This window comes from Chanodichthys erythropterus, chromosome 2 (genome assembly GCF_024489055.1).
Source record: "Chanodichthys erythropterus isolate Z2021 chromosome 2, ASM2448905v1, whole genome shotgun sequence".
Lineage (NCBI taxonomy): Eukaryota > Metazoa > Chordata > Actinopteri > Cypriniformes > Xenocyprididae > Chanodichthys > Chanodichthys erythropterus.
The window spans coordinates 15,346,151-15,490,329 of record NC_090222.1 but is presented as its reverse complement, the minus strand read 5'-3'; the positions used below and the strand labels follow the sequence as shown (position 1 = coordinate 15,490,329).

The window sequence follows — 144,179 nt, the reverse complement described above, 5'->3', positions numbered from 1 at the left end:
TTGGTACTTATATGTGTTTGCCTGGGGTTCAATGCTTTTGTTGATTAAAAAATTATTTTAGGGTCAAACATGCAAGAAATGTTACAATTTTGTAACAGGGATTCATTCAGAATAGTGTTTTTTTTTTTGTTTTGTTTTTTCTGATGTCATGTTATTTCAGCATTCAGTCTGTGTGTGTTTGCATGAGGCTTCCTGCTGATAGCAAATAAAAAAACAAATGAGATGAGGAAGGAATCTAATCAATTTCATTGCCATTTTGGCTTTGATTATTTTGGCGATTAATGTTTATTGATCCTCAAGCCAAGAGGGTATATTGGGTTATTTTATATTTGGACTGTAGCATGTGTTTGATGAATGTAATGTTTCCTCTGTGTCCAATACCAGGCATTTTCTCCAGTAATGAACATGTCTTTTTCAATTTTCAGTGCTCTGCATTTAATACAAAATTTACAGAACATTGATTTGGTGTATCGCACTGATAAACAATCCTATATGAGCTGCAGGTAAAAATGGTTATAATGTTCATACAGTGCTAAACAGAAGCTCACAGCATTCAGTGTTGTCCGAAAGTCTAAGACCACCATTTCAAAAATCTAGAATAAAACCTGAAACAAACAGAAATGTTGAATTTAAATCTAAAAATGGGACATAAAACGGTTATTAAAGCAAAACGGAGATGTACGAAATGTAAAGAAATTCTTAAAAAAAAACCAAAAAAAAAAAACCTACCATTCAAAGGAAAGAAGCTTGGACACATTAAATTGATCAGAAATGATAGTAAAGACATATCATTTTAAAAAAAGAGTATTTCAAAGAAATGCTGTTCCTTTCTATTCATCAAAACATCCTTAAAAAAACTTAAAAAAAATATTAAGCAGCACAATTGTTTTCAACATTAATAATAAGAAGAAATATTTCTTGAGCACCAAATTAGCATATTAGAATGATCATGAAGGATCATGTGACACTAAAGACTGAAGTAATGATGCAGAAAATTAAACTTTGCCATTACAAGAATAAATTACATTCTAAAATGTTAAAATAGAAAAGTTTTTTTTCACAATATTACTGTTTACTTGTAATAAATGCAGCCTTAGTGAGCATAAGATACTTTCAAAAACATTAAAAAATCTCACCAACCACAAATTTTTAAATAATAAACTGTAAAAAAAGCATCATTTTGTAAATAACAAAAACAAAAATACAGTAAAAATGTAAACATATTTACAGAACAACCTTTAAAGTGTACAGTATAAAACTGTAATTTACCAACTAGAACATTTGCTACTTAATGCTACACACTGTTATTAAAATCTACTTTGTAACTTTAACATAATACTGACAACAACCCTAATAATGCAGGTGGTAAAAGAGAAGTTCATCACAAGTAGCTTTTATACTATTATACTAGTCATTCACGCACTGTAACACACGACACTACTGGGTATGTCAGTTTATAGCTTTTCACTTTTAAATTATAATTTGATTTGTTCTGTTTTACTTCTAAAAACTGTACATTTAACAGTATTTTACTGTAAATTTGTCCGGTTAGATCTTTTACAGTTTTTTCCTGTATACAGTATGGGAACTTATTGTTAACCTATTAACAGTTTTTACAATATTTTACAGTTAAAATTACACTCATTTTTACAGTATAGTCTACATTCATATTTTATTTCAACTTATCCCTCAAATTGTTGTGGTGATAATATAATTTGTAATTTACTTTGCATTCAAAAGCATAAACATTTAGATCATTTTGGTAACTGATCTTGAAGTAACATGTATTATCCAGTGTTCTTTAAAGGGTTAGTTCACCCAAAAATGAAAATCCTGTAATTTATTACTCACCTTAATGCTGTTCCACACCCGTAAGACCTTCATTCATCTTTGGAACGCAAATTTGAGAGATTTTAGTTGAAATCCGATGGCTCCGTGAGGCCTTCATAGGGAGCAATGACATTTCCTCTATAAAGATCCATAAAGGTACTAAAAACACATTTAAATCAGTTCATGTGAGTACAGTGGTTCAATATTAATATTATAAAGCGATGAGAAAATTTTGGTGCGCCAAAAAAAAAAACTGAAATAATGACTCACATAGTGATGGCCGATTTCAAAACACTGCTTCAGGAAGCTTCAGAGCATAATGAATCAGTGTGTCAAATCAGCGTTTCGGAGCACCAAAGTCACGTGATTTCAGCAGTTTAGTGGTTTGACACGCGATCCGAATCGTGATTCAACACAAAAGATTCATAACGCTCCGAAGCTTCCTGAAGCAGTGTTTTGAACTCGGCCATCACTATATAAGTCATTATTTTGTTTTTTTGCCGCACCAAAAATATTCTTGTCGCTTTATAATATTAAGGTGGAACCAGTGTACTCACATGAACTGATTTAAATATGTTTTTAGTACTATTTAGGAAATGTCATTGCTGGCTATTGAGGCCTCACTGAGCCATTGGATTTCAGCAAAAATATCTTTATTTGTGTTCTGAAGATGAACGAAGGTCTTACGGGTGTGGAACGACATGAGGGTGAGTAATAAATGACATTATTTTCATTTTTGGGTGAACTAACCCTTTAACAATCCAAACCTCAGGCGATATTGAACAAATATGATAAAGAATGAGACCATTTGTTTCTGTAAGACATGTGAATTGGTTTTGCTCCCCTGATCCAATGTCTTCTATTTCTGCCTTAAATGAAGTCAATCACCTGGACAGCGCTCTGGTCGGATCTGTGTTCAAGGCCTTTTCGGGGTAATTGGCTAGCTCTGCTCAATGAGCAATAATCAAACCCTGTCCACATGGTTAACGAAAAGGCTTGTGGGAATGGCTTCATTTGATGATGATAACTTGGCACACACTAAAATTACTGAACACTCCCACACGAACCATGAGCATAATGGGCCTGAAGCTGTCAGAGCTCTCATTATCCATGATTTATGCAAAACGGGAATAATTTGAGTAAAATCATCAAAAACAAAACAAGGAGAGTGATTCTGTATGTGTGCTTTTCAAGAATGCTGATAAATTTGGTGCAGACACTTAATGAGATGAAGTTGTTTAAAGTCAATCATCTGTCACACCCTCTCGTTAACTGTAACAGTCTCATTTTCCTTTTTCTGGAAGCTCGGGTTTCTTGTATGCATCTGTCAATATCATAAGCAGCTGACCGGGCCTGTGTTCGCAAGCCATGAACTGTGGTATCCCTCAGCTGTCCATCAAAGCATCAGACAGCAGCTCAGTTGACCTCCAGGGTTTGCCGCTGTCATTGAGGTGGTCATTAACGCTCAGCTTTTTCACATCATGTTTTCAAGTCAAGCTGACACACTCTGTCTGATCGTTCCTGCAGTGTGGGTGGAAGAGCTTGAAAGAGCTTGGAAGATTTAAGAGACACCGAGAATATAGTTAGACCTACTTTTTCCACTGTGAGAGGAAAAGCAAAACATTGTTTCTGCAGTTTAGCCAAGGTTTTCAAAAACATTTTTCCAGTATTCCAGGATGTCTCAGTATTCATAATGATTGTAAATGATTCTCAGGAACGATCTGCTTAAATGCATTTGGGATGAAATTCATCAATATATTCTGGAATGTAGCAATAAATATTTTTAGATTTTTTTAGAACCATTGTGATGATTTTTATAGCAATTAAAATTATTTATATAATTTTGATTCAAACCAGTAAACATTTGAATAATTATAAATACAACAATGTTATAAATATATCCCTATTTTTTGTGTGTAATGAGAATGAGATTTATTTTGTTTTACGGTAATGAGAATGAGATGTATTTCATGTTACGGTAACGAGATTGAGATTTTTTGTGTTATGGTAATAAGAATGGGATGTATTTCTTTTTACAGTAATGAGAATAAGATTTATTTTGTGTTATGTTAATGAGCAGGGGTCTCAAACTCAAATTGGCTGGGGGCCGTTTCTGTGATTGACACCTCATAGGAGGGCCATAACATTCAAGCGCAAGAAAGCGCAACATTTCAGAAAATTTACTTTCCTTTGCATTATTTCTCATTTACATCAAATTTGCCTACTAAAATATATTTATACCTATACTCTAAATATTCTATTTACCATTCTAAATGTAAACAGCAGTGTCTCTCTCATTGTTACAGAGTGTAATATAATTATATAATACTATTACTAATATAATACTACTAGGCCTAATATACTATTAATTGCAATAGTCTGGTGCAACTTCTCACATCCAACAAGGTGCATGGAATAAAAAAAAATATAGTAATTTAGGATCAAAACCATCAACACTTGTGGTGTGGAGGGGTCAGAAATAAACAAAAACTGCAGCTATATATCACCTTTATTTTGCCAAAAAATAAAAATCTCTCATTGTTACATACATTATTAGTTTTTAATATTTAGTGGAAGTATTTTCCCTTACTTTATGTTAGCTTAAATAACATTAAAATTTTGCACTGACCAACACTGTACTGAACAAATACAATCCCTGAATACATTTGTACACTCTTCTGTTACTTGAGACACCTGGCAGCGCATTTGTCCAAGATGCCGTTTGAACATCGGTAACATTTAATGGCTGCATCAGACGCGTTTCGGTGGTTTAAATCGACGCTCATGACTTGAAGTCAAGAGCTTTTACTGTAATTTAGGCAAGCGCGCTCATAATAGAAGCGACATGGTTGCATAGCTACGACAGACGCCACTGGAGCAAAAGCGTATTGGAAAGGAGGAAAATGTGGCGCGGTCGCTTATGTGACGCGATATGTGGATGCCCCCATAGAACGGCGACTTTTTCTTTGCATATCAGACAGGTAGCAACTGGAGAGAAAAATAATAATAATTTAGCGGGCCGGATTATGTTTTATTTTTGAGATCAGTTGCGGGCCGGGTAGAGAGGGAGGGCGGGCCGTAAATGGCCCGCGGGCCGGCAGTTTGAGACCACTGTTAATGAGAATGAGTTGTATTTCATGTGATGGTAATGAGAATGAGATTTATTTCACGTTACGGTAATGAGAATGAGATGCATTTCATGTTATGGTAATGAGAATGAGATCCATTTCACGTTACGGTAATGAGAATGAGATTTATTTTGTGTTACGGTAATGAGAATGAGATGTATTTCATGTGATGGTAATGAGAATGAGATCCATTTCACGTTACGGTAATGAGAATGAGATGCATTTCACGTTACGGTAATGAGAATGAGATTTATTTCACATTGCGGTAATGTGAATGAGATGTATTTCTTGTGATGGTTATGAGAATGAGATGTATTTCATGTTACGGTAATGAGAATAAGATGCACTTCACGTTACGGTAAAGAGAATGAGATTTATTTTGTGTTACGGTAATGAGAATGATATTTATTTTGTGTTATGTAATGAGAATGAGATTTATTTCACGTTATGGTAATGAGAATGAGCTGTAGTTCATGTTACGGTAATGAGAATGAGATTTATTTCACGTTACGGTTATGAGAATGAGATGTATTTCATGTTACGGTAATGAGAATGAGATTTATTTCACCTTACGGTAATGACAATGAGATGTATTTCATGTAATGAGAATAAGATGCACTTCATGGTACGGTAAAGAGAAAGAGATTTATTTTGTTACGGTAATGAGAATGAGATGCATTTTCTCAAATGAGGATGAGATTTATGTCCTGTTACAGTAATGGCAATGACATTTTTCTATGTTACGGTAATGTGAAGGACATTATTCTCACATGATTTCTCACGTTATTTTGTGTTATTGTAACAAGAAAGAGATTTATTTGTGTGTTACAATAATGAGAATTTGGTAGGGGAAATATGCTGTATAATCATAAAAATGGTGTCAAAAAGCAAAAATCTTAAAGGTTATAAAATAGGGTTCATTTTATTTAAGCAAAATTTTATTCATCATTTTTTTTTTTTTTTGGGGGGGTGAAATATGGCCCGGATATGTTCTTCACAGGGTTTTTTGAGAGTCAACTGTGACTTATCCCAGTCTTTATATCTTACAGAAATCTGATTCTAGATTCAGTCTACACTCTTAGTCATGGTCAGTTGAATAGTTTGCTACAAGCACAATTAGCATGGATTGAAAATGTAGTTTTTTTATTTAGGGAAGTCAAGTATGTCTAATCTTTTGCTGGTCTCACACTTTCTCACCACAGAGCAGTAGTATTTTCCAGGAAAAGTGGAACGTTGAGCTGCAGTAAAGTCCTTCATTTTTCAGATAATGAAAAATGCATCATCCTGTTTTGGTTGTAGCTGGGGAAGTGAAGAACTGAAAAAGTGAAGAGGGAGTCAGGTTTATCTGCTGCTGCAGAATAATGAGAGTTCTTGTGAAAGTCTCTCTGCAAATTAGTGAGTGGGTGTTTGTGTTTGTGTTTGTGTTTGTGTGTGTGTGTGTGTGTGTGTGTGTGTGTGTGTGTGTGTGTGTGTGTGTTGCGTGTAGCTGCTGATTGGATGATTAGATTTTGTTTAGCACCGTTTTGAGAGGCACAGCACAACATAAAGATGCACACTTGCAGTGTAGACAGTTTCAGTGATTACAGTTGAACTGATCAAGCTCTCTCCACACGTTTGCTGTGTAACACTGCGTGAGTCTGTAGAGAATGTGTTTAGTGAGAGTGCAGCTTTGGATTGCCAAAGTTTCAGGGTGTCATTTTGAGCTGTTTATAATTTCTGACTGCATCTGAATTCCTGTTCTTTCATAGTATGTACTGAAAAACAAAACCCTTGACTGTTAGAGAACATACTGCAGGTTTGCAGGTGTAGTAAAAGTACAGTACACAGAAATACTATTCACCATGTTGGCATTATTTTTTGTGTTCTTTGAAACATAACAACTGTGAAACCAATTTACTGCAAAGTAACACTTAGAAAAAGCTGCCAGGGTCACAGTTGTCAGTTATTTTTTTATTTTTCCATGTTTTTAATTTGACAGCTTAAAGGATTAGTTCACCCAAAAAATGAAATATCTGTCATGAATTACTCACCCTCATGTAGTTCCAAACCTGTAAGACTTTCGTTCATCTTCGGAACACAAATTAAGATCTTTTTGATGAAATCTAAGAGGTTTCTGTCCCTACATAGACAGCTTCTGCAATTTAAATTTTGATGCTTCAAAAAGTTAATAAAAAGATTGTAAAAATAATCTAAATGAATTGAGTGGTTTATTCCAAATTTTCTAAAGCGAATCGATCGCTTTTTATGAACAGATTTAATTTAGGCTTTTTTAAATTTAGACTTTTTGTGCGCAAAAAACAAACAAAAATAACGACTTTATTCAACAAGCGGAAACAAACTTCCATAAAAACGGCCTCGGAATTTCAGCACGTGCAGTACGTCATCCAGTATCATGAATACTGTGTTTTGGACGTCATATTCATGTGACATGCTCTGTTTTTCATTCTGTCACTGTGATGGAAAGCACATTGCATATTCGGACATAGTGTCTCTCTGTGTGTGTGTGTGTGTGAGTAAGCAAGCACTATTGGCAGCAGCGTGTACAGCTGCTAGCTGCAGATTACCATAATGATGCGAGCAGTTCAGCAGAGCAGAACGCACAAAGCTCAAGGAAGTAAGTGTGAAATTAAAGAAGAATTTACAACAGTGCCAATGCAGCACACTCACTCCGCAGCCCGCAGGAAGAGTGTCACTAATTGGATTTACAGCTTATGGAGGAATCCCTCTGTCACCATACACTGCTTCAGAAAACACTCAACTCATTCATTATTCTCTCCCTTTCTCCCTCCAACCCCCCTGCTTCGCTTTAGGTTGCATAAGTCTAATTTAGTGGTAATTGGAATAAACATCAGAGTGCCTTAAAATCTGACTGTGAGAAATTGTTAGTCTGTTTATGAAGTTTGGCTCTATTTAATTACAGTTTCAGGGATCCTTAAGACCTACATTTATATTTACCATTTACTTAGAATTAACACACAAAGTCACTAACGATGTGTAGGTTACACTTTATTTTAAGGTGTCTGTGTTACATTTAAGTACTGAGTAATAATAATTAACTACATGTACTTACTGTAGAATTATGGCTAGGACTGTGGTTTGGTTTAGGGCTAGTTGCATGATGTAATTATGCATAATTTACTGTTATTACTATAGTAACTACTGTATATGTAACACTGTAAAATAATGTGTTACCCAAAATCATTTTATATGATTTGTTTGTTGCACTGCAATTATTATAATGATTTCTGAAGGATCATGTGACGCTGAAATCTGGAGAAATTATGCTGAAAATTCAGCTTTGCCATCACAGAAATACAATATTTTAATATGTTAAAAAAGAAAACTTACATTTAAATTGTAATAATATTTCTCAATATTTCTGGTTTTACTGTATTTGATGAAGCCTTAAACTAAAAAATTTTTTATTTTTTTTTTACCAACTCCAAACTTTTAAACGATATTGTGATTGAGAGGCACAATTGCATAAGATATTGAGCCTTAATTAGTTCATTTTACTTACACCAAAAGAATATGTGTGTATCTTTCAAAGGCTTATAAATAATTCATAATGGTTTGAGGGACAAATCTAATCTATTTCATTACTAGTTCGTTTATTGATACTCTAGCCAAGAGGATGGATTGGTTTATTGTATTTTTGCATTCAGGCATGTGTTCAGTGAATGTAATGTTTCCTCTTTGTCTCATTATAAGCCATTTTCTCCAATAACGATTATATCTTGTCATGGAAATTCTCAATACAAATCTGACTTCACCACTGACAATTCAAACAACCTCCAGTTGTCAATATAATATATATAATACTCAGTAATACTACAGTATCTCAAGGTATTTCCTTTCTCGAATACTTCTAATACATTTCCAATACTTTGAGGTAATTCCCTTTCCAAAGTAAGGTGACGGCGTCCCATCAAGAAGCTACTATCACTACCTCAATCACACAAGAGCACACAGGTCTTTAGCATCTATACGCTCTCACCGTCCTTCTCAGGTGTACGCTAGTCCGACAGAGGATCATTAATACTAACTCAGAGTATTACAGCCTCACCTCGAGGGCGACTCTATAGTCTTCCAAAACTATCACTGTCTCTGCTGTGGTCTTTTGAGCGTAGAATCTTTAGTACTTCTATTCCTCAGCTGCGCAGCATATACCTGACATGACTTCCAAGTTGCTCTTTGTAGAAATGAAGTTTTATTTACGGCCGGGAGATCACTGGTCACAACAACCAAGTATTCAAGTCTCAATGAATAGAAAGATACATGCACATTTAAACCTTACAGTTGAGTAAAAATCAATGTCTTCTTCACTGTGATTTGTTCTGGTGATTGGTTTGTAATGATCTAAGCTAATCATATGACTGGTCTTTGACCTGAGCATCCTTAGTCTGCATTTTCTGTACATTTCATGTTGACATAAAATATTTCTATCACAATCTTCAAGTTAGTGTTTTCGTTTCCAGCATGAATTTAAGCGATTGTTCACCCAAAAATGAAAATTCTTTCAATTACTCACCCTCAAGTTGTTCCAAACCTGTATGAATTTCTTTCTTCTGTTGAACACAAAATAAGATATTTTGAAAAATGTCTGTAACCAAACAGTTGATGGGCCCCATTGACCTCCATAGTATTTTATGTCTATCCTTGTATTGTTCAACTGTTCGAGGTTGATATGGGATTGAGAAAGTAAGTAAGCAATAAGGTACAACAGGCTGTGCTGTACTGCAAATAAGCCACGGCTGAAGGGCGTTGCAACCACTTTAGCCGTGACTTATTCACGATACAGAAAAAGCTTTCCTTCTGCCGGAAAAAATAGTCCCTGACTGTAAACAGCAACAGAAGTTACATTATTACGCCATTAGATGGCGGCAAAGACTCTTCGAGTGTGTCAGTCAAAAGCGAAGACTTTTACATTGAAAATACTGAATCGTTGTGAACATGGAACAAGACGCAACTGACAAATGCTTTGATTAGTGCCGTCAGTCACGGGAAAACCCCTTAAATGTTAAAAGGACAAGATAATACATCAGACATTTAAACAGATGTTTTATTATGAACATAGGACTGACCTGAGGGAAAATGCTAAATCTGAATGCAGGTAATAAAATCGCTCACTCAATCTTTTTTCTCACAATACTCTTCTACATAATACAGTGAATATCAATGAACAATATCAATTGAGAACACACAGTTTACGTTGCTAAGAGTAGTTGCTAAGGGTGTTGTGTAGTGATACACAGAACTGTTGGGTGAAGCGGTCATAGCCGTGTTTTATTGTGAATAAAACACAGCTATTGACCAATCAGAATCAAGGACAGGAACTAACCATTTTATATTTAGTAATAAGTAATGCAATACTTTTTTGAGTGAGTAATAAGCACAGTAATCTAATTAGTTACCTTTTTAATCAAACTTTTTTCACAAAAGAACGTGTATTGGTGCTTTGCACAAGGGAGGTACAACATTAGGTATTGCTCAACGTTGTTACATTTGGTGTTCAGAATGTACGTTGAAGGCATCTAAATTACTCACAAGCCAAAAACCAAGAAATTCTGTCGATCTGCAGATCAGATGAGAATATCGATTGATGTCTGTGAGAGCAAATGGTGAAATTTATATTCCTGCAGAGCAAATTAAAGTGGAATGAACAGTGAATGCATATCAGTCATTACGGCCTTATCAGAGTAATGGTGTCATTATGTGAGTAATAGTGTGTTTTAGTGGGATCAGCAGAGAGGTCAGGCATATTAAGGGCCATTTAATGTCCTTTTCTCCCTTTCTCTTCTTGTTCACTTCTTGTCTCTTTCTTTTGTCTCTCTATTATTAGCTATAGATTATAGTGGGGTTAGTGTGGAGTAGTGGTAAGGACTCAGGAGCCAGGGAAGTTTCTGTAGTACCCATGAAGCATCACCACTGTACCCTACAGCAAGGCAGTTCAGTCAAAATGGATTGCTCGTGTAATATGTTTGTGGCACATGTCAAAGTTGTGGAAGCTCTTGACTTGGTCCCCTGGTCATGTGGTGATGCTAAAAAGTGACTTCTTTTTTGAGCTGAACTAGCAGCACTGTGCGTGATGTACAACATAAAATATTTGGACATTGACACCTAAATGTACGAATGTTTTTGTGAAATGTTTCCTCGATCTGTTTAAAAAAATATTCTCAGGGTACCCGCGGGGTCTTAAAAGCATTGAAAAAGTCTTAAATTTGATAATCTAAAATTAAGGCCTTAATAGCCTTGAATTTGGTATACAAAGTCTTGGATTTCGTTACAAAGGTCTTTTTTTTTAAACTTTTCCTAGGATTAAGTTCATACCGTAACAAAATGAACTGTTACTAGTGTAGGCTAATTAAAAATTCATGCAGCGTAATGTTGAGTGCACCTCGCGCTCCACGTCATAGCAGTAAGCGCGAAAGCTCGCGCACCCGTTACTATGGTTACTAGGCAGGTGAGGTAAATTACTACAGATGAGCCGGATACTCGGCTGAAACGAGTATCCGGTACGTATAAATCACTTCTGCCGAGTACGAGTATTATACGAGTAATACGAGTCAATATCTGTGCTAGGATTGAATGAAAATCATCATTGGGTAGCTGATTGTGTCAGCGTTCTGTGATAGTCTAGTCCAGTGGTCTCAAACTGCCGGCCCGCGGGCCATTTACGGCCCGCAACTGATCTCAAAAATAAAACATAATCCGGCCCGCTAAATTATTATTATTATTATTATAATTATTATTCTCTAGTACGCGTCACATACGCGGCCACGCCGGCATTCTCCTTCTTTCCAATGCTCTTTCGCTCCCGTGGCGTCTGTCGTTGCTATGCAACCATGAGCCGCGCTCTCAACCGCGTCGCTTCTATTATGAGCGCGCTTGCCTAAATTACAGTAAAAGCACTCGACTTTAAGTCACGAGCGTCGTTTTAAATCACCGAAACGCGTCCGATGCTACCATGTCAAGAAACAGAAGAGTGTACAAATATATTCAAGGGTTGTATTTGTTCTGTACAGTGTTGTTCAGTGCAAGATTTTAATTTTATTTAAGCTAGCATGAAGTAAAAGAAAACAGCCTACTTCCACTAAATGTTAAAAACTAATAACAATGAGAGATTTTCATTTTTTGGCAAAATAAAGTTGATATATTTCTTCAGTTATCTTCAGTTTTTTTGTTTATTTCTGACCCCTCCCTGGCATCTATGAGTGTTGCTGGTTTTGTTCCTAAATTACTTCTTTTTTTTTTTATTCCATGCACCTTGTTGGATGTGAGAAGTTGCACCAGACTATTGCAATTAATAGTATTATATTAGTAGTATTACATCAATTACATTAGTAGTATTACATCAATTACATCATAGTATTAGCCTATACAATTATATTACACTCTGTAACAATGAGAGAGACACTGCTGTTTACATTTAGTAGGCCTATGGTAAATAAAATATTTATAGTATAGGTATAAAAATATATGCCGAATTAATTATTTTCTAGGGTTCAAAATTTATACGGATTTGACATTTTCCCCTCACACTTCTGTCAGAATGGGTACGAAGTTGGCATTGAATTTCATTTAAAATGGTATTGAAAAGGTCTTAAAAAGCCTTGAATTTCATTTGGAGGATCCTGGGGGTACCCTGATTCTAGATATACTTTATAATATTGTATGAATTGTTCTTCTATAAAGAAGCATTGCCTTTAGGTGATATAACTGAAACTTAATTATGAGTTTGCAGGTTGCACTGAGGTGAACGATAAGGGGTTCTTCATCATTTCCAGAATGAATCTCTTTAACAAAGGTTACGTGGCATAAGTTTAAATGTGACCCATTACTGTACGCAGGAAACGTTCTGTCGTTCTGCATGGCAGATAAGGATGGCTGCCATCACTGTGCAGTGGGATTAAAAACATTAGCAGTCGTGCACAAGGTCACCACGCACCGAGTGCTTGTTCCTTCAGTAATACTTTCACAGCGAGATGATGTATGAACATGCTTCCAGGCAAACACAACTCTAATTAAAGTGGTGCAATTGCAAAGTGTGATAATGCAGGAGAAACGAGGTCAGGAGGAAAGAGAGAGAACAGAAGAAAACAAACAAGAGCACATGTAAACTGCCTGTTGGGTTTGATTTAGCTGTGCTGAATTTTTCATGACGCTATACCAGAGTCTAAACGTTTACTGGCTTTATGTAGCTGCAGTGCTTGGCGTTGTAAAAAGATCAGGTTTTAAGGAATAACCTGCTTTAACCCTCTTGTGCTGTTCTGTCATTTTTGACAGGAAAATTATATATATATATATATATATATATATATATATATATATATATATATATAGGTATTATTATTATTATTATTATTATATATATATATATATATTTTATAAGAATTTTTTACTTCATCAGAATAATAGGAAACTTGGTAAAGGTTTTTGGCACTTACTATGTGAACACACACACAAAAAACCATGGACATGATTTGAAAAGGTTAAATGGTCCTGAAAAAAATGGAAATGAATGTGAGACCGCATTGGAAATGAATAGGGAGAAACGTTCATCTAGTGGAAACGTTTGGTACTGCGCCCAAACAAAATCTTACTGAAAGCTCATTTTTTGGGATATCAACCTCAAATTTGGAGCACAACTTCTTTTTTTTTTTTTTTAGATTTTTAGAACTTTTTTAGAAGTTAAAAATAGCATTTTGGTGCATTTTTCACATTAATAAACTTAAACATCTATAACTTTTGTTAGTTTCACTTTTTAAACTTTTTATTTTTTTTTAGCAATAATCTACCAAGTGTCATAAATATAATTTAGTAGCATAAAATGGCCTAAAAATACAAAATATTAAATAAGAAAACATCATTGAACTTGTACATTCATTTCATTAAAATAAAAATATAAAAATAAATAATTGGTCATTTTTGACTGCCACGCAAGCAGCACCAGAGTTAAATTGAAATGTCTCATCTTCATGTCTTTCACAAACCGTATTTCTTTTCACTATGGAACACAAAAAATGATGACAGAATGTTCAAGCTGCTTTGTTCCATGCAGTGAATGGTGACTACAGATGTCAGCAAGTTTTTAAATGAATTCAATTTTGGTCTGTTTCTCACAAAAAAAAAAACTGACAGAACACTACAATATAGCACTAAAGTCACACAAAATAATTATATGATGCTTTTATGACACTTTTTTTTTGTCCTTTTTGGGGTTTGACAGTCCCTTGTCCCCATCCACCATCACTGTATGGAAAAACAGCAGCATGAACATTCTTCAAAATATCTCCTCTGTGTTCCACAGAAACAATTAAAACAAATTAAATGGCATAAGGTTGACACAATTTTCTCTTTTTTTGTAAACTTTTCCTTTAAAATCTTCATTATTATTTGTTTCTCCAGAGTTTTTAATGATTCTCAGTTGTTTTCTCACTAACATGTCTAATGCGTATTACATGTTCTTGTTTATTTTCAGAGAGTCTACTTGATGACTTCCTCCTGACGTACCCTGTGTTCATGTCCGACAGCGACCTGTGCCAAGCACTACTTGGTCAATATCCTTCTCATGACATACACACATGCTCTTATATACGTCATTGCTGATGTTGTTTCTGCTACAAAAACTGCCTGCCTATATTTTTTTTTAGTTTGGTTATTACAATACAATATACACTACCATTCAAAAGTTTGTGGTCGGTAAGGTTTTTTCGGTTTTTGAAAGTAGTCTCGGTAACACTTTACAATAAGATTTCATTTGCTAACATTCGTTTTCTATCTGAATATATTTTACAAAGTAATTTATTGCTGTGATGACAAAGCTGAATTTTCAGCATCATTACTCCAGTCTTCAGTGTCACATGATGCTTCAGAAATCATTCTAATATGCTGATTTGCTGCTCAAGAAACATTTCATATGGTCAATTTTGGAAACAGTTGATGCGTAACAGACTTTTTGTAACATTATAAACATCTTTACTGTTACTTTTGATCAATTTCCTTGCTGAATAAAAATATCAATTTCTTTAAAAAATGTGCATATACAGTATGTAACATATACGGTATAATACAAACCTGATTCCAAAAAAGTTGAGACACTGTACAAATTGTGAATAAAAACAGAATGCAATGATGTGGAAGTTTCAAATTTAAATTTTTATTCAGAATACAACATAGATGAAATATCAAATGTTTAAACTGAGAAAATGTATAATTTTAAGGGAAAAATAAGTTGATTTTAAATTTCATGGCATCAATACATCTCAAAAAAGTTGGGACAAGGCCATGCTTACCACTGTGTGGCTGCAAACGTCTGGGGACTGAGGAGACAAGTTGCTCAAGTTTAGGAATAGGAATGTTGTCCCATTCTTGTCTAATACAGGCTTCTAGTTGCTCAACTGTCTTAGGTCTTCTTTGTCACATCTTCCTCTTTATGTGGGTGAAAGATCTGGACTGCAGGTTGGCCATTTCAGTACCCGAATCCTTCTTCTACACAGCCATGATGTTGTAATTGATGCAGTATGTGGTCTGGCATTGTCATGTTGGAAAATGCAAGGTCTTCCCTGAAAGAGACGACATCTGGATGGGAACATATGTTGTTCTAGAACTTGGATATACCTTTCAGCATTGATGGTGCCTTTCCAGATGTGTAAACTGCCCATGCCACACGCACTCATGCAACCCCATACCATCAGAGATGCAGGCTTCTGAACTGAGCGCTGATAACAACTTGGGTTGTCCTTGTCCTCTTTAGTCCTGATGACATGGCGTCCCAGTTTTCCAAAAAGAACTTCAAATTTTGATTCGTCTGACCATAGAACAGTTTTCCACTTTGCCCACAGTCCATTTTAAATGAGTCTTGGCCCAGAGAAAACGCCTGCGCTTCTGGATCATGTTTAGATATGGCTTCTTTTTTGACCTATAGAGTTTTAGCCGGCAACGGCGAATGGCACGGTGGATTGTGTTCACAACCCATGTTGTGATTTCCATTACAGTAGCATTCCTGTATGTGATGCAGTGCCGTCTAAGGGCCCGAAGATCACGGGCATCCAGTATGGTTTTCCGGCCTTGACCCTTATGCACAGAGATTGTTTCAGATTCTCTGAATCTTTGGATGCTATTATGCACTGTAGATGATGATAACTTCAAACTCTTTGCAATTTTTCTCTGAGAAACTCCTTTCTGATATTGCTCCACTATTTTTTGCCACAGCATTGGGGGAATCCTCTGCCCATCTTGACTTCTGAGAGAAACTGCCACTCTGAGAGGCTCTTTTTATACCCAATCGTGTTGCCAATTGACAAAAAAAGTACAAATTGGTCCTCCAGCTGTTCCTTTATATGTACATTTAACTTTTCCAGCCTCTTATTGCTACCTGTCCCAACTTTTTTGGAATGTGTAGCTCTCATGAAATCCAAAATGAGCCAATATATGGCATGACATTTCAAAATGTCTCTTTCAACATTTGATATGTTATCTATATTCTATTGTGAATAAAATATAGGTTTATGAGATTTGTAAATTATTGCATTCCTTTTTTATTCACAATTTGAACAGTGTCCCAACTTTTTTTTGGAATCGGGTTTGTACTATGTTTACAATAATAATTAGTTAACATATTATTTTAAAGGTATTATATAGTTCACTCAATAAATATTTATTATCAATAATACACTTAAAAATAGATTGATTTCAATTTTGAAAAGAAATTTAAATGTAGGCACAATTCATCTTTGTCTACACAAGAATTTAAGTATAAGCCCATATCAAAATGTTTTTTTAAGAACATTCAGTACAGTGTGTCAAATTTTTTTGATGAGAAGTGTATATTGTACATATTATACATTATTGTATTGTATGTAATATTCTAAATGAAATATTCCATACCCTCTGTTCTGGATTCTCAGTTAACTATTTAAAGATGATCTGAGACTCGAATGAAGCAATGAGCAATTCATGGAACTGTACAATGACTGAGCAGCGCTATGTTATACATGTTCTTTTACATGATCTTAACAACACGCTCTGTCTGGCGTTAAACCACTTAACAAACCCTACGCCGTTTAGCCGAGGGCAGGCAATTAATTCTCTCTTACTCAACCTCTGTTAATTTAATACAGAGAATTCAGCCTCAGGCATTTCCTCCTTCCTCTGAACTGTGGTTTTGAGCAGTCTAGCGTGCTGGAATAGATTTGATGCCTTAACTGCTCCTGGTCCACCTATTGTTCAAAGAAAGGACGGATGAAAGAGGAAGGGAGAGACACTCTGCTTAGGAAACGAAAAGTGCTGCACCTGCTTTCCCAGTGGAGCTCGCTGTGCACAGACCTGCCGCAGGACGACGAGCACGCCAAACTCTTCCTCAAGGTATGGGTGGAGAGAGGGAGGGAATTATTTTTGGAAATACAAAAATGCCACCACCCCTACAGCTTTTGATTTCTTAATGCCTCATAATGAGGACGAGATCGTGAGATTATTGCTGGCTTCAGAGGATTTTTAAATGCCCTCAGACCTTTTAATTATCATACACTCTACTGCATGTGAACATGTATTACAGTGAAATTGGTGCACTTTTTTTTTGTTACACTTTATTTTAAGGTGTCCTTGTTACAGTGTAATAACATTTTTAGTACAATACATTAAAGCTGCAGTCCTTAAGTTTTGCCTCTTTGTCGCCATCTCTGTTTGAAACCTGTAATTGCAGTCATTTGTGGAATTATCTTTACGTGGGTTGTGCATTGGCATGGCTCCTCAGCGCAGATTAATCTAATGTTTTGAGAAGAAAGTGTGGCTGTCAGTCACCGCAATAGTGGATACTGTACTTCGGAATAACAGATTGTATTCTTGGAAGTATGACTAAAATAAGAATTTTCACCAGAAAATCTCATCTGAACAAGTAACAAATCTGCCACTTATTTTCTGGCTAACTGAGAAAAAAAAGCATAACAATAAATCGTGCTACAAATGGTGATTAAATCTAACGATCGCTTAGCTCATATCACATCAAACCGTGCAAATTATTATTCTTGTTATACTTGGTTCTCAAATTAGCAACAACATTAGCATTGTGTGACTGTATTTAGTGTGTGTTAGCGTTACCTGTAAATTTCAATTTCTGTACAGTCTAACATCTAATTCTAACGTTAGTTTGCCATACAATATACCATCAAAATAAGTTTAATTATTCCAGCTGCTGTTGTGACGTAATGACACAAAGTCGAATAGTGACAAGCTCGAATTTCCCGCGGAAACCTACCAGTACCACACGAATTAAAAAATATAAATACAAGCTTACCGTTGTGAATTGGGCTAAGGTAAGGAGATGGTTTTAAACTCTGGGTGGCTATGTACTTGATTTTGAAATTGATTTTGGATCTTTTTTTTTTTTTTTTTTTTTTGCCAAATGTAGATTTTTTTGTTTGTTATTAAAAAACAAACAAGCAAGTCCAGCACAGATGGGAAAAAGTAACGTAACACATTACTCTCCATAAAAAGTAACTAAGTAACGCATTTAGTTACCATTAACACATTACTTTTTTTTTTTTTTTTTTTTTTTTTATCGGTTCAAATACAGCCAAAATGGAAAGAAGAAATGCATAAAAAAATACATTTGTGTCAGGCAGGAAAGTAAATATACAAAATGGAATAAAGAATCAGGGAATATTATTAACATAATGCCAAAGAGGTGTCCATATCCGCAAAAAGTCCTTAGACTTTTGGTGTGTATCATAAGTGAGTTTCTCGAGTGGAAGTAGTGTAGATATTTGAGACATCCACATTTTGAAAGAAGGTACCTGAGGGGATGACCACAGTAACAATATACATTTCTTTGCTAAATAAACCAAAATTAAAAACAGTTGTTTAGCATGTGAGTCAAACATGTCTCCACTCCAATAGATAACACTCACTTTGTGAGGTCTTGTTAACCATTGTTGCAATTCTGCAATTACTTATCCCGTCTGTTCCCCGTGTTACGATTCCTGCTGCCTGCCCTTTGGACCTTTTGGATTGTTTATTGTTTCCTGGTTTTGTGAATGCTTTCCACCTGCCCTGATTCATTGCCTGTTCCTCGACTACGATTCTGCCTGCTTTCTGCCATACCTGTTTGCCACTGTTGCATTGCCTGTCTTACTATGAGCTCTGTTTAATAAAGCCTGCAGATGGATCTTACCCTGAGTCCCGCCTCGTTACACAGATCCAATTCCAAAGAGAAATGAAATTGCTCTTGTAAGAAATTATGTATTTTGGTCCAAAAAGGGATGATTTTATCACAATACCAAAAGCAGTGAAGAAATGTTCCCTTGCGCTTTTTACAATTAAAACAGACCAGAGGAGTTTCTATAAATATTTTTTAGACGCAATGGTGTGAGATCGATTCTGTTAATCAATTTGTCATTAAGTTCATGAACCCCCAATGAAGTACACTTAAAGTACAAATTGTTACATACAGCAGACCAATCTGCATTATCGATTCTGTGACCTAAATCATTTCCCCAAATTCTCTAAAGAGGAAGTACATGTGTCAGACAAAGCATCATATATAACAGATATTAACCCTTTAGAAAAATTATTTGTCACAATCTGTTCAATGTGAGTAAGTTCTAATCTCAATTTGCCATTATCAGACAAAGGTTTTATAAAATGACACAACTGAAGATATTTGAAAAACTGAGATTGTGGTATGTTATATTGATATGGTAATTGTTGGAAAGATTGTAATGTTCTCTTTTTACTACATCGTTGTTGTGTAAATGTCCCCTAAATTAACATTACTATAGAGTTAGTTGCATGTAATTATGTAGTTACTACTACAGTAAGTACATGTAACATATGTTACAAGGGCACTAAAAAAAATAATAAAATGAAATAAATCAGACATGGTAATCAATATTTTAAAATCCAATATTTCAATCTTGCTTTCGTTTCACGTTTGCAGACTCTGTACAGATATGTTCTGGATGATCTCTATGAGTTTCCCTCTCTGGAGAAAGATCTCAAAGAACTTCAGAAACTTCTAAGAATGCAAAGGAGACAGTGAGTCACTTCATCATCATAACCACACCACATCTAATTTTTACACATTGAAATTATGCATTTCTTGTTCACAACTGATTTCTGGGAAGCTCTTTGTTATGGTAGATATATTAAGATGCACTGATTATATTCGCACAATAACGTCCCTTATTCGTAGTCCTAAAAATGCAAAATGAGATGGAAAAATACAAAATGATGCCCTATAAACTCTCGTCTTTTGAATAAATCATGCTGTTAAGGAGAAGTTTTTTATCCATGCAACCATTTTGGGATTAGCCCTACAAGGCATGATTTTCTTTGACATTCTCCATTTCCCTTCTGGGATACATGATGAGAAATAGAGTAACAGAGAGATAATAAAGGAGTGAAGTGATGATACAAAGAAGATCTGTGTGTTGACAGTTGAAATCCTCATCAGTCGGTCCCCAGATGACACACTCTGCTGTGGGTGATAACTTAGCTTTAATTAGTTTAACTGCAGTTTTAAATGACTTCTTTTGAATGACTGTCAACATATTGTTTAATCTGAAATTGACTGTTACAAGCATTATTACTCTGGATGTCTTAAAAAAAAAGAGATTTTTGATTCAATGCAGCAATCCAAACTTTCAAAAATTATATTAGTAGTTAAATACACAATAAAGTGTAATTTATGTACTTGCATCCAAAAAATAAGTACAGTATGTTCATGTTGTATTACAAAACACTTTTGCTGCTATTGAGGTTAGGGACTGGTTTAGTGATATGGGTAAGTTTAAGGGCAACAAGTTTAAGTTTGCTTGTTTATTTACCCATTTATTTAATAATTCACTTAATTGTATTATCACGGGAAATGACTGAATCATTGTCCATTATTTTGTGAGTAACTGTTGATAATGAAAAATACCACGTTGCAATATTGAAAATATTTCCATTTTAAACCATGAAGGCGAGCTTGTGGATATCACACAAACAGTGTGCAGACTTGGCGTGAGAGTTATGTCCGTGAAGAAGTCTCAAACTCCAGTCAATTATTCACTACAGAAACTGAAAGTAAAAACTGACTGAGCTTTTGGCATCTGCCGCTGCAATAACGGCGCATTCTCTTAAAGACAATGCGAGATGAATCAAATTTATTTTCTTAATATTTCTCTTGTGGCCCATTTTTGTGAATTGAGAAGTATTTCGTGTTAAACAAGTTGTTTTTAATTGAGGAATAAGCTATCTAACTAATATTTTACTATCCTCGGCCTCGCAGCGCGGCGGTGATGCACTATGATATCGCAAGGCAAATGAAGTGCAATATTAATTTAATAATACAAGTATGATGATAATAATAATAATAATAATTTAATAGCCCTGAGTGCCCGTCCGTGATATGCCACTGTGAAGGGATAAACGGCGTTCAGGCACGGCGTCAAAACGATTACCTGTTTTATTTCTAATTATTTACTTGTACAAAATCACCCTGTCTGGGTTTATTTTGCAATATCAACAGTTTGGGTGTACATTATCCCTTACTTAATATTATTGTTATTATTATAATGTAACCCATTACACAAATACATCTTATACTTTCCCTATTTAAAGGGTCATGAAACCCCCCTCTTTCAGCTCAAGACTAGCTCACAATCTTTTTGAAAAATGCAACTTAAATGGGCGGTGGCTGTGAGAAGAGGGGAGGGGAGAGGAGAGGAGAGGAGAGGAGAGGGGGGAAACTCTCATCACCAGTAGCCCATGGATATCGACTGTCACTAAAAATCAGTGGTAAAACGTGAGGAAATACTACATTTTAAAAAAAAACTGGAAAAGTTAAAATCTAATGAAATACACTGACACTTTATTTTTGTCTTTTCCAGAGTAACTGAATGCCCTGCTACATATATCCTACAGTAATCGTAATTCTATTTAAAACATATTAATGTACATGTGTAATTACAGTCATTATAAAATATATAGTTGTTTATATACTATACATGCATATATTTGAAAAAAAAAATAACGCTTAAAAAAAAAACCTTGCGTACATAGCATAGATCTACGCGCCGAACCTGCAACACGCTCAGTCAGTCAGGCTGCGTGTCGACTGGAGCAGAGCAAGCGACCAGAGCATTTTTAGATTCATTCCTATGGAAGTTGAGCGTCACATTTAACTTACACGCGGCTCAACTTCCATAGGAATGAACCGAAAACACTCGCGCTTACCCGCTCGCTCCACGCCAACAGACACGCACAGTCAGTCAGTCAGTCTCTCTCGCTGTTTAGTGCCATTAACCGTCCTCGTCATTGGAAAGATCCACGTGGTGTCATGAATAATTAAGAGAGTCTTCTCATTGGATAAAAAACTCAGTCTCGTTAATAATTATGAAATACCGATGAGTTATAAAAGTACTATCGTGCTCTGCCACGTCACAGCCTGTGAAACTTGTTGCGGATTTTTCTTTGTTTTGGAAAAATGTACTGTTTGGTTTCCATGATAACAAGAATAAAAAACACCAAGAAATATACCTAATTAATTTATTGATAATTTTAGGGAAATATCACATTCACAAAGCCAAATTTAGTAATTCTAAACCTTCTTTTATAGCTTTTGGTAAGGAGACGGAACAGTACATAAATTCCATTTATGATTCAAAAAACAAGAAGGCTGCTAAAACCATTCAGTTATACTCTATCTTTAATGTATTTATTTGAAATTCCCCCTGGCTCTGCTCTTATCTGATATTTCTGTATTAATGACTCTATTTGTTGTGTTCTTATTCTTTGTATCGTACAGATTTAATAATAATAAAAAAAAAAAAAACGTCACAGCCTGTGACGTGGACAGGATGAAGATTTTAAATCCGGAAGACGAAAATAGCGTATAAAAACTAAAATTTAACCATTATCAATTTACCAACTATTAAATCTAACAGATGCTAACATAGTCTACAATGGTGTTCAACACACATACCTTTGTTAAAATCGCAGAAATTTTGGTTTAGGGTTTCATGACCCTTTAAAGATCTATACAATCTTTTCTTTTTCTTTGGTCATGTCTCACCTCACCTTGCTTTTTGAAGCCTGGACTGTAGATTCATGATGGCCATGTTAAGAACTATAGTCAGGGTCAGATTTTTGGGTGCACAATCCCTACAATTTATTAACACAGGATTAGGAAAGTGGCTTTGTAATATTGCACTAATACATATCAGGACTGAGCAGAATGAATGAATTCAGCCAGGCCAAAGAGCTTCGCTTCACACATGAGCTCGTATCCAATATTTCTGTTTAGTAAGCAGCAGTCCTGGCGTTGACCTCTCAGCTATACATCACACGCCTGCTGCTGCTTCATGAAAGGCCAATGATTAATTAGAGAGGCATCAGATGGGGAATATGGAGACTATAAAGCTCTCTCCGATTGCCCGTTTTTATCAGGCTGTTTAATCAGAATGAGGTGTGCATGGATGAGGACGTTGTGCGCTTTCATTTAGATGAGGCAATCAGTAAATCACGTTGTGTCAGACTTTAATGTTAGCGCTGATGATTCAGGCCTGATCTGAATGAGAAAAGGCTTTTTACGAGCGCTCCTCGCAGCGGGTGGGAGATGCCATCTTGCAGTATTGATATAATGGCACATTTATATTTCAAGTGATCCCTTTGGCTCATTTTTCTTTATTTCTTTCTGTCTCTCTCTTGTCTTCTTCCCCTGTCATCTCTCAGCACGGTAGATGAATCCTCTCCGCAGAAGAAGGTAAGAGTTAAGACCATCCGTTATATTACCTGCAGAGAATTTTTAATGAAACCACCTTAGTGAACTTTTTGTGGTTTAAAAATGATTTCTATTAAGTATTTCTTGTTTAGAAACCATCATGATATTGATGACTGAACCATGGCAATGCTAAGATATGTTCGCCCACATTTATATATCAATGAGAAACATCAGCTCATTATAAAAATCTGACCACACAAGATAACAGCGTTCACATTTCACTTTGAAATGACTCGTTTTTCTCTGATCTTGATGCCAAATTAAATAGACGTGTACAAGACATGCGCTCGTGGAATAAGCTGACAGGGTGCCAATAAAGGCAATGACATGCAAAGTGAATTCAGGGTTGTGGGCAAAAATCTAAGTGTCAGGTTTCCTTTAAAAGTTGCGAAGTTATGCCTTAAAACAATCAGTGATTTAAAAAAAAGCAAATACAGTTTAAGACATTGTTTAAACAGCATAATCAGTGTACATGATCATAATCAATGACTGTCTCTATCACCATAACAAAGCAGATCGTTAATTCTACACTCTAAACACACTGAGAGTAAGAACAAAGTCCCACAAGATGTACATTTATTTTCAAAGAAAACGTGTTCTGAACAAGTAAGTATCACATCTTCCACCATAGTAACTGGATCCACTTTTCTTTACTTGTGGACAAGACATAAACACTTAAGTATGAATGACAGAAATGAACAAAACCTTAAAGGGTCAGTTCACCCAAAAATGAAAATTCTGTCATTAATTACTCACCCTCATGTTGTTCCACACCTGTAAGACTTTCGTTCATCTTCAGAACTCAAATGAAGATCTTTTTAAAGAAACCTGAGAGCTTTCTGTCCTTCCATTGACAGTCTACGCAACTACCACTTTCAAGCCCCAGAAAGGTATAGTAAAGTCATCATAAAAGTAATCCATGTGACCCAAGTGGTTTAACCTGAGTTTTATGAAGTGATGCGAATACTTTGTACACCACAACACATGCATGTGATGACACGAGAGCAGACGATGTTGCGTGAACTTGCATTGGAGATTAATTATTTGTAAATAAAGTGTTAAATTATGTTTTTGGGCAGGCAAAGCACTCATAAAATTGAGGTTAAACCAATGGAGTCACATGGATTACTTTAGTGATGTCTTTACTACCTTTCTGGGCCTTGAAAATGGTAGTTGCGTAAACTGTCAATGGAGGGACAGAAAGCTTTCAGATTTCATTAAAATATCTTCATTTGAGTTCCAAAGATGAACGAATGTCTTACAGGTTTGGAATGATATGAAGGCGAGTAATTCATGACAGAATTTTCATTTTTGGGTGAACTAACCCTTTATGGTTTTCGTTCAATTCTGTCATTTAAACTTGGGTGTTTGTCTTATCCACAAGTAAAGAAAAGAGGTGAAGGGTTAATTCACCCTCATGTCGTTTCAAACCCGTAAGACTTACGCTCATCTTCGGAACATAAATTAAGATATTTTTAATGAAATCTCAGAGCTTTCTGTTCCTCCATTGACAATTTACCATTTTCAAGGCCCAGAAAGGTAGTAAAGACACCATTAAAGGTGCCCTAGAATCAAAAATTGAATTTACCTCGCATAGTTAAATAACAAGAGTTCAGTACATGGAAATGACATACAGTGAGTCTCAAACTCCATTGTTTCCTCCTTCTTATATAAATCTCATTTGTGTAAAAGTCCTCTGAAGAACAGGCGAATCTCAACATAACACCAACTGTTACGCAACAGTCGGGGTGTACGCCCCAATATTTGCATATGCCAGCCCATGTTTCCAACATTATGAAAGGCATTAGACAAGGGCAGAAAGTCTGGATCTGTGCAGGTGAATCATCAGACTAGGTAAGCTAGCAAGAACAATAGTGAAAAATGGCAGATGGAGCGATAATAACTGACATGATCCATGATATCATGATATTTTTAGTGATATTTGTAAATTGTCTTTCTAAATGTTTCGTTAGCATGTTGCTAATGTACTGTTAAATGTGGTTAAAGTTACCATCGTTTCTTACTGTATTCACGGAGACAAGAGCCGTCTGTATAATTCATAAACAACTTCATTCTTAATAAATCTCTCCAACAGTGTAGCATTAGCCGTTAGCCACAGAGCACAGCCTCAGATTCATTCAGAATCAAATGTAAACATCCAAATAAATACAATACTCTCATAATCCAACGCATGCATGCAGTATGCATGATGAACATCTCATAAAGATCCATTCGAGGGTTATTTTAGCTGTGTAAACTTTATGCACTGTTCAAGGCAAGCGCGAGCTCCGGGGGCGGAGAGCGCGCGATTTAAAGGGGCCGCAACCTGAATCGGCGCATTTTTAATGATGCCCCAAAATAGGCAGTTAAAAAAATTAATAAAAAAAAAAACTATGGGGTATTTTGAGCTGAAACTTCACAGACACATTCAGGGGACACCTTAGACTTATATTACATCTTTTAAAAAAGCATTCGATGGTACTTTTAAAGTAATCCATGTGACTCCAGTGGTTTAACCTCAGTTTTATGTAGTGACACGAGTGCTTTGTTTGCCCAAAAACATAATTTAACACTTTATTTACAAAACATTATTCTCCAATGCAAGTTCACTCAACAACGTCTGCATGCGTCGTGCTGCTCTCGTGAACGCACAAATAATATATGTTAAATAAAGTGGTAAATTTTTTTTTTTTTTTTTCCGCAAACAAAGTACTCGCATCACTTCATAAAACTCCGGTTAAACCACTTGGGTCACATGGATTACTTTTATGATGACTTTACTATACCTTTCTGGGGCTTGAAAGTGGTAGTTGCATAGACTGTCAATGGAAGGACAGAAAGCTTTCAGGTTTCTTTAAAAAGATCTTCATTTGAGTTCTGAAGATGAACGAAAGTCTTACAGGTGTGGAACAACATGAGGGTGAGTAATTAATGACAGAATTTTCATTTTTGGGTGAACTAAATCTTTAAGGTTTCGTTCACTTTTGTCATTCATACTTAAGTGTTTATGTCTTGTCCACAAGTGAAGAAAAGAGGACCCAGTTACTATGGTTGAAGATGTGCTACTTACTTGCTCAGAACACATTTTTTGGAAATAAATGTACATCTTGTGAGACTTTTTTTCTTACTCTCAGTGTGTTTAGAGTGTAGAATTAACGATCTGCTTTGTTATGGTGATAGAGACAGTCATACTGTAGGTATAACTCAAACCATAATTCATTCATGGAGAAGCAGTGGATGTAATCAAAAAACAAAACAAACAAGAAGCAATGGGCATCCCAAAATAACTTTAAATTTTATGTCATAACCACAGATGGAGATAGAGATCCTTTCAAAAATGGACTTCAAAAATGTAATAGAAGTGTAGAATAGGCCTTTTAACACTTAATCAGATATTTATGTTAACATTTTTAATCCATTATTAATAGTTGATTTTATTTCAGTTAATGAAAAGGACTTTAATTTTTCATTAACAACAACAAAACTGTGTTAGCAAGCTCAGAGAGAGTGCTGTGTGGATAAGTTAACACTTTCACTGTTGCGTTAAGGTGTGTTAGCATGTGTTTTTCTCATAAGCAATAATATTCTCAATGCCACATGTTTACTGTGTTCCAGAATAAAGCGCTCTTCCACCAGCTGAGTCTGAAGGAGAACTGGCACCCTGTGAGAGGGGCACAGAGGGATAGGAAGGAAGGTAAGCTCATAAAATATTCCCTCATATTTCTCTCCTACACTCTCATAGAGGTCTGACTGCCTGCGGTGCTGCATGAGACTCATGGCAGGTTGTTTATGTATAACAGCATGTGAGGATCTTGTTTTATGGCATATTTATGTGAATTGGTGGCTGATTGATGCAGCGTTGGGTGTTTGTGTGTCTTCAGTGCTGTGTCGCGTGTACGTGACTATAGATTCATACGTGAGCGTGAGGACGCACAGTGAGGTGTCCGTGCAGGAACTGCTGAGGACTGTGGCCGAAAGACTTGACTGTGCTGAGGACGACATGGTGTTGATGGCCGTCACGTATCCTGGAGGTCTGAACGAGTTCATACAACTTTCTGTTTTCATTTTGATTGACATTGCTGCAGCTTTGTGTTTATGAGACATCACTGTCTTCAGGTCTGCAGGGATGCTATTATGCTTTTAAACTAGTCATAAGGGTAAGGCTAAAAGCCCCCTCTTCTGATCCTAATGACAGTCCTATGTTCATAATAAAAAAATCTGTGTAAATGTCCGATGTATTATCTTGTCCTTTTAACAGTTAAGGGGTTTTCCCGTTACTGACAGTGGCAGTTGCGTCTTGCTCCGTGTTCACAGCAATTCAGTCTTTTCAATGTAAAAGTCTTCGCTACTGACTGACACACTCATAAAGGCAGTCTTTGCCGCCATCTAATGGCGTAATAATGAAACTTCTGTTGCTGTTCACGGTCAGGGACTATTTTTTCTGGTGGAAGGAAGGCTTTTATTGAAAGTTTACTTCATGAAAGTAGCATTGATAAATATTTTTGGCTTTAATATTTGTATTGTGTGATAACCGTTTTATAAAAGCAATAAGGTACTCTAGCCTAGTGCTGTATCGTGAATAAGTCAAGGCTAACAACGCCCTTCAGCCGTGACTTATTCACAATACAGCACAGCCTCTCGTACCTTATTGCTTACTTAAAATAATCAAATAATGTAATTTGTGTATCAAGAAAAGGTAAAAAGGGGTGTCCAAACCTGCTCCTGGAGGGCCATCGTCCTGCAGAGTTTAGCTCCAACCCTAATTAAACACATCTGAACCAGCTAATCAGGGTCTTCAGACTCACGTTACTCACGTTATTCCGTTGCTCTACCACTGGAGATAGCGTAACGGCCAACTTGGATGGCCACATGTGCCTTGTTAACCAATCACATTACAGCCTTGATGTCACTGGATTTTGTTCATAGTTGTGCGGCAGTCAATCACTGTCACGCAATTGTCCGTGATTTCTCTTAAAAAAAAAAAAAATTAGTATACTCTAAAAATAGATCAATCCAAAACTAATGTTTGAGAGCACACATGTTAAAGATGAGCTGTCAATTCATTAAATGATAAGCCTTTTTTTCCCACAAAAGCAGTTTATTCGGCGTAGTGAAGCTTCTTCTCCATTAACATCGATTCAAAAAATGGCATTTGGTCTCTTTCCCTGCATACCACAGCAGCGTTTTAACCTAGGAGGCTTGCCTTAAAGTGGCTTTGCTAGAAACTTCCAGTCAGGTGTGTTGGAGCTAAATTCTGCAGGACATTGGCCCTCCAGGAGCAGGATTGGACACCCCTGCAATAAGGGCAACAGTGATATGGTGAAAATTTGTCACCATATGCAAATACTTTTGATATAACAACATATTTTTGGAGTAACAGTTTATTTTTTTAAATAACCAAATTATGCACCAATTTTTAATAGTGTACTATTATACTGTAGTATGATGTTCATCTTGGAACTTCAATGTTGGTACAGGTGGATTTCACTAATAAATCTCTATTGTGACTGGAACAGATCATCCTTCCCAACAAATCTGTTCCATCCTGATTATGAAAATAATTTAAAGGCAACAAATTAATTATGCATATTCGTCCTTTCAGAGTTTTGAAATATTGTTTTAGTATTTTGGTTCCAACTTTAAATATTTAAGTGGAATATCCCTTTAAGCACCTAAATATTGTTGTCACCCTTATGTTATTCCAAAACTTGACTTACTTTCATTTTATAGACAAAAAACACCTTTTTTTAAACCCATATATATATATATATATATATATATAAAATGTAAATCAATGGGCTCCAGTGTGGTTTGGTTCCCAGTATTCTTCAAAATATCTTTGGTGTTCCACAAAAGACATAAACTCATGACGATTTTTAATAACATGAGGTTGAGTAAATGACAATTTTCATTTTTATGGTAACACTACACTAGTATAATTATTTTTTTTTTGAACGAACTATGAGCAATACATTTGTTACAGTATTAATCTTTGTTAATGTTGGTTAATGTTGATAAAAATAAAGTCGTTCATTGTTTACTTCACAGTGCATTAACTAATGATGACAAATACAACATTTGATTTTAAAAATGTTTTAGTAAATGCTGAAATTAACATTAACAAAGATTAATAAATGCTGTAGAAGTATTCTCCATTATTAGTTCTAGTTAACTAATGTTACAATGGAACCTTATTGTAAAGTGTTACCATTTTTACTCTAAATCCATATTTTGGTAACACTTTACAATAAGGTTCATTAGCTAAACATTAATGAATGTATTAACTAACATGAACTAACCATGAGCAATACATTTGTTACTGAATTTAGTCTTAAAGTATGTGATCATTTCAGGGATTCTCATTAGCTGCATAATTTTGCAACATTTTAAATGTTATCACAGTACATGTATATAGTATATATAGTGACAACGGGTGTTTAGGGTCATGTTCTGATGCTTCTTTGGGAGAAAGAAATTGAGAAGTCTTTAGGGTCATTGTATCCTAATGACCAAATGCCTCTTAGGGTCCAAATAAATTATTTAAATAAATTTGTTACCTCTTTTCTGTTGTACTCACTGTTTACCCTTTCTCTGACATTGATGCTTTCTCTTCATCCTTATTCCTCTCTTTTTCTCTTTCTCCAGAGAAGGTTCTGCTTCAGTCGGATCAGTGTGTGTTCTCGTCTTCACTGAGTGCCGCTGAGAGACTGCTCGTCTGCAGAAGAGACCTGACTGAGATCATGGTGAGAGTCAGAATGCTGCTTTCTGAACCGTTCTTAAAAGAACCTGCTTTCCACACCATTAGTTCGGCTCTACACATGACTGTGCAACCTTAAAGGCACCGCATTCTAAACTTTTCTTTCTTTTCTGCCAGAATTTGTCAAAAAATGTACCCATTTAGTAAAAAGTTTATCAATAATCTAAGTGCCTGTGTTCTGTTCTCCCAGAGTCCCTTCACTGATAATGGGCAGCAGCACTCAGTAAAGATGCTGAGCATGAACACATGGGATGTTGCCTTGTCGCTCACAAACTGTGACTGGAGTCTCTTTACTAATGTCCATGAGGTAAAGTCTTCACATTTCAGACAGTGTAGCACAAGAAAGCATATTCTTGATATGCAAACTAAAGCACAGTTTAAATTTAAATTCAGCAATGAGGTAGTTAGAAGGAATTGACACAAAAAATCAGTTGAAAAAACTATAGCATTAAAGCTTTATATAATATCAGTCTGGATGAAAGAAAACATAACTCAACATTAAAGTGATAGTTTGCCCCAAAATGTACCCAAAACTTTGAGGTTTGTTCTCGTGGTGCTCAAGCAAGTACGTTCAGCTTCTGTTTATCATATTTTATGTGCTTTATGAATAAATGAAATCAGTTCATCATATGAAGTGATCATGTCTGTTGGATTAAGACTTTGATTAAACCCCTCGATTCATATGTTTTAAAGGATTAGTTCACTTCAGAATGAAAATTTCCTGATAATTTACTCATCCTCATGTCATCCAAAGATCCATGTCTGTCTGTCTTCTGTTGAAAAGAAATTAAGTTTTTTGAGGAAAACATTCCAGGATTTTTCTCCATATAGTGGACTTCACTGGGATACAATGGGTTGAAAGTCCAAATTGCAGATTCAAAGAGCTCTACACGATCCCAGACGAGGAATAAGGATCTTGTCTAGAGGAACGATCGCTCATTTTCTAAAAAAAAAATAAAAATGTGTATACTTTTTAACCATAAATGCTCGTCTTGCACTACTCTGCGATCCGCCACGCATTACATAATCATGTTGGAAAGGTAAAAAAAAAATGTATATATTTTTTTAAGAAAATGACCACTCTTTTCACTAGATAAGACCCTTATTCCTTGCCTGGGATCATGTAAAGCTATTTGGACCTTCCACCCATTGTACCCTGGTGAAGTCCACTATATGGAGAAAAATCCTGGAATGTTTTCCTCAAAAACCTTAATTTCTTTTCAACTGACGAAAGAAAGACATGAACATCTTGGATGACACGTAAATTATCAGGATATTTTTTTAATTCAGAAGTGAACTAATCCTTTAATAAGGATTACGTTTCCTATGTCTTTACAAACTTTTTGAAGTGTCAAAGTTGTAGGTGAAATTTGGGTGGAATTTAGTGGAATTCATGGCTTGTGTCGAACATACTCAATAGTTTTGATTCAAAACTGACATTCAAATAAGAATTTTCTACAATGTTCAACAAAGCCCAGCAACCCATAGCCATGTAATTTTCCTTACTACTGTGCAGCAAGAGCTGGTGCATTTTACGCTGAGCCGCGATGCGAGCGCTGGCCACACGGTGGCGCTGGAGCAGCTGTTGCAGCGATGTAATGAGACTCAGCAGTGGGTGATGACCGAAGTGCTTCTGTGCCCAACCCTCTGCAAACGTGTGCAGCTTTTTAAAAAATTCATCAAGATTGCAGCACAGTAAGTACACATGCACAAACACACACTCGCTGACTGAAATAATCCTATAAACTCTGAAGGAGCCATATCTAGTCTCAAGAATATCATAAATATTTGATTTGGGCCATTAAGCATCCACCTAACAACCTACAACAAGCAATCACATAGCAACGTGCTAAAATTACTCTTGGTTGTATTTCTTTCTTCTATTCAAATAAATCAGGTGGTGTTCATGCTCATGTTCTCCTCCTCTCTTTTGCCTGTCTCTCTTTTATAGCTGTAAAGCACAGAGGAACCTGAACTCATTCTTTGCGATTATTATGGGACTGAACAGTCCCGCTGTCAGTCGACTCACTCAGACATGGGAGGTAGGAAGACAACAACTCCAATGCATGGAAATAGACTACTATATATTTGGAGTGGTAGTGTTGCAGATTTTCCATCAATCAGTCTTTGTTTGTAATAAATTGTGTTTTTAGCAGTGTGAAACTAGAGTGTATTGCAAACTGTGCTAAACAGGAAAAGTGTGTTGGCTTCAATTCTTGCTGTCCTAATTCCAGAAAGTCCCTGGGAAGTTCAGGAAGTTGTTCTCTGAGCTGGAGAGCCTGACGGTAAGTGATTGTCTCATCACATTCTTAAGTTGCCTCCTGCTAGTTCACCTCCTGCTAGAGCATTTTGTGCTGTTTACGGCTCATTAGGATGTAATATATGAAGCCGTAATCATATCAGAGACTCTGGCCTACAGGGAGGAAACAGCAGGTGGCATTACAGAGGAAGAGATTTGAGACAAACCAGATGCTTTCAGTGTAATATTATACAAATATGTACACATGAATGCTTTTTCATGACCCGCAGGACCCTTCTTTAAACCATAAAGCCTACAGAGATGCCTTTAGGAAGATGAAGTCTCCCAAGATCCCTTTCCTACCTCTGCTTTTGAAAGGTGCAGCAAGCAAAAACATGCACAAGATCATCAGATCATTAGTGATCTGCACATGACACTGTGTCCTAAGCAGTCACAAGCTATTTGTCTGTCGTGTCCACTGAAAAGTTTAAAGTCACCTTTTCCATTTAAGGTCACCATTTCCAGGTCCAAACGCTCTATAAAAGGCCAAAAGGTGCTAATATACACTCACTGTGTGCTGTAATACTACTGAAAAAAATCTTAAAGATCTTAACCTATACCAACATCTCAGATGGTCAGACAGTGATTTAATCTTTTATGAATCTTTAAAAGACTGTAGTGCACAATGTGAGTTTTAAAAGCTTGATATGAATAAGTAGTGCTCATGAACGTCTGTTGAGATGGTATTCTCAGCTGAAACCTGTAGGCTTGGACCCGGAAACAGTATTCCTGCTTAACAAGCAGTTTGAACGAAAGAATTAGAATTAATCTTTATCACAATGTAACTGGTTAGCACATGGTGAGAGTCTTGTTGAAATATTTTTGGTTTAAACAAATATATTCTATCTGAACAGATATTACCTTCATTCATGAGGGCAACAAAACCTTTCTCGACAACCTGGTCAACTTCGATAAGCTAGTAAGTCAATATTTAGGCCTTTAAAGGGTTAGTTCATCCAAAAATGAAAATAATGTCATTTATTACTCACCCTCATGCCGTTCCACACCTGTAAGACCTTCGTTCATCTTCGGAACACAAATTAAGATATTTTTGTTGAAATCCAATGGCTCAGTGAGACCTGCATAGCCAGCAATGACATTTCCTCTTTCAAGATCCATAAAAGGTACTAAAAACATATTTAAATCGGTTCATGTGAGTACAGTGGTTCAATATTAATATTATAAAGCGACAAGAATATTTTTGGTGCGGCAAAAAAACAAAATAACGACTTATTTAGTGATGGCCGATTTCAAAACACTGCTTCAGGAAGCTTCGGAGCGTTATGAATCAGCGTAACGAATCATGATTTGGATCTCGTGTCAAACCGCCAAACTGCTGAAATCACGTGACTTTGGCGCTCCGAACAGCAGATTCGACTTGCTGATTCATCTGTGCTCCGATGCTTCCTGAAGCAGTGTTTTGAAATTGGCCATCACTAAATAAGTCATTATTTTGTTTTTTTGGCGCTCCAAAAATATTCTCGTCGCTTTATAATATTAATATTGAACCACTGTACTCACATGAACCGATTTAAATATGTTTTTAGTACATTAATGGATCTTGAGAGAGGAAATGTCATTGCTCCCTATGAAGGCCTCACGGAGCCATCGGATTTCAACTAAAATATCTTAATTTGTGTTCTGAAGATTAACAAAGGTCTTACGGGTGTGGAACGGCATGAGGTTGAGTAATAAATGACAGAATTATAATTTTTGGTTGAACTAACCCTTTAAAGAGGTCCTTTTATTATTGTTTTTGTTTTAATTAAAGGGATAGTTCACCCAAAAATGAAAATTCTGTCCATTTATTCACCCTCATGTCGTTCCAAACCTGTATGACGACTTTTTATGCGGAACATATAAGATATTTTGAATTATGTTGGTCACCAAATTGACTTTCATTGTATGGACCCCACCAAAAAAAAGAATATTTCTTAAAATTCATAGAAGAAAGCCATACAGGTTTGAAATGACATGAAGGTGTGTAAATGACAGAATATTCATTTTTGGGTGAACTATCCCTTTAAATGTCACATACAGTACCATCATCAAGTGAGCAAAACAAGCTTATATGAGATGTATTTTGTGTGCAGCACATGATAGCAGACACAGTGCGGATTATCAGGCAGTGTCGGACAGATCACATGGGTAAGTTCTCAAAACACACAGATATACAAGTATAAAATGTATGTTATCTCTGCCACACTACCTCCAGGGTTGCCAGGTCTGTGCAACAAAAGTAGCCTGATAGCCAGTCAAAAATAGACCACTCCACTGAGCGGCCAAATTCTCCACTGAATTTGTATGTCTGGGGGGTGTTTTGGGGGTGTTGGAGCACTCAAAATTGTACGTATGGGGATGGAAATCAACCCGCGGGAAAATATTTTACCCACGGCAGCAACTAAATAGTAACCCATTCCATGGGAAAAACACAGACTTGGCAATACTGACTACCAAATCCAAATGAAACTGCAAAAAATGACAGCTAATCACGCCCCAGACTCACGCCATTGGTCGAGCTAATGGTGCCATTGCTGGTCGGACTCCTCAAACAACCAAAACGTTTTGATAGCGACACAGTGTTTACACTTCTCAGGAGAATCGGTCTACAAATAGTTTACTTAGTTGTCTTTTCATATTAAGTCTGGATGGCAGAATGTATTTTAGTATTTAAAACAATGACACACTTCCACTTGTATTTGAACACACAGCTCTGTATAAATTACTGCATAACCCAAATCTGTCTCTACACTAAAAACAGTAGTTTGTCCCAGTTTAGTGGTTTCAAGTACACTGAAAGTCAGATTCACTCCTGTTATGTTGATTCTATAGGTTCTAATAATGATTTTGGGTTTTTTGTCCACCAGGAAACATGTTGTCCCAGAAAGACAGCATGGAAGTAAGAACGTACATCAATTACCTGCACGTCATCGACAATCAACAGACTCTATTTGAGCTCTCACACAGACTTGAGCCCAGGACATAGAACAACTTGATAAATACTGAATCTACTACTGAACGAGACAGGACAACATCCTCCCTCTTAGAGAAGACTGTGATGAGTAAGATCTCCACTAGGGGGAGACACACTCACACCAACCACACAGAGCAGATACAGTGAATTGCACAGCCAAAGAAATCTCTACAAGATCAATGATGTGAAAGGAAGAAAGAAGCTGAATCATGCAAGACTGTGAAATATAAAATTGGCTTCTGAAATCTACTGAACAGTTGTAACAGGAATGAAACATTACAGTGATCCAGTATCCTGTAAGTTACAGTACAGAAACATCATGTTTAGAATCAGACGTTTATTAACAGCAGACTTTCGCTCAGTAGTGTAGGACAGAGTTTTAGTTGTTTTGAGGCAGTTTGTCACTGAAAAATAGTTTCACAAATGGAGATTTTTTTTTAGCATATGCATATATGAGAAAATCTTCATTTCTATGTAGTCCATTTAATATGAAAAATGAGCTACATGCACACATCATAAAACAATTTGATGCCTTTTTAGATCATGCTCAACAAACTATTTGTAGACAATCATAAAAATATCTCAAGGCAGCAGCACACTGTATTTTAGGTACAGCATTGCTACCAGAAGCAAGTAGAACTCTAGATTAAAGCAACCATTAGTTGAACTTGCACACACTATAAAAGACATCTTAAAGTAATGCATATCTTTGCAATTGCAACTTTTACAGAAATAAAAATTCTGGACTAACTTCATTGGAAAGGCCCTGTTTGAAAACAACTGTGAGCTGTAATGGCACTAGATGTTGCTTGAAGAAAGCAAATGTATAGATTTCTTGTGCAAGTTGTACTTGGACTTGTGAGACATTACGATATTTATTAAACAACAAAGTTGTCCCTGATCCAGAAGGGAAGACAACACCTAGGTTTTAAATACAAAGAAATGATGTAATGTAAATGTGATCAGATGGTCTGAAGGATTTGGTGACGCCAATGATTGACCAATCTGATAATGCCTGTGAGGTTCATACTGTATGTGAACTCTGTAAATAACTTTTTAAAAAATAAAAAACAGGCCATAAAGCAATAGAAAGGTGTACATCTCACCTTCAGAAAAAGAAAATGTTAGCAGTGACTGACTGTAGCTGCTGTTTGCACTAGTTTTCTTCAATAAGAGCCTGACAAAAAAAAATCCTTTGCCACTGTCTTTGTTTCTTTTTCTTGTGTGCACATGCTGTAAAATCCATCTTTTGCCAAATATTTCACCTGACATTTTTATTTTTTCAAAATGTATACTAGACACTTACTGCCACCTAGTGGTAGGAATATTAACTGACAGACATATCTGTTAAAGGGTTAGTTCACCAAAAAATGAAAATTCTGGCATTTATTACTTACCCTCATGTCGTTCCACACCCGTAAGACCTTCGTTAAGCAATGGGAGCAAAGGGAACAATGTCATTTCCTTCTTCAAGATCCATTAATGTACTAAAAACTTATTTAAATCAGTTCATGTGAGTACAGTGGTTCAATATTAATATTATAAAGCGACAAGAATATTTTTGGTGCGGCAAAAAACAAAACAAAATAACGACTTATTTAGTGATGGCCGATTTCAAAACACTGCTTCAGGAAGCATCAGAGCATATTGTACCTTTATGGATCTTGAGAGAGGAAATGTCATTGCTCACTATGAAGGCCTCACGGAGCCATCGGATTTCAACAAAAATATCTTAATTTGCGTTCTGAAGATTAACGATTAACTTTGAAATGTGCGTTCTGTGTCAATGTATGTTTTTGTTTTGGTCTGTGTACTCTAAAAAAAAAATGTTGGTTTAAATACAACCCAGTGGGTTTGTCCATTTTCAACTTGGGTTTTTTAATCCAGCGGTTGGGTTAAATCACTTAAATGTTTGCCCAATGTGCTGAGCAGTTTTATTTAACCCAACTATTGTTTAAAAAATGACTATGGCTTAAAATGAAACCCAAAAGAGGTTAGAAAGTAAAAATCGGACACATAATTACTAGAGGCAATAATAATAATCAAAAGGTGAATATTTATTGATAAGAAATTTAATATATGTTTATTGTTTAACTATTAAACTTATTAATAAATGTTCATTTCTAGCATACTTTGGGTTCATTTTAAGCAAGCAATACAGTAATTTTTAAACAATAGTTGAGTTAAACTACCCAGCAGGTTGGGCAAACATTAAACCCAACTGCTGCGTTAAAACAACCCAATCACTGGGTTTGTCCATTTTCAACCCAACTTGGGTTGTTTTTAAGCCAGCATTTTTTTAGTGTGTGATCCCGCCCACCCCAGGTTGCCAGGTTTTGGAAGCCAGCAAACGAACTAGGTCAGATCACAGATTCTACCCGACCTAAAATACCTCTGCATTAAAAAACACTGCATACACATTAGCCATCAACTTACAGTGTCAGACTCGCCTCTTTCCATTGTCATTTGCACTCGCTCCTATTGCGTGTCCTCAATCTGGCAACCCTTGTGAAGGTTGAGTCTGAGGAGGAGAAGGTGGAGAAAACTCTCCAATATTTTGAATTTAGACTACAGTATCCATTTCAACTGCTAGCTGTCAATATTACATACTGCATCTTTAAAAAGTCACCATGAAATCAAAATGGACAATTCTTGTTGGTTTGTTTTTGAAATATTGCAGTATTTATTATAAATGATTTATCCATGCACATTTTTTTTTAAATTCATGTAACATCATAATCTTTAATCAAAGTAACTTCCCTTCCCCCTCTTGCAACGACATCTCTTTTCCGATATTCGTCACAGTAAGGGGAAAAAAAAACTATTGCAACTTCCATTTCATGCCTACTTTAAATTGACCTTGTAAAATGTCTGATGAGCACATTTTTCTTTTATACATTTATTTGTGTGTGTGTGTGTGTGTGTGTGTATGTGTATGTGATTATATATATATATATATATATATATATATATATATATATATATATATATATATAAACAATGATAGTAAACATATTAAAAAGTTATGTTATAGTAACAAGTTCCAGAAGTTTCAATACATTTTAGCATAATTTGGTTACCTTTTAGGAGTACATTAGCTTATGGAGATCGCAAAGCCGGAAATAACAAAATGCAAAATGCAAAAAAAAAAAAACTAAAAACTATTTTGATTTCATGAAGTCTGTAAATTGTGACTTCTTAAAAAAACAAAGATCTCATTATACGTCAGTAAGAGTGTGAATCTTCTCTGTGACACTCAATTGGCTTACTGTGCATCTCAGCTGTCTCAGTGAGAATTGAGGATGAATTGTCTAAACAGTTACTGATCCATCCTGTTCTGGGCCATTATTACCTGCTGTGAGGCCGCTGCTGGACTCACTGAGAGGGGAGGGACAGCGCCACAGCTTGTGCTAACCTCTCATTTCCCTTTCTGGGACAGATGTATCATTTTCTTGTCTCCTGACAAGGTCTGCGTCATAGCAAGGAACTATACAGACTAACACAGCAGCAGATGTTGTTTTGTTATTGTGTATACCATAGATTTTTATGTTTATCTTCTAAAATAGCAACTGTTGAAGAAAATCACATTTGTACAGTTCAGCAATACACTGTATAAGTTATTAAATCTCATCGAGGGACACAAGCATGTCATTCAAAGATGATAAATTGGTTTCTGTACCGCCGTGAGATGAATCATACTGATCTGTATTCAGAGGAAGGTCAAACACACCTCAATTGAAAACCAGTATCAGTCTGGTTCATAATCTACTGGGACTCTCATTGTGTGGCACTCAAGGAGATTAGATCATTCACTGGACACTGAGCTGCTTTAAATTTAATTAAGTTAATAACAACATCGATATAGCTTGTTAATACAGTACAATACTTATGACAATAATTACAACTTTTCTATTATATTTTGATTTTGTGCTGAATTTTTAATAACTAATTTTTTTTAGCTAAAGATTATGGTTCCATCAACACCATACTATTTATATACAGTAGGACCAACCTTTATGTGCAAAATGAAAAAGTTGGTCTTTCATTTACACCGACAGAAGCAGGGCCACTCCTGCCAGAACCCACTTTGCAGGTGGATGGCGTGTTTTGAGATGGAAGCTCCAAATGTAGGTGGGGCCGCGGAGTTTGGTGCGGTACACTGGGCACTTGTAGGTGTTCTTCACTTCCTGCTGGTCGGTGGGTACCGCACGTATGTACAGCACTGGCATGGCCGGAGTCAACTCCTTCAGAACAGCCTCTGATAACAGACCTGAGCAGCTATCCCAGCGGGCACCTGTGGGACGCATCAAGGAATTCAGAGAGCTGTCTATCATTCATGAAATTCACTTCAAAATAGAGTTTATACTCACCCTCTAAGTAGAGTCCATGGATATACGCTCCCTCTCGAGGAGGATGTCCATAATCATCCTTGGTTTTCTTGGTGACGTCCACAGACAGACTCATCCTATCTAAAGGCCACTTGTTTTTCCGAGCTATACTCTGCAGAATCGCTGCAAAACAGAACATTTTCAGCACAATGACAGCAAGACCCCTTTTTGGTTGTGTGTGTTTATGCATGCATTTGTCTCACCTGTGAGAAATGATTGAGGACTAAAGAGTCCTGAGATCCAAACCACAGCAGGAAACACAAAGTCTTGAGTCCACATGTCCAACTCCCGACACTGAGCTAGAATGTCACTAAACCTGCAGAATATGATTTTGCAGACCTTATCACTCAAGCCTACCCTATGTGATACGGTTTAGAGTTTTAGATTTTTTTATTTTTTTATTTTTATAACATGGTTACTGTACCACAGAGCCAGTGTTTTGGTTGAAGGATATGCCAGCCTGCTCCAGCTCTCTGGAACGCTGTCATAGAACAGAGCCATTTGGAGCAGCTCCATGTCCGAAGAAAGACTCAATTCACCCTGTAACATCATGTAAAAAAAAAAAAAAGGCATATATAAGTGAGCAAAGATTTTTACGGAAGAGAATTAGGCCAAGCAATAATAAAAAAAATAAAACCATCTCGAGATTAAAGTTGTTAAATTTCGAGAAAAAAGTCGAGATAAAATGTTGAGAATAATGTCATTAAATTACGAGAAAAAAGTTGTTAAATTACGAGAACAAATTCGTTAAATTACGAATTTGTTCTTATAATTTAACGACTTTTTTCTCGTAATTTAATGACTTTATTCTCAACATTTTATCTCGACTTTTTTCTCGAAATTTAACGAAATTTTTCTCCTAATTTAACGAATTTGTTCTCGTAATTTAACGACTTTTTTCTCGAAATTTAACGAGTTTATTCTCAACATTTTATCGCTCTCATTTTATATATATTTTTTATTTTATATATTTTTTTTTATTTATTACAGAATTTTTACAAAATTATATATAGATATTAACATTCTGGGTTAGTGTTAATAAAGTAGTACTTGAGCCTGTGGGGATATAAAACCATTGAAAATTACATGCCATTACATCATTCATGTTTTCAGGCACAGGGATTGGAGTGATAGCTATGTTACTTTCTTTGTGGTTTCTTTTTAAAATGGTAATATTCTTTGAATGTAGCAAAAAAAAAAAAAAAGTCTCAGTGAACTGAGATAGAAATAATAATAAAAAGATCCATGGAGAAGGCTTGACTCACTGAATATTATTTAAGCATATTAATTATTACATGATTCTTAATAGAGGATACATAGAAACAGAATCAATGATACTTAATACTCATGAGCTATGCCTTCACTGTAGTAAGATTCATTAATTCACATCCTGGTATTTGGTGGACACTTTATTTTTTTGGGGTAAATAAAAAAAAACTACTTCCACATCGAGCTAAAACTGGAACAAAAAGTTAAGAAATTCATGTGGCACATTATTATCAGCTGCACTGATTGTTTTGTCTGGTTTATTGTTCGTCTGGCTCCTACCTTCAGTCCCAGGTCCAGCTCTTTTAAGGATCTGTTTATCTCTGCCAGCAGCAGATTCATTCGCTCACACTCCTGCAGGCACACCAGGATGTAGGGGCTCCTCTCAACAGTCTTGGACATGAGCTCTGCCAGACTATACTCCTCAGGTAACTTCTCCAGCATGTCATCCAGAACACTCTTCACCTGATCAAGGAAGAAGAAAAAACATTAGTAGAAAGCGGCAGAAAACTATTAAGGTTCTATAAAGAACCCACAAACCAATGAGCAGATCAGAATAACATACAACATAAAGTCAGTACCTTTTTAATATCCAATGAACCTTATAGAGAACTCAAAACTGTTCAAAAGTTTAGGGTCAGTAAAAAATTTATACTTTTATTTAGTAAGGATGCATTCAATTAATTAAAAGTGACAGTTAGAATTTTACATCAGATTTCTATTCTGCAAATATTCTCATCATCAGACAATCCTTAAAAAAATAATGTATCATGATTCCAATAAAATAAAATAAAAAAGATCTTGTGACACTGAAGACTGGAGTAATGGCTGCTGAAAATCCAGCTTTGCCATCACATGAATAAATTACATATAAAAAAAAAAAATTAAAATAGAAAACATTTTTAAATTGTAATATTTCTATATTTACCACATTTATCAAATAAATGCATCCTTGATAAGAAACTTATTTAAAAAAAACATTACAAATCTTGTTTTTTAGACACAAACTCGTAATAGTTAGCAAACTGCAACTTTGCACATAGCTTTACCTTCTCCTCTATGCACTGTGTTGCTCCCTCTCCTGTTGATGAGTCTCTAGGCTGCAGTTCCAGTAAAGTTTTGAAAAGGGCATCAGATGTGGCTGTCATAAACTCAATCTCAGCATTAGGGTGCATGCCATAGAGATAGGGGCTCTCCGAGGGCAATCTCTCATCTACGTAGCTGTGATACCCAGTGTAGTCCAGATCAGGAGGCACTGGAAAGCCAGGACACAAGAACAGCTCCCCTTCAAACTGGAGAGAGAGGTTAGGTCACTCTAGAGATCATGGAGTAACTGGAGGATGAGAGGACAGTCTTTTGAGATTCCTATTAGAGGTGTTGAAGCCTAATTGATTAAAATCATCTGGTAGCCAAAAGACTGGCTATCAAAGTCAAGTGACACAACAGGATTGTAGGTCACAAATATGATAATATGGGTCTTTTCTGCACAATATTTTGTCCTGATCAGCCATGTAACATTTCACCAGGCTAACCCTCAGAGCAGTGCTCACTAACAGATGAAGGTGTGTGGTAATCGATAGCAGGGCTGGTGCTGGGCACTGGGAGAGTAATGCAGCTCTGTGGAAAGGCTAAAGGATAAACTGTGTGATTGATGGCTGCTCATCCTGGGGCCTAATGAGACTCACTGAGGAAACATTGCTGGAAAACAGCCTTAATCACCTCGCACAGACACCACTTCAGAACAGACACGCTTAAGATCTCATAAAACTTGAGCGATAAACATATGACATACTGTACACTCTGAACACACAAACAAACATGTGTCTTCAGTATGTGGGAACCAAAAGACATTCAACCCTGTAAATATATAATATATTATAACCTAAGTTGCTTCAGTCAGGGAAATATTACTAGAAATATCAAATTTATTCTTATGTTCATAAAAATCTGTAAAGATTCACCACATCCTGAAGTTTGACACTTTTACTTACTAAAAACTGAAGCTGTCAATCGGGCTACATGTAGAAGATTGTGTACAACAGGTTTTTCAGGAAAGTTTTGATCAGTGATCAGGTTGATAATTTAAAGGCCTTTGAAATTTGCGTATTAAATACAGTGGTGGTCAGAATTATTGGCACCCCTGGTAAATATGATCAAAGATGACTGTAAAAATACATTTGCATTGTTTATCCTTTTGATCTTTAATTCATAAAATTAGCAAAAATCTAACCTTTCATTGAAGGAAAAGAATTGAAAGTGGGGGAAAATGACATTATGAAATAAATGTTTTTTTCCAAAACACGTTGGCCACGATTATTGGCACCCTTTTATTCAATACTTTTTTTTCCTTTTGCCAAGATAACAGCTCTGAGTCTTCTCCAAACTCATCAGGCATTATAGGTGAACACCTGACAAGAGATCAGAGACCATTCCTTCATACAGAATCTCTACAGATACTTCAGATTCCCAGCTCCATGTTGGTGATTCTCGTCTTCAGTTCACTTCACTCATTTTCTTTAGGGTTCAGGTCAGGGGACTGGGATGGACAGGGCAGAAGCAAAATGTATTTTTGTGTTGGTTTTGATGTTTTTTTTGGATCATTGTCCTGATAGAAGATCCAAACACGACCCATTATTGGATTTCTAGCAGAAGCGGTCATGTTTTGATTTTTTTATCTGTTGGTATTTGATAGAATCCATGATACCATGTATCTGAACAAGATGTCCAGGACCTCCAGCAGAAAAATAGGCCCACAACATTAAAAATCCAGCAGTGTATTTAACCGTGGGCATGGGGCACTTTTTATCCATGTGTGCACCAAACCCATCTGGTGGTTTTGCTGCCAAAAAGCACTTTTTTTAAGTTTCATTTGACCATAGAAGCTGGTCCTGTTTGCAGTTCTAGTCTTGTCCGACAACTGAATATGCTGAAGATTGTTTCTGGATGAGAGCAGAGGATTTTTCTTGAAAACCTCCCGAACAACTTGTAGGAATGTAGGTGCTGTTTGATAATTTTAGGCTTTCTGAGACTCAAGACTCAACTAATCTCTGCAATTCTCCAGCTGTGATCCTTGTAGAGTCTTTGTCCACTCAAACTCTCCTCCTTACTTCACATTAGGACGATTTAGACACACGTCCTCTTTCAATAATTTTTAATGCTTTAGCTATTTTCTTACAGCTACTTTCTATATTGTGAATCTCAACAATCTTTTGCTGCACATCAGAACTATATTCTTTGGTTTTACTCGTTGTGATCAATGATTAAGGGAATTTGACTTTTGTGTTTCCTCATGTTAATACTCCTGGAAGTCATGGCTGGACAATTTCATGTTCTTGATCACCCTGGTGTGCTAAAAAAAGAAAAATGTAAATATGAATGGGAATATACTTCAGAGATATTTTACTCAAAAAATTCTAGGGGTGCCAATAATTGTGGCCAACGTGTTTTGGAGGAAATAATTTCTCTCATAATGTGATTTCTCCCCACTTTCAATTCTTTTCCTTCAATGAAAGGTTAGATTTTTGCTAATTTTATGAATTAAAGATCAAAAGGATAAACAATGCAGATTTATTTTTTACAGTCATCTTTGATCATATTTACTAAGGGTGCCAATAATTCTGACCACCACTGTATGATGTAGTGAGGTTTATAGAGTTACAACATTCATTCTCTTTTTTTATCTGTGCTTTAATACTGTATCACAAGGAAAATTGTGTAATGTAATGTAGATCCTCACCACTAGAGAGCCCCATACAGCTACAGTATTTACATGTACAACAAACTTGATTTATGTTCAGTGGTAGTTGCCTGAGGTCAGTAAACAAGCATTTATAATCTCATGTTAAAATGATTTTGTCTGCAGTACATGAAAGAAGCACATAGATAAGACTAGATAAATCTAGATTAAATCTACAGTCCCTCTAAAAATCTGCTGAAAACCTATGTAAGCCCGATTTCATCGCTGAAAAGGTATTTGAAAAGGTAATTCTGACTTTATATGACACAAATGTGACTACTATCTTTTTCTGTAATCTGTTTTACTCAGATGTATGCTATATCAGACAATTAGACTATTCCTTGCTATTGCAATTATTTCTTGCTTCTACGACACATTTACACTGTAAAATGTTTCCACTTAAAAAATCCTCTGGTAATCTCCAGTGTCTCACCTACAGCACATCTTCATACAAGCTGCTTATATCCTTTTCTGAGCAATCCTTGACCTTTGTGGCGCCTCATTATGGCACTCATTGTGGCACTTTTGTTGTAATATCCGTCACTTGTAAGTTGCTTTAGATAAAAGCATCTGCTAAATGAGTGTACATAAATGGTTCTCAACCTTTTTGACATGAAGGCCCAACACAATATTCAAAGGCCTTCTATGTAATATTAACAGAACTATAACTATAATATACAGGGTTTCTGCAGGTTATATGACGATAAATTAAGACTTTTTAAGACTAAGTAAAGAAAATTAAGGAATAAAAGGGAACTCAGTATGTCAATATGTTGTCTAAATGTAAATGTCTAGGGAGAAACACAATGAGTTGTATTAGCAATACTTCAGAGTTTGAAAATACAACTTATTCAACAGATATCCATTACTTTTTCCATTCATGTCACACACAAAAAAGAAAGAAAGAAAGAAAGAAAGAAAGAAAGAAAGAAAGAAAGAAAGAAAGAAAGAAAGAAAGAAAGAAAGAAAGAAAGAAAGAAAGAAAGAAAGAAAGAAAAAAAGAGAGAAAGAAAGGGGAAAAAAGAAGAATCACTGAAATCACTCTGCTCAAAACCACTGGAATATGGAAATAATTTACTCTATTTACTCTATGAATTTACTCTACCTTCTAATCAAAAAAAAAAGAAAAGAAAAGAAAAATTATGTTCTTTCTGTTTGTCCAGTGCAGGTTCTTAAATCAAGATGTCTTGAATTGTGAAATTGATTACATGAAGTGAGTTTATGAATAAAATAAGAACAAATATCTACCAATGGGCTCAGAAAAATCAACTTAATTCAAAGGGAATTTGTTCTTGTTTTAAGCTAAACTCACTTCATTTTGTTTAGTTTTTCAAAACTTTAAATTAGGGGTGTCGCGATATCCCGATATTGACGATAATCGTGATAATCAAAACATGAAAAATATGACACATAAATAATCCAGCGCCAGTACCTGGTTGATATCCCAAAGTACAATAGGTTGCGGTATTTCACCTTAACGCTGCCATCTGACATAAAACAGAAGAAGATGAAGGGCGCGCAGCTGCTACTGCCATGCAAAATTATTTTTCATCTACGTTAATTATGTGAAAAGTGAACAGCACAAGTAAGATAGGATAGCTACATCATAAGATGCGCAATATATCAGGAGACATGGAGTGGGTCAGACATGATTTTGACCACTTCATTAAGTTTTGTTTTGAAGAAAGCCTTTCTTTAAAGTGATTTTCGTTTAGTATATATTGTATCTTTATTTTAATCAATGTTTCATCAACCAATTGCCTGGACTTAATAAATAAGTAGCAAATATAGCAGACAATATAATGGAGGTGCCGGCGCGATCACTTGCATTGCACGTGAACTGGAGCATGTCTCATAAATGAACTGAAACTCAGCGTAGTATAGTCTGCTTGCCTCACAGACATGAGAAATATATCTATAGAAAACTTGAAATGTCTACTTTTAAACTAAACATTTTAAAAGAAATGGGCTACTCTCTCTGATTATGTAATCTGTATGAAATGTACATTTAAAAATACAGAGACGTTTTGAATGATTTAACATGAGGAGAATTAACACACCATTTTGACAGTATATGGTTTGTCTGTGTTCAAGCCATCTTGTTTATTTTCCTAAGGATAATGTATATTTATAATGCTATGCATAGCATGTATCACTAGAATACATTAAAATAAAATAATATTCTACCTCTAAATAAAATCACACAGCATGGTCTTTAAAATGTGCATCAGAAAATCTTTTCAGTTCTTTCAGGCAGTGTTTTTCACTCAAATTCGCTTGAAATCAGATAAACTAAATGCTTGTCTTCTTTCAGAAAAATGTGCTAAAGACAGAGAATGCAAAAAGTAAAAATTATTATGCCTTGTGTTTATCAGTTGTTTGTTTATCAGTATCTGATTACTCTTAAGTGTGGTTGTTGTATGCAATGGTGTGATTCACTGACTTAAATGTTTCTATAGATATTGTGATATATCGATATTGTGAATTCTTTTGGCCACGATAACCGTGGTGTGGAAAATCTGATATCGTGACAGCCCTACTTTAAATAAAGATGTATTTATTTGAGATGCAAATGTAAAATAAAGATGTTTAGATACATGTATTGGAAAAAAAGGACAAAAATACTGAGGAAGCACATAATTTTTTGCAATGGATGCAACATTTAATGCCATAACTTCATGAATTTAAGACTTTCTGCTCTAATTTAAAACCTTTTTAAGGCCTTAATTTGTGTAAGGGTGAATTAAGACTTTAAAACCTACAGAAACCCTGTATGCAGTGATGGGAATAACGGCGTTATAAATATACGGCGTTACTAACGCCGCTACTTTTTTCAGTAACGAGTAATCAAACTAATTACTTTTTCTCCCGTTAAAACGCCGTTACCGTTACTGACAAAAAAAATGCAGCGTTACTATAATTGAGCTCACTGAAGCGGTTTTCATCCGAGTAAGCTCTCTCTCAGCCATAGGACCTGCAAAGTTTTTTTCTCTGGTGTGTGCTGCGGTAAGTCATACACAAATATAATTTTAAACTGATAATAATGTACGATGCGCTGTGTGTGTCTGTCAGAGCATGCGTGCGAAGCGCGAGCTCAAACCAGAATACCCTTTTTGATGCTTGATCGAAAATATGTGAAATGAGTTTTTTTTTTCTTTTTCTAGTCAACTAGTAGTTGTTCATTTAAGCTATTAGTTGACTAATCACATTTATATTAATTTAATTTCTTAAATACTGGAGATAACCATAATAAGGAGCGTTTACATAATAAAGGCTATATAGCACTCAATGGCACGCATAATTGCCATAAAGAACCGGCAAAAGTAATGATTATGAGTGTGAAAAAAACAGTAAGAAGACATTTTAATTGTTTATTAATAAAGTAATGTTTTCTGAACCAGTGTTGGCTGCAAAGATGAAGTTGACATTGCTGATTCTCATTGCTGATCATCTGCTCATATGGACGTGCCTGAGATAATGCATTATCTACATTTCATTCGGATTAGGCTACATAATCAGAATAGCCTCTTTCTTTTCGTTTTTAATAACTTCATTTTCGTTAAAGTAGATATTTCAAGCATTCTATAGATATATTTCTTATGTCTGCGAGGCAAGCAGCCTCTCAGTTTCGGTTCATTTAAGACGCGCTCCGGTTCACGCGCCAGTGATCGCGCCCGCGCCTCCATATCATGATTTTATTGTCTGCTATATTTGCTCGTTACATATTAAATCAAAGCAATTGGTAGATGAAACATTGATTAAAATTAAGATACAATTTTTACTAAACAAAATTCACTTTAAAGAAAGGCTTTCTACAAAGCAAAACTTAATGAAGTGGTAAAAATCTTATCTGACCCACTCCATGTCTCCCGATATATTTGCGCATCTTATGATGCATCTTACTCATGCTGTTAACTTTTCATAATCGAATAAATGGATTTAAAACATAACATAGGACTATTTAAACATAAATATGAAACTACGTTTTCTTTAATGGCTACCAACGTATAGTACAGTACAGAGAAATTTCATGTCATGAGGAAGAGCGGATCATGTGTCAGGAGTCGCATCAAGAATAATTTATTCTTAGACTTATATGCAATATTTGGCATATTTTTATTTTTATTTTATTTTTTTAAAGTAACGCAATAGTTACTTTCCCTGGTAATTAGTTACTTTTATAATGATGTAACTCAGTTACTAACTCCGTTACTATTTGTGAGAAGAAAATAGTAACTATAACTAATTACTTTTTTAAAGCAATGTGACCAACACTGCCTGTATGTATTACCAAACTTTATTATTTACAAAAAATGACAGTGTCGATATAGGTAAATTAATTAACTACAACTCATTTTGTGATTGCATAAGTTTCAAGTATGTTCTTCAATTAAAACTAATGTTATTGAGGGGGGAAATAAGTATATATTGATTGTATGTCTCTCTAGCATTTTAATTAGGTTAGATTGTTGGTCCCACTTTATATTAAGTGTCTTTAACCACTATGTACTAAGATTTAAATTAATAATTTGATACAATGCACTTTATTATGTACATACATGTTTTATATTGAACTTATTTATTTTTTTAACAAACAAACAAACAAAAAACCTGCATTTAATTACTTCCTGCTGCCCCTTTGGAAGTTAATTTCTTAGTTTGATGAGCCAATGCTTGAGCAACTTCAAATTCTACCTCATAAACATTTGTTATCAGCTATATGGCTTTGAAATGTACATTAATTATGTTTTAAAACAAAATCAGATGCTATAATAGTGTGATTTGATGCAGTATATTGCAGTGCTCTGAATGTCTTTACCATCTTGGGATTGATGAACTCCTGGAGGTATGTACGGCAGAGCTTCCTGTCCCACTCATCAGTGATGTGACCTCCGTATATGATCTCTCCAAACAGATAACACAGATCCTCCCATGGTACCTGAGCCACACATATTAGCACACCAAAATGTCAAATCTCCAGCTCAAACTGATCCCTCAGCGTCCTGCATTTAATAACCACAGCACTATTTTTAGCCAGGTTTGCAAGATCCATCATAGAAAAAACATGGTTAAAGCTGCTACAAGGGCTTTCTGCTAAACTGTGAAACATGGATGTATGGTTCTGATCACAAGTATAAGGTGAGGGACTGATGCTGCATACTGGGAACATCCTATAGCAATGCTTTTCATTTAAAATGGCTCTCATATACTATACCAGACAAAAGGACAATCCACTTAACGTATAATTCAACCAAAGATCAAGCTCTTCCTGATCTCATGCTGTGCTTGGCTTAAGCCTGACCTGAGAAAAGAGCGTATGATGTGTAATTGTAAAGGATAGAAGAACAAGTGAGCGTGTGTCTTATAACCGATGACAGACGCTAGAGGTTCACCATCATTTGTACCTGTATTGTTTTGCAAATTGCTTCTTTCATCAGCTCTAATTGCAGTGATCACTTATAAAGCGTTGTAAGGTGTCACGCACAACGCGTGTAATTACATTTAGCATGACGCTTCATTTGCCGCCTAATGAATCCTCAGTGTACGCACATACAGGTTACTGTTTTGTTAACATAATGAAGGACATTCATTTTTTTGGAGGGGAGGGGCGAAATCTAAAGCCGCCATAATTGGCTGGAACCAGAGTAATGCTGGAAATGAAAAACATGATTTTGTGGATGAGATTGTGATTGTTGGCATTGTGTTATGAAATTATACCGCACTCTGGGAAAAGAGATGTTTGACATTGAGATTTTATTTAATTTACAAACAGCTCAGAGTTTGTCACTGAAACTTTACACAGAATTCTCCAGGCTTAAAGTAAGTAGATATTGAGATTTATTATTTGAGCTTTAGTTGTCTAACCCCCGGTTTCACAGACAAGGCTTATGTCTAGCCCCAGACTAAAATGCATGTTTGACCTGTTTAACTGAAAGCAACTTGCTCTGACAAATCTTAAAATATGTCAGTGCCATTGTTTTGTCTCAAAAATGCACACCAGTAACGTTTTTTCTAAGGCACATTTATAAAAGCTACTTAAATGCCCTAATTGAACTAAAGCCTAATCCTGGCTTAATCTAAGAGTGTACTCACACTGGGCACAGTTGCCTTGTACTGTGCCCAGTTCGCTGAACAACAACAATCGAGCCATGGCATGGGACAAGGCAACCGTGCCTAGTTTGAGTATGGAGCGATCACTCTAGTTAAACAAAACAGACTTTGGGGGTCAATTGTGCTCGGGCATGGTTCAGACCGCCTAGTGTGAGTACACCCTAAACCCTGTCTGTGAAACCAGGCCTAAATTTATATATAAGTCCATGTGTGCTTTTTTTCGCAAAAACCTCCACTTCTTTGGACAAAAAGACATAGTAAAACGTCCATTTCTGTCAGTTTTACAGCAGCAAAAGGAACACTATTGTGTTTACTTGCTACTCTAGAAATCCTGTCATTGCCACTGTAACACTGGACAAAACATAAGAAAAACTTGCAGCTCGGCAATTAAAAGCCGGATCATACGCACATCGTCATTCGTCTTGAGATCATATGATTCGATTTGCATCTTCCGACTGGTTCTTCTGTGGACTTAAGCCGAGCTCACACTAGAGGAGTTTTTAAATCCTAACCGAATATGAAATCTGGTTGCAGCACACATATAATGGGAATCTTCACAGATTTTATTCTCACAAATCTCAAACAGGCACACACTACAAAATTTCAAATTTGTAGCGCAGCACACACTTCAGGATATTGTTAAGATTATCATACCCAGAAGAGCTTCACGTGATTTCATTGGGAAGCGGATGTAAACATATTCGTCACTGAGATAAAAAGGTATGTTTACATTTGCTAGCAGCTTTCTACACTCAGCTTTTCTCTTTGTCTGTACGGTTGTCTCATGTTTTTTGAAGACACGTTATTCAAGAAGTTGTGTTGTTGCAACACTTCAATGCACCGTTCCGCCATCTCCACTGTCCAACGGATACAGCAGTTAGTTTTGCGGTCGCAATTTTAAATGTGCTCTCATTCACTTCTCTCATTGGCTGTTGTTAAAGAACTGATGTAATCTTCCAGATTTAAAATCCTAAATATCAAACATGTTTGATATGATCGGGGCGGCCCCGATTTGTGTGAGAGTAGATTGTGAGGTGCAAGATTCGATCTGTGAACGCCTCACATTACCAGATAATCTGCGCCGAACATCGGAGCCGATCAATGTCCTTGACAAGATTTTTTCTCCGATTCTCGGGAGGGGAAAATCGGGCATAAATCGGCCTAAAATTCCTGTAGTGTGAGCCAGGCATTAGAGGCTTTTGCTGACAAGGGAAGTGGTGTTTAGCGGTTTCTGCCAACAAACCGGTATTTCTCAATGGACTGACGCTGGGATTTAGCGGATTTAAAGCAAAAGTATTTGTTGAACGTATACTATGTGCGGAGAGCATACGCTCATTATCTTTTTTGAAAACAATTGTCCTGCTTAATATTTTTGTGGAAACCGTGATACATATTTTCAGGATTCTTTGAAGAATGAAAAGGTAATTTATTTGAAATAATTTTTTTTAAACAATCATCTTTTGTAAAATTATAAATGTCTTTGTTACTTTTGATCAATTTAATTCATCCTCGCTGAATAAAAGTCACCGATATTATGATGTAATCATTGTATTTTTTTCATCAGGGTAATGAATCCTGTTATCTTACTTTAGTATTGGCCTCCAGGTAGTTGTACAGGACACTGGCAGCAATGGTCAGATCTCCATTGTTGAATGGGTATATTTGGTTCCAACCCAGAGGCCCAAACTTCCTCCTCTCACTCACACAGGCATGGAAATAACACAGTGAGAACACAAGTCCTTTAAACTCCTGCTCATAAGAACACATTTCCAGAGTATCCTGTAGGACAGAAATGAGGAGATGATGAACAAATTAACAATAATTACACCAAGTCAAAAGTTTGGAAACCTCATTCTTTAGTCACCTCATTCTAAGTTATTACTACATTCCACTTTTTTTGAATAATAGTAAAGTCAAAGCAAAACACCTGATTAGTTCACATGTGAATTTATTGATTTTGTCTGTGTGGGAAGTGTGTAAAAACCTGGGTAAAGTTGTCTAGAGCGGCATGCAGGCAGGAGTTCATGCCAGTGGGCGGTTCAGTCGTGAGTTTGAGGCTATTCTCCAGGATGGTGCGAGGGATCAGGTGCTCATGGGGGCTGGGGACCGGTTCTCCACTCATAAACACTCTGTAGTTTGAGTGAGCACTGCTGCCTGTGTTCTCCAACAGCTCCTCCAGATGACCCAACCACTGCGGCAGCAGGTGAACATTCTGAAACAGAAAAATTAATAAACATATAAAAACCATATAATGCCATTATAAAGGCCTGTTCACACCAAGGACAATACCAAGGATAATGATGAAGATATAGTTGTAAAAATCGTTCAAAATTTAAAAGACTATCAGAGTCCACACCACAACTATAACGATAAGTTATAGACGAAGAGAAACAATAGCGTTGCAATCACTTTCACAACTTTTTTTTTTTTCCAAGTGATGAATGATAAAAAGAGGCATTTTTGGCAATACACTCTCGATTATAAATTCGTTATGCACTGTTCTTTGGAATACTTGAATTTGATTGGTCAAACTTGGCATCAAGTGGTAAAATATTTCTGAATAATGACCGCTGTCATTATTCTGTCATTACTTGTCTTGTGTAGGGCGATATATATACTATATAGCATATCTCAACTGCTTGATTGCTTGTATTGTCGTAAAATGTGAACTATATTATCGCCCAGCTCTAATCTGCTAAATGCAAGTATAAGGAATAAAGATAATATTAAGAAATTGTAAACATTAATATAATAATTTTCTGTAAAGCTGATTTGAAACAATGTTGTGAAAAGCGCTATTTAAATTCATTTGACTTGACTTGACATTTATTCTATTTGTAGTTTTAAAGTCTTCTCCAGGTTAGTATGCATGTATTGTACTGTAGGTTGGTTTAGTAAGAAATGTACCAAAAATGTTTTACCTGCAATATAACCCAGTGTCCATTTTTAGCTGCGGTCTCCAACACTTTCTCAGCCACAATCTCTTGTCCTTGACCCAAGGACACATTATGGAGATTCCCCAGGTCTGTGGTAAAGCCAAGTTTCAGCCCTAGCAAATAAATATGATTGGGTTTATACTCTGATTACATTACAAGTTTGGCTAAGTGTCTTGTGTAAATTGTTATTCTGTGTACCAAGTATTTCTACATCCTTGACAGGGTTGACTCCAGGAGAAAGGATGAAGAACACCGGTGTAGAGGGACTGCACTCCTCAAAACACTTTTCAAACTCCATTCGACCAACATCCATATACTTGGAGCCCAAACTGTCCTCAATAAAATTTCTGTTATGGTATAAATGTCAGAAAATATTTACAGTCAGATAATATTTAAAGGCCAAAACATTGTTTCAAACCAGGCCAGCTACAGCTGATTTTAAAGTTAAATTTTAGACTGATATTGGTTGTTTTCTGATGGTTCTCTAAAGCACGCTCATTACCGGAGAGCGTAGGTCATCCTGTCAGGCCGAATGGCTCTGAGAATGATGAGTCTCTGGAGGGGGCTCTTATTCTTCCAGTCCTGAGGGAGACGTTCTCTTTCTGGACACTCCGACTCCACCAGTTTCCTCCAACGTTTGGCAGAACCCTCCACATCCCTGTCCAGGCCCCTGAATGCATCCAGCATGGACAAGCTCTGCAGTGAAATAAGATTTAGCACTTAAAAAAATGAACAATATTCAAAAATTCAGCAAATTACAATTCTTCAAAATTATTTAAAACATTACAATATTATCTGTATTTATAGCATATATCCTGCATATATTTTCTATAAATATTCACACTATGACTTACAATAAGAACTCTTGTACACTTGTACAGGAATAGTTAACACAAAAATGGAAATTATTATATTCTTAGCCCCACTTTGTTCTATCCCTGTACTGTTATTTTTTGTGGATCACAAAATGAGTAATATTGAAGAATTTTTAAGGTTTGTAAATACATGTAAATATATATTTATAGAATTTAATTATTTGGTGAACTACACCATTAAAATAAAGGTTCTTTATTGGCTCTTTGGATCACTTTATAAAAAAAAAAAAAAAAGCTTATTTTTGAGAAACCATATTTATTGTAAAAAACAAACAAACAAACAAAAAACATAAAATGAACTGAATCATATTATGTTTAGGTTTAATTTTATACTATGAAGTTTTATACAAGTAACAGATAATTGTTTTTAGGTATTTAAATAATTTGGAGTAAAGACAATATTAAAGACAATTATTTTAATTATTTTATTTAGTACACAACATGTCTTTATAACACTTAATATTTTAGGGGGGTCCTTCACAATAAATTGTTTGAAAAACTTATTTAGAGGTTGAAAAGGTGCTTCCGACTAATAATTATCTAAAAGGCAATGCTAAGTGACATCAGACCTCATGAAAGAGAGTGATTTCCAGGAACAGGCAGTTCTTACCCTAATGGCACTCCAGGCCTGTGGAGACAGGAAGCTGACGGGACTGCTGTGACAAACTTCTACAGGAAAGTGCAGCAGAAGTTCCAGGTCCTGAGCCTCAATGGAGCCCCTCATCAGAAGAATCTAAATAAAACACCAGAGGCGCAAAGTAATGAGGACATTAGACCTCAGGTCTGTTAAATACAGATGTCCCCCATCCATCAGAGAAGGACAAGCGGGTCCCGGAACAGCTTTACTCTGTTTGATGTGGATGTGTGAAGGACAGGCAGTGGAGACAGACAGCAGCAGGGAAAACAGGTGCTGTCCTGACAGGTATTTGCATTCTGCCACCGCAGCCCACCCTCCTGTCAGAGCTGACCAGTTGAGGGAGAGGGGTGCCTGGGCTGTGAGAGTTAATCAATAGGAACGGACCCGACTCCACTGACAGGGCCTAATGGAACTTAATGTAAGGGCAGAAATGTGGAGTGATTGATGTGAATGACAAAGTGCAGGAGGAGGAAGGGAGGAGGTGGTGGTGGGTGGATAGGAGGTGTTTCTATTCTGCCGGTGTCCCGTCCCACTCACCTGGAGGGCGGTGTGGGTGAGGAAGGTAAGTCGGTCCCTCTGGAAGAGCCCCTGGCAGGTGTACTGAAGGGCCGATCGGGTGATGGCCTCGGTCAGAAATGAAACACGCACCGACACATCTTCATCACATGGAGCTCTCGCAATGGCTTTGAGGAACACTTTGTTGAAGGCCTGAATTGTAAAAGATGATTCAAAATAGCAACATTACTCGAACAATTCACAAATAACATCATTTTCATTCACTGATTTACATCCAACAAATCTTTTTGAAACTAAAAGTACAATCAGTACTTTAACTGCCTTTGAGATAAATGGCAATGATAATGCTGTTTTCAACAGGTACACTGGACTTCCTTCCAATGGTGATATTGCCAATATGCAGTTTTATAATACTAGTATTATATTATGTTTTATTTACTGTAAAGTAAATCATGTGATGATGACATCTTCCTCAGTATTTTTGTCCCGTTTTCCATTACAAATACATAAAAACATTCTTAAATCAAGATACATTCCCCTGAGAAGTAAAATTACTTAATATACTGACTTGTTTTCTGGGGAAAAAAAAAATCATCAAAATTAAGTGAGTTTAAGCTTAAAACAAGAACAAATATCTGCCAATGGGGTCAGAAAAATAATCTTGTTTTCACTTTGATTTTTAGTTTATTTTTCTGTTCCCATTGTTAGATATTTGTTCTTATTGTTAGCTTATTGCCATTAAGGAGTATGAGGGTGAAATTAGAATAGAATATGCCACCGCTACGTTTACATTACGCCTCCACTGTCATTTTGCTTTTTATAGAAATGAAAACCATTTAATTCAGTTGGATAACAGTCGCTTTAATCCCATCCAGCTCATCCTACACAAGCTGCAGAGTCATACGTAGTGCAGCGGGAATAAGAGTTTACTAATCTCGTGATGAGAGAAAGTGATAAGACAACTGACAAGACCATGGCGGAGGATTTGTCGTACAACAGAGCCTAAGCGTCTGACAAATGTCTAATCTTGTAAAATGCACGCTCAGCAGCTCCGCTCCCTATTCACAGAGTATGCGCGATTGCAAAATCGAGAGTAAAACGCGAGCGTGCATTCGAACGCGATTTTAATACCTTGAGGATTTATTAGAACAGACTACTTTCACAAACATAAAAAAAAATAAATAAATTTTGAACAGTAGTGTAGGTACTGTGCAGTAAATATTCAGGGCAACAGCTGTACATTTTCACTTTTTCTAGTGTAGTGTGTTACCTTGAGGGAGTATTGGTACATGGGGTTAACATTGTGGAGTTCTTTAATAGTGAAGTAGAGTAGGGCGGCTCTCTCAGCCGCTGGCCGGTAGAGATCTCGTGCCTCATTGGCCTTTATCTCGTTCTCTCGAGCTGCGATAGCCTGTGTAAACAGCACACCATTGTTGAGATATCCAACAAGATGCAAGTTCTCAAATTAAACTATACAACAATTATACAAAAATTGTATACAAAATCATGGTAGTTTTTTTTTCCATATTTCAGTGTTGCAATTACACTTGTCAGTTTATTATCCAACCATTTCAGTTTTAAACACCTATTAGACCTGAGCAAACAACAACAATAGACAGAATGCACGTGATGTCACCATCGGCCACAGTGACTACGGTTACGCCCACTTTCGCAGATTGCCCTATTAAATCCAGTCATGCAGCAGGCTCTTTTGCCACTCATTCTGGCTGAGGGGGCGTGTTCCAGTAGGAAAGTGACGTCAATGCATAGCTGAGGTAAATGGACAGTGAGTATCATACCTTGTTATGGATGTGTCTGGCTGTGTTCTTAGTATATTCTAGCTGTTCCACTAAGGCTGTATCTCGCAGGAAGTTTCCCTCTGCCACGGACAGTTTGCTCAGGAGCTCATCCTCTAGTCTCTTCAGCTCAATCTGACACAAGTTCTGCTGAGTGTTCAACTCCAACTGAAGTCATCAAAGATGGACAATGTTAGTACTTGGTAAAGACAGTTTGTTTTGTTAAAATTACATTTTAGAGATTACATTTAATATTCAATAGGACAAATATATAAAACAATGTAAAAGAAAAAAAAAAAAAAAGGGGGGGGGGGGCATTCACAATTATTTCAATTTATTCATTTATAAAAATGTAAGATTCAGGTTTGAAAATCTCCCTAAGAGAACAAGGTGATAGAAAAAAAATTATAAGAATTATATTTTTTTATATTTATCCCCCAAACCTACACTTAAACCTACCCATCAAAGAAAAATTTCTGCATTTTAAAATTTTCAAAAAACATCACTTGTCCCCACGAGGACAAGGATTTCAGATGTCCTTCCCCAGAATGCGTGCATTGATAGGACTTCTTAATGGAAAGCTCAGTTCGTGCCGTCCCTATTCTCGAGGGATGTGGGACGTGCATTTGGGTGGAATGCTGTCAACCCTTTGAAGAAGCTGTATGCGCTAGGTATGATGCATTCACAAGACTGACTACAAGAGACAGGTAAGGAGTCTTTATTTCCTTTTTGCTCTCTCTTCTGAGGGATAGTAGTTAGTGTTTGCACGAGCACATTCGGCTGTTGAGGGAGTTGAAGGCACTCATAGCGATGCATTCGTGTCTGTTCTCATTTGGTTCTTTGTAAAAATGAGGAATCTGACGTTTGAACTGAGCGCTCTCGAGGAGGTTAAATGCATGGTTTTGCAATACGATTGCAGTAATTGGTTCCACCCAGGCTTGACTCTCTCTTGAGGGTTGAGAGTCGAAAGGATGCACTTTCCCGTGGCTGCTATTGCAGTGAGGTGTGATCGAGCACAGGGGTTGTGGGTGGAGCATGGATGAGTCAAACAGGATCCTTTCCTTTTTTGGCTCCTTTTGTTGGCTCAAATATTTCTACTGCTCTATGTACTGTTTCTAATTCTGAGGAATTAGGAGCAGAAAGAGTGTAGTAATTATTATATTAATTCAGGAGTTTGGAAGATATGGACTTTTTTAGAGGCCTCCACTCCCCTGAGCTCTGCCCAATACTCTGCCCAAGCTACTTGCCCCATTATGTACCCTCCTAGCCAGTGGCTAAGTTGCTAGGCTCTCTGTGAGCCCCTCTGAACTTAAACCGGAGTGTTGATAGGCCTCCTCTTTTTATAGAGAGTTGTTTTGTAGAGGCCTCCGATCCTCTGAGCTCCAACCTGAATAATAATATCAAGAAGTTAGGATCCCATGCTTAGGCTACTGCCTTTACTGTGAAGCGTTGTTGGTTTCCTCTCACTATAGAAAGTTGCTTTGTAAAGGCCTCCACTCCTTAAGCCTTGTTTACACTGCACGCGTGTTGCGGCTCATTACGGCCCCCGACAAGGTTTTGTTCCATCCTCTGAGCGGTGTCAACTCACACCAGAAGCATTTCAGAAGCGAAGCAGCTGGATTCGCGAGACCACTAAATTTGCCTGTCCAACGTTGTTTTCGTTGCTTTTTTCATGTATTTAAATTGTTATATTTTGTCCGGTTTTATTGTGTTTATTGCTATGCCATACTATATTTTGCTATAGCCATACAGATGAAGTTAATAGACTTAAAAGTCCAGTTATGGACAACAAAAACAAAGAAATGTAAAGTTTTTCAACTTCGAATCTCTTGTCGTCAGTTTCTGGCCTCCTACTGATGTGAAATATGAGCGGGAGTTTACATAGGGTGATTATTCTGACTTTATTTTGTATTTGAGCTGCGCGTCTTGGACGCAGCGTCTATCAAAAATAGGCGAGGCGCCTATCTTTAGCGAAGCGTTGCGTCGAGCTGCTTCTGGGACACTTCTAAAACGCACCACGGTGCGGCTGGTGTAAACACAAGCATCGACTAGAGTGGCCGTGCATCAGCTCCGCGTCACAGCCGTAATGCACCGCACACGCATGCAGTGTAAACGAGGCTTTAGAGCTCTGTCTGGATGTCAATGTCAAGCAGTTATGCCCTATGTGAGCCTCTTTGGTTGCCATCCTAGGTGTTGGATGTAGTTAGTGTGACGACTCTCTAAAGTGAGAGGAGACCGGAGGCCTCTTTCCTCAGAGCTCGATCAGGCAATAGTGTAGAGTTGTTAGGCTCTATGCGAGCATCCTTGGCCACTGGTTGTGAAAGGGAGCGTTGTCAGGCTAAGGCCTCAGCCTTCCAAGAGCTTTGCTGGGATAACATTCCCAGTGTAGGCTATCTGTTAGCCTCCTTGAAAGCTGTTTTGAGTGTTGGGTGTTGTTAGGCCTCCTCTCATTTGAGAGTTGCTGTATTGAGGCCTCTGCCACTAGAGTTTGACCAGGGAGTACTGCCAAGTTATTAGGCTTTCTTTGAGCCCCCTTGCCTATTGCCTTTACAGAGGAGTGTTGTTAGGTTTCCTCTCGATAGAGGGAGTCATCTTACTGAGGCCTCTGCTCCACTGAGCTTCACTAGGGTAGCATTTGCGAGTTGTAGGATCTCTGTGAGCCTCCTTGCATGGCATCCTATGTGTGGGGCGTAGTTAGGCCTCTCGTTTTAGAGAGTTGACATGCTGAGGCCTCTGCTCTTAGAGCTCGGCCATCTACTGCGAGCGTTGTCAGGCCTCCTCTTGTTACAGAGAGTCATCTTTATTACGGCCTCTGCTCACCAGAGCTCCACTAGGTCATCATGTTGCAGGTTGTAGGCTCTCTGTGAGGCTGCCTAAACGGTTTCCTATGCATGGATAATAGTTAGGCCACCTCTCGTTTTAGAGAGTCATTATGCTGAGGCCAAGCTTGGCTCTCTACTGTGGGCATCATCAGGCCTCCTCTCACTATAGAGTTTCTTTCATTGAGTTTTCCGCTCGCCAGAGGTCCGCTTGGACAGCATCTGTGAATTGTAGGCTCTCTGTGAGCCTCCTTATGAGATGTCCTGAGCATGGGGCATAGTTAGGCCTCCTCTGGTTTTAGATAGTTGTTATATTGAGGGCTCTGCTCATAGAGCTTGGCTAGGCAGTAGGGTAGTATGCTGGGTTGTTAGGCTCCCTGGGAGCCTCATTGGCTTCTGCCCTGAGTGTGGGGTGTTGCTAGGCAAACCTCTCATTTTGAGAATGTTGTATTAGGCCTCCACTCTGCAGAGCTTGATGGGCCAGTTAGCTCTGAGTGTTAGGCTCTCTGTGAGCCTCCTTGGACACTGGCCTGAATAAGAGAATGCAGTTAGGCTTCCTGCCCCTTTGAGAAATCCTGTTGAGGCCTCCGTTATTGAGAAACTCTGGTCTATGACATTGCTGATGCAGGGGTGAGGACTGAATGTTTCACTTAGCTCAGCTAATAAGGCACTCATCACTTCAGCATGGCGGCAAAGTGACTCACCATAGCTCCCTCTAGGGGACGCAGCAGTGAGTTCCCATTCAAAAGGGAACATCTCAGGTCATGCATGTAACCATGGTTCCCTGAGAAGGGGAATGAGATGCTACATCCCTTTTCCATGCTTCAGGTGTTCCTGCATGTCTCCTTCAGACAAGAATTGACATATGACATATTTCACAGGTGCTCTTTTATACTTTTGGCCGTATCTGCTGTGACATCATGGGCCGCCAGCCAATGTTATGGTTACATGCGTAACCTCAGACATTTATTTAGCTCTTTATATATTGTGTATAAGATATTATGAGTGACTTCTGTGACTGACCTTCATCTTCTCCAGCTCAGGTCTTTCATGTGTGACCACCTGCCCCAAAAGCTGTTCCTCCAGGCCAGTACGGGTCACTGTGAAGTTTATAAGTGTGGTCTGAGCCTGCAGCTCCGGGGGGAAGTGAGGGTTGGCTTGCTTAGTGTATAGAAGGAGACGGAAACCGCTGTTATACTCGCACTCCTTATCACCCAGCCTGATGTACCTGTTGAAACACCACATTGTGTTACGCATGCATTCAGGGCACACCTACACTAAATCGTACTAAGCAGCGCTCTGTGAAAAAAGCTTGACATCTATGCAAAGAGTCAGAAAGCGTATTCCACCCACACTAGACACCAGTTTCACCAACTGTCTAATTGAAGCAAACAGAAAAGAATGACAAATGCTCCCAATAGCCACCACAGGCAAAGGCGTTAAATAAAACTGGAAGATGATATTCCCAGCAGCCAATATTTATCCCAATCTGCATTTCAATTAAATCAGGCCTGGCTGGCCAAACGTGGCGGCTTTTAATTTTTCCCTAATTACCCTGTGCCTGTCAGCCAGCGGCAACAACTCTCATGCCAAAGGTTCCGCCAAGGCCCGGGTCCGCTTCGGCTCTATATCTTCAAAAGATGGAATTAATGTACTATTGATAGAACCATTACTTCACCAAATTAAAGTCCCAGCTGATGGATTGGCTCATGCTCCTCTGTCAGACATGAAAGGAATAATTAGTATTCATTACTTCACACTCTGCAACATTCCAATTATTAATGAACTTCAGCCGAGAAGCTGCACCAGATCTATCATGGCTGCCGTGGCTGGGCTGGATTAATCACGGGAATGGACTGGTGTGTGGGTCAGGCGCTGGAATAAACTTGTAATCAAATTAAACATCAGGCCCCAGTTATGGGTCAAAAGAGTGGGACTGTAGGTGTCCCCATAGAACAATACTACAAGGACAAAAGACATGGTAAGAGGTGAAAAATTAATAACTCACACTGAAAAACAAGAAAAAACAGACGAGGTGTTGCATTTATTTACATATCTTAGAAATACCTGAAAAAAAAAAAAAAACAGATTATTTTAAATTATTCTCTTGAAGGATATAAATGTAAATAAGGTTAACAATATCTTCTAAAGTTTATTTACATTTTTTTCTGGTAACCCAAATGCATAGACATTTATTAAAAATTTAGTAAATTGAGTAATTAATGATGTATAAGTCTTTTAGACTATGATCTCTCCTTTGACAGACAGGTTTAGCTCAGTTCCAGTTTTTGCATAGTTATTGTGTTTTGCCTTTGTAGTGCAAAACAAAACAAAACAATTATATTACATACTGTACATATTTCATTTTCTTTGTTGCGATTCAGAAAAAAAACTGAGTATGCAAATTGATACAAAATTAATCAAATTTAAAACAATTTTAAAACTATTTTTTGTCATAGTAACTGTTTTGCAAAAAAAAAAAAAAAAAAAAAAACTAGATAGGATCCAATATAATGTTGTTCTCCCAGAGTTAAAACACAACACTCTGGCTGCCTAAAACTGATCCGTATTCAACACACATAAAGAAAAAGAGCAAACAAATGCACATTTATCAGCTTCTGTGAGTGCAGAATCAATACTGCTGCCTCCACCTCTATTCAAATCACACAACCCTAATTCATCTTCCATTCTAGTTTTCATACTACACAGAACAAAAATGGGGCTCTTCAGAGCTCAGTATAAAATCTCTAAATATCTATGCCAAAATCCTCTAGACCAAAAAAGTATTTTTTTTAAGTAATTTTTACTGCAATACATTTGGTGAGTGAATCACTCAGCAAAAATGACAGAGATGGTTAAACTTGCCTTCCTTTCTTTAAGGTTTGTCTTCCTAGCAGTGGCTCCAGGAGAGGGTCCACTCTCTCCTTGATGTTTTCAATAAGGACCACCTCACCACAGGCCAAAGCCTGCTCAATAACATCCAGATACCTGTAAGAAAACATTAACAGTGAAGTCCAGGACAAGACAAATCAGCCTCAAGACTGGTAGTCTTTTATGTTTCTTCATATTATTTCATATAAAAAAACCTCTGACCCAAAAAAAGATGACTTTACCCTTTCTGGCCATACTGCAGAACCCTCAGTTTGGGCCCATACAGGTTTCGGATCCACTTGCTGGCCTGCTGCTGAGGATCCACAATCAGAGGCCAGCGCTGGCTGGACATCAGTATGGCTGCATTTTCAACAGACAGCCGATCAGCTGGCAGGCCCTGGTTCTGCCAGCCTGCCACGGTGGCCTGGTCAGTCAGCGCAAGTACAGGGTCCAGACCGTCTGTCAGCGGGATAGGGGTCTGGATCATGAGGTGTGAGGAGAGGAAGACAGACAGTGATGCTATTCAATTCAACGCTCCATTGGAGTGCAGACACAGTAGTACAGTAAACGGATTTTACAGCTCAGAAAGAAAAAAAACCCTCAAACTTTACAAAAGAGAGTTGGCAAATAAGCCATAATATCAAATAAACTACCCCAAGTCTTATTTAATTATATTATGTGACTAACAAAAAAAAAGATAATGGAAATGTTGAACAGGAATCATACTTTGAGTTCTCGGAGGAAAGGAATCAGTATGCCGTGAAGGAGCTGGTGACGGTACGGCTGTGTGAAATATCCAGCATAAGAGACAAAAGCAGCAGCCACAAGCACATCACCGCACACAGTCTTCAGCTGAGACTCCAGCTCCAGCTGTCCCTCCAACCAACGCACGTTTTCTGCCTGAAGTGATATAGAAAAAAGCCACAGATAAATGTACATTATATAACAAAATATCAATTCAAGATGCACATCACCTTAAGACCGGTTGGAAGAAACAGCAAAATGACTCAGAAAAGTTTAGAAAAGGTTGTCTCATTTCTTTGCAGATGCCACTTGGTTTGATGTTTTATATCTAATACAATGGAATTATAAGTGAAATTACACCAGACATTATATATATATTTTTTTCAGTTAATATTTTCATAAAAATCGGATGTTTTACTTTATTAATTCTAATTACTCGAATACTGTCATTTCAATGTATTGCAATAAAAATATTGGTTCACATTAATTTGATTTAAATAAAAGCAACACACACAAAAAATACTCTCATGTATTCTGTCATTTAACCTTTTGTTTTCTTTGTATTGCAGTAATGATACCAAGAATTTGGGGTTTTTGGTTATGAAAATTAGGAAGGACTTTTCTCAATGAACATAAAAATATTTACGTTAAGGATTTTGAATTAATCACATGCATTAATGCGTTAACGTTGACAGCCTTAATATATATAGTTATACATTTTAATAAAATGTTTCTTGAGCACTAAATCAACATATTAGAATGATTTCTGAAGGATCATGTGACACTGATGACTGGAATAAATTCAGCTTTGCCATCACAGACATAACTTCTTTTAAAATATACTGAAATAGAAAACAGTCATTTTAAATTGTAATGAAATTAATCACTGTTACCGTTTTTACTGTATTTTTTAATCAAATAAATGCAGCCTTGGTGAGCAAAAATCTTACCGACCCCAAACTTTTGAATGGCAATGTATATATTTGCAAATACAACTCATCAAGACAACATGATTGAAACAAATGAGAAGAAGCACTTAAAGGCATGTTATAACCTCAAATCTAGCCTTCACACCCAGATATAAACCTCACTCTTGTCTTAACCCATCTGCAATTGATCAAACACAGACAGAACATGAGCGATAATGTATACGTTCACAATTCACCTAAACTGGCTTTGAAAGTTTAGTTACATTTTCACTCAGCATCAATTTAGCACTCATTTAAGACTTCAATAATATCGCAGAGATGCTCCAGCAATGATAAATCTTGTCTGACATTGCCTTTGCAGGGGCAGAGCTTCTAGAACATGTCGCATAATAAATTCTCAGACAGTTAAAAATCACTATAATTTTAGCCTAATGCATTATGGATTGCTTGGAATATCACTCAGTCCTGGGTGAAGCGTTTTTAATTTCCAACAGCTGTTAAGGCTTTGAAGTAAGTTAATGATTACATATAGATGGGCTGATTTATTAGTCTAAACACTATTGCTTCCAGGTCAATGGCATAAAGACAAATCATTTGTCTTGATATGTTTAAAAGCCAAGCTGTCCCATTGTAGCCCTATTCATTTCTCTGAATAAGAAAGTCGAACATTTTCAATAAAAGCGCTAAAAGAAACATTATGTTATTATTTTTTGCATTACCAGTGCTAAAGATTTTAGATAACCTCACGTAGATATATATATGATCAAAGCTACAGGGAGTGAGAAAAGAGAAAACCATTTAAAGTCGGGCATGTTCACACAAATCCAGTTCATCCCTCATAAACCAATTATCCTGATCGCCCTATTTAGGAAAATAGATAGCAGATGAATATGTGTCCTTCTTGTTTTGCTGTCCCGAACTGGCCTATAGCCATCTAGCCCCTTGCCCAGATCAATGGTGCATTTGCCGTGGTGCACCCCTTCCTTCCGAGCGTTCAATCTCAGCGTCTGGCCAAACATTTAAGCCATGGCCGCCTCCCCTTTGAATGAAGCCAAACTCATGTTGAGATTAGGTCTGCTGGTGCACTCTCCTATAACCTCAGACCCTCTCCTCTCACAGCCGGCCAGTACCTGCAGGCCTCCCACCAGCCGATTGGCCAGCTCAATGGTCTGGCTGGTGCGTGTCACTTCCTCCTGGCAGCGCAGTTTCTCAGCCGCCGCCTTCTCAAACTGAGCTGTTAAGGTTTGCAGATGCCTGTCCAGATCCTGTCAGCACAAAGCAACTATGAGATACTACTACTTTATATCTTAATATTAAGTATTATTGACTGGTTATGGTGCATGGATGTACATTTTTAATTTTACTGTATAAAATAGAGAACATTTTCACTTACTTCCAGTTTCTTTCTAACACTGAGCAGTTTTGCAGTAGCAGCTTCCAGTTCAGTATTGGCTTGTGCCAGAGCCAGACGCTTTGGTGCAACCTCACAATAAACCTGAAAAACCCAACAGACATTCTCTTTCCTTACATGGGCACATTAACAAAAACTGATTTCTTAAAATAAATAATTGTTTGTCATTTTGAAGCTAAAAGCCACTTTGGAGTTAAAGAAAGCTCAATATTTTCAAAATATTTCCAAAGGATTTTTTAAAATATAATTCATTACATTTATAATTTTTTTTTTTTTTTTTTTTTTTTTTTTTTAACATATGTTATTTAAAATATTACTAAAATTAATAAAATAATTTTCCATTGAATTTACATTCCTCATATTGCATTGATATCCATATATTTCAAATATAAACAAAAATAAATAAATAAACAGATTTTATAAAATAAATGATTGATTTTAAATTTGAAGCTAAAAACATTTTTTTCTTGATTAAATTCATAAGTTTATTAAATGTTTCTTTATGCATGTTATTTAAAATGTTAAAATTAATAAAACAATTTACTGAATTTAAATTATTTAAAATTGAATTAATATCTATAGATTACAAATATAAACAAAAATAAATAAAAATTATTTTTTAAAAGAATGATTGTTTGTAATATTAAAGCTAAATACAACTTTGGCTTAAAAAAAGTTACAGCTTAATATTTAAAAAAAATGATTCATATTTTGATGTAATATTTTTTTTTTTTTTTTTTTTTACAAATCTGATTTAAGATGTTATTAAAATTAATAGAATAACATTTATTGAATTTTAAATATTGAAATACTTTCATGAGTTTTTAGTCCTGTACATGTCACACTTCCTCACCTCATAGTAGCGCACTATGTTGATGGCCCAAGCACAGAGGCCTGCAGCTGCGTAGGACTTGGTCCGGACGTGATCGGGATGGAACTCTGGGTTTCTCAGATATTCCTGCTTCACCACACTCAGACAGGACTGAGGGATGTGCTCTTTATCATAAGAAAGTAGTGCCTGCAGAAAGTCATCCACCTTCAGAAGAAGAGAGTGATTTTTGTCATTTATATATATACTATATATAGCAATATAGTAATAAAGTAATATATATATATATATATATATATATATATATATATATATATATATATATATATATATATATATATATATATATATATATATATATATATATATATATATATATATATATATATATATATATATTTATATATATATATACACCGTAGTTACTATATATATATATATATATATATATATATATATATATATATATATATATATATATATATAAACATAAATACGGTAATATAATATAATATAATATAATATAATACGGTATAAACTATGGTGTTTGCCTATTTTTTTTAAAGACTATAAATATAAAAGTGATAGTGTATTTTGTGTTTATACATTATAAATTTCAGGTCGGTATGATTTTGTAATGTTTTTGAAAGAAGTCTCTTATGCTCACCAAGGCTTCATTTATTTGATCAAAAATACAGTAAATATTGTGAAACTTTATTACAATTTAAAATGACTGTTTTCTATTTTAATATATTTTCAAAAAGTTATTTATTCCTGTTATGGCACAGCTGAATTTTCAGCATCAATACTCCAGTCTTCAGTGTCACATGACCCCTTCAGAAATCATTCGGTGCTCAAGAAATATTTATTTTTAACAATGCTGAAAACAGTTGTACTGCTTAATATTTTTGTGTAAACTGCAATGTTTTTTCAGGATTCTGCGATGAATAGAAAGCTCAAAAGAACATCATTTATTGAAATTGGAACTTTTGTAACATTACAAATGTCTTTACTGTCACTTTTGATCAATTTTATTCATCCTTGTTGAATTAAAGTATTAATTTATTTAAAAATCATACTAACTCCAAACTTTTGAATTGCAGTGTATATATTATGGAAGCTTGTTTCCACCATTAAATAAGAATAAAAAAAAAGGTAATTGTGACTTTTTATCTCACAATTCTGACTTTTTTCTCAGAACTCACAATTGCGAGTTATAAAGTCAGAATTGCATGATATGAAGTCAGAATTTCGAGAAAAAGGTAAGAATTCTGATTTTATAACACGTAATTCTGACTTTATAACTCACAATTGCTAGTTTAAATCTCGCAATTCTGACTTTTTCTCAGAATTGTGAGATATAAACTCGCAATTGCATTGTGAGGGAAAAAAGATTGAATTCTTTTCTCAGAATTGAAAGTTTATATCTCACAATTCTGACTTTATAACTCGAGTTAAAAGTCAAGATTTCGAGATATAAACTCAAAATTCTGAGAAAAAAGTCAGAATTGCGATTTTATATCATGCAATTCTGACTTTATAATTCCCAACTGTGTTTATGTCTTACAATTCGGAGGAAAAAAAGTCAGAATTGTGTGATAAGACTTGCACTTGCGAAAAAAAAGTCAGAATTGGGACTTTATATCTTGCAAAACTGACTTCTTAACACGCAATTCTGACTTTATATCATGCTGTTCTCACTTTATAACTCACAATTGCGAGTTTAAATCTCACAATTCTTCTGAAAATTAATTTGTGAGATAAAAAGTCACAATTACCTTTTTAATTTTTTTTATTTAGTGGCAGAAACAAGCTTTCATAATATATAGCTCAGTGCATTAAGATACAAAAATACAAAACTAATTTAGATAATTACTTTAGAGAAATAAATTATATTAGTTATGAAGTTAGCTATGATGCTTTATTATGAAAACACAACATATTTAAGTGCATACTAAATTTCACACACATTTTATTAAAAGCATGTTAAAGTAGAGTAAATGCAGAAACACTGAACCTGGAACAATCTGGGATAAAATGTTGCACTGAAGGGCACAGTAGTAATAAAGCACAGTTATGACCTTTTCATTCCTGGGTCGTTCCTACTTAGGACTCAACCTGCAACCTCTGAATATGCATCCTAGTTCTTTATCCATCTGATATATCACACAACACACTTACAAAAGCCATCTCCTCCCCTTCATGCTGACCTCATAAATCAACCTTTCCCTAATATTTCCATTTCTATCTCATGTGACATGTATTTAATATTCTCTCACAGAAGTGCTTTAACATGGTGTATTCATGACACTGTAGCAGGGTCTGCGGGTCAAGGGCTGGTTGTGGATTACACTAGCATGAATCAGACAGCACTGGGTGTGTGTTGTTGTCATAGCAATGCCTTTTACCTTGCCCATGAAGACTCTGGCAGCCTTCCACCCGCGGTCTTTTGGAATTTGCCCGCGTGGAGCCAGCAGCACCATCACAGCCGCGGTGACGTTAATCACAGCCTCCGGGGGATTCGGGAACGTCTTTAACTCTGTCAGGTTTACCTAAAAGAAACAAAAGAGATAGAAAAAATATATTTTATGAACTGCTAATTGAGTAAGCGTTACCCTGTGTAAACATCAAGTTCAGGTGACACAAATATTTGAACAGGTTCCGACTGTGATGTATGAGGCACGGGACAAAACATTTCCCACAAATTCACCTGCAATTACTTTTATAAATAGCAACATTTCCACTTCAAAATTACCCAGAAATTATTACTAGAATGTTCTTAACACAAATGTAGTGTACCATTTCATTTTGTCCTTAATATCAGTCACTACTGCTAAATTTACCAGCTCTCAGACCATAACTCAATACTTAATCAAAAATGCAAAACATATTATTACACTTAAGAAAATAAGAAATATGAATATATTGAAACATATATACAGTGCTCAGTGTAAATGAGTACACCCCCTTTGAAAAGTAACATTTTAAACAATATCTCAATGAACACAAAAACAATTTCCAAAATGTTGACAAGACTAAGTTTAATATAACATCTGTTTAACTTATAACATGAAAGTAAGGTTAATAATATATCTTAGATTACACATTTTTCAGTTTTACTCAAATTAGGGTGATGCAAAAATGAGTACACCCCACAACAAAAACTACTACATCTAGTACTTTGTATGGCCTCCATGATTTTTAATGACACACCAAGTCTTCTAGGCATGAAATGAACAAGTTGGCGACATTTTGTAACATCTATCTGTTTCCATTCTTCAAGAATGACTTCTTTTAGAGACTGGATGTTGGATGGCAAGTGATGCTCAACTTGTCTGTTCAGAATTCACCATAGGTGTTTGATTGGGTTCAGATCAGGAGCCACTGAATCACTTTCACTTTGTACTTTTTCAGCCTTAGATGTGTTTAGGATCATTGTCATGTTGGAAAAGTGCACGACGATCAAGGGCACGGAGTGATGGTAGAATCTTCTCTTTCAGTATAGAGCAGTACATCTGTGAATTCATGATGCCATCAATGAAATGCAGCTCCCCGACACCAGCAGCACTCATGCAGCCCCACATAAGGACACTGACACCACCATGTTTCACTGTAGGCACCATGCATTTTTCTTTGTTTTCCTCAACTTTGTGATGCCATAAAGCTTTGAAGCCATCAGTTCCAAAAACATTTATCTTGGTCTCATCACTCCAGAGTATAGAGTCCCAGTAGTCTTCATCTTTGTCAGCATGGGCCCTGACAAACTCTAGGTGGGCATTTTTGTGCCTGGGCTTTAGGAGAAGCTTCTTTCATGGACGGCACCCATGCATGCCATTCCTCTGCAGTGTATGACGTATTGTGTCACGGGAAATAGTCAACCCTGTTTGGCTTTCTACTTCTTAGATAACTGCAGTGAACTTGTTGATTTTCTTCAACTCTTCACATCAGAAGACGCTCCTGTCGAGATGTTAACTTCCGTGGACGACCTGGACGTCTCTGGGAGATGGTTGCAGTTTCATCTTTTTTGCTGACCTCATCTTCAAATTTTTGTACCACTTTTGCTACAGTATTCTGACTGATAAGTAAAGCTTTGCTGGTCTTCTTGTAGCCTTCACCTTTCTGGTGTAAAGAAATTATTTTCTTTCTCAGGTCTTGTGACATTTCTCTTCCATTTGGTGCCATTGCGAACAGCATGAAATGGGAAGGGGTTTTAACACCCTTTTATAGTCAACTGTCTGCTGGACACCAGTGTAATGAATAATTAGACTCACCTGTGGTTGAATTCTTGTTAAATTAGACATTTGTAGTCTAAAATGTAGCTTTGCTCCAGAGACTTTCAGTGCGGTGTACTCATTTTTGCATCACCCTAATTAGAGTAAAACCTGAAAATGTGTCTACTGTCACTTTTGATCAATTTAATGTGCCCATTCTAAATAAAAAATTATAAAAAAAATAAAAATAAATAAATAAATATATTATATATAATATCTTTATAATCTTTCTGACCCTAAACTTTTCAAATTGTAGTGTATAAAGTGTACATTTACACATAAATTGTAAAGTTGTTGTTTTTTTAAACATAACCTTGTTGAGTGTTTGGAGAGCAGTTGTAGCTGCCTCTAAAGCAGGCTCAGCTTTAGCCAGATCACATTCACATTCCCTCAGTCTTCGTGACACCTCTGCTTGCATGGCAGCGACCTGCAGATAAATACACACTCTCATATGTAATATGGAAATATTAAAGCACCATCTTCATATTCAGTAAAGATCTCAGATCCTTCAGCTGTACAGCTTTGGTTTCTCTACCTTTTGCTCCTCTAGGTCAGCATCTTTTCTCTTCTGGCTCACTCTTTCTGTCTGCAGGCCAATCCTGGCCATGAGAGCCTCAGCGGCCTGGTTCTTCAGTGTCAGCTCCACTTCCTGTGAGTTCAGCTTGATGGTCAGATCCTCAACCTGATGTGAATATATGATGTTTACATTTAGTATAAGATACTCTCTCAACTATTCATAATTACCTTATATAAGCATTAGTTAATACAGGAAACAGAGATCTGTTCTTAATCAACTATCATCATTCAAAATTGCGGTCAGTAAGATTTTTTAAAAGATATTAATATTCTGCAAGGACATTAAATTGATCTAATATAACAATAAAAACATTTATAATATAATTAATTACAAAAAAATAAAATTTCAAATAAATATTGTTCTTTTGAATTTCTATTAGACAAAGTATCTTGAAAAAATGTATCACAGTTTCCACAAAAATATTAAGAAGCACAACTGTTTTCAACATTGATAATAATAAGAAGAAATGTTTCTTGAGCACCAAATCGGTGTAAAGAATGATTTCTGAAGGATCATGTGACTGAAGACTGGAGTAATGATGCTGAAAATTCAGTTTTGCTATCACAGGAATACATCAATTTTATTTAACATTAAAATAAAGCAGTTATTAATAAAGTTAATTTTAATACTATTTCACAGTATTACTGTTTTTATGCTTTTAGATGTTATTGTTTTGATCAAATGAGAAAAAAAAAAATCTATCTGACCCCCTAAACTTTGGAACGGTAGTGTAATTACAACAAAATATAAATATAGTGGGGCACAAACGATTTAGACGATAATCCTTTATTTTGAAATGTTTTTAATTTCAAATTATATTACAACGTTCCAATTTGAGTAAAAATTTGAATTGACAATTAAAAAGAACATGCATTTATTTATTTATTTACATATTAACGTGTCTCAGAAATTTGAAGGTAAAATTTCACAAACTTCTTTTAGAGCACCAACACATGATCAAATTTAATCTCATAATCAAAGCTCTCCAAGACCTCGCAAACAGCTTTTTACGACTTGCTGAAAGTTGTAAAAGCAACTTTTTTTTTTTTTTTTAATCTAGATTCCATTATCAGATAAAACCTCTGCAACATTTGAATACTAAACACTATATCACAAAGGCAAGCAATCATCAGACTATCAGATTCAAGGTTTATGAGTCCTTCAGCCTTCAGTGAGTGATCTTGGGCATATTAACTAGCAGTAACTACAATTCCACGACTCCAGCCTTGAGGAGTCTACATGGGTCGGTTAGGAACTCTGTGGTGCTGATGAGTTGTACACACCTGAGAGGCAGTCGTCTTGAGTTTCTGAAGGCCGGACTGAAGCCTGCCATGTCTCAGATGCAGTTCCCTTTCTCTCTTTCCCAGCAGACTCTCGTAAAGTCTCAGCTGCTCCAGGAAGCTCTTGGGCGTGCTGTAGTTGTGCTTTCTCTCATTGCGGCAGTAACGCTCGCTAACCTGCTTGACGCTCGTGTGAGCGTGGGCCATGAAAAGACTGATGGATTCCCGAACGGTTGGCTGTAAAGACGAGAGTAAGAGTGGGGAGAGAGGGTAAGAGAGGGACCTGTTCGGATTAAATGCTCTTTAACATCCTCGGCTGTCAAGGGCCCTGAAATATCATCTTCATAAATCCTGAATTCATCTCCCAAGTTTGTATGTCTTTTGCCAGCTTCTGGACTTACTCAATCTGAAATTTAGGTGCAGGACGCTGGAGGAAAGATTAAGCAGGTAGAAGGCTGGGAAAATAATGGCCTGAGGCTAGTGACACCCTGTATAAAGTAGGGCGAGTGTTTATGTCACATGGCTTCTAACTTTCTGAGACTGCACGTTGTGTTTTGTTTATTGGTTATTTATGATGCACACTGCTGTCTGATGACTGACTCATTTATCAGACTGTTAAAGATCAATTCACACAAAGGCAAATGCATTTTAAAAGATGCAAGAACACAGATCATAATTCACTGAAAAGCAATAAAACATGTACATGTAACTGGCTGGCAAGAAAAAAAGAAAAAAGAGATGGTTATAAATGAAGACCTGACATAATGCTATTTGATAAACAGCATATTGAGTTAAATTCATGTAAATAATCCATCAATCTCTTAAATTCAAAGGTCACTGTTACCTGTGTCAGAAATGAAGCACTTTTATACTTATAAACACATTAAGATAAAAAAAAATGTTGCACAAAGGTAGGATTTGATCACAAATCTAATCCAAGAGCAAACATATAAAAGATAAATAAAAAATATATTTATAAAAATATGAAAATAGTAGTGCTGTCAAACAATTAATCACGATTAATCGCATCCAAAATAAAAGTTTGTGTTTACATAATATTTGTGTGTGTACTGTGTATATTTATTATGTATATATAAATACACACACATTTATTTAAGGAAATATTTACATGTATGCATGTATATTTATATATAATTTATATTATATTATATTTATATATAAACTATTTATATATATTTTTGTTAAATATATACATGCATATTTGTGTATTTGAATATACATAAAAAATATACAAAGTACACACACATATATTATGTAAACAAAAACTTTTATTTTGGATTCGATTAATCATTGACAGAACAAAAAAAAATACTTATATAGACTTTGAGAACTGAATAGTAATTCAGTAATTTAAAAGTTTTGAAGTTTCCAAAGATAATACGTTAACACATGCAAGTATATATATTAGTGGTGGGCCATTATCGGCGTTAACGTGCTGCGTTAACGTGAGACTCTTATCGGGCGATAAAAAAAATATCGCCGTTAATCTATTCTCAAAGTTGGGTTGGGAGCTGGGTCTATACTACGCAAACTATGATGACTTTCACCTTGATAGTTCAGTACGGAACTGACCCTTCGCAAAGACCTGCCCCCCCTTAGTTACGGTTGCTTTGTTCGAAAAGCCGTGGCGCTGTCACGCCACACGCAGTGATAAATGCATCACGGAGCAAAGAGGACACTGACAACACGTCGACAGACAAGACAGAGCAGGTTACTTATGATATTTAACAAAGTCCCAGCTTTAAAACTGTAGTTTTTTAAGAAATTCAAACAATAAAACCCGTTTTCTTTAATGTGTCGTGACAGATTGCTGTAATTCCTCAACTCAAGAGGCTCGTAAACCGATCATCTCTTACTACGAGTCCATTTATAGCATCAAATAAACATGAACGAACATGAGAATCAATGTTGTTTCAAACGCGGAAATATGTCAATATACAAAATATAATATACAAAAGTTTAACTCCACCGAAGTTAATCTTATCCGCTTTGTCAGACAAAATGGCGGATTACTTTTAGTCATTTGCTGCGTCCCAATTCGCCTACTTATACTACGCCCTAAAAGTATGTACTCTTTCTGTGAACAAAAAGTACTTACTTTTGAGTGTGTAGCAAAAGAGTAGACAAGCTTTGGGACATACTATCACATCATACAATTGCGTCTTTGCTCTCTGCCGCATCCAGTCACCGTAAACTGGCCTGTCAATCATCTTACATACTCCACATTTCATTTAGTTAATTTCCTACCGTATCGGAGAGAAATGCAGCACGTTGATCTGCAGCCGCGAGTTTTTCATGTGGAGAACTTTCCTCATATTAATGCATAATGATGCATTTAAAAGTTAATGGCCAATCAGATCTTTATAAAAGTCCACATTGGTATTTGCAGATGAAAAATAACACATATAACATTAAATAAATATTTTCTATCAGTTTGAACTGATTATTAGTCACTCAAACAACCTCTCAGCGTCGATCGTGCATATTCGTCATGTTTTGTAGTTTTTAACACTTTTTACTTGTGTTTGTAGTTCTGAACTGAATCCTCGTACAATGCGCAATGGGTTGTGGGCAATATTAGCCTTTATAGTGTGCATGGATCCACACTTTGAAAATCTACCGGAAATAGTAGACCATAGTAGACTTTTGGCATACTCTTTTCAACATACTATGCTTTGGGACACACTTATTTTAATCTCACATACTATTTAGGATGGATAGTACGGACATTGGGACGCAGGGACAATTTGGGTATCTCACATATTCTGAATGTCTTCAGCAGAATTCAAATGAGCCATTTTAATCTGGATTAATTCCAAAATTAATCTATGCCCACCACTAATTTTATATATATATATATATATATATATATATATATATATATATATATATATATATATATATATATATATATATATATATATATATATATATATATATACAATGTTTTTTTACTGCATTTATTTAATTTTTATTTTACATTATAACCATTATAAAGGTTTCATTCTGTTCTATGTGATTTCTAAAAACTGATCAAAACCTCAAAACCTTTGGGGCTGATAGAAAAGTCCCAAGTGTAATACCCATTTATGAGTAAATAATGAAGGCAATCCTTATTAGTAATTCAATAAAAAATTTAACCCAGTAATATTATATATACAGCTATGGAAAAAATTAAGAGACCACTCCAAGTTCAGAAATCAATGTTAAGTGGTCTCTTAATTTTTTCCATAGCTCTCTCTATCAGTTTTGAGGTTTTGATCAGTTTTTAGAAATCACATAGAACAGAATGAAACCTTTATAATGGTTATAATGTAAAATAAAAATTAAATAAATGCAGTAAAAAAACATTGTATATATATATATACATACGGTGTATATTATATACATATATATAAATAGAGACAGAGAGAGAGAGAGAGAGAGAGACAGCGAGAGAGAAAGTATTTTAATTGACTGACAGCCCTAAATTCAATACTCCAGTATTATAGTCCAACACTGAGTAAAATACACAAAGAGAAAACAAAGCCACAGCTGGCCAAGAGTCAACACACACACACACACACACACACACACACACACACACACACACACACACACACACACACACACACACACACACACACACACACATCTCTGAACAAACTCCAGCACACGCACACAGTCTGGCTGAAACAGCTGTGGCTTCTCTGAGGGTCAGTCTGTGTTTATTAATCACTGTTGCTTTATTAGCATAAATGATCCTGCTTAGTGATCGTTTCACTGGTGCAGGGAAAACAACAATGCCGCGAGAGAGAGAAACTGCGTCTGTCATTGAGCTCACTGTGCATGTGATCAGCCATTTGTCTTCACTTCAGAGTCGAGCTAATGATGAGGAATCTGGTGCACATGTAAATGTGAGGAGAGAACACTCATTGAAAGAATTAGTGTCTTTTAGCCTTTTACTTTTTCTGTGTGAGATGACAAATATAACTCCTTTTTGCTAAGACTATTGAAAAAATTAAAATGACTTCCTGTAAATTATAAATCAATATGACGTTAAAAAACTAACAGAAACAATAGAATTAAACTTATTTTTATTTATTTAAAAACAGAAAGACTAGAAACACCCTGTTTCAACACTGTTAACCAAAATGGTTCAACAAAACATGTAAATTATGTCATAATCTTGCCCTCTGCTTTTATAATATGGAAAAAAGTAGCTGCTTCAATAGAAATCAAAGAACGCATTGGTGTGACAATTTCTAATGAAATCAAGCCAAAACTAAGTTTGTTTGGAAACAGCTTGCCAAAAAACACCTTCAAGCTACCATTGGTCTGTGGCGATTACATAATAGGTGGGTGTGGCTCTGAGGCGCCGCCCTTTTTTTTTACATGGAAAATTCTCCAGTTTATGTCTTCTGTTCAGTCTGTCGAGGTCACGAGCAACATGAACACAGTGGAGAGCTGCTTTATAGAAGTAACTGAAGTTGTAATTCTAATTTAAAATTACACTGACAGTTTTTTCATGTTTAATATTGTAAAGCTGCTTGCTTTAAAGTAATCTATTTTATACATAAATAAAAGTGGTGCGACTTGACTTGACTGCAGAGCCGGAGCAAACATTTTCTCTATGACAAGATGGTTTCTTAACTGCTGTTTTGTCACCGCTTTCATTTTTGTCATGTGTTTGTTATACTGTATTCACCTAAACGTCGCTCCCAGCAGCGTGGGCAATGTCGGGATGTTTGCCAAAAGCGAAGAATGAAAAAGAACTTTATCGTGAATACATTGGGGCCATCCCATGAGTATGCAAGAGCTGTAGCCAAAAAACTTTTACAGGCAAGGAGCATTTATAGATGAAGTACTGGTGTGGAAATCCAATGAAGCTACTTCCACTGCCAAACTGGAGCTCGGGTTTACCTGAATACTTGGGATGTCCTGCAGGAACTTCAAGCTGACAGACTGGAGGGCCTCCAGGGACCATTCCTGGAACCAGTCCAGAGTGGTGCAGTTCAGCAGAGCTGGGAAACGCCGGGCACGTAGACGCAGGCTATTACCTACTGGAGACATGCAGAGCACGACCTACACACACAAACAGTATGCACACACTGTAGACACTAATCTATGATCCAAAAAAGATATGCAAAATAAATCTGATACATATAATAAAAGACACAATCATTGCAGTGAGACCTTGAGTTGGTGTCGCACTCGATTGATAAAAAAGCTCCAGCAGTTCTCATAATTGTCCAGAAGACCAAGTTCTCGCACTTCACTCCTCACAGCTTTCCTAACACCATCCATCTCCTCTTCACTCAACAGATCAGGGATCTCACCTGGAGACCACCAGAGAACACATTCATTTCACTTAAACGGGTCACATGCATGAATGTATTTACACAGCTTTATATTGAGCAAGTAACATTTAGGAAATAGCTAATGTTAGTAGGTAAATCTAGATAGGTCTAGATACAGTAGCATTTATCAAAAATGCCACAAATAAGCATTGCTGTTATCAGTAAAGTTGCGATGAAACTGAAGTAGCGGCAGATCTTTTGTATTGTGATGTACATTATAACGGATTATTGAAAAAGAAAAAAATGCAGAGCAGGGACTTGTTTCTATACAACAGTTGCTGCACGGTTGTCTCAAAGGTGAAGCCGATGAACATGAGCTTGCAGGGGTGGGTTTAAATGGACTAAATGATTGGAGAAATCTGACATTTTCACAGGAAGGTGTAGTTATGACATTTTAACTATGCATGAGGTCAAAAAATGAAAAAAGAAACAGAGATATTATTGTGAAAAAATCATCCATGCATAACATGCATTTAGAAAACAGATTTTTTCCCATTGCCATTTTGCCCACTTCTTCCTATCATTTCCTTTCCAATTTTTCTCTCTCTCAAAAAAAAAAAAAAAAAATTAAAACTTTTTTAAAAAAAACAGCATTTTTAATTGAAATAAAATTAAACTAAATAAAATTAATTAAATAAAATATAATAAAGTTTTGTACACTTTTAAAATATAAATAAAAAAAAATTAAAAGAAACTAAATTACTAAAAATTCAACCAATTAAAATGAAAATATAAGAATAAAAGCTCATTTACAATATTGATAACAATTATTAGATATAAATACTAAAATAGCACTGCAACTAAGCACAAATATGGGTTAAGTCATTAATTCATCACATTAATTACAATGAATTTAAATTTTCATACAGAATTTTTCAGAAGCATATAAATATGTGAATTACTTAAAGGTGCCCTAGAACTTTTTTAAAAAAGTGTCTGTGAAGTTTCAGCTCAAAATACCCCATAGATTTTTGTCAATTCATTTTTTTTAACTGCCTATCATTATAAATTAGCCGATTCAGGGCTACTGGCCCTTTAATTCTCGTGCTCCACGCCCACGGAGCTCGCGCTTGCCTTGAACAGTGCATAAACAAAGTTTACACAGCTAATATAACCCTCAAATGGATCTTTACAAAGTGTTCGTCATGCATGCGGCATGCATGCGTCGGATTATGTGAGTATTGTATACTGTTATATTGTTTACAACTGCTAATGCTACACTGTCGGAGAGATTTATAAAGAATGAAGTTATGTTTATGAATTATACAGACTGCAAGTGTTTAAAAATGAAAATAGCGATGGCTCTTGTCTCCGTGAATACAGTAATAAACGATGGTAACTTTAACCACATTTAACAGTACATTAGCAACATGCTAACGAAACATTTAGAAAGACAATTTACAAATATCACTAAAAATATGATATCATGGATCATGTCAGTTATTATTGCTCCATCTGCCATTTTTCGTTATTGTCCTTGCTTGCTTACCTAGTCTGTTGATTCAGCTGTGCACATCCAGACGTTAATACTGGCTGCCCTTGTCTAATGCCTTTCATAATGTTGGAAACATGGGCAGGCATATGCAAATATTGGGGTGTACACCCCGACTGTTGCGTAACAGTCAGTGTTATGTTGAGATTCGCCTGTTCTTCGGAGGTCTTTTAAACAAATTAGATTTATATAAGAAGGAGGAAACAATGGAGTTTGAGACTCACTGTATGTCATTTCCATGTACTGAACTCTTGTTACTTGACTATGCCAAGATAAATTCAATTTTTCATTCGAGGGCACCTTTTAAGCTGCAATGCACAATTTATGTGCCTCTAGCGGCTCCAAATAGAGTTTTAATCTGTTTGTTTGAGTGGTCTGACATTACATAGGCTCAACCAATCTGTTAGGCTGAACAATGTCAGACGGAGGGGGGTGTCAGGAAACTTGTTCGAAAACAGTTATCATCCTTGCCACTAAATTAATAAAATAAAAAAAAAATCTAATTAAGAAAGTATTATATATATATATATATATATATTTATTTATTTAATTATAAGGTAATATATAACTTAATATAGCTTGGAACTTAAAAAAAGGAAGTCACTACAATGACAAATAAATGCTATTCTAACTAACCTTTCATGGTATAGGAATAAACTCTCTCTAGTGCATTTAAGCATTAACAATTACACACGCATCAGTTAAATTATGTTACATTTGTTAACTCAGATGATCTGATGCTTTATTCTGGTTCAAGCACTAAGCAGGTCTCCGACCTCTGCGCTTGACATCAGTGACAGATGAGAGCCACCATCTGTGTTCTGGGGTCTTGATCCAATGACACGCAGGCCTGTTCCAGTCACCCTTAATCTACTTCACCAGCCCCACTCCATTTACATATGTTTCCCATTCATCAGACTAACACACAATGAGCCCCCCCGTGGCATGTATGAATGTGTGCATATGCGGGAGGGTCTGACCTGATGAGATCAGGGTGCTGATGATGACGAGAAAACTGTCCTCTGGGATCTGAGCGTCTGTGAGGAGCAGGATTGTGGGTATGTTTTTCACCCCCGTCTTCATGTACAGTCCAGCCAAATCCACCTGAAATTTCATGAAAGATAGGTTAAGCAAATAATCCTGATAATTCCTATCCTGATAATTTACTCACCCACATGTCATCCAAGATGTTTGTCTTTCTTTCTTCAGTCAAAAAGAAATGATGGTTTTTGAGGAAAGCATTGCATGATTTTTCAACATATAGTGGACTCCAACAGCTACCAACGGGCTCTGCAATACAACACTTTATGTAATCATGTTGGAAAGGTCACACGTGACATAGGCAGAAGTACGGAGCAAGTGTTTACAAAGCAGATGTGCAAACACTTAGTCAAACGGCCTTTACAAAAAAGGTAAAACAATGATGTTGGACAATTTGGAAGTTGGATTGAGATTGAGCCCTACCGCGGTACTTCTGCCTACGTCACACGTGACCTTCCCAACGTTATTACATAATGCAAGATGAGCTTTTGTGGTTAAAAGTACAAACCCAATTCCAAAAAAAGTTGGGACACTGTACAAATTGTGAATAAAAAAGGAATGCAATAATTTACAAATCTTATAAACTTATATTTTATTCACAAAAGAATATAGATATCAAATGTTGAAAGCGAGACATTTTGAAATGTCATGCCAAATATTGGCTCATTTTGGATTTCATGAGAGCTACACATTCCAAAAAAGTTGGGACAGGTAGCAATAAGAGGCCGGAAAAGTTAAATACATATAAGGAACAGCTGGAGGACCAATTTGCAACTTATTAGGTCGATTGGCAACATTATATGAGTGCGTGTGGCATGGGCAGCTTACACATCTGGAAAGGCACCATCAATGCTGAAATGTATATCCAAGTTCTAGAACAACATATGCTCCCATCCAGACGTCGTCTCTTTCAGGGAAGACCTTGCATTTTCCAACATGACAATGCCAGATCACATACTGCATCAATTACAACATCATGGCTGCGTAGAACAAGGATCCGGGTACTGAAATGGCCTGCCTGCAGTCCAGATCTTTCACCCATAGAAAACATTTGGCGCATCATAAAGAGGAAGACCTAAGACAGTTGAGCAACAAGAAGCCTGTATTTGACAAGAATGGGACAACATTCCCATTCCTAAACTTGAGCAACTTGTCTCTTCAGTCCCCAGACGTTTGCAGACTGTTATAAAAAGAAGAGGGGATGCCACACAGTGGTAAACATGGCCTTGTTGATGCCATGAAATGTAAAATCAACTTATTTTTCCCTGAAAATGATAAATTTTCTCAGTTTAAAGATTTGATATGTCATCTATGTTGTATTCTGAATAAAATATTGAATTCTGAAACTTCCACATCATTGCATTGTGTTTTTATTCACAATTTGTAAAGTGTCCTAACTTTTTTGGAATCGGGTTTGTATATAATTTTTTTTTTTTTTTTAGAAAACGGCCGATCGTTTCTCTAGAAAAGATCCTTATTCCTTGGCTGGGATTGTGTAGAGCCCTTTGAATCTGCAATGAAACTGGACCTGCAACCCATTGGTAGTCATTCAAGTCCACTATATGGAGAAAAATCCTGGAATGTTTTCCTCAAAAACCATAATTTCTTTTCGACTGAAGAAAGAAAGACATAAACATCTTGGATTACACGGGGGTGAGTAAATTATCAGGAAATTTTATATCTGAAGTGAAATAATCCTTTAAAGTTGATGGATCGTTCATCAGCTGGAAAAAAAAAAAATCGTGATTCCAACTGTCTGTGTCGTTATCGTTATAGCTGGGGTGTGGACTTCCCTATTCTCATCAAATAAAAACAACTTTTTTCTCTAAGTTTTACAGTTGTAGTAGTTATATCGTCATTTGTGTGAACGGGACTTAATATACAGCTGTACTGTAAGCCATTCATATGTTGATTTCCTTGAACAGCGCAAAAAATACATGTTTGTCCAAACCGTTGAACACAAAAGGAGTATTTGGAAAACCTGTACGAAAACTATTATTTTTGTAATTTCATTTGTTGCTTTTAGCAGCAAACTTCAACTTTAAAAAGGTGCAGTCACTAACATTGTTTGATAAATTTTTACGGGCAAGATCCAGTCAATTCAGTAAGAATTCATGTGATTTGCCCACACACATTTCGCAATGCGTCCAATTTGGTTAAAAGCTGCTTGGTTTGAAAGTGATTTCTATGTGAGCTGTCCTTCACACATTGCTACACTGTTGACAATGGACCTTTTTGCCCACAAATTTTAGCTGAAATTTCACTAATGTGACCACACCTTAACAAGGGGGGAAAAGATAAAGTTGTTACACTTAGACATGACTCTTTAATATATACTCTCTTTTAGGCAAAAAAGTAAGACTGCGCATATACATATATGCACAGAATCAGGATGAGACCAAGATGAAGTGTCTTTTCATGATTATGTGTAGAGGGCATCAAACAGTGAGTGTATAGAGATCAATGCAACTCGGCCAACTGGCCTCAGATTTACCACACACTGATGAATGAAATGATAGCAGCGGCCTCATCAATAGGGCATTGAAATATTTGCCTTGGTTCTTTAATAGGATCTGGCAATTACTCCCCATTGCATCCGGGCAGGACTAAATGAGATCGATGGAGCCGGACGGGGTATTGATCAGGGAAAGTGTTGTCTAAAAGAAAGCTTGATCTCTGGTAATGAATCACCGCCATTTTAGATTTATCCTCACCTAACAGCAGCGATGGGTGCTATGATTTGGGCAGCTGATGTGGGTTATGATGGTTTGGCACATTATCATAGTCACATTTGTTGTGGTTTCTGCTGTATGTGGTTTTCTAATTTTCATCTTGTATGACATTGATTGTATTTTGCAGCCAGAGTCTATTGGAGTGAACTCTGTGGACGATGTTACCTTTAGGTTTTGTATGCTGTATCCCTTGCTGAGGGTGGGCTGGAACACATCCATGTTGGAGAGGTGGGCGGCAAGGCGGGTCAGGCTTTGTTTGCCACTGCCACCCACACCTACGAGGAGGGCGTGGCCTCTAGGACATGCCAGGATGCGACTGATCCGACACCTGCAGAAACCAGTCAGAAAAAAAACGTGTGTGTAATTACAGTTAAATCTGTATTCACTAAAGCATACACTGCAGATGTAGCACTCACACGTGCTGCATGGCTTCCTGGAACAGCACCAGGTTCATGGCAGGGTGGAGCTCATTGTAGCCGTCCAAAGCTTCATTAAGGATACAGCTGAGCTGCTCCCATCCAGCTACGGGCATGTAGGAGGGTTCTGCAGATATGACACTGCTGTGCAGGTATATTAGAGGCTCCTGCAACACTGCCTCTTCCTCCATTTCCTTAGAGAGACACGCAGAAAGCAACTACATAAGGCAACTAAATGACAATAATATTAACTGATAAATCAGATATCTTAATAGAGTGTCTACAGTTCTACTAATGACCGTTTGATAGCTTTAAAGTGAAGCAGCAATCAGAATAGTTTGTTTTTATAGTAGTTTTATCAGATACCAAGTTTTGTGGTGTGTATTTTGCTTTTCTTCATTAGCTACTAGGGGTGTAACAGTACAGACGATGAATCAGATGACGAATACAGTCAGTCACAGGAGATCCACACTCCAATCCAGAAGGGGGTGTGTGCGGTAATGCAATGCTGTTTGCTAACCGCCACAACAGGAAAAAGCACAGAAGAACAGACGATCTATGCATGAAAAATAACAGCTATGGAAATGTTAATTATAAATGAATTTATTTAAAGAGAGAGACTTTTTTTATAAACACTTTTTTTAGGGTGTTTTAACTAGTTGCTTATTAACATGCATATTACAAGAATATTGACTATTTATTAGTGCTTATTAAGCAAATATTAATGCCTTATTCTGCTTGACCTTATTCTACAATCTTAATCCTACCCCAATACCTAAATTTAACTACATTATTAAATATTAATAAGCAGTAAATTAGGAGATTATTGAGGGAAAAGTTGTAGTTAATAGTTTATATGTGTTCCCTATGCTAAAGTGTTACCAAAAAAAGAAAAAAAAGAAGCAATTTTATATTTAGTTTTCTCCCCTCTTCTATACTGAACCCGTACCGAACCGTGACTTCATTTCCGAGTCACATACCGAACCGCCATGTTTGTGTACCGTTATACCCCTATTAGCTACGTTTACATGGACAGTTTTCAATCGGAATGACTCGGACATCGGACAATTTCAAGTTTCAATCGGAATGAAATTATTCAGTTGATGAATCTGAACATAGTATTTACATGAATGCTAAATAAAGTCATTGGGTTGATATGTCACAAGCTTCAAATACGATTTGATCTTTTGACATGCGCGGACTGCACAAATACAAAGTTTCCTGCTGTTGGCGCATTCTAATCATGATCCCGCCATCGCTTATTTTCTTTGTTTTAAGCAGACTAAATATATTTATCTAATTTGGGTCCCGATTAGAAGACGATAAGCGCTTTGTGCCATACTGCCATAAAAACACCCCTTCCCGCACTCAGAACAAGGCGTCTGTGGAGGAGAGTCAGAAGCAGAGGACTGCTGGGATGACATTGTCCTGCAGCACTTCACAGACGATGAGAGGAATGAGAATTTTAGAATGACACAACAGTCATTTATTACACTGTATTCAACAACAACTACAGCTCGATCCACATGTCGTACGTTATTACACAATTTCTACATCTTTGGACATGTACAGAACTTTCCAGTTTTGGTTTTAAATTCAAGCTAAATTAGAAAAGGTTTAAACCACAGCTATTTATTTCTTTGTTTTTTATATTTTCATATTTATATTATAATTTATTTAAAATAGTTATAATTACATTGTTATTTATAAATCATAATATGAATAATGTATAATTACATTGTTATTTATATTATAATTGGTAGTCATTACAAATAATTTATTTATCACATTATTTATTTGTTAAAAAATAAATAATGCAAGGTCTCATTTGTTAACATTAGTTAATGTATTAACTACCAATGAGCAATACATTTGTTACAGTATTTATTAATCTTTGATAATGATAGTTAATAAAAATACTGTCGTTCATTGTTTGTTCATGTTAGTTCACAGCGTATGAACTAATGTTAACAAATCCAACTCTTTATTTTAATAATGTATTAGTAAATGTTAAATTTAACATTAACTAAGATTAATAAATGCTGTAGAAGTATTGTTCATTATTTCATGTTAACTAAAGTAGTTAACTGATGTTAACTAATGAAACCTTATTGTAAAGTTTTACCATTTATTTATTTAGTTTACATAAATTGATTTGGTGTATTTCTGATATATCCAATTTATATTTAATATAAGAGTGAGTGTGGCCATTTGTAATTTTAATGTGCAAGCTTTCCGGTGTCATCCACTTCCAGTTATTTTATCTGTACCAAAATAGTCCGTTATGCTCCTTGATGTTGCAAACTGGTATTTGTTATCATACATATTTTAATTTATTATCGTAATTATAAAGTGGTTGTAGCGCAAATTGTTTTACTGTTTACTGAACTTTGTTATTCTTCTAATTATTTACTTATAGCTAATAAATTAGAAGTCAAGCAGACTGAACATTTTTCATATTAAAATCATTCAAACGAAATAATATAATAATTATAACAATAATGACACTATTACGGTGCTGTACAGACGCAGGTAGTTTACAAGTACAATCTCGCTCTCTCTCGTTCATTCATTAGAATTCATTCAAATAAATGTAATCTTACCATCCTACTTTAGTTCACTTCATAATTCTAGATCTAAATAAACTGTAGATAAAATAAACTAAAATTACCATTATTTTCCTGTATATATCAGTTCAGTAAAATTTTGTGCTGCATACATCCATGACAGCTTTTAATTTATGCATGCTGGCAAGTAATCATGGTACCATTCGAGGTGAATTACATAAATAATTTTAATAGCACGGCCATTCAAAACTCGAAGGTCAACAATTTTGCATAGTAAAATGATCACCTACAGAATCATTTTGGGAGGGAATTAATGTACACATATCGGATAGTAGTCATGTCTAAAGTTAATGTAAGCAGGCGAGAGGGGGGAAAAAAAAGGATATGGTCAGATCTGAGCATTAGCCTTGCAGTAAACACAGCAAAGTGTGAAAGATACCAATTTATTGAGGGTTCATTGAATCATCTTGTATGATGCTACAAGTTCTCATACAAGCTACAATGGTAAGTTGCACCCATCTGCCAAAAATATGTATTTTAATTATTACAATCATATTTAAATAATAATTACAGCAAAACAGCAGTAAACACGTCTTGTTTTGTTGATTTACCTCGGAGGTCTGTCGTGCAATATCCATCTGCAACCTATGGAAAAGCTGAAGGTCGGATGGTTCAGAAAAGCGATCTGAATATACTCTTCTGGATTCATGGATCCAAAGTCGAACCAGATCAGCACCCTGTCTAGCACACTCCGGCCTGGAGAACAGGAGACCCTGGGTACACATATGTACACAGGTAAAAAGTGTTGGCTAATTCAACATACTTGCAGTTTAAATGACTGAGGGAAGCACAGAGGGAATGCTTACCTGGAACAGCCGAGAGAGATCCCACAGGTTGAACAGACAGTAAAACTTGGTGGAGGTGGGGAGAAAGTGCTGGAGCACCCGGTCATGGAGGGCTACAGCCGCTCTCACCACTGCTGGACCACTGCTCACCACAGCTGGGCTGAATGGCAACCTCTGTAGGTGGAAGCCCAGGATAGAGCCAAACATGGAGCTGAGGGTCTCACGGCTGGGTGTGCTGACCGCCAACACTGTGAAATGCCTCTGATGAAGAAAGGTGATTTTCATATTACACTTTGAAAAAGTAACATTTTAAACAATATCTCAATGAACACAAAAACAATTTCAAAAATGTTGACAAGACTAAGTTTAATATAACATCTGTTTAACTTATAACATGAAAGTAAGGTTAATAATATAACTTAGATTACACATTTTTCAGTTTTACTCAAATTAGGGTGATCCAAAAATGAGTACACCCCACAACAAAAACTACTACATCTAGTACTTTTCTTTTTCCATTCTTTAAGAATGACCTCTTTTAAAGACTGGATGCTGGATGGAGAGTGATGCTCAATTTGTCTCTTCAGAATTCCCCATAGGTGTTCGATTGGGTTCAGATCAGGAGCCACTGAATCACTTTCACCCTGTTCTTCTTCAGAAATCCAACAGTGGCCTTAGATGTGTTTAGGATCATTGTCATGTTGGAAAAGTGCACGACGACCAAGGGCACGGAGTGATGGTAGCATCTTCTCTTTCAGTATAGAGCAGTACATCTGTGAATTCATGATGCCATCAATGAAATGCACCAGCAGCACTCATGCAGCCCCACATAAGGACGCTGCCACCACCATGTTTCACTGTAGGCACCATGCATTTTTCTTTGTTTTCCTCAACTTTGCGACGGCATACAGTTTTGAAGCCATCCGTTCCAAAAACATTTATCTTGGTCTCATCACTCCAGAGTATAGAGTCCCAGTAGTCTTCATCTTTGTCAGCATGGGTCCTGGCAAACTCTAGGTGGGCTTTTTTGTGCCTGGGCTTTAGGAGAGGCTTCTTTCGTGGACGGCACCCATGCATGCCATTCCTCTGCAGTGTACGCCATATTGTGTCACGGGAAATAGTCAACCCTGTTTGACTTTCTACTTCTTAGATAACTGCAGTGAACTTGCATGCCGATTTTCTTCAACCCTTCTCATCAGAAGACGCTCCTGTCGAGGTGTTAACTTCCGTGGATGACCTGGACGTCTCTGTGAGATGGTTGCAGTTCCATCTTTTTTACATTTTTGTACCGCTTTTTCAACAGTATTCTGACTGATAAGTAAAGCTTTGCTGGTCTTCTTGTAGCCTTCACCTTTCTGGTGTAAAGAAATTATTTTCTTTCTCAGGTCTTGTGACATTTCTCTTCCATTTGGTGCCATTGCTAACAGCATGAAATGGGAAGGGGTTTTAACACCCTTTTATAGTCAACTGTCTGCTGGACACCAGTGTAATGAATAATTAGACTCACCTGTGGTTGAATTCTTATTAAATTAGACATTTGTAGTCTAAAATTTAGCTTTGCTCCAGAGACTTTCAGTGGGGTGTACTCATTTTTGCATCACCCTAATTTGAGTAAAACTGAAAATTTTGTTCTCTAAGTTATATTATTAACCTTACTTTCATGTTATAAGTTAAACAGATGTTATTTAAAACATAGTCTTGTCAGGATTTTGGAAATAGTTTTTTTGTTCATTGAGATATTGTTTAAATGTTACTTTTCAAAGAATGTGTAAAGAAACTCCCATAGGAGAAACTCAAATACCTGCAGTCTGGGGTTAATTGTGAAACTCCCTGACGTTGGATTCATACAACAGACATAATGGGTGTTGTGTATGTCTTTCACAGTTAACTTTTGGCTGTCATACCTAGAAACAAGAGGGACAAATAATATTGACAAATAATATCTCTCTTAAGTGGAATAAATGAAAGAAACATTGACGCTACATAACCAGTGCTTGTAATCCAGATGCTGGCGAATGAGAGCATGTGGCTGAGAGGTCCCATAACTGTCCACAGCCGCCATGTTCATGTCATCAATGAAATAGATGAGTCTCTTGTTTCCAGGGGGTGCATAACTCCTACCAGCCTTCCTCTCGAGAGGTTTCTCCATTGCCTCTGATAATAATTACAATATAAAGTGTTGTGTGACAACAAAATTTCATACAGCATAATTTTCAAGGAAATCCTATGACTAATGCAAGTGAGATTAAGATGTTACACATTTTTACAAACTGCAGATATACATTTGTAATATTCTTGTCAGTCCATAAGGGCAAATTCACCCCTTATTTTTTTTGACTAAAATATGTATGATACATACATTCAAAGCAAACATACATTCAACATCTATTAAAGTGCACCCTAAGCACCTGGTTATAATCACTGGATTAACTGATCTATTATTTACCATCACTGGATGGAGTGAAATTTTGCATATGGACCACAAGGAGGTGCTGTTCTACACATATGAAAACAGGTGTCTTTAGAGAAATGTGAAGAAATGCACTGTCTGTCACACTTACTTTGCAGCATGGACGCAGTGGTATAAAAGTGAAGGGGAACTTTTGCAGTTATAAAGTTCTCTGGTAGTGTTTCCAGAAGGTTCCTGACCAGAGCAGACTTCCCAGTGCCTGCTCCCCCAACCAGCATAAGAGGCTGAGACGTCTCCAGCAACATGCCCATGAAATACTGCAGCCTGACTGTATCAACTGTTGGGACTAACACAGCCTGTACACAAAGTGAGTGAAAAAAAAAAAAGACATTTTCATCACTCAAAACATTCAGCTAATCGAAAACAATAATTCAGAGTTTAGCTCCAACCCTAATCAAACACACCTGAACAAGCTAATCATGGTCTTCAGGATTACAAGAAAGTTACAGGCAGGTGAGTTTGATCAAGATTGGAGTTAAACTCTGCAGGATATTGGACCTGTAGGGACAGAGTGGACCCAGGTGAAAAATAAGTACATTTCTATAATGTACTCAAAGTGCTCTATTTTCCTGCACTAATTTTGTACTTAATATACTAAAAATTCTTCTGTAGTATTTCTTAAGATAATCTTGAGAACATGTAAGTGTACTCAACTGTGCTATTTTGAGACACCATGAAATATGAACTAAAATGTGCTTTTAATATACTATCTCTGTATTTAAAATGGATTTAGATACCACTTATAGTACATTTGAACCCATAGTGTACTACAAGTGGTAAATACATTTTTTTAAATACAGAGATAGTATATTAAAAGCACATTTTAGTTCATATTTCATGGTGTCTGAAAAATAGCACAGTTGAATACACTTACATGTTCTTCAGATTATCTTAAGTATTAAAGAAGAATTTTTAGTATATTAAGTACAAAATTAGGAATTACTCTTATTAAATTCAACTTTGCCATCACAGGAATAAATTACATTTAAAATATAATACACAAAATTTTGAATGCTAGTGTATATATTATTGTTTATCCAATGTTTAATCTGTGATCAGAAATAAAAAGTATTTATTTATGGGGTTTTTTAAAGTGCAAAAAATGATCAGAGCTCTTACACTAGTACACTAATACTTGTATTTCAGGAAAATCAGTGAGACACTTTGCAAGAGCACTTTGACTGAACTTTATGAACTTTTAGAACATAGTTCTACAGTGAGACACAACAAACCTGTAGGTCCAGTTCATCACTATGACTACACTATCAACATTAAGTCTTCTTTATCTTCCAAGAATAAAAACAGAGACAATGGCCTCACACACTTGCATAATTCTGATTACTTTGAATGGTAATCAGATCCAAAACACCTCTGACTGCAGGTTCAGCTCATGATGGAAGGAGGTTGTTTTCCCTGTATCTGTTCACTGACCCACTCTAATGCACTAACTGCACTAAATTAGCATGCCATTATTCTGAAATTAAAGTGGTTCTCTGTGAGAGTGAAATTTCTCAGGAGAATTTTCTCAGAGGATCACAAAAGAAATATATTGTGCTGTAAAGAATATGTTCACGCCATGTTATTCTGTATGTAACATGAAGTATTAGTGTCACCTGAACAGGTGTCTCAGGGTCCATCTGAAATGCGGGCATCCTGTCGGTCCATGGCAGGAAGCGTTTAGAATGAGGATCTAAGTAGTAGTCAAAAACAGAACCCTGGACAGGAAACTTCACACTCTTCATCTCTTTGATCCACCACTGGCTGAACTCGGCCCGATAGTCATGGAGCTGGGACATTAAAAAAAGACAACAAAAATAGAGACATTAAAACATACAGAAATTGCAAGTTCTGTAATTATCACAGTAAATTGTAAACATTTGTGTGTATGTATGTGCATATATATATATATATATATATATATATATATATATATATATATTTTTTTTTTTTTTTTTTTTTTTTTTTTTTTTTTTTTTTCAAACGTTATAAAAAAATTGTAAATGATTTTGTAAGCATATTGTGTAGCTGTGCTTGCCAAATTGTGAAGACATAATTTTTGGCCAGGCTGTCATACATACAAAGAAATTATGAACACATGCAAAAATAAGAGAGAACCAATAAAATGTTAATAACTGATTATATTGCATTCTTTTGGCATAGAAAAATAAAACCTGTAGCTGTAGTTTGCCTTTTTTTGCCAAATAATTTTGTCAGCTGAATACCTTATCCAAGTTAGTGTTTTGTTTTTCCCTCATATTTAAAATGTTTAAAAAATATAAAATATTTATTTTGATTATTTAATTAAAATTGTAGCGACATTAAAAACAAATATTCTCTCTGGACATTACTTTTGGCCATTGCTGTATATATTTTATTTTACTTGGGATAATCTTACAGTGAACTTTCTACAAGCTTGATCTTTTTTTTCTCAATTCCAACAAAACAAAACACAAAACACAAAACACAAAAAACAAAACAAAACAAAACAAAACAAAACAAAACAAAACAAAACAAAACAAAACAAAACAAAAAACAAAAAACAAAACAAAAAAACACAACACAAAACAAAAAAAAAAAAAAACCAAAACACCTGATCCTGAAATGTGGCTCCACCAAATGCCCACACACAGGCGAACACAAAGTATGTCTCATAGATTTCTCGTGGAGAGTCTGCTGGAATGTTCTCAGGAGTTAACAGGCAATCCAACAGGGAACACAGAGTCTGAGAGAGAGAGAGAAAGAGAGAGAGAGTCGCACATCAGTAAAGATTTGAACCAGAGTATAGGCCTACTGTATATGAATGAGTATATCTGTGTGAATGGTATACCTGAACCATGCTGTTCTCAGGAATAGGAATGATTGTCTTAAAGGAGCTTCTCATTTTTTCTATACAGCGAGGGACGTATTTATCAAACAGAATGGTCAGGTGTGCTCTCTCGGTTTGTCTTTCCCTCCGATCAATCCAACTCGTAACGCACCTAGAATTGGATGAAAAAGAGGTTGTTCACCTAATTCGAATTCTTCAAATGTTAACCACTATGAATTGGATGGTATGTATATTGAACTCTTGCACAGAAAGTGAACTGAGTGAATTTCTCACAGGTTCCAGCTAAGCTCTTGAGGATTGATGTACAGGATGCCAGCTCGGGACACGGTGGCAGGAGTGGCATGTTTCAGGTGGCTGATCTCAAACAGTAGTCTCATCGAAGGGGTGACTGGGATACGTTCATTATTAGCCAGAGTAAGAACCTGCACAGACATGCTCAACATAACTTCATCATTGCCAATATTCATAGTTCATTGTTTGCTGCAACAACTTTGTCAAATTGTAAGTGGTTTTGTTCAGTGGCGTGTTTAAATATTTCAATCATGAAAAGTTAATGCTTCAAATTAATCAACTGAATGCAAATGTCCCCATAAAAAACAAGCACAAACTGTGCAGGGTACCTTGTTGTCATCCATTACAGTGTTGAGAGACTCAATCCACATGGGGTCAATGTCTCCATCCAGAACAATCCACTTCGGCCCCGAGTGAGAGTTACTGGCTTGATTCCGCATGAAATGTGACAATAAACCTGCCACATGAAAAGATTAACAATCTCAAAGTCTTACCAGGGAGAATGGATCTCATGTCTAAACAGTAAGTTATGTACTGTGAATTGGACAGGATCAGCTCTACAAAACACTGGATGCTGATGTACCATCTTTCCATTCCCGAGTGGATGGATGAAAGGATCCAAACAGTTCACCACTGCTTATTGCTTTGGGGTTCAGATCATTCCAGAAAGGCTTCCTTCCCATGTTGAAGTAGGTTTTTTGAAGAGTTCTCAGGATCTGTTTAGGGACAGAGTAGGCCTGTCACAATTACTGCATAATCATCTATTCACGATTATTTGTTCTGATCTTTATTTTTCGCATGTCTTCTGTGATTATTTATTTTTCTGTAATTATTGCACACTTTAAATTGACTAACTCTTTACTTTTTATATTTATGTAATGGCAATACATTTTAGTCATTATAGATCAGACTGTGTGAAGAATTTAGCACAAAGAATTTTGAGTGTGAAACTGAAGAAATGTGAACAAATGAATATTAAATACATTACTACTGAATAATATTTAAATTATACTGCAGTTATTTAGGTTGCTCCACACATTAGTGTGACCAAAAAGGCTTAAAAAAATATAACACAAAATATACAGTCAAAACAAAAATTATTCAGACACTATATATATTATTTTTTTCTTTTTTACTAGTGGGTGCAGGACACTATAGTTCATTTATGTAAGTGAGGATAGCAAAATAAAGTAAACTGTGAAATATTATACCCAAAGTTCTTCATACAGTGGACTACCAGTAAAATTGACAACAATTTTGGACCAAAACTTTTGACCTGACAATGTTTTGTTTAAGTGTTTTCTGACATAATTAAGATTATATTTTTCTGAAACAGTTTAACTCTGAGATCTTGTCATATTTTATTACTATTTTTTTAAACTATAGTGAATAAACTGGATTAATGAATGAAATGTTCAAGGTGTCTGAATAAATTTTGGTATGACTGTAAATATTTTAATATTTAAAAATATCATTCATGTAATTCTACCTAAAGCCGAGTTCAGACTGCACGATTTTAGCCCCGATTTTGGCTCGCCGACAGGTTTTGAGAAATCGCAGACAAATGCCGAAATCACAGGCAAATCGGTGCTCGTGACAATCACGCAGTGTGAATGAGCAAAGACGCGATATGAGAGAATCGCCGACGAGTCGCCGACACCCGTGAGATATTTGGCATGCTAGATATCTGGACCTGTCGGCGATTCAAAATCATGCTGTGTGAAAAGTGTTCTGACTGAAAACTACATCGGCGATGACCGGCAGCCAATGAGAGAGCAACATACAGAGCAGCGGGGAGTTCGGGGAGGAGTATAGACCACAACATCAGCAAGCATGGCTTCATTCACATAAACATTACAATTATATCAAACAAAAACAAAGCACAAACATTTGCTTGACCATTCGCAACAGCAGCACATTGAAAAGTTATGTATTTAGTTCCAACTGTCATTGCAGAACACACAATCCACAGTCTCCCCAACCATTTCCTCCTCCATATTCTTCTTTTATTTATGTTGTTTTCGCTGCAAATCAGCGCACAGGCAATTCATATTTCAAGCTTCTTGCGGACTACTATTTTTAATAATAATCCCACCGTGTGCCTCAATCAGCTCCCTAGTTCAGTAGTCAGGACACTGATCAGGGTATCAGCCACATTCACATTATATACTGATTCACGACCTAGGGAGCTAGGGAGCTGATTGAGACACAGGTCCAGTCTCACGTGAGAACTCCGGTCTTGAACGCGTGATATCACGTTGTTTCCTTGTCACATCTGGCGTGTTTGGTTGTGAAATGTAGTTTGCATGCCAGACAGAGTTGTCGGCGATTCTTCTTGTAAAGTCATGCAGTGTGAAACCTTCTGTCGCCGATCCATTGTGCAGTTTGAACACAGCAGCGACTGAATGCTGGCCAAGATAGTCATGCAGTGTGAAAAGAACAGTGACCCGACTACTTTGAAAATCGTGCAGTCTGAACTCTGCTTAAGTGAAATCTTTTTTTACAAAGCCATTTTACTATTAATGATTGAATATAATTATTTATTAGGGGTGTGACGAGATCTCGTGCCACAAGAGGCTTGTTTGAGATGAGCAAATTCTGCGCAGAATCGATCACCGGTGATCACCGCGAGATGCATGCCGGTTAGAAATGTGTCCGAGGGTGGTCCGCTTTGCTCTGATGTCATGCTGACGTGTGTCAAAAACCTCTCGCGAGGGCGAGGCGGACGTGTCGGATTCTGCAGTCGAGCGCAGTTGCTCTCCACCGACTGCGCTGACCAAAAGCACGATGGGAAACGACTTGATGACGACACAGCTTAAAGCTTATTGGTTTAAACAACCGTGATGTATTGATCTCTTTTAAAATGTTTGATTTTGAAACACTAATACCATGATTTTATGCGTATAAATTATGTGTGAATATTCCAAAAGTCTCTGAGAGTGCGATCTCTCTGTAGGTTATGTGATTGTTATCATATTTATAAAAATATATAAAAACATGTCTTTAATTAAAATAAAAATGATTGATACACACATCCTTCGAATGGAAATAAATATCAAGTACTTTGGGTGTATTGTTCATTATGTTTATTTTAATTTAAAAGCAACAGAACGTAAATTACATCCAGTTTATCAGCAACACAGCGCACGAGTGTGAATCCCGCGATATTGGCCTTTGATCTCGCAGGTGTCTGATGCACTCCGAGAACGGAGAATTGTCCATCTTGCCTGCACTTTTTTCACTCCTCCCCTCACTGCAGCCGCCTACTCTCGGCTGAACTTAAGGCGAGGCCAGGCGCATCTCAAACAAGCCTACTGTGAAAAGCTGTGTCCCGATACTGCCATGACAGAGTGTGAGGGTGATAGAATATGCCACCGCTATTTTTACATTACGCCTCCCCTTACGTTTTGATTTTTATAGAAATAAAAACCATTTAATTCAGTTGGATCATGGTCACTTCAGTTCCATCCAGCCCAACACGAGCTGCAAAGTCATACATAGTGCAGCAGTTCATTGATCACGTGATGAGAGTAAGTGACGAGATGACTGACAAGACCATGGCGTAGAATTTGTTTCGCAACAGAACAAGAGTTTGACAAATGTCTTATCTTAAATGCGCGCTCAGCACCGCTGCTCCCTATTGACAGAGCATACACAAAAAAAACAAAAGTAAAACGTGATTTCAATACCCCGCATTTTGAAAGCGGCTCCCTGATGCATGCAAATATCTCCCAATATGAAAGCTATCTTAGGCAGAAAGTAGAACTGAAATAACATTTATTATAAGATGATTAGTTAAAACAATTCAAATGCACATGGCGTCCATTTTTCTAGTCATGTTTTTCATCAAGGATTACTTAAAAATATAATGTAAAAATCTTGCCTCGTCTTGTTCTCATGTACTCAATCTCGTGTCTCGTCACACCACTAATATTATTATTATTAAATATAACTATTTTCATATTAAATGTATAAATAATTAAAGAATTAAACTTGCAATTAAATCATTAATCAGATTTATTTGCATGACAATAAAGTGTCAGGCAAAATTTCACAGATATTTTATAGTAATTAGTGCATTCATTCAAAACTCCAGGTAAAGTGGACTATGGGAAATAGTTAATAGTTTGTATTCATGTGGCGCGTCTACTGACCTGGCTTTTTCCAGCCCCAGTATCACCAACCACAAACACTGATTGATGAACAGATAAAAGCTTCTCAAGCTGAACAACCTTTATATATTATCGTTAAAAAAGACAAAAACAATAAAATAAGAGGTTAACAAGGGATCTAAAACAGTATGATGACTTAATGTTAAACACAAATGATAATGAAGTGTGCAGAGAGAGTCTTACTTTCAGAATAAATGTGTCCTCTGGTTGAAGCTTTAACTCTAGACTCGTCTGCCGGACTATCTGCTCAAACTCTGCATCAGTTTGCCTTTCCACCTCCAAACCAGGGAATAAATCTCTAATCAGACCGAGGAACACTGGAACGTCTTCCGAAACAATCTTTGGCATGTTGGAATCTCTCAAAGCTTGCATCAATACCTTTATAATGTAACAGGAAGTCAGAGTGTCAAAACCCATGGCTGCTGGATCTATAGAGCTAAACATCAAGCACATAAACAAATTTTCATCACCTGATCTTCTGGTCTAGTCCGATCTGCTCTTTTGAGAGCTCCGGCAACCACCAGGACAGGTTTGACAGAACGCAAACCCCAATCATAGTGGTCCTACAGAAAAGAATACAGTAGTTTATAAGCAGACACAAACAGGAAAAGCGGTTTTCCTGTACTGCACCTTCACGGGTCAGTGTACCTGTTTAGAGAGCAACTCCTTACAGAGCCTGTAGAGGGTGATGAACTTGTTGCCCAGAATCTGAGCACTCTGAAATCCCTCAGACATTAGCATGATCTCACAGATCAGCTCCATGTCAGGAACCACCATGGCACATGGCCTGCAAAACACAGCAATCATATGGCAATCATGATGAACTCCTCTATACTCTGCTGATACAGCGTTTAGAGAGAGAACACACAATATGTGACATTAAACACAACTTGACACTATGTGTGGTAGTTCGCCATTTGTTGCGCAGCTGCTACAAACATCTTCAATCCACACTTTTACACAGTTTTTGGCATGTCATATTAATTCATTTTAGTCTATTTTTGAGCTGGCTAGTTTTATGATGAAGTTGTATGTATGTAGTTGTATAATATATGTACACACACATGTTGGGTTTCCATGTTTTATGGGGACTTTCCATAGACATAATGATTTTTATACTGTATGAACTATTTTTTATCCCCTAACCCTAAACCTACCCCTAAACACAAACCTCACAGAAAACTTTCAGCATTTTTACGTTTTCAAAAGTATGATTTATAAGACCAAAAAAATCTCCCCACAAGGTCAAAGATTTGTGGTATTCCCATCCTTTCTTTGCTTTTTTACCAAGACCACACACACACACACACACACATAGATACACATACTGTAACATTTATCATTATCAGCACAATTAATATTTTACATCTCATCTTCATTGAGGACTAAAAAAAAAATCAACTTCATAAAACACACTTTTTAATCTAATTTCTTTGCTTGTTTGGTAAATTGTCTATATATATATTTAAATATCTCTATTCAGATCAAGCTATACCTGAAAAGAGCTTTGAGGTTCTCTGGTAGCTCAGTTCGTCCAGCATATCCAGGGTTCATTGTAATGAAGATCCCAACAGAGGGTTTCAAGCTAATCTCTTCATCTAGGAAGAGAAACCTGCAGAGGACAATGTGTAAAACATGCCAACAAATCATGTTAACCATTCAGAAGATCTAAAAAAAAAAAAAAAACTAAAAAAAACTTACCTTTTCCTCTTGTTGCGGATGGCATCCTGTATGGTCTTCACCTGTACTGCCACCACTGATAGCACTTCTACAGCAATTCGGTTAAATTCATCAAAGCAGCCCCAAGCTCCTGCTTGTGCCAGGCCTTTAAAGATGTTCCCTATGGACTGAATGGCAAAACAAGTCAGAGAAACACTTCACTGTGTCCTTTGTTAAAGCCTTAAAAGAACTAAACCAACAGTGGTTAAGGCGAAGAACTTCCAAAACATCAGCCAACTGTGAAAAAGTTTTAAACAGATTAGTCATTGATTTCTTTCAATTAAGAGGCAGAATCCTGTTCGGCAAAGTAATTATATGCATTAGTAGCTCATCTGAACTGAAAATACACTCGTAATTGTGCTGTGGTGGCGGAGTCCCCTCTCTGCTGGTATATCTACCTTATAGTCCATCTGCTCAGAGCAGTTGAAGACGTACACCATGACCCCCAGAGCTCTGCCTAGGTCTTTAGTGGTTTCAGTCTTTCCTGTGCCAGCCGGTCCCGCTGGAGCACTGCTCATAGTCAAGTGCAGTGACTGAGTTAGTGTTATATAGCACCTGCAATTAAAAACAGCAAAATTAAACATGATGTCAAAATAGTCCACATTAGATAAAAAATACAATAAATAAATAAATAAAAGAAGTTCATGACTTGCTCAGAGATCATTAGCTGATAAGGTACCTGTCTGTGAGAGGTGTAATGACCAGACGAGGCGTGTTTCCCAGGTATTCATAGGAATAACGAAACTGGGCATCGCAGATGTTGATAAAGCAGTGGTTTTGCTCATCATCCCAGCTGTGGCGGAGCTGAGAAACCCAGGCGAACGCCTGAGCACTGCTCACCTGGGTAAAGACAGCCTCCAACATTTAATAAAGCTACTCTGAAAAAGCCAGTCTAAATGCTCCCAACTCAATTAATTAATCAATTACTGCTTGTCAATTTAAAGCCCATTAAAATAATGACTGAAGATCTAAGAGTGCCAAACACAACTAAATGATTAAAACAAGGAAACAGAGCATCCTTTAGTCAACATGATCATTATTTACGAGGTGCAGTAAACATGACCCAACCTTCTGAGCGATGAGTTTGGAGACCACATCTCTGGCGTGAACATCTATGGTGCACAGGGTCATGATCTTCTGCCTGTCACTCGGGTTCAGTTCCCCCAATAACATGTTTATCAAGGAGTTTAGCTGGGCAATCTGGAGAAGTAGGGCAGATATTTCAGAGTTTCAGAGGGCACAATGATGGCTTGTGAGAGCATACAGTGAGCTTTGTGGCCCCTGCTTACAGTAATTATATCAATTTACATGCCAGAGAGAAGTGGATGGTAATAACTGCGCTGACAGGGGCTCAGGGTCATGTGTTCATCAGAGAAATCCCCCCACGTTTATGGAGCAAGGTCATATATTCCAGTTGGGAGGCCAAATAAGCACTGAGCTCATTTATCAATGCTGGGGGAACTGCAAGTGTGTAAGACTGTTTGACTATGAATAAGAGCGGCCAGCTGGTGTGTGTGTGTGTGTGTGTGACAATGAATGAGAGTGCTGGGTCAATATGTGTGTGTGTGAGTTGGGGGGAGGCGGTTAATAGGCGATACCGTGGATCCCTGTCACAGACAGGCAAATGAGATGTAATCTTCCTGCCTGTATTTGGTGTAAAAGCAGCTTAGGTTGTACTGCATTTATCACCCCATGCTGTCTGACAGCAACTCCAATCAGGGGCTTGAAGGGAAAGAGGCAGATTATTCAAACGCCGGCCAAGGACGCACTAACCTTCCCTGCGTTTCATGACAGATACTGACGCTGCAGGGACGATATGGACGTGCTCGTGGCAGTCTACACGGATCAGCACTATTCGCTTCATCATACTTACAATGAAGGAGTGGAGTGTGTTTTCAACGGCTTCATCATTGCCTAGTTCATACTAGAGATGTGCTCTATCTGTGCTTGAAAATAGGAAGTCTAGCACTACCTAGAAAGGTATTTACTTTTAGGATCTGTAACACTATAAATCAAAAAAGAATCAAAAACATAAAGTTGTTTGTTTTTGATTCTCTAAAAAGAACCAGTCCTTAAGAGTCATTTGTTCATGAAACATACTTCACTGTATGTGAGGTATGTTTCTGAGTCACTAAAAATAACTGACTCATAAGAGTCATTTGTTTGTGACCCGGATTACACTGGTTGCACTGTATGATTTTGAGTCACTAAAAATAACTGGTTCATAAGAGTCAATTGTTTGTGAAATGGACTACTCTGTTTGCTGTACTGTCTTAGATTCCCTAAATATTGCCTCATAAGAGTCAATGTTTTCAGTGTGAACATGACTGAAAAAAACATCTCCATTCTGAACAAGAATCTACTCTTTGTCATTCAGTTTGTTCAAAATTATTAATGTGTAAAAAAAGTGTGCTTTATCGTACAGTACATAAGATTGACTGACCTGTTTCTTGTTGTAGTCTCTGAGCGCTGTCTCAAAACCCTCAGCCAGCCGCTCGAATGCTAGATTCATGTCAGCGGACCACCAGATCTGAGAGGCAGTGAGGACCACCTGAGCCGGCAGCTCCAAGACCCAGTGTTCTCGCGGGCGTTCCTCGTACACGACCACGGCCTCTGCTATGTGCCTCCTCAATCCCTCCCTCATCACGTCCTCCAGACAGTTCAGCCAGAGCTCAACCTGACAGAAAACAGCTCACTCCATAAAGAATAATCTGACAGTATCATTGACGGATTTCTATGATATCAGGGCCAGTTATTTATACAAAACATTAAAAAACAAACAGACCAATAAGAATACCTCAAAAAATGGTCTCACCAGACACTGACCATGTTTCGTAAATGCTGGGAGATCCTAATTGTTAAAATTGTTAAAAGTTATTTCTACCTGTAGTGTAATTTGGTGTATATGTAGTTTTAATGATTTGATTTGTTTTATTTAATATTTATTTTAATATTTTATAGATATCTAGGTAATCTAATACTTATATTAATATTTCATGATATTTTTTAAGTTTGCTTTTAACTTTTACAAAGTTAAAAACTTTAATATCAGAGTTGGATTTAATTAAATATTTGTAATTGTATTTTATATATAAATTATAATTTTTTAATATTTTATTATAATATGTATATTAATATACACTAATATATATATATATATATATATATATATATATATATATTACACATAACTATTATTTATAAAAAAAAATGTAATATTTAAAAAAAGTTTGCTTTTATCTTTAAAAAAAAAAAAAAAAAAAGTTAAAACTTTTTAAAATCTGAGTTTGATTTAATTAGATGCTTATGTGGGTTTTACCGGTCCAACGCAGTCACACGGCGAATAGAATGAAACATATTCTCTGTCTCTGCTGAACATTCCCACCGCTGATGTGGCCTTTCCCCCCTCCTTGTCAGAAAACTCCAGATCAGTCATACTGTCAAACAGCTTACCCAGGTGACGGGTAACCTAAAAAGCAATGAACCGTAAAGCATTACTTTCACAGAACAATATATTGTAGACAGTACCTCTGTGTACATATGAATCAATCTGAGCAGTTATGTATGGTTAAGTATGGGCATATCCATAGATAATGATTATGATTGTGGATATATTTGCAATTCTTATTATAACCGAGGTACAATGAGAACGAGATGAAGCACTTTGACCCTGTTCTGGTTGAACGGTTCAGGAGAAAACCTGCACATATGTGGGAGGATCGGCTCAAAGAAGGAGGTGGCCAGGGTTAGAATCAATCCAACTGTAGATCTTTCTCTTTTTTTATCATAATGATATTTCACAGAGAAGCACTGCCCTTGGAATTATCACAGTGATGATGAAGAACTTTAATCACAGAGATAAAGGTTACTGTACGCAAATGAGAAGAGAGATGGAGAAATATGGTACAATGTAAAATATATTTCTGTGAATCTCAGTCACATTATTACAAATACCAGGAGAGACTGCATACTTTATAGTTGACCTGTTTATGGATTACTGTAATACTGAAATGAGCTGTACTGTATAATTAGAGAAATCTGAAACTAATTAAACTTTCAAACTAATTCAGACTAATAGACAGACTGTTATATAAAGTTGAATCAAGTTCAACTTAATTCCAAACTATCACAGCAGTACCTGTCTGGGCTGTCTGCCCTGGGAAAGGATGTCCAGTAAGTCTGCTGAAGAGACGAAATAGAATCGCGGGAAAGCCATTCTCTTGGTCTCCAGGTATTTGGCTAGAGCTTTCTCACATACAGCAAGTCTAGGATGAACAACAGGAAATCAACAGAATTATTTATGCATCTCTTTTGTGACCATGCAAACTTCTTAAAAATAGAGTTCACTTAAAAAGAATAAACTTCAAATTTCACAAACCTCCTTTGCAGATCTTCAAGCATCGGTAGAAGATTGGGCTTGTTGGTGGCAGTAATTACGTTTTTCGTTTTGCCACTTTTGAGCATAAGGTCCTTCACACAAAAACACACAAAAGTAAATATATAGAAATATTTACATACTTGGTAGATGCATGTATCGACTCTGTAAAAATGTTTCATCACTATAACAACATCTTTATTTTCATTAATTTAATGTGATTTAGTGTAAAACATACAATGTACACAATTATGTGAATTGTATCAAATGATTAATTTAAGTTTTAGTACATATTAAAGACATTTAATATAATGTGTCCATTTAACTTTGACAAGATTTGTAATTTGTATTTTTAATATATAATTATTATTACAATATAAATAATAATAATTAATATAACTTTACTTAATATAAACCTGTAATTAAAGTTTTCATTTTTATTTTATTTTTTTTGCTTTATTGGAGCTTTCAATGGAGCTTCAAAGGGCTCTACACGATCCCAGCCAAGGAATAAGGGTCTTATCTAGCGAAATGATCTGCCATTTTCCATAAAAATAAAAATGTAAAATGCACATCTTGCACTAGCTCTGCGATGCACCATGGCGGAAGTACTGATTCAGTGTCTACAAAGCAAATGTGCAAAGACTAAGTAAAACGGCCTTTACAAAAAAAGGTAAAACAACGATGTCAGACGATTTTGAAGTTGGAGGAGAAAATGAGGTTTTCGCTCTACAGCAGTACTTCCGCCTATGTCACGCGTGACCTTTCCAATGTGATTATGTAATGCGCAGTGCAGTGCAAGAAGAGCATTTGTGGTTAAAAAGTATATACATTTTTTTTTTTTTTTTTTAGAAAATGGCCGATCGTTTCGCAAGGCCTTTATTCCTTGGCTAGGATCGTGTAGAGCCCTTTGAAGCTGCACTGAAACGGCAATTTGGACCTTCAACTCATTGTACCCCACTGAAGTCCACTATATGGAGAAAAATCCTGGAATGTTTCCTCAAAAACCTTAATTTCTTTTCAGCTTAAGAAAGAAAGACAAACATCTTTGACATGGGGGTGAGTAAATTGTCAGGAAATTTGTGAACTAATCCTTTACGGTCAACATGTTATCAGTACTTGTGTTCCCTAGGAATTAAACACCTGAGCTTGGCAATGCACCATGCTCTGACATACTAATTTAAAACAATAATTTAGTTATTTGTACAGAAAAACATCTCCTAGTTTTATGTAATTAATTTAATGTATTTCAGTATATACTTTTGACATCTCAACATCTTTATTTTGATTTAACACCATTTTATCAGGTTTCTGGTTCAAATGTGATTGCTTCATGTTAAATTGATTTGAAACGGTTACTCTTTGACTTAAAGGTGCACTATGTAGTTTTTCATCCACTAGATCGCCAATTCAAAACAAAGGCGTAGCTTGATGACGCCAAGTTTGAGCACGGAATCTTGGGACATGTGGTCTTCACCTCACAGCCGGTGGAAAAGAATTGGGATGGGACTTGGGCAGAAATCATGTTCATGGACGCGATTATTAGTAGTATGAAGCAGAGCAGGACTGAGTGTTGTGGGAGCTGAACGAGGCCGCTGGAGCGATTGCTAATGAAAGAGGAACGCAACACATGCCTCATGAGCGGCGGAACTTTTATTATGCCACAGTCAACGGCACCGCTTCCGCTTTTCCGGTCATGATTGTGAGGTAACGCAGTGAGGTAACGCAGCTCTGTTTATCCAGCGTTAGCGTCAGGTCTGGCAGGTCACAACAGTCAAGCTCACGTCAGCTGACTCCCAGTTGACTTACATCTACCTATAGGAATAAGATGCCTATCACAGCATCTATATATAAGCTCCTCAGTATTATCATATTAAATGCTGGATGGCTTGTGTTGATAAATGGCATGCAATTAATTTTAAAACGTATTGTATAATGGAGAAAATGCTGTATTACTGTTACTAAAAATAAAGCTGCATCTGATTATGCTACGTTAGCTACTTCACAAAATAGTGTTTTCTCTAAGGCATGGTAAAGAAATCAAGAAAATTAGATTTAAACAATAAAACTAAACGTGTTGAGCTATATAAAAACAAACAGTTTTCCATCTATAAATATAACAAAACAGTTGTTCCCATGTCTATTAAAACATGTAATATATTAAAGTGTCTTTAGTGTTTCCATGGTTTCTACAAAATAAAACCGGAAACCGAGGGTAACACAGATATGATGCTATTTACAAGCAACTCCCTCACACGTCCCGGAGCCTTGGAAAAAATTGCGATTTTCTCATGATTTACAAATAGTTGGAAACATTTGGGATATTGTAAGTGTTCAAGTGAACAAAATATATAACACTGGCCTAGTGGTTTTTAGATATTTTACTGCAAAAATTTTACATATTGCAGCTTTAACATGAAGTTTTCATTTTGAAATAACATGTTTAAATCAAGTAACCCAATCAAGCAGGACTTTCACTTCCCATCATGCTTTGCAAAGGGGCTGAATTGGGAGAGAAAATGTTGAAATAAAGTGTTTTTGTATGCATTTTTAAGCAAAGTGAGAAAATGGAGAGACTTGTTAATGTTCAATGTTTTATTATATTGGTATTTAAAAGTTTCTGTTATGTTAGTAGTTTTAGGGGTTACCATTGTGGTAAAGCGTGGAGCTTGTGCTTGAGTTGAGGACTTGCTAACAAGAACTCAAATTGCTTTAATAATAAAGCAGCCATTATGGTAGAGCTCTGGATGAAACCAGTATCACTTCTGAACTGCCAACACCAAACATCACGTGTGGAAAAGAAAATTAAATTTAGTTTGATACGTCACAGGATTAAACAGGAAGCATTAATTGTATGATTATTTGAATGTCAATTTAAATGAAAACCATTTATTTAAGTTAAACTAAAACCATTAATTCAAGTTAAATGAACACCATTCATTCTAGTTAGTTGTACATGGTTGATTTTATTTGGTTTTACTTGTTTCAATCATGTGTAACCACTGTACATGATTGAATCATGTTCAGCCAAAGAGCTTTTTTTTTTTTTTTTTGAGTGAAAATAAAAAATATACTGACCCATATATTCATGATTCTGAATCTCCTCTATGTTAGACAAACCTTTACAGAAAGCATGTCAAACATCTTAAACTTGCATGCAACATACCAGTAATCAGTGTACATGAGATTAAAACCGAGCGTACCTTAAAGTCAGAATCAATAGAGCCGAACTGATGTGCCTCCTCCGGCAGTTGGTGTTGAATGTCTTCAGAGCCCATGAAGATGCTCTCCAGGTGAGCCCAGGTCCTCTGCACCTCCAGCCACAGCAACAGCACTGAGTCAGCCCGAGTCAGCTGGGCCTGCAGTGCCAAAACCTGTCCATGGAAGAACGTCGCCTGCTTACTGTGCAGCAACACCTGCAGCTGCACCTAGGAGAAACAGAGATGCATATACAGAGTCAGCAGCCAACAGCAGGCATATTTTCTTCTACAGTTTCTTATTGTTAACGTATGATCGTGTATTTCAAATTCATCTAAATTGTTCCTCCTTAACAGCTTATACTCATCTGGGAAGGTTTCTCACTAGATATCAGAACATGGCTTCAGTGATTCAGTCTCCCATTTTTACACAGAGGAGCATGAGGGAGAAATTGGAAGCACACAAATGTATTGTTTCTGTGTTAATAATGGCAAGTTCAAAAAACAAATATTAAAATAAAAAATAAAAAAGATGAATAACATTTAAAGTCTAAAGTTAAGATCACATTTGGAGGTGATCAGGTTTACAAAAAGAATTTCGATTCTGATAACTCAAAACAATGCGATGTGCCTATGTTGTTTTTGTGTCCACGACTCCATGTTGTGTTAGCGCCCTTCTGTTGGCTTTAATGTTTTCAGACATGTGGGTGTAAGGGGGCCGGTTTTGCACAGACGGCAGACTTATTGTCAACAGTGATGTGTTTGGCTAGATTTTGGCCCCTGCACATACAGCGTGATAACAAAGCCAGCAATGTGTGGTCTCTATAAATCAGATGTGTGAATACAGGCGGCTGACAATGAAAGATCGTTCTCTCGGCACAGAGGGATGGTCTTAGAGGAGGAGATAAAGACCCTGGCCACACCAAGCTTGTTTTGCCAAGCAACAGCTTTGTTAACATCTCTGATAAGCTAAGAAAACACACATACATGTTATGTTGAGTTTTTTTTTTTGTTTTTGTTGTTGTTTTTTTAACAAACTGCTCATAACTGTGATTGCATGTGCCATTTTAGAGATGTTTATACCTGACTCTCCTCCAGACTCTCTATAAGTTCATCACTGCATTTCAGCATTGGTGTAGCAGTGCGGTAATGCTCTTCATAAGAAAACTCCATCCGTGCCCACATCTGGCTAATTTCAGTCAAAACCTTCAAAATAATTAAAAGAAATATTGCATTAATTTTCTGAACATGTATCACAGTGAACAGATACTGTATGAGATGGAACCTTCTCAGTGGACATCTCTTTGATTGCTCTCCCAACTGTACAGTGCACCACATCTTCATATCTGTGCAGCTGCAAAGCCAGTAAATCCTCAAGAGTTGTGTCTTCAGTTAGGGTGAAAGCAACCTAAAAGAATGGTGTAAATGTTACTAGTATTGAACATGGGTAATATATGTATGTATATAATTGCTTATGTAATGAAGCAAAATGAGATTATATAGTAGGTGTTGTTCACAGAGACACGTAAGCTTATAATAAATACAAAAATAAATTTTGCCAATGGCATGCGAAAAATAAGTTTTCTTTCCCTATTAAATCATGTAATGAAATTAAGAATGAAAAATAAGAATAAAAATGCATGCATTATATTTTAAATATATTTCAATAATACTGAAAATGAGTAAAATACTTATATTTATTTATTTATTTTACAGTATTTCAAACTTGTATAATTTTCTTTCTAACAGGGAACACAAAATTAAAAGTTCCCTTTCAAGGGAACTCGCGCTGTGTAAAAACGCTATGGGAACGCCTCTGCGTGATGTCGTCTGAAGCATGTATACAATCTGTCCAATCAGGAGACGGAATGTCATAGGCGGGTGACGTCACTGACCAGGAACCATAAAGCCAGCCCGAAAACACTGTCATTCAGCTTCTGTGTCTTCAGCAAGCGCTTCGTGTGATACTGTCTGTCCTATTTATTGTTGTCTGTCTATTGCAAAACTGCTTTTTGATATGGCGAGTAAACAACTCTACAGGAAGGGTGTGCACCCTTGTCCGCGTTTTATCCCGGACGGGGACACACATGTAATGTGTGTTGTTTGTTTGGGAGTGCAGCATGCCCAGGCAGCTCTCGAGGGGGCTGCTTGTGTGCATTGTGAGCAGATGCCTCTGCGTACGCTGCGCTCCCGCCGAGCCCTCTTCGAGGAGGGTGGCTCGGCTCGCGTTCCTCAAGGCTCGGGTCCCGATTCTGCTGAGGCAGGGCGGCGCCTTATGTCTTGGGGTTCGCAGATGGATGTAACAGAGGGGTTAGAGACGGGCCCAGCCTTATCTCTGCCCTCACCTGTTGCATCTGGAAGTGTATCTATCCAGAGGCAGGAAGCACGCGTTGAGGTTTCTTCCGCTCCGGTGGATACGGTCACATTAATGGCGTCTAGTTCTGAGGAGCTAGATGTTGTTAGCGTGGCCACAGGGGAGTCTGAAGATCCGCCACTTCAGTCTCCTGCCAGCGAGGAGCTTATGGAGGTGCTTTCTCGTGCTGTCGCTAAGTTAAACATCGACTGGCCAGCTGAAAAGCAACAGCAGACCGTGAAAAGTAAACTGGATGAACTCTTTCTGCCATCTCGGTCTGCTCAGCCTCCACGTCGGGCATTATCCTTCTTTCCAGATCTCCACACTGAGGTGTCGAGATCCTGGAAGAAGCCGGTATCTACCCATGTTTACACACCTCAGACCTCCATATATAGCAATGTGGCAGGAATGAGGAAACACGGGTATGGGGCGATGCAAAGAGCGGAAGAGACGCTTGCGAGCCATCTCTCCCCGCAGGCGGCATCGTCCCTTAAAACCCCGACGTTGCCCACTAAGCCGCTCAAGACTACTTCAGCGCTAGTGGGCAAAGCGTACTCGGCAGCAGGTCAGGCTGCAGCATGCTTGCATACTATGTCCATCTTGCAAGCATATCAGGCTGATCTGCTGAAGGATTTGGGGGAAAGTGATGAGGTTGGGGCTTTCTTCCTCGACGGGCCCAAATTCCCCCTGCTGCCGGGCGAGGGCAGCAGGGACCGAGTACAAGCTCCTCGAAACACAGACAACACCAAAAGCAGAGTGTTGCTACCCGGGGTCCCCCTCCAAGGAGTTGGGAACCAGATCAGCGCGCTCAGCCGAAGTCCTCGAAGGGCAAGTCGGATCTGAGGGCCGTCATTGCCGCTAAGAGGGCTTCAAAGAAATCCTGACACCATAAGAACCGTCAGGATTCTGAGGGCGGTCCCTACCGAAGTCACACAGCATTCACCTCATTACACGGTGCCTGTGTGTCCTCAGTGCCCTCAGGGGAGCGCTCTGCCAACCCCGCCGCTATGCCGGGGCGCAGTGCTTCCCCGCGTGTCACCCGAAGTTGGTGCGCGATCTCTAAATATGAGTCACCCAGATCAGTTGTTCCCTGCCGGTCAGCCGTTACAGGGCACTGTGCTGGGTGCTCATGTTCCACCAGAGGCCAGCCTCGAGGGGCTGGTTCCCTTAGTAGATTTTTTGTCAGAGTGGAAAAATCTGTCAAAAGTATCTCAGTGGGTCCTGCGAACTATAGAAAAGGGGTATGCAATTCAGTTTCGAACACGCCCACCCCGATCCAACGAGATTCTGACCACAGTGGTAGATCCCGAGCAGGCTCTGGTGTTGGCACAGGAAGTTCAGACACTCTTGCAAAAAGGAGCAATAGAAAGGGTTCCTCCTCCCAGCAAGGAGTCGGGTTTTTACAGCCGTTACTTCATTGTGCCAAAGAAAGACGGGGGATTACGAAAAATCAAGAAAATTAGATTTAAACAATAAAACTAAACGTGTTGAGCTATATAACAACAAACAGTTTTCCATCTATAAATATAACAAAACAGTTGTTCCCATGTCTATTAAAACATGTAATATATTAAAGTGTCTTTAGTGTTTCCATGGTTTCTACAAAATAAAACCGGAAACCGAGGGTAACACAGATATGATGCTATTTACAAGCAACTCCCTCACACGTCCCGGAGCCTTGGAAAAAATTGCGATTTTCTCATGATTTACAAATAGTTGGAAACATTTGGGATATTGTAAGTGTTCAAGTGAACAAAATATATAACACTGGCCTAGTGGTTTTTAGATATTTTACTGCAAAAATTTTACATATTGCAGCTTTAACATGAGGTTTTCATTTTGAAATAACATGTTTAAATCAAGTAACCCAATCAAGCAGGACTTTCACTTCCCATCATGCTTTGCAAAGGGGCTGAATTGTTGAGAAAATGTTGAAATAAAGTGTTTTTGTATGCATTTTTAAGCAAAGTGAGAAAATGGAGAGACTTGTTAATGTTCAATGTTTTATTATATTGGTATTTAAAAGTTTCTGTTATGTTAGTAGTTTTAGGGGTTACCATTGTGGTAAAGCGTGGAGCTTGTGCTTGAGTTGAGGACTTGCTAACAAGAACTCAAATTGCTTTAATAATAAAGCAGCCATTATGGTAGAGCTCTGGATGAAACCAGTATCACTTCTGAACTGCCAACACCAAACATCACGTGTGGAAAAGAAAATTAAATTTAGTTTGATACGTCACAGGATTAAACAGGAAGCATTAATTGTATGATTATTTGAATGTCAATTTAAATGAAAACCATTTATTTAAGTTAAACTAAAACCATTAATTCAAGTTAAATGAACACCATTCATTCTAGTTAGTTGTACATGGTTGATTTTATTTGGTTTTACTTGTTTCAATCATGTGTAACCACTGTACATGATTGAATCATGTTCAGCCAAAGAGCTTTTTTTTTTTTTTTTTTGTGTGAAAATAAAAAATATACTGACCCATATATTCATGAGGAGGTCCGATTTTAGATCTACGACAACTAAATCGAACAGTAGCAAAGCTCAAGTTCAAAATGCTCACAATAAAGCATGTCGTGTCACAAATCAGATCCAAGGACTGGTTTGTGACAATAGATAGGAAAGACGCGTATTTCCATGTGTCATGTGTACTCCCACATCACAGAGAATTCCTGAGGTTTGCTTTCGGGGGCGACGCATACCACTGAGGTTTGCTTTCGGGGGCGAAGCATACCAATATCGGGTTCTTCCCTTCGGCCTAGCATTGTCACCCCGAACATTTACCAAATGTGTAGATGCGGCGCTGGCGCCCTTGCGCATGCAGGGCATCCGCATTCTGAACTACATAGACGATTGGTTGATTCTCGCTCAATCAGAGCAGATAGCGGTTCAACATCGAGGCGTTGTTCTCGCTCATATGGAAAAGTTGGGGTTGAGACTAAACGGAAAAGAAAAGTGTGCTTTCTCCTGCACAGAGAACCACTTATCTTGGCGTGGTATGGGACTCGGTGATTATGAGAGCCCGTTTATCTCCGGCTCGAATAACATCAATCCTCAATACCGTCTCGGACATAAGGCAAGGCCAGTCACTCACTGTACAACAGTTCCAGAAACTGTTGGGTCTGATGGCAGTAGCGTCCAACGTTATACCTTGCGGCCTGCTGTACATGAGACCGCTGCAGTGGTGGCTCAAAACCAAGGGGTTCTCACCGAGGGGGAATCCGTTTCGTATGATCAGAGTCACGCGGCGATGCTTACGTGCCCTAGACATATGGAAGCAACCTTGTTTTCTATCCTAGGGACCTGTGCTGGGGGCTCTCAGTCGTCGCGTCACGCTAACGACAGATGCATCCCTCACGGGCTGGGGGGCGATCATGAGTGGTCGTTCGACACGGGGTCTGTGGTAGGACCATCATCTCACTTGCCACATAAATTGTCTAGAAATGATGGCGGTATTTCTAGCATTGAGATACTTCCTCCCAGACCTCAGAGACAAACATGTGTTAGTCAGAACAGACAACACATCAGTAGTCTCATACATAAATCACCAGGGGGTCTGAGATCACGCCCGCTTTACAAGCTGGCGAATCAGATTCTCCTGTGGTCCCTAGGGAAACTGCTATCCCTCAGAGCAGTTTACATCCCAGGGTACCTGAATGTGGGAGCAGACATCCTGTCGAAGCAGGGGCCGAGGCCCGGGGAATGGAGACTTCATCCCGAGGTGGTGAAGCTCATTTGGGAGAACTACGGCGAAGCCCAAGTGGATCTGTTTGCGTCTCGAGGGACGACTCACTGTCTACTGTGGTTCTCCATGTCAAACCCAGCACCTCTTGGGCTGGATGCTATGGTACAGCCGTGGCCGAGGCTACCGCTGTACGCATTTCCCCCGATTGCTCTGTTCCCGGGAGTTCTGGAGAGAGTTCGCCGAGACGGGGTTCGGCTATTATTGGTAGCCCCGTACTGGCCGGCCCGAGTATGGTTCTCGGACCTGGTATCTCTCCTGGACGGATCTCCGATGGAGATACCGCTCAGGGAGGACCTTCTCTCACAGGCGGGCGGTCTGATACTGCACCCCCGCCCGGAGTTATGGAAGTTGTGGGCGTGGCCTCTGAGGGGGCACGTCTCATAGATTCCGGTCTCTCTACTGAGGTTGTTGAGACCATACTCCAATCTAGAGCTCCCTCCACAAGGAAACTATATGCTCTGAAGTGGAGATTTTCCCTTCTTGGTGCGAGAATCATCAGTGGGATCCAGTTAACTGCCCGGTTAGCGCGGTCCTGGATTTCCTGCAGGAGAGATTTTCCACAGGGCTATCCCCCTCCACACTAAAGGTTTACGTGGCGGCCTTAGCTGCTTACCACACTCCTTTCAGTGGAGTCTCTTTGGGGAGACACCCGCATATAACACGTTTCCTTCGTGGCACTATGAGGATAAGACCTGCAGTTCACACGAGGGTACCGACATGGGATTTGGCCACTGTGTTACAGGATCTATCTATGGCTCCCTTCGAACCCATCGAAGAGGTTGCAGAAAAGTTTCTAACACTAAAAACAGTGTTTCTCATCACTATCTCGTCTCTTAAAAGAATTGGAGACATTCAAGCCCTGTCGGTTGCTCCATCGTGTCTTGAATTTGCACCTGGTAATATGAAGGCCTTCTCTCCTCCTCCGTTTACGTCGTCGGACCAGGAAAAGCTAAATCTGCTATGTCCAGTACGGGCATTGGATATGTTTTGGTGCACCAAGAAAAGGTCTACCAGCAACCTCTACTAAGCAGAGAATGAGTGGGTGGTCGAGGCCATTTCACTTGCTTATGAGGCGGTCGGACAGCCTTCACCATTGGCTGTCCGAGCGCACTCGACTAGGAGTATGGCTGCCTCCAAGGCATTTATTTTGGGGGTCTCCCTTTCTGACATTTGTGATGCGGCAGGCTGGTCCTCACCGCACACATTTGTAAAATTTTACGAGTTGGATCTCGGCTCCGCTCCAGGGGCACAGGTGTTACTGTGAGTTGTGCGCCTCGGCTTCACACGATCGTTCCCATAGCGTTTTTACGCAGCGCGAGTTCCCTTGAAAGGGAACGTCTCGGTTATGTATATAACCTTAGTTCCCTGATAGGGAACGAGACGCTGCGTAACTTTACCATACTCCCTGCGTGTCCGAGAGCGACTTGCTTCAGACTTTGAGAAGCTGAATGACAGTGTTTTCGGGCTGGCTTTATGGTTCGTGGTCAGTGACGTCACCCGCCTATGACGTTCCGTCTCCTGATTGGACAGATTGTATACGTGCTTCAGACGACATCACGCAGAGGCGTTCCCATAGCGTTTTTACGCAGCGCGAGTTCCCTATCAGGGAACTGAGGTTATATACATAACCGAGATGTTTTGCAGACTCTTGAAGCTGCCTTTTTCTGTACAATAGAAGTGAGTATCGACCATCAACCTAAAAACACTATTGTATGGCTTTCGTACGACTTGCAATATAGTAGAGCACGAGTAATTATGGTACTTTTATGGTGTTTTTTTAAGGTCTCTTTCATTGTATGGAAAAGATCTGTGTCAGTCAATGGAGGAAAGAAAATCATAAGTTTGGAACAGAGGGATTAAAAGCTCTTTTATTCATTTAAATTGAAATTGTATTAATTTTTAAGGGCTGTTTATGTTTTCGAGTCTCTAAGATGAATAACATTTATACTGCACATCTACCACTCTCTTTCTTACCCCGGTAGTCCTGACCAGCAGAGCCCAGTGTCTGTCTCTCATGGCCGGGTTCAGCAGTTCTGTCACAGCCCTGAGAGCAGCCAACAGATCCTTGAGCACACGGTCCAGCTGCACATACACATCCCAAACACGGGCCTCTTTATCAAGAACCCGCATTTCCTGACCAGACATGACAGAAAATCAGTATTAGATATTATAAATAAAAGCACAAAAACCTTCCAAAATGTGTTTGGATTGGTGGTTTCTAGTACACTGATACTGGCATTCTTACTTTTGTAAACCTCCTCAGCTCTGTCTCTATGTGTTCTACATTGATCTTTCTCCATTTTGTCCCTGTCCAGACAGCTATACTGCACTGTGAGGACACAACATTACATTAAGTGGACAGTTCAAGCAAAACTGAAAGCTCAAATTTTGAAAAGGATGATCCACCTGAGCGCATATCCGCAGATCCCAGAGCTGTTTCAAAACAGCAATGTCTCTCCGACAGATCCTGAGCTGCTTAGAATCAGGGCTGCTCACTTCAAACAGCCTACAGGACTCCTGGAGATCTGCATTCTCCTCTTCTAAAACCAGCATCTCTCTGTGAAACTAACAAACACACAGTAGAACACAAAATGTCAATGTATGTAAATGATTGAAAATAATACTGTGGTATGATGGTTTGTTTTAATTAGAAGTAATAAACACTACTTTGTCCAGGTAAGCATATGGTTTCTCTGTGTTGTACTGGAGAGGAGCTTCTGTTTTGAACCTCCCTCGAAATTGATTCAGCTTTTTCTATGAAGAGAGACATGAATCAGCGAAAACATAAGCCTATTTATCCTGAAGTTGCAAAAAAAAGTTTCAGAATCCCAAACCTTAAAACATATTAGTTTGCTTAAAGTACTTTAAAAGTTTACACTTGTAATCAACACCAGCAAATGAGAATCTCACCTCAAAGGCCAGACACTTCCTGCGGATAATGGCCACCTCTGCAGTCTGAAGAGGGGCAACCTCATGTTTCACTGTCCAGGCCAACTTCTTCATGCTGTTCCACTTCTCTGGCAACTCCTGATACAGGAGTTAAAGTACATTATAGTTAAGTAAAAACTTTTCACCCAGAACAGTTTACAGCTACATCTATTTATTTAACAGTGTTATTAAATTATTAAGTAAGATTAGCTTCAAGACAGCATCAGGTTATGACTAAGGTAATCTACATGTAAAAATAGGGAACATGAGCATGCACAAATAATAAATAACCACTATAAATATCCAATGTCAATATAGATATACTGTATAAACTCTAAACTATAAATTCTCTAAATTACATTAAATTTAAAAACTAAATATAAAATACTATGAAACCAAAATAAAATGTAAAATGTAATGAAAAAATAGTTAGAAAAATGATAAATAACTTTTTACTAGTGGTCTCAGACTTTTGAAAAAAATAATAATAAGGTTATTAATTTAACTTAATTTAGATGATTTTCATTAAATTTAAAGATTGATTTAGAGATTAATTTGAGGTCGGTGAGATATGCTAATGTTTTTTTCTAAGTAATATTGTGAAATATTATTACAACTGAAAATAACTGGCTTCTATTTTAATATACTATAATAAATGTAATTTATTCCTGTGATGGAAAAATCAGAATTCTCAGTCTTCAGTGTCATATGATCCTTCAGAAAAGGAAAGATGAAAAGAACAGAATTTATTTGTTCTTATATATATATATATATATATACATACATATACACACACACACACACACACACACTATATTGCCAAAAGTATTGGGATGCCTGCCTTTACGTGCACATGAACTTTAATGACATCCCATTATTAATCAGTAGGGTTTAATATGGAGTTGGCCCACCCTTTGCAGCTATAGCAGCTTTAACTCTTCTGGGAAGGCTTTCCACAAGGTTTGGGAGTGTGTTTATGGGAATTTTTGACCATTCTTCCAAAAGCGCATTTGTGAGGTCAGGCACTGATGTTGGCGAGAAGGCCTGGCTCCACTCTAATTCATCCCAAAGCTGTTCTATCGGGTTGAGGTCAGGACTCTGTGCAGGACAGTCAAGCTCCTCCACATCAAACTCGCTCATCCATGTCTTTATGGACCTTGCTTTCTGCATTGGTGCGCAGTCATGTTGAAACAGGAAGGGGACCATCCACAAACTGTTCCCACAAAGTTGAAGCATTAAGAGTTCCTTTCACTGGAACTAAGGGTCCAACCCCTGAAAAACAACCCCACACCATAATCCTCCTCCACCAAACTTTACACTTGGCACAATGCAGTCAGGCAAGTACCCTTCTCCTGGCAAACCCAGATTCATCCATCAGATTGTCAGGCAGAGAAGCGTGATTCGTCACTCCAGAGAACATGTCTCCACTGCTCTAGAGTCCAGTGGCAGCATGATTTACACCACTGCATCTGACGCTTTGCATTGCACTTGGTGAATTAAGGCTTGGATGCAGTGGCTCGGCCATGGAAACCCATTCCATGAAGCTCTCTACGCACTGTTCTTGAACTAATCTGAAGGCCACACAAAGTTTGCGTTGTTCCCAATTACTTCCACTTTGTTATGATACCACTAACAGTTGACCATGGAATATTTAGTAGTGAGGAAATTTCACGAATGGACTTATTGCACAGGTGGCAACCTATCATAGTACCACGCTTGAATTCACTGAGCTCCTGAGAGCGACCCATTCTTTCACAAATGTTTGTAGAAGCAGTTATGCATGCCTAGTTGCTTGATTTTATACACCTTTGACCATGGAAGTGACTGGAACAGCTGAATTCAATGATTTGGAGGGGTGTCCCAATACTTTTGGCATTATATATATATGTGTGTGTGTGTGTGTGTGTGTGTGTGTGTGTGTGTGTGTGTGTGTGTGTGGTGTGTGTGTGTGTGTGTGTGTGTGTGTGTGTGTGTGTGTGTGTGTGTGGTGTGTGTCTTTAATGTCACTTTTGATCAATTTAATGCATCCTTGCTGTGGGGCTGTCAAATACTCTCACCTCAAGCTGCACATGGACACACTCAGGTAGGGTTTCCCCATACTGCTCCAGAAGAGTGACCACTTCACTAACAGGTTCAAATAGTTGGTCTGTACTTGACTGCCTGTTTTTGATAGCCAGCAGGAATCCCATCACCTGCACAAGAGCCTGGTAGTCTCCACTGCACACCGGCTCTTGAAGCCTGGATTCCGCCTGGAGCATGAACTCCTCTAGTTCAGCAATACTGAAGAACATTTAGATTACAAACCAGCAGAAATCAATTACTTTTATTGATTGAGGAAAGCATTTGGAGTTTGGAAGAAAATTGGGGCATTAAAGTGATTTTTTTCTATGTAATTACGGAAAGGTCTCTCACCTGCCGGTAACATAAGACATCAGGTGCTCCTTAAACATCCAGCTCCATTTTTTGATTATGTTTAAAAGACTCATCTTGAAAGGACGGATATCCACTCTAAACCAACCGTCAAATACCTGCCAGTCCTCCAAACGGCTGACCTCTGCATGCACTTCTTCATAATGATTTATCTGCAGTAAAAGGAGACATTTCACTAATAAAAATGATAAACCCTTCATACTGCTCTTAAAACAGTTTATGGACAGACATCTATACCCATTTATACATTTTTGTGTACCAAATTAGTAACTCTGTTTCAAAAGCTGATATTCATGGAGAAACATGAAAAGGAATATAGTTTCACCTGCTCTTTGAATTGCACTGTGGTGGGAGGATTTTCTGGAAATGCATTCTCTCCATAGGCTTCCACCTCTTCAGCTGTCAGTGCATGACCATAGAGGAGGAACTGCCTGAGAAATTCAATCCTGTCATCAATCCACAGGGGAGTGTAGCGGTTAAATATGTCCTGGTATTGTAAGGCTTTCTTCATGACTTCATCAACTCTCTCCATCACTTCCTGCCGGAGATCTAAGAGGTCTATCATGTCCTCGACGTCAGCCTAAACGATGCATAAAGTCAAAAATATCATTTGTATATGTACAAAAAAAAACAAAAAAAAAACATTGTTGCAAGAAATTTGTCTGATATAGATTAGAGAGCAACAAAGAAAAAAATATATTAAAAAAATGGGGTCCAAGTGTCTCTTCTATTTTTCAATTTTCAAAATACATTTTAATCATTAAATATTAATATTAATTAATATATTTCATTATTATATATAACAAATTTTTATTTAATAATTTTATTTTTATGTTAATAGTTTATTTATTTAATAATTTTAAATGTCAGAATTTCGCAAAATGTTGTATCTCTTTTGCTGTAATTGCAGAATACAGTTTGATGATCAAGTTTTCCAAGCATGATTTGAAAATTTTTTGCAACTGCATTTTCCAATTTCATCTTTAGCAGAAGCAAGAAATCCGACCCCTTTTTTAAACAAAGAAGATCTTAGCAACAAATTTGCTTATTTAACTAGAAGGGTTAGAAAAATGTTATATTTCTAATACTGTATATGGCAGATTCTCCATTTACCATTATAATTCCTTGTTTTAAATTTGTATAAATCCTAAAACTTCCAATTTATTTCCAGGTTTCAATTTTATTTTAAGTCCCAAGTTTTCAATTTGACCTCAGATTTTTGAAAACCATTGTAAATTCATGAATCTAACTTTGAATACCTGGTAGTCTTCCAAGTTTAGGTGAGGTGCCACCCTCTTCATCTGAGCAGACATCTTGAACACATCACCTAGTAATTCTTCCACCAGTTCATAAAGTCCATCACCACCATCTCGATCCAGAGATGGTTTAAACTTAATCTCAGATCCCATCAGTAGCATTTGAGACTCAAACAGGGGGGCCTGCCTTACTGAGCCCTCCATATTCTCAATGAAATACTCCAGAGAAGTTGAGATTGCACTAAAAAATCCCTCCACGACCATATCATCTACATACTCCAAATAGGCTTTCCATGCATCTGAAGAACTATCCGCTGCAAAAAGGACCATGTTCTCCTGGGAAAGATACAAGAAATAAATGTTAGAGAAAAAAAGGTCTTGCAAAAAATAATCTATAAAAAAAAAGACGCTTCCTCACCTGTAACAAACTTTGGATAATTTCTCCATCTTTCTTGAGGTTGTTGTAGCTTTTTGCCACACTTGCTGCTCTATCTTCTAATTGTATTATCAAGTCTTTCTTATGGTCTTTCCTGCAGAACATCGGCTGTTTGCTCCATCCATTCATCAGAACGCCCATCGTCTCTATATTGTCTTTAGTTTTCTGAAGTCTCCTCTCCAGCTGATAGACTGTGTCCTGAAGTGTGCAGATGTAGTCCCAGCAGTTCTGCTTTTGCCATGTAAGCTCACTTTCTGCTTGATGAAGCTGCTGGTCAACAGTTTCCATCTCCTCTTTTATAAGAGGAGCCTCCACTTCAAGAGTCGTCCGTTTCACCTTATTGTACCACTGCACCAGTAAATGTAGGCTTCCAAGGTTCTAATGGAGATCAGGTAAAATACTCCTAATGACCCCACAGAACGTAAAAACCAAATTTAACTAATAACAGACAATCTGAGCATTCACTAACCTTAAAGAACATCTCTCTATTTTCATACACCTTCAAAGCAGCAGAAGGGATGTTCATCTGATTAAGGATTTTTAGTTGTTTCACATCCTTGAGCACCGCAATCAGCTAAGGTGAAGAAGTTCAACATTATGCAGATGAATACACTGAACAAACTGTCAAAATTAGATGCTCTAACATTTGAAATTAATGGCTTATGCTGTGATACATTTTAAATTTATGTTCTTCACCTCTTGATTGACATTAACTGACAGTAGGTCAGTGCTGGGATCTCTTTTGATTAGGGGCTGATCCAGGTTCATCTGGCAGACCTGGTTAATATCGCCACACCAGCTCAAATAGACCTGCTTCTCGTACTCATCTAAATGAGAGGACATCTGCAGGTACTTATGATAGACCAGCTCCATCTCTTCTTCTTCTATTCTCCTGTAATATAAATGCCCCGACCTCTTCAGATTCATTTGTATCACTAAAAAAGATAATGAACTCAATAGAATTTAAAAACACTTACATCTCCAGAACAAATCGAAAATTATTCCAAGGGATTTGAATTCTGTCTCTAAGCATTTTTGCCCACTTCAGAGCCCCTGTCATTGCAGGCATGTTTTTGCTCAATTGCAGCTTATTCCTCTTTTTCTGGAATTACATGAAGAATTACACAATATCCTTTTGTACAAGAACAACAATCTGAATTTAAAAAAAACAACAACAACTTTACCTGCTCAAGATGAGAATCAAACAGGTGTTTGCATCTGTCCAGCTCCTCTCCAAAAAGTTCAATCACTTTGGAGAAATTAGGAATAAAATTTTCCTTTATGATGTCTCTGTCCAAGAGGGGTTTGAGCACAGCAACCAGCTTCAAACATATACAGATTGAAAGGTGAGTTATATAGGTTAAGCTACAGTCAATTTGACTGTATTTTCTGCATTTTCTAATCATTTAACCTAAACCAGCTCATTTGAATTACTTACTTTGAAAACTGATTCCAATCCTGAACAATCTTGAAAGGCAAGGCACAAAATACTGGACAGTCGTTGATCAAAATCTGCAACGTTTTCTTGGAAACTTGAAAAGTCTTTTTCAAAATCCTGTATTAGATGTATTAGAATGTACATGAAATAATGATCTATTAAACAATGCATACAATATTGAAATAATGTTTGCTAATGACATATTAAGATTTAAACATAACTATTAAGTGTTACCAAAAAGTTACATGACACACAGAACAAAAATTATGATTTATGAGGACGGTTGGCTAAGTAGCAGGCATTACTCCGTATCCAAACATACAATTTCTAAAGAAAGCTCCATAAAAAGCCTGACACCATGAGACCAGTATACAGCAGATTTCACAGAAGAAATATGGGTGTAACAGTACACAGAAGTCACGGTCTGGTACGTACCTCGGTTTTAGGGTCACGGTTCGATACGAGTTCGGTATACAGGAAAAAGCAACAAATCCCCAATGCTAAGCTTCTTTTAATTTATTTTGAACAGACAGTAGTGCAAATTAGTGTGTTCCTCCTAGCAGCATTTAGTCCCCCTGAGGTAGTTGGTACAGTACAGCCTCCTTTAGATTGACCAGTGCTGTGCGGTAAAATGCAATAGCTGTTTTCAAACCTTTTGGTTTGATTCATGTGTTGTGCGTAGCCTAGCTGTCATTATCTGAGAGTTCATTAACAAGCGGTGACAATGGCGGATGCACAAAGTTCAATATTAAGCTTTTTCAAGAAATCACGGAAAGATGAGTGTAAAGGAGAAATACTGCTATCTACATCTGAGTCTATTTCACCTTTCCAAAAAGACACAGAGAGTGATGTGGCACCTGAGGCTTCCCATTTCCAGGACATGCATATTTCATCACTGGACTGTAGTAGTGAGACTTCCATGAAACAAATAGGTACAATGCCAAATGATTTTGTCTCATTATAACAGCAGAAACAACTTAAAATACTTTGTCATTTATGGTCATACAGATAAGAGTAAGACATCATTCGAAACTGGGTGCACTCACAGTAAAAAAAAAACATTTCAATGCTTTCAATGCTGCATCAAACACGATGCAGCTTTCTGCCGTCCCGAGTTCCTTTCTGTGAAGTTAGTGGAGCGTGTCACAAAAATGAATCGAATCTCAGCATTTAGACTACTAGCAAGCTCTTGCGTGCCATCTGAACTCGCCATTCTTGCTTTGGGTTGGTGCATAGATCGTCTCTTCTTCTTCTTCTGCTATTTTTACTGTTGTGGGGGTTAACAAACAATGTTGCATTACCGCGCGCACCCCCTTCTGGATTGGAATGTGAATAGACTGTGACCAACTGTATTCATCGCCTGACAATATCCACCGAACCGTGATGTCGGTAGCATGACCATTCAGGATGAATACATGTACACCCCTAATAGCAACAGTGAGAGTTATATCTGCTATTGCATCAAACACTCACATATCACGTTATCTACACTGACAGATTCAGTGAGGCATTATCATCATACTACCAGACATCAAGCCGTTTAAGCTAACATGGCAAATGTGTGTTTCTATATGACTTACTGTGAGTGTTGTTATCTAATGGCTGATTCTAATCTATCTGAAGCAAGGAATAAATTCCATAAAACCATACCTGAGAAGTCAAATCGAGTGGATTGTATTCTTGATCCCTTATAACTTTGCAGAGCTGTAGAAACTCTGTATGAAGCCGAGAGACCTGCTCAGTGTAAACTCTTCCTCTGAGACCCCCAAAAACCAGCTTTTCCAACCTTTTAAACTCCAGCATAGTGGAGAAAAAGGCCTGGAAAACATTTTTCAAAATGTTACTGTCCCAAAACAAATGGTAATGTAAAAAGAACATTATTACTCACATAAAATAATACTGAATGGTGACTGAAAATTAAAGTATATATTATTTCCTCACAAGATGTACTGCTTACCTTCAACTGCAAAACACGAGCCAAGAAGCCATCAAATCGAGTAAAAGCAAGAGCCGAAGGGAAATCCCAGCACTTTGGTGTAGAGTAATGACTGGCCACAGCAGTCACCTTCTGTCTGTATGTCTTGAATGTTTCCCTGACACATCTGAAAACTCCCACCACAGTCTGTAACTTCTCCAAAGCATCTTCAGTCTCTGCTCTTAGCAGCTCTTCTGCACTGAGATATGAAGTGGCCTAGTTCGAGGAAAGATCAATATTTTGGTTACAAGAAGAACATTTTAATCTCTCTTCTAACAATAACCATTGCCAAAAATATAAGGAACATTACATTCGCTGAGTGTAAGGAACTGACCAAGTGATACATGGTTGCTCTTCCAAATTGATTGATTGATTGATTGATTGATTGATTGATTGATTGATTGATTGATTGATTGATTGATTGATTGATTGATTGATTGATTGACACATAGGAATGTCCATGACAAAAAATGTATTATTTTCTTTTAAATCAAAATTTTTTATGCATTTTGGCCATTCATTTACACGACAACAGTGTTTTGGTGGCCTGAAAACACAAACTTTTGAAAACGGTATTCAAAGTGCAAGTTTTTGAAAACAATACAGTTATTGTCTCCATGTAAACTACAAAATCGCACATTTGTGAAAACGGTGACATCATACACATGCGCATTACATGTTCAGTCAATAGGCAAATAAGTGACAGCACCAACTACTGGCCGGCATGTATAATACAGCATTTTTAGTGAGAACGAGGATCGTTTTGACAACGTTGTCGTCTGTATGTGAAAAGCACAAAGGAAAAACTTTTCCAATTTTGGTACATTGTTGTCATTTAAACATATCCTAAAACACATGTCGCAAGTTCTTACAGCTTCATTTTTTGTATTCATGTTGGTTTGATACTATTTGCAAGAATATTTTTAATTTAATGACTCTTTAGACATTATTACATATACATAACATATTTTACTTACACGTTGAATACATGTGAGTGAACATATTTTAATAAATATTCAAATATATTTTTAATTTATATTTCTACAAAGTATCATGAATTATTTATTCATAAATATAAATGAATTTTTAGGGAGACGTGCCACGTGACATTTCCCAACCGAAACTGGTTGCACCACATGACTTTTATTTGGAAGACAAACGTTTTTTAATAATACACACTAAGCATATTCGAAGACTTGTCACATATGTCATACCTGTTGAATGAGCAGGTTGCAGAGCTCCTGCAGCAGAGCAACAATGCGTGCAGGTGAACGATAGAAAGAACAGTGAGTCCAGACCAGAAATATAAGATGAAAGACTGGTGGAATGAGTTTATGGAAGTATGAGAACTCATCCTCCTCCAATTGAGAAAGCAATGATCCAAGAGGCTGAAGGTGAAGATCTATAGCTCTGGCTTCCTGCAAAGCTGAGGGACAAATACACATAAATTATTAGTAGAACAAACAGTAGAAAATTTAACTGCATTTATCAGATGTGGTGGGAACATCACATGCCTTACCATCAAAAACAGCCTCTATCAAAGCTCTGAATGATGGGAAATAAGCGCTGTCTATGATTTCCAGAATCCTCATCATTTTCTGAACACAAGGTTTCTGTAGCTGGGATTTACAAAGACTTAGTACATTATCAAACACTCCTGCTTGCTTATACACTGTAAAATGCTTGTTGCAGGACAAACCTGTTCATGAATATTCTGTATGTTTGTTTTCCTGGACCTCCAGAAGTCAAGTTCAGCTTTTGGTCCAGGGTTCAACCCCTTCACAATCAATTCAGCAGAGTCTGCTCTTAAGACTTTATGGATCATGTGCGTCCAGCTGATGACCATGGTCTCGACTGCGTATATCATAGCTCTGTTACGACTGTCGTGCCTTATTTGCAAATGAGAAATTGATTTGTGTTTTAGACTAAATGAAGACAATTGATGCTTTTTAATCTTACTCTTATGTGCTTGAAAATGAATAAATCAGATCACTGAAAGAAAACAAACATATAAGTTGATTCGAGGCCAAAACCAAGAATTAGTTAAAACACACTATTGTTCAAAGTTTGGGGTTGATAAGTTTTAAAAAAAACATTTATGTTCACCAAAGCTCCATTTATTTGATCAAAAATACAATCAAATAGTAATATTGTGAAATATTTTTACAATTTAAAATGTTTTCTATTTTAATATATTTTAAAATGTAATTTATTTCTGATGACAAAGTGTCATGTGATCAGTCTAATATGCTGAATTATTTATTATTCTCAATGTTGAAAATTTGTGCTGTTTTAATATTTTTTGTGAAAACCTTGATTTTTTTTAATGGACTCTATAATAAAAGAAAGCATTTATTAGAAATGTTTAACTTTACTGTCATTTTTTATCAATTTAATGCATCCTTGCAAAACAAAAATATTAATTTCTTTTTAAAAAAATCTTACCGACCACAAGCTTTTGAACAGAACTGTAAATTGTATTGCAAAAAATAAATTAAAAATAATCATACAGTGTGAATGTTGCCTCTTGACATTGGTCTATCCATTCTCCGATGGCGGGAATGGGAAGAACGGTTTTGCCATAATACTGTCCTCTCACCACGGTGACCTTGCTTTGCAAATTCTCAATGTGTTGCGACACATCCTGTGATATTACCTTCGGCCACATTTGATGATTCTTCTTGTTCGAGAGAAGCGGCAGATAGACCTTGATGCAAAACATTGACAAATTTTACAGGCATTTAACACTTGACTGGAAATTATTATACATTCAAATTGCATACTTCTCTTTCACTTCTGTTAAAAAAGAAGAAAATAAAACATTCCACATTTGAGGGTGGGCGTACCTGCTAATATTCCATTTCATTGTGTATTTATTTACTTTTTTTGACAGCAAATCAAACAGTTGTGTACCTGAGAGTCTACAAGCGTTCATTACCTTCTCCATGGTGTCTGACAGCTGTGGCAGAAAGGAGGGTGACAGCACCCCAAAGAGTAAAGAACTCCTATAGTTTTGTGGGAGGATGGGGGCATTTCCTTTTTTGAGAATGTAAACTTCCCTGTCTTTATGACAAGCCTAAAGTGTACATATAAAACAACGGGTTATTGTTGCCGTATAATAGCTATTAAAGGAGCACACCTGTGATTTTGCATGCACTGAAGGGCCTATATTAATATCAGACAGAAATGTAAACACACAAGGCCTTTTTGGTCACTTACCTCTGCAGAAACAGCGAGAGCACTGGACGCTGTCACGCTGAAAAATAACAGTCTAATACGCGTTTCGAAAAACGCTGTAAAAAGTATTTTATTTTTTTCAACGTTGACAAACTTTTCCCACGTATCAGTTTTGAGTCTGAGCATGCGGCAAAGTGTCTCGCCTAAATACTTCACCCTGAGGTCTTCAGAAAAAGCTGTTTCTTCCTCTTCTGACATGTTTGTCGTCCTTGTGGAACAGACGCAAACACTCCAAAACTTGACGCGTGTTTTCTATCTAAAGCATGAGGAACGCGAGCAGTGTCACGTGTTTACATATTTCGTTTCATGCACGCTGAAGAGATTTAATTCAGAGACAGTGCAAAAAGAGGCGGTACAGCGTCCAGTTTCCTTGGTTACCGTCTAACATGCTGTATGCACCCCCATCCGGCCACACGCTTTGATTCTGCCCAAAAAGTTTGTCCCATTTGTCAGCATCAGTGTTGGGCTCGTTACTCAATAAAAATGTAATTTATTACCCGTTACTAGTTACTCCTTTCAAAAGTAATATTATTACTTTCTGGCAACAGTAATTAGTTACACTACTGGTTATATTACTTTCCCTTCAAGACTCACAGAAGCTGTAATTGTGTATCTTCCCCTTAAAATGCTTCTAAAATATTACTAAAAACATATTTCTGCCTCATCATTTGACCAAAATCCACACTGGATCTCAGTCAGAAGTTATTACAAACACTCAGTGATTGAAAGAGACTTTTAAGTAAAAGTGTTGTATTAATCTCAATAATTGTCATGTGTAGCTTGAAGCTAATTATAGCTTCAACTAACACAATGGTGTTCAGGTCATCTTTTCTCCTGACAAAATAAATGTAATGGCAATTTGTCCATCTGCTGAATGCAAGCTTTTCCATATTCCAAGCTTGCCTGCTGCACTGACTTCATAAGTCGGGAATATTATAAAAATAAATCTAGGAATTATTGGATTGTTGGATTTCAAATCAGTAGAAGTTGAAGCATCAAAAGTAACTGAGTAACAAGCTGTTTAATAGATGGTAACTGTTATATTATTACTGAAATCATATTAGTAATTAGTTACACTACTAGTTACTGCAAAACGTAATATTATTACTGTAACTACACTGTGTGCAGAATTATTAGGCAAGTTGATTTTCTGATCATATTTTTTTCCAAGCACATTTTACCAATTCCAATCCACATCAATCTTAATAACTACTATTAATATTGTTTTTAATCATTTATAAGTGATATATAATTGTTCATGAAGGCTGGAAATGAAGAATGCCCTATATTCAGGTGTCCAGAATTATTAGGCAGGTTTTCTTTTACAGATAAAATGAGCCAAAAAAGAGATTTAACTCAGACTGAAAAGTCAAAAATTAATAAATAATACTAGAAATTGCAAAGTTAAAGCATGACCATTGGACAGTGAAATGCTCATTGGGTCAGCGGGGTCATACAAAAACAGCTGGAGAAGAAAAGACACGTTAACTGCAAAATAATTAAGAATCAAGGTGAAGAATTAAGTGTGAAACCATCAGGAACCCTTTAGTCTCCAGCACCACCATTTCCCAGTACTGAAACCTACCTGGAGTCTTCAGAAGTGTGAGGTGTCAGGATCTCAGAGACTTAGGTTAGGTGAAGAATCCTAAAAAATGACCCTCTCTTAATAAGAATCACAAGCTGAAGTGTTATAAAATACATGAAGACTGGGTTTTTATAGGCCTTATAGACAGACAGCTTGAGAGTGACTCCTGAAGGACCAGCACCACATCCTCTTGTACCACTGTTTGAAGAATTTATCTTCCAGAATCTGGCAGTAAGTTTTGGAAGATCATTTAGTCCATCTCTGCAAGATGGACATTTCAGGATAAGAGATGGACTAAAAGTGAACTCCCACACCTTACTGCCAGATTCTGGAAGATAAATTTTTCAAACAGTGGTACAAGAGGATGTGGTGCTGGTCCTTCAGGAGTCACTCTCAAGCTGTCTGTCTATAAGGCCTATAAAAACCCAGTCTTCATGTATTTTATAACACTTCAGCTTGTGATTCTTATTAAGAGAGGGTCATTTTTTAGGATTCTTCACCTAACCTAAGTCTCTGAGATCCTGACACCTCATACTTCTGAAGACTCCAGGTAGGTTTCAGGGAAATGGTGGCACTGGAGACTAAAGGGTTCCTGATGGTTTCACACTTAATTCTTCACCTTAATTCTTAATTATTTTGCAGTTAATGTGTCTTTTCTTCTCCAGCTGTTTTTGTATGACCCCGCTGACCCAATGAGCATTTCACTGTCCAATGGTCATGCTTTAACTTTGCAATTTCTAGTATTACATTAGTATTGCGTCCTTCTCATGAGTATTTAATAATTTTTGACTTTTCAGTCTGAGTTAAATCTCTTTTTTGGCTCATTTTATCTGTAAAAGAAAACCTGCCTAATAATTCTGCACACCTGAATATAGGGCATTCTTCATTTCCAGCCTTCATGAACAATTATATATCACTTATAAATGATTAAAAACAATATTAATAGTAGTTATTAAGTTTGATGTGGATTGGAATTGGTAAAATGTGCTTGGAAAAAAAATATGATCAGAAAATCAACTTGCCTAATAATTCTGCACACAGTGTAGTTACTGCCTAACACTGGCATCATTAAATAAATAAAGTAATTTGCTATGATTTTGAAGGAAAACAAACTTGCGCACTTCTATGAACGTTTCAATATGAACTATGAACATCCAAAGAATTCTAGTTGTGAGCCCGTTACATTATTACGAATTTATTGATTCACACTCTTCCACCATTCCAAGCTGGATTCCAATAACTTTAATTAATTGAAAAATGAATTGTTTTAATTTAATGCTATAAGAGGCGGGTATCAAACTCAACCACATAAATTATAAATAAATAAATAATAAAGCCAATTGGATGAAAGAAAGGGAGTGAGAGATGAATAGTTAGTTTACATGAGGGTGTCGACTCAATTAATTCTTAATTTTTCTAACTATCCTTTGATGTTTTGATTATAGACTACAGATTTTGAATAAGAGACAAGTACATCACAATTGGGTAAAGTTGGTTTTATATTCGCACTTTCGGACTTATAAATAAATGTGCAATAAATTAATGTTTGCGAAAATTTTAAGCAGCGACATGACATTGACAACCAACGATTGTCAACTTACAACATTTTTCACAGTCGATCAAAATAGGCAAGTATTGTTTTAATGGCATATTTACTTGTGAATGTCCACTGAATGTCCAATGTAGTGTGATTAACAAGGCTATTGAATACGGATGTCCGAATGTGCGAATATAAAACCATCTTTACCCAAGTGTACATCAGATGTCACAATATCCACTGCAAATTTCTTTTCTTTTTTCATCCAGTACATTAAAGGGATAGTTCACCCAAAAATGAAAATTCTATCATCATTTACTCACCCTCAAGTTGTTCAAAATCTGTACAATTTCCTTTGTTCTGTTGAATACGAAGGAAGATATTTTGAAGAATGTGTTAAACTGAACAGTTTTGGGGCACCATTGACTTCCATAGTAGTTTTTTTTCCTACTATGGAAGTCAATGGTGCCCCAAAGTGGCCTGGTTACAAACGTTCTTCAAAATATCTTCCCTTGTGTTCGACAGAACAAAGAAATTTATACGGATTTGGAACAACCCGAGGTTGAGTGAATGATGATAGAATTTTCATTTTTGGGTGAACTATCCCTTTAAGATGAGGAAATAACAAGAATGACTCAACTTAGGATGCATGTTTATTGTGACATTTCTTAAAAAATAAACTGATATTCTTAAGAATTCAAGTTGTATCACTGTTAGAAATTCTAACTGATATATTGTTAATAATTCAAATATTAGTATTTAAAAAAAGCACATTTGATTTTAAATTATTGAATAATAATTACTGCATGTCTCACACACCTCCATTGTCGCACAACTGAAGATTGACTGTTCACAAGTTGTGTAACTGTAAGGTATGTTAAATGAATTCTTCAGAAGGCCTCTGCTGACTTTCACGTGAGTGCACCAATAATGCCCTCTAGGGGCCTGGACCATTGAAACACACTAATGAGCGCTGACTGCTGTCGAAACCAGACGTGCTGTGCCTGATCACATTGCTTGATGAGCGCTGGAAGGTCCTTACAATTCTGCCCTCCTTTTGGGAACTGTTTCCCACATAATTGGTAGTTTCTAACTAAATCTTAAGGTACATATTTAAGAATGAGGAGTCAGTGTAAAAACAAGCGGAGATAATAATCAGTAAATATATTGCACTTTTGCGTCTCTTATAATTGCTAGCTTCAAAATGATTATGCGTAGCCTATTATAAACCGTGTTTTATATTTAATACAGAGCGAGAGAGAGAGATTTTATTAGGTTTCGACGTTATATTCTTTCACTTAAACCTTACCCTACATAATTCAGATTATTTTATTTGTTTATATAGGCCTATTCGCTATAGTTTAGTATGCAGTGAACTAGGAAGATTTCCAGTAATTTTCAGACATAGTCAGTGTTTAAGTCAAGTGCTCTGAGACTTCGTGCCGAAGCACGTCACATACTTCCAATGGAAGTCACTCGCTCCTGGCGTTAGCACTCTTGGAAACCATGGGAATGTCGTTTGAACTGAACAGAATGCGATATCCGGCCACATGCGGCCTTCCTATGAGTGGCCCTGCGGTGTTATGCAAGCTTCATAAAAGAACAAATTTGTTATCCTCCACCCGAGGGCATGTGTTGATGGATACGTCCTCCCAGGGGTCGAGAGGAAGTAACCATTCAACAGCCGCTGCTTATCTTGCTTTACTTGTTTTAAGTGTTCCTCACTTAAGATATGACAGACTGAAGTGCTCCACTTGGAAGGTAATAAACGCCTTTTTTATTTATTTGGATGGCGAGTAGCCACGGATTCCCTTCTTTACTGAACAAATTGTCTGCTGTTCAAGTTAGGCTACTACATGATATACTGTATCTGGAACATTCCCTTGAGGCTGGAAAGGATTTCCAGGAGTTTCAGATTTGAATAAATAAAACTGCAGGAGCATATTATTAGCACATGCTAACATGATGCATAATGTTATTAACTTCATAGGCCGTTTGTTTATGTAGGGAGAGTGTGTAGAGAAGGATTTTGAGCATTCCCACAGGAAAAGCCTTAGCCACAGATGTCTAGTGGCTTTATCCTTTTTAATAAACCCCCCAAAAGACTGGTGGTACCCTATTGACCTTAAAGAAGATTAAAACAGGATACTATTTCTCATAAACCAAGTGCATTATCACACATATAGTGTCCAATATAGTATCCAACCTATCAATTTATTCACCTTTAACATGATTGTTTTTAACCTGATGAAACAGTTTAGTAGTAGTAATAATAAAATCTTAATATATAAGCTACATATAAGAATATAATATATATATATATATATATATATATATATATATATATATATATATATATATATAATTTTGTTTTTATATTTTTAATTTATTTTATTTTTATTTTTTTATGTATATGCAGATGCCCTAGACCCCTCTGCCAGCTCCCCCCTTTGGGATGACAGAGTGCGGGGTGCAGGGTCTGTGGCGTTGAAGCGTTTTGTCTGAGATTTCTCAGGGGCCTGTGTGGCATTAGTCTATACGTGGCCTTTTGATTCCTTAATCCCAGCGCAGGCAGCCCAACACTGGCAGCCGATGAGATATTCCTCTCACAGCTCGTGATTTACGACCTTGCAGCCCGGCACTTAGTACAGAGAGATCACAGGTGCTTCTGAGGCCAGTATAAAAGTTTTAATATGCACACCCTGTGATCTCGACACATTCTGCACACTGGCTTTACTGCCCAAAGAGGACGGGTCAATAAATGCTTAAAAAATTCATCCAACGCTGCAAAGTAGACTCGGCTATCCGACCGTAGATGAAAAGTCTGTTTTAAAAGTATAAAGAAATCTTACTCTAAAGTGTTCGCTGAATGAAAAAGATCTCAAATAACTCTTCTGGCTTGGACATGTTTTTCCGATGTGTAATTTAAATCATTGTTATGATAAGCTGTTATAAGTTCTCAGGTACAATAACAGGTTTCTGATTATTTAAACAAGGAAATACTCAACAAGAAATATTTTTTTTAATTTTTTATTTACAGAATGTTAACAAAACATTAAACCTCATAATGGAGTAAAAACTGACAAAAAAGACTATTCTAAACATTTAAACTGATCAATTCTTTTTTCACCAACTCATTTTATTTTTCACCTTTAACATTTTTACACCTAAACAATATTTTAGAAAGCTGTGGAATCAATTAAATATACCTTATTAAGTAAATGGAATAAAAAAATATTTGGAATAACTATATTTGGTACCATGACAAATAAAACCGAGTAAACCCAACATGTTAAGGTAACTCAAAGTATTTGAGTAAACCAGTATTTTTAAGTATTGTGAACTTATTTCATTTGAATCCACTAAACATAGCAGCTAACAATTAGTAAGAATTAGGGCACACATATGTGCTAATAATGTAAATAATAATGCTAATAAATGTGCTAATAAGTAATAATTAGTAAATTAATAAATAATTACTATCACTGCAATGGAACACACATACTTATTGCTTTTAATATAAAGCAACATGTAGTTTAAATAGTCTTAATGTCTCTTGACCTGTCCTCAAATCTATAACCAAAATCTCACTAATAGTCCAACAATCAAAATTGACTTTAGGCATTTGTTGTGGTAACTCAAACAAGCACTTAAATTATATTTTATTAAGATAGCCTAGTTATTTATTATTGTCACATTTACAAAGCCACTAAATTATGTTTAAGTGTGTATATTTATGAGTTCATCTGAATTGTAATTTAATTCTGTTGACTGTTTGCTTTCCTCTTCAGTATGCACTTCCCACCACGGTGTCCACTTTCAAAGTCTCAAGTGCACATCTTTTGTGAGTGTAAAGCCAGACTTTGCCAGCAGCATATTAAAGTTCTGCCTGAGGATTGTAAAGTGAAGATGTCATTGTGTTTAAAGCCGTTGCCACATAGTTGTGTAAGATTTACCAGCAGTGTTGTGAATGAAACAGTTTGGCATCGATGACTACATTCTAAGTTATGCCCCTACATGAACATACATAAATCTCATCTTAACATAAACTAATCTTGAAATCTCCTGCCAAACTTAAAAAACAACACTGTACTTTTGTATTGCCATATAGGCAGAGTATCAGTAGAATGTTTTCTCAGAGATACATAGACAAAAGAATTATTTTACCTGTTTTTTTAATAGAGTTAGTTACTTGAATTTTATATATATATATATATATATATATATATATATATATATATATATATATATATATATATATATATAATTATGTACATATTATAGGCCTACTGCACTCTAAAAAACAAAGGTGCTTTATTGGGATCAATGGTTCTTTGAAGATCCTTCAACATCCATGAAACCTTTTTTAGATTATTAAATTCTTCACACTAAGAAAAAAAAGTGGCTCTTTTAAGAACTGCACACTGAAGGGTTCTTTGGGGAACCTAAAATGGCTCTTCTTTGGCATCGCTGCATGTGAAAACCTTTTGGAGCCTTTCTTTTTAAGAGTGCATATTAGGGATCAAGAGGATTTCAGAAAGACAAATAATAAAGTCTATCAAATAATAAAACGAATATTTGTTAGAATGATTATCCAACAACCAGCGATTTTTAATTTTTAAAATTAAGGCACAATGGTGAGTCTGCAAATAATACAGTGTGAACTTTATGAATCAACATTTCTCGCAGTGTAATTTCAAGTTAAAACCAGATGGCAATGTTCCTGTATCCTTTTAAATGGCCATCAGAAATCCTAAATGCTTAGAATAACATAAAAAAAATGTTTTATTTATTTATTTGTATATTTATTTATTTTCTGAAAGGACCATGTTGAATATACACTTTCTGACAGAGATATACAGTCAAACCAAAATTTATTCAGACACCTTTAACATTTCACATATTATCAGTTTGTTCGCTAAAAAAATGGTAATAAAACATGACAAGAATGCTTGATTACAGATATTCTTCCAGATATCTTCCTTTGTGGAACAAAGAAATTTATACAGGTTTGGAACAACTCACAATAAATCAGGGGGAGCTGATGATGACAAAATTTTAATTTTTGGTGAACTACCCCTACTACTACTTTAATGATCCATTACTCACTTCCTCAGAATGGCAAAAAGAAAAAGAAAAAAATCCCTTGTCGCCCCCTATAGGTTACTCTTGTACATAAAGGTTGTAATAAAAGAGAATTAGACTAATTTCATGAATTATACAATGCATATTTGTTATGGAAACTATGAATGTAAAAAAGTTACATCTAAAAATATAGGTTTCATTTAGTGTTACACACTTCCAGTTTAGGCTCTGACTCTAATAGATGCCTCTTTTTTTTTTTTAGATTCCATAATATTTCAATTACAGATTCTGCCACTTTGCATAGTTTTACACCAACTGAAAGAGTGCCAAATCAATGTTTTCAACACCCTGTCATGACGTGATACAAACAGTCTGATTTGCATTCACATCCACTCACTCTGATTTAGTAACAGTGATATCAGAGCTTGTCTTCCCATTTCCCTCCCCTCAGTCCTCCCTCTTTTTTCCCTCTATTTCTGTCTGTATGCCAGGGGGTGTGCAGTAAATGGCAACACCAATTCACCTGGACTTCAGTAGCTTGTAATGGGCGCATTACTGCTCCAGCCCCCCATCCTGTGCCTAACATAAGCGACAGAGGTCAGCTCTCTACTCCGTGCTCCTGATTGAAGGCATTTATGCCAATTATGGGAAGCAGCCTTTCTAGGCTAATGACCCCAGCAACCTTGGACTTTTTCTCCTAGTTGGCCTTGGTGACCAAACTGCCTTAGGTCACCGTCTCTTTATGGGTCCTCTCTCCCTTTTGGGTCCACTGAATTGAGACACATTTGCATTTTTCTGTATTCCAATGCAATACACACAGCTGGTCTTTGTTATGCATATTCATCATGGATATGTATATAATTGTGCTGCCTTATATTGTTTGTAACAATTACAATCTCCCATTCTGATGAAGCTGAGCATCTGAATACTCAAATATGTGCATTTCTATGTATTTGTAACGGTTAAACTAACCTAAAGAAAAAGGACAATCAGTTTTTCAAACGGTTGTCTGACAGGTGCGTTGCCATATACAGATGACACCAAACCTAAACCACAAAACACAGTGAGCATGAGTCAAATCAATATCATGCATTTTATTCAGTTTCCTCTATGAAATTAAAATGAGTTTTTAACTTTTTCCATTAAATATAATTGCAGTTCATGTAGTTTCATAAAAGCTAATGATGAAAAGAGGCCTGTGGTTAAGATTTGGGTTGAAGTAAATGATGGGGCAGGAGTTTGCTTATAGGGCCCCATTATTACTGTGATTAGCCTCTGTTTGCAGGACAGAAGCCGCAGACTATTACTGAAACGCCATAGTACTGATGCTTCATTGGGTCAGTTTGGGTGAGGAAAATATGACACTTTTTTTAGTTTAAACATATAATATATATTAAATAAATTACATTTTAGTTTAATATATTAAAATATTTGGTTAAAAATTATAATAATTTAGTGCTGTGAAATCGATTAATCACAATTAATCGCATTAACATAAAAGTTTATATAATTGTGATAATCGCATCTAACTTAAAAGTTTGTAAATATGTGTGTATGTATATATATATATATATATATATATATATATATATATATATATATATATATACAAACTTTTACTTTTATGTTAGATGTGATTAATCACTATTCATCGATTTGACTGCACTAATAAATATTTTAATGTTTTAATAATAATATTTCCATTATATAATTATATATTATATAATTATTATGTAATTATTTTTAAAAAGCTTAATTAAAATGCCTAAACAAATAGATATTAACTGAAATTATATAATTATTTTTTCCCCTCAATAATGCTGTTTTTATTGAAGAATATACAGAATCAGAATCTTGAATCCTCTGGAAACACAAAATGAATTGTGGCTAAATTATTTAATATATCAACACTCCCTGTTTCTGTTCATTAAATACGAGAAGACATAGCCAATGTGGGGGGGCTTTCAAATATTGTGTTTGACAATGGGAGGCCTTCGAGTGAAAAAGATTGTGAACCGCTGCACAAGATGATGGTGGTAACTGACATCCTTTAAAAGGCTTGAAATATACTGCACCTAAATTTAGACTCGTGGAATTTTTTGGGGGGTGAAAAACTCTGAAAACCCTAAAAACCCTGATGCTGGGAAATGTTTGTTCCCATAGGAACCAGGCCGAATCGTTTAATCCTCCCTGTCCCTGTGTATCTTTCCCCTGCTCCCCCTTTAAACACTCTCTCACAAACTTGGCAGCCTAATCGAGCAGCACCTATTGCTCCCGCTGTGAGATTATTAAGTAAATTATTTTAAGATCAAACGACCAGCAGTAACAATGAAGCCCAGTGCAAAAGCTTCTGAGGTCTTCCATCCCCCCGATCCACCATCCCCACCTCCCCTTTCCTCTCAAATTAAAGCTCTGTGGGGATCTCTCCACACCTCTCAGGTGAATTCCCCCAGTGCCCTACATCCTCCCATTAGTAGCCTTTTAGCTGCAGGCTAAGGTAGGGCTCGCTAATTGGCCTCAGGAACAAAACTAACCCACTGACAGGCACAAACTCGCGGGGAGCTAAAATGGGCAAATTGCCCCAGTCCCGGGCAGCTGCTGTGTGTGTGACCAGTGTGGCCAGAGGCAGACTGGACCTTCCCAGATCATGAACTGTATCAGGTGGCAGTTTAACGTGGCTGGGTTGGAGTTTAATCACTTACATTGCTCCATTAAGTGAGCAACAGAGAAAAACTCTAAGATATTTTTTAGGTATTTTACTTATTTGATACAAACATTATGCCACAAACATATATCTCTATTTTAGCTTCTTTATATGTAGTTTCTAAAATAATATTACTGAGTGGAAGGTCTCTGAATGTCCCGTGTAAAAGATCAATAGGGAAAAGCATTCAGTGCCGACAACAAAAGTTTGTCCTTCCATTGTGATGCAATGCTAATGCTAATTAGCTAAACTGCCAAAGAATCACACAGTGCCTTTTGAACCTGCTACTGCTGGTCACAAAATCTGGTGTCATTCCTATCCTACATCCATATTCCTTCATCGACATTATGAATTCAGACTGATAATCATTCTGTGACATACCCTCAGGATATTTGTGGTAAACATAAAAAGTGCTGAGCTACAAGGTCCAATACATTCTCCTGGTAATTCGTAGCTATTTTACATTTTGGCAAATTGTCGGCTAGTTTGTATGACTCTCATTTGTATGTTTTCTTAAGATCTGATTATGCCCCACTGACAGGTTTAGGGGTGGACCTTCATGCATACATTTTTCTAAAAATTGAATGTTTCCGTACAAATCACATTGTACAAAAGTTGTTTTAAAAGACAGGAGTATTTTTCTAGCACTAAACTATATCTCATTTAGCTACTTGCAAAACATTACTGTAGCTTTATAAGTAAAAAATATTGTCACATTGTAGGCCTACTGTGCAGATTGTAATCAAACGTTCTCTAAATATTTAACTATTCAGTTCAATAAAGCTTTATTGGCATGGCAATTGGGTATAGTATTGGCAAAGCATAGTATCTTACGCTATCATTCAGCAAATCATTTGGTTTGGATAGTGTTTTTAACAAAAAGATTCATTCAGACAGTTCATTTATACTGTTCATTTATGTCTATCAGTGTCTTTGATTCAGTGGTTTTAGTTTTAATAGTGTAAATTTGAAGCCGTCACCCTAAATGACATATAGTTTTCCAAGAATGTTTAAATCCAGAGAAATAAGCCATTTTAACCAGGGCACGGAACATTTTGTAGAAACCATGGAAACACCAAAGACGCTTTAATATATTATGTGTTTTATTAGACAGGTGAGCAACTATTTGGGTGGATACATTCATCAACAGAAAACTAATCATGTTATATAGCTTAACAGTAAGTCTTATTGTTTAAATCTCGATTTCTTGATTTACAGTGAGTACCATGTTTTACCGTGCCTAATACTGATCTAGCTTACGGCAATGTGCAACATGTGTCTCTTAGCAGCCGCCGAGCGAATGCAGAGTAGCTCCAACAGCTTTCAGCCACACCCTGCTTCATACTATTGTAATGCCAATAAAGCTTTATTGAATTAAATAGTTAAATATTATATATATAAGAGAACGTTTGATTACAATCTGCACAGTAGGCCTACAATGTGACATAAAATATTTTTTACTTAATAAATAAAGCTACAGTTTTGAAAGTAGCTGTTGAAAAATATGATAAAATGAGTCAGTTACTCCCCAACATTGTAGTACTAAATACCTGGGAATATCTGCGTTTTCTATTGTCTAAAACAACCCTTAGTGTGTGAGAGAGAAACGGAGATAAAGAGAAAAAATGTGTGCCATTAGGTAAGTTCTCAAGCCATTATACAGTGATTACCCAAAGAGCTTATGAAAGGTTGCTTTGATAGTATGTTTTTAAATGGGTCAAAGAAAGCTCCCCTCAGCTCAGGGTAATTGGAACTTGAATCAATTGTTTGTATATGTCAGCATCACACATCAAAGTCATTAATTTAACTCCATCTGAATGAGATCTGTGGATTGTGAAGGTGTTTCTGGAGCAGTGGGAAATTATTAGTGCACTACTCAAGAGAATTCCTGTGATACCTTGACAAAAAACTACCATAAAATAAGGACAATAACAGCAAAATGGTTCATTTAACTCTATTTTCATTAGCATCAAAAGCTAGGAGAACATTTTCCACGGAGCAAGAGGAGATACACCAATGTCATCCATCACATGCTCTAATTCGCGATGGCCTCCCATTGAGAGTTTGAAATGTGCATGTAATTTAATTTGAAGCCCCCCGGTCACTCTCGGCATCCTCCCTGCATGTTTGTCAATGTGCTGTAATCTCATGCTCAGTGGGACCTTAAGTGCTGATGAAATCAGATTGTCGAGTGTCATGTCATTACGGAACACTGCAAATCAAATGGCGAGTGAAGTGTTCAACACATTTTATCACTTTGTATTTCAGCACCTTGTTACAGAGACATCTGCCTAGGTTGGTAACTTCGATTATGCGTTGTTGTGCATTCTTCCCAAAAGTGAAATTAAAAATTCATTATTCATTATCATGTCCCTACGGAAGAGGATTAGGGCCAAGCAATAATAAAAAAATAAAACCATCTCGAGATTAAATTAGTTAAATTTCGAGAAAAAAGTTGAGATAAAATGTTGAGAATAAAGTCATTCAATTGCGAGAAAATCGTTAAATTATGAGAACAAATTCGTTAAATTATGAGAAAAATGTCGTTAAATTTCGAGAAAAAATTCGAGATAAAATGTTGAGAATAAACTCGTTAAATTACAGGAAAAAACTCGTTAAATTTCGAGACAAATTCGAGATAAAATGTTGAGAATAAAGTAATTAAATTATGAGAAAAAAGTTGTTAAATTACGAGAACAAATTCGTTAAATTATGAATTACGAATTTGTTCTCATAATTTAACGACTTTTTCTCGTAATTTAATTACTTTATTCTCATAATTTAATGAGTTTCTCAACATTTTATTTCAACTTTTTTCTCGAAATTTAACAACTTTAATCTCGAGATGGTTTTATTTTTTTATTATTGCTTGGCCCTAATCCTCTTCCGTATGTCCCAAACTTGTATGGTGTTCATTTTTCTGTGGGACACAAAATTAGATTTTGAATTCTTACATAGCTCTTGATGTACAATGAGATCAGGAGGTATAGAAATTTTTATAATACAGTTTTTGGGTGTTTTTTAGAACTTGAAAGGCCCTGGTCACTAGATGTTCTTCAGAGAATGTATTTATTTGTTCTATCAGGGGGAAAAAGCATATGGGCTTTGAAAAATTAGTACGTAATAACAGTGAACTATGCATTCATACCTTTTATTATGTAGCGGGTCAATTTAACCCATTTCAGCTTTTTTTTTTTTTTTTGAGTTGTCAGAAATATTGGTTAACCTATGATATTAACGTATGTCGACTTTTTTTATTTATGGTCATGAGCATGCCTGCAAACTGTTGACACTCTTTTGTTCTAGAAATGTATGCAAATTAGTGCATATTTAATTAGATAACGCCTTATTTGCATATGTAAACATAACATTTTAGAAAACTTGTAATACAATAAATGTTTGCAATTTTTAATGTAATCAATCAGCTGGGGAAGTATGGTGATATCTATTAGTTAATTTTTTTACCCTATTCACCTGGGGTGTCTCGCAAAAATTCCTATTACGATTATGATGTTTTTGCGGGTCAATTTGATCTGCATATTTCATAGTTAAAGGCAGCTGCACAGACTTGAAATAAAAAAAAATGTCCGTTAATGTATTTCATCATATCAGTTACTCAACTACCCTCTGAGGGTATTTACAATTATGTTTGACAGATGCTTTTATCTGAAGAAACATTGCATTGAAGGCATATACAGTAAGTGGATCTAAACCTTTCATCAAAGTTGTTCCAAAACCTTTTTCTTAGGCCAACTTTGATGAACTTTTTTTTTTATCCACTTCAAATACTGTATTTTAATCAGTTTGTGCATGTTCAGTTTGCTGGAAATTGATCTTTGTGTTGCAAACCACCATTTTGTACTGTTTGAGCTTTAGGAAAGCACACAGAAGTGATTTTCTACACTTCCTCTATTTTAAATGTTGTAAAAAAAAAAAAATTGTTTTTTAAAAAGTTACAAAAATTGTAACAATATTTCAGATTTTGTGAAAAAAAATTTTTTTAAATAGTTAACATGATTATTTTTAATAATGTCTGAAAAGGATTAAAGGCACAATTCGTCATTTTTCACTGCTAGAGGTCGCTTATTCAAAACAAAGGCATAACATGATGACGCTTTGATTTCGCGGAATCAAAACGAGATTTAAACAATAAGACTTACTGAGTTGAGCTATATAACATGATTAGTTTTCTTTCAATGAAAGTATCCAAATAGTTGCTCACCTGTCTAATAAAATCAACTAATATATTAAAGCGTGATTTGTGTTTCCATAGTTTCTACAAAATAAAACCAGAAATCGAGAATAACGCGGTTATGACATCACACGTGTTCCGTGTCCTGGATAAAATTGCATATTTCTCTGGATTTAAGCATTCTTGGAAACATTTGGGATAATGTAAGTACACAAGTCAACAAAAAAATATGTTGTTCTAGTGGTTTTTGGATATTTTAATCCAAAAAAATATTACATATTGTGCCTTTAATATTATTTTTTCTAAAGATTTGTGTCGTTTTGTTATTTTAGGTGAACTGTATTGAATCCAGTTAGGGTCAGTTTGGCCCTCCAGGAGCTGGATTGGACACCCCTGCTCTAAACATGTAACCAGCTTCAGTCTCATACACCTTTCGACATGCGAATTCCACCGCTGACTCGTGCTCCTCTGTCCTGTAGGCTTCTAAAGCATTGCAGGATCACAACGGTGCCACCACAACATGGTGGCTTTTCACACATGATTAGTTCTGCCATCAGCAGCAGGTCTGAGACTGGAGCACCAGCTTTCCTAAGCAGATTTTGTCCTGTAGCTGACCCATCATTAGGCCCTAATAATCTAGTCCTTCACCGAGACCAGCAGCTGAGTCCGCCAAACTACGGCCGAGCCTGGGAAATGCAGCTCCCAGCCGTGTCTAGTCTTGACGACAGCAGGGCTGCTGGAGGTCCTGATAAATAGCGACGGGAGTCATATTTGGGACACAATGACAAGTTGTCCTCTATCATTAGTGCCGTGCGGGTGCCGATAGGTGAAGAGCCGGGGAGCGGGGCACGCAGATGGTACTGCCAGCACCTCTCGCTGTAGGAATGGCAATGAGAGAACTCTGTTGCCGTGTGTTGTAGCTCATCAGCCCTGAATCGCATGTGTTAGCTAGAAGATGTAATTTCTATTATACAACATTTTTTTTAAACAAAAACACTAGTTTCCTAAAATTAATTTAAAAAAACTGCAATTCATACAGTGACATGAAAGTACCTCTTCTACATAGAATTATTAGTTTCTTAGGGGGGGAAAACCCCTTATTAAGTAGTTTGGAGTAATCTTTTATCATCTCATAGGAAAAGAAAATTAACAAAACTTTTTCAATGTCTATTAATATTGAATACTGAATACTGTGTTAGTCAAATCAGAGTCATGTGGTGCAACCAAAATGCTGAAAAAAAAGATGAAGCAGTAAATGATGTCACAGACTATGCAGACCCTCATGACTGTCAAGGTCAATAAGTCTATTAACATATTAGATAATTCAACTTTTTTATGCCAAGGCAAAGTTAGTTCAGTTTATAAAAAATATTCTCCAAAACTGCAACAATATATATGAATTGATAATTCGAGATTGTTATAGAAAATATGTTTTACTTTGAAAAATGTCTTTAAAATGATGAATAAGATGTGTGCACTCATAAATTAATATAAATTAATATACATTTGTTTTTTACTTTATGGTTACACAAATTGATTACACAAATAAATAGAAAAGCCAATTTAAAGTCAATAAATTGAAACTTTTCTTGAAAATGTTATAAGTTTTTCAAAACCATATGAAACCAACATGAATAGAAAGAGTGTGTTTCTATGCACTCAGTACGTATGTTTTAAACAATTTAAAAAATCGTTTCCATTATTGATCACATAAAATATGGATGTTTGTTTCCGCCATGCATAAAAATAAAAAAAGGTAGCGACTTTTTATCTCGCAATTCAGCCTTTTTTCTAATAGCAGTTTATATGATACAGTTGTCTTTATTTCTTGCAATTCCAAAAGAAAAAAAGGCTGTGAGATAAAAAGTCGCAATTAGTTTGGCGGAAACGAGCTTCCATACATAAAATGTATGACATGCATGATAAAATTTAAACTTTAAATTGACTCTAAATAAAGTTGCTTTGTGTAAAAGCCAAGTGAATAAATGACATAAAATACATTTTAAAAACTCATTTTAATTTCC

At 36.7% G+C, this 144,179-nt stretch overlaps 2 protein-coding genes across 4 annotated transcripts in view; one reads left to right on the top strand and one right to left on the bottom strand.

Annotated features, from left to right (window-relative positions):
* The window catches only part of rapgef5b (Rap guanine nucleotide exchange factor (GEF) 5b), an 84,057-nt gene extending 46,751 nt beyond the window's left edge, over positions 1 to 37,306 (top strand). For 2 of the 3 annotated variants that reach the window (XM_067402371.1, XM_067402367.1), the window contains exons 12-26: positions 14,440 to 14,518; positions 17,180 to 17,324; positions 19,894 to 19,991; positions 23,673 to 23,703; positions 27,337 to 27,415; positions 27,603 to 27,752; positions 30,367 to 30,464; positions 30,669 to 30,785; positions 31,995 to 32,173; positions 32,430 to 32,520; positions 32,713 to 32,763; positions 33,008 to 33,095; positions 33,632 to 33,696; positions 34,871 to 34,925; positions 35,645 to 37,306. In XM_067402371.1, coding sequence (XP_067258472.1) covers positions 14,440 to 14,518; positions 17,180 to 17,324; positions 19,894 to 19,991; positions 23,673 to 23,703; positions 27,337 to 27,415; positions 27,603 to 27,752; positions 30,367 to 30,464; positions 30,669 to 30,785; positions 31,995 to 32,173; positions 32,430 to 32,520; positions 32,713 to 32,763; positions 33,008 to 33,095; positions 33,632 to 33,696; positions 34,871 to 34,925; positions 35,645 to 35,763 — 1,445 coding nt within the window. In that variant the 3' untranslated portion in view covers positions 35,764 to 37,306. The remainder of the gene's footprint in view (positions 1 to 14,439; positions 14,519 to 17,179; positions 17,325 to 19,893; positions 19,992 to 23,672; positions 23,704 to 27,336; positions 27,416 to 27,602; positions 27,753 to 30,366; positions 30,465 to 30,668; positions 30,786 to 31,994; positions 32,174 to 32,429; positions 32,521 to 32,712; positions 32,764 to 33,007; positions 33,096 to 33,631; positions 33,697 to 34,870; positions 34,926 to 35,644) is intronic. The other variant, XM_067402372.1, reaches the window with a different exon arrangement.
* Positions 37,307 to 39,797: 2,491 nt separating this feature from the next.
* Positions 39,798 to 127,250, bottom strand: si:dkey-233k19.3 (dynein axonemal heavy chain 11). Its single transcript, XM_067393228.1, has 82 exons — positions 127,035 to 127,250; positions 126,754 to 126,891; positions 126,326 to 126,522; positions 125,515 to 125,704; positions 125,335 to 125,434; positions 125,030 to 125,241; positions 123,798 to 124,031; positions 123,491 to 123,658; positions 121,841 to 121,957; positions 121,587 to 121,724; positions 121,380 to 121,504; positions 121,099 to 121,294; positions 120,872 to 120,976; positions 120,385 to 120,780; positions 119,970 to 120,302; positions 119,036 to 119,290; positions 118,693 to 118,862; positions 118,338 to 118,560; positions 116,263 to 116,379; positions 116,020 to 116,106; positions 115,759 to 115,917; positions 115,598 to 115,681; positions 115,327 to 115,485; positions 108,533 to 108,655; positions 108,331 to 108,453; positions 107,254 to 107,478; positions 104,054 to 104,145; positions 103,814 to 103,940; positions 102,995 to 103,144; positions 102,119 to 102,352; positions 100,744 to 100,875; positions 100,355 to 100,515; positions 100,074 to 100,230; positions 99,658 to 99,803; positions 99,452 to 99,568; positions 98,605 to 98,743; positions 98,427 to 98,519; positions 98,140 to 98,334; positions 97,939 to 98,016; positions 94,368 to 94,500; positions 94,114 to 94,241; positions 93,767 to 93,915; positions 93,494 to 93,644; positions 93,257 to 93,388; positions 92,280 to 92,453; positions 90,758 to 90,962; positions 90,185 to 90,350; positions 89,998 to 90,100; positions 88,218 to 88,457; positions 87,963 to 88,124; positions 84,785 to 84,978; positions 84,534 to 84,696; positions 81,576 to 81,699; positions 78,940 to 79,082; positions 78,667 to 78,828; positions 73,747 to 73,980; positions 72,422 to 72,568; positions 72,200 to 72,313; positions 70,024 to 70,167; positions 67,640 to 67,822; positions 66,769 to 66,870; positions 66,506 to 66,640; positions 64,429 to 64,602; positions 63,945 to 64,180; positions 63,697 to 63,819; positions 61,855 to 62,059; positions 58,016 to 58,180; positions 57,487 to 57,627; positions 56,238 to 56,408; positions 55,674 to 55,796; positions 54,691 to 54,884; positions 54,387 to 54,535; positions 54,174 to 54,301; positions 53,237 to 53,464; positions 52,840 to 53,031; positions 49,961 to 50,080; positions 42,455 to 42,697; positions 41,688 to 41,870; positions 40,564 to 40,679; positions 40,343 to 40,455; positions 40,122 to 40,262; positions 39,798 to 40,045 (listed from the first exon to the last, which is right to left on the bottom strand). Exons 1-82 carry the CDS (start codon positions 127,248 to 127,250, stop codon positions 39,798 to 39,800), a joined length of 13,392 nt encoding a protein of 4,463 aa, XP_067249329.1.
* Between the last annotated feature and the right edge of the window lie 16,929 nt (positions 127,251 to 144,179).

Excerpts from the sequence above, each read along its gene's own strand:
- si:dkey-233k19.3 (XM_067393228.1), bottom strand. The coding sequence starts at position 127,250 with ATGTCAGAAGAGGAAGAAACAGCTTTTTCTGAAGACCTCAGGGTGAAG. Across the intron at positions 90,963-92,279 it reads ACCCTGAGACACCTGTTCAG|GCTGTGTTAGTCCCAACAGT; the intron begins GTGACACTAATA and ends CTTTGTGTACAG. Across the intron at positions 40,680-41,687 it reads AGCTGGACCTGGGACTGAAG|GGTGAATTGAGTCTTTCTTC; the intron begins GTAGGAGCCAGA and ends ATGATGTTACAG.